This window comes from Sciurus vulgaris (genome assembly GCF_902686455.1).
Source record: "Sciurus vulgaris genome assembly, chromosome: 12".
Classification (NCBI taxonomy): domain Eukaryota; kingdom Metazoa; phylum Chordata; class Mammalia; order Rodentia; family Sciuridae; genus Sciurus; species Sciurus vulgaris.
In genome coordinates, this window is record NC_136473.1 from 99,941,007 (window position 1) to 100,085,185 (window position 144,179).

General features: G+C 41.6%; 1 protein-coding gene across 2 annotated transcripts; it reads left to right on the forward strand.

The window, feature by feature from the left end:
- Positions 1 to 4,582: 4,582 nt before the first annotated feature.
- ZNF648 (zinc finger protein 648) lies at positions 4,583 to 42,889 on the forward strand. Of its 2 annotated transcripts, XM_079106948.1 has the most exons (4): positions 4,583 to 4,673; positions 5,160 to 5,852; positions 27,073 to 27,191; positions 40,323 to 42,889. In XM_079106948.1, exon 4 carries the CDS (start codon positions 40,388 to 40,390, stop codon positions 42,068 to 42,070), a length of 1,683 nt encoding a protein of 560 aa, XP_078963074.1. In that variant the 5' UTR covers positions 4,583 to 4,673; positions 5,160 to 5,852; positions 27,073 to 27,191; positions 40,323 to 40,387; the 3' UTR covers positions 42,071 to 42,889. The 2 variants fall into 2 exon arrangements, with proteins under 2 accessions (XP_078963074.1, XP_078963075.1); XM_079106949.1 differs by lacking the exons at positions 4,583 to 4,673; positions 5,160 to 5,852; positions 27,073 to 27,191 and adding an exon at positions 37,153 to 37,424.
- The last annotated feature ends 101,290 nt before the right edge of the window (positions 42,890 to 144,179 follow it).

Below are 144,179 nucleotides of genomic sequence, written 5' to 3' on the forward strand. Positions count from 1 at the left end.
AACTCTTAGACCCAAACAAGATATTGATATGACATATCAGAATCTCAGGGACAATGTGAAGGTGGTTCTAAGAGAAAAGTTTATAGCTATGAATAGCTATGAATGCTCATGTAAGAAAACCAGAAAGATCTTAAATAAACAACCTAAGGATGCATCATGAAGCCCTTGAAAAAGAAAAAATAAGCCAATACCAAAACTAGAGAAGGAAGGAAATAATTAAGATCAGGACTGAAATCAATGAAATAGAGAATAAAAAATACCTCAAGGATAAATGAAACAAAGAGTTGGTTCCATGAAAAGATTTAAAAAGAAAAAGATTGATAAGCCCTTAGCCAAACTAACCAAAAGAAAAACAGACACAACCCAAATTAATAAAATTAGAGATGAAAAAGGGGAAATTACCACAGACATTACAGAAATCCAGAGGATCATTAGGGACCATTTTGAAAATTTATGCTCTAATAAATTTGAAAACCTAGAAAAAATGGATACTTTTCCAGACACATATGACCTGCCAAAATTGAATCAAGAAGACATAGAAAACTTCAACAGACAAATAACTAGCAATTAGATAGTGGTGGTAATAAAAAGTTATTTTAAAAAAGTCCAGGACCAAGTGGATTCTCAGATGACTTCTACCAAGTCCTTAAAGAAGAACTAATGCCAATATTTCTCAAATTATTCATGAAATAGAAAGGAATGAAACACTTCCAAATTCCTTCTATAAAGCCAGTATCACACTAATACCAAAACCAAATAAGAAGACATCAAGGAAAAAATAATGCAAACTCAGAAAGTCAAGGATCATGTTTTTGCTCATATGTGTAAGCTAGAGAGAAAAAAGGAGAAGAAATGGTGGAGGGAGGGTTCTCATGAAAATCAAAGGGACATAAGTACAGCAGAGGAAAGGGATCAGGGAAAGGGAAGGAGTGAGGGAAGGGGAAATACTGGGGATAATACTGACTCGAATCATATTATTGTATTGTGTACATGTATGAATATGTGACAATGAATCTCACCATGAAGGACAACTATAATGCACCAATAGAAATATGGGAAAAGACACCATTACATTATTAGCTATCACAAAAGGAAAAATATTGTGTATTAAACCATAAACAATAACTGTCCCCCACCCCTTGAAAAAATAGATCAATGAAATTTAAAGAAAAATCCCACATGGGCATCTCATTTATTGTTAAAGTGACATTACAGAGTAGTGGGGAAAGATGGTCTTCTCAACAAATATACTAAGACATTTCAGATATTCGTACTGACCAAAAAAAGAAATTGAATCCCTACCTTATACCATAATAAAAAGCAATTTCTGGTATAAGTTAGATCTAAATATAAAAGGTAAAACAATAAGCCTCTAAGAAGCCAATTATGGAAGAATCCAATTATAACCTATAAAGCAATGATAACTTTTTAAATGGGACACAAGTAATACTAATCACAAAGAAAGGCAGATAAATTGGACTACATTAAAATTAATAACTTCCGTTCATCAAAAGACACCATTTGAAGAGTGAAAAGATTAGCCATGGGATATAAGATTTTTGTAATATATATATAACAGATCATTTGTTTGTATCTAAATTACATAACAAACTATCACAAATCAGTAGTGGGAAATCAATAGAAAAGAGGAATGGTCACTTCACAGAGTAGTTAAAGGGCAAATAAATATTAAGATACCACCACATGGCCCTCAGAAATTGTAAAATTAAAAAGATTGATAATACTAAATATTGATGAGGAGGTGGAGAAACAGAAACCCACACTTCACTGATGGAAATACAGTTTCTTGGGAACATTGTTTGGTATTAGCTCCTGGAGCATCTCAAGACCTAGAAACTCCGCTCTTATGAGCATAGCCACAGAAATGTGAACACATCGGCACAACAGAGACATTCACAAGAATGTTCACTATAGAATTATTTATAAGAACCCCAAACTTGAAACCACCTGCAAATCTGTTGACAATAGAATGAATCAAAAAATCAGATTTTATTCATATCATGAAGCACCTTAGAGAAATGAACACGAAAATCTATGGCCACAGATAATAACCTGAAAAAAATCTTGTGAACATAATTTTTAAGCATGAGGCAAAAAGAACAAACACATACTGTTTTAATTCCATCCATATAATTTTTTCAAAAGGATAATAGGAATTACACATAGGTGTTAAACTGCAAAGAATAGCAAGTGATTTCTGTGAAAAGTCATTTTTTTCTTTGGATAAGGGGTCATGAGTCACTCCTGGGCTTCTGGCAACATCTATTTCTTTTTTAATTTGTTCTTTTTAGATATGCATGACAATAGAGTGCATTTACACATGTTACACATATGGAGTGTAGTTTGTTCTAATTAGGATCCCATTCTTGTAGTTGTACATGATATGGAGTTTCACTAGTGATGTATTCATATATGAGCATAGGAAAGTTATGTCCAGTTCATTCTATTGTCTTTCCTATTCCAATGTCCCCCCTCTTCCCTTCATTCCCCTTTGTCTAATCCAGTGAACTTCTATTCTTCCCTTTCCCCCTCCCCACTTATTGTGTGCTAGCACCCACTTATCAGAGAGAACATTTGGCTTTTGGCTTTTGGTTTTTGGAATTGACTTATTTCACTTACCATGATAGTCTCCAGATCCATCCATTTACCAGCAAATGCCATAAAGTCATTCTTTATATATACTGCATTTTCTCTATTCATCTGTTGAAGGGCACCTAGATTGATCCCATAGCTTAGCTATTGCGAATTGAGCCGCTATAAATATTGATGTGGCTCTATCACTGTAGAATGTTCATTTTAAGTCTTTTGGGTATAAACTGAGGACTGGGATATCTGGGTCATATGGTGGTTCCATTCCAAGTTTCCTGAGGAATCTCCATATTGGTTTCCAGAGTGGTTGTACCAGTTTGCAGTTCCACCAGCAAAGGTGAGTGTACCTTTTTCCCCACATCCTTGTCAACATTTATTGTTACTTGTATTCTTGAGAACTGCCATTCTGATTAAAGTGAGATGGAATCTCAGTGTAGCTTTAATTTGCATCTCTCTAATTGCTAGAGATGTTGAACATTTTTTCATATATTTGTTGACCCTTTGTATTTCTTCTTCTGTGAAGTGTCTGTTTAGTTCCTTTGTCCATTTATTGGTTGGGTTATTTATTTATTTTTGGTGTTAAGTTTTTTGAGTTCTTTACCTATTCTGGAGATTAATGCTCTGAGGTACAAGTGGCAAAGATTCTCTCCCATTCTGTAGGCTCTCTTTTCACGGTTTTGATGGTTTCATTTGCTGTGAGGAAGCTTTTTAGTTTGATACCACCCCATTTTTGATTCCTGATTTTACTTCTTGCGCTTTAGGAAGTTGGTTCCTAAGCCAACATGATGGTAACATCTATTTCTTGGTTTTACGTACATGTTTGCTTTGTGATGATCCTTGAGTGGAACATTTTTGTTTTGTGCTCTTTGGAAAGTGACCTATAGTTCACAAAAAGATTTCTCTCTCACACACACACACATGACATTATACATATGTCAAGCACCTAATCTCAAGTCTGCCCCATAATAGATGTTCAAAGAATATGAGATTGCTTCTGGTCCTCCATTCCATCTATCTACAGAGGAAATAAAAGGAGCAAATGAGAATTTTCATAAGCATCTCTCTCCCCAAGCACAGTCATGATCTTTCTTGCTGCCTTGCAACAATCTCATTGCCATGGCAACTGCAATCTAAGGCAGAGTTTGAGAAGAGAAGGAGGGATGGATGACAAGCTGAATTTGATTACCTCCTTGCATGAAGAAATCCCCACTCATAACTGAATTGCTGGAGCCCTACGCCCATTAACAGGAAATATGTTTGTTATATATATATATTTTTCCTTCCCCCCCCCCAAAAAAAAGCCAAGCCTTTGTTTAAAGGTTTACCCTTGCTGCAGGCTGCAGTTAATCCTATAATGGCTGGGTGCATATTTGTAGAATCAGCCGTTTCTGTGTGTCAGAGGAGCGAGAGGCGGGCAGTAGAGGCATTGTTCTCGATGCCTGATGCCTTTGCACCACCCGGGATTGGAGCAGGCTGTGGGCAAAAGGGAGCTGCTGTTCTTTTGCTCCAACAGGCATGCTCTGGCTGTACCCCTGCCTGGATATCTGCCTTCACTCTCAGGCCTCGGCTCCTCTTCCCCAGCCACTTGACATTTTTGGAACTGGGGAAAAAGCTGATGATACTTGGGGAAAATACTTCAGCTCTATCGGATGAGAAATAGAAAATGTCTATAAATCAAAGACCACCTTAAAATGATCGCTCCCAGCACACCCCTGCCCACAACATGCACAAGCAATTCACCTAAAAAAACAATACCGATCTCAGAAAGAGATGAAAAAATGAGATTTCTGGGCCTGCAAATGAGTAAACGAACAGTCCAAACAGTTGGAAACTGAAATCACAAAAGACCTCAGGGGCTTAACTTTCAGCTGATGTTGAAATTCCTCCTGCGACCTCAAAGGAAATTCTGCCTTTAGCAGAGATTTGATCAGCAGGGGGTTTCAGAGTAGGATTCCTTAAGGACTGGGAAGAGCTGAGGGGCAGGGAAAGGGAGCCTAGCAGGGACATCTGGGCCCCACTTTCTCCGGCCTATGGAACTAGGCAGGAGGCATCCTGTTGGTTTGGTAAGTGGGGATCTCCGAAACCTAGGTTGTTAATGAGCTAACTCTGCACATGGGTCTTGAGCACTAATAGAGTACTAGGGCTAGGATAGAGGCAAGAGTTAGACTGGAAAACCCAAGAGATTGCACCTCTATTCCAGGGAGCCTAAGCACAGAGGGCGCTGGACAGAGCAGGCTCCAACTGGGCCAGAGAATGTGCAGACCAGGCCACCTACAAACCTCCCTTTCTACTGCAGAAACCTGGCAAGAGGGGCAAGAAGTAGGTAAAGAGGGGAGGAGGCTGTCTAAAGCCCTGTGTCCACAAGGACCCCACCTGTACATATCAAGGCAAGGGAAAAGGGAGACCCGGAAATAGGGTTGGTATTGGTCATCAACCAAAAAATAGAAAATGTGTCAAGACTCTGGGAAATGAGCTCAATACCAGAACACGCCTAGAAAACAATGAAACAGAATAATACCACTGATGCTTATCTGACCATCTTCTTCCAGGGAGTCCAGAGCCAAAAGGAAGAGAAAATCAAACACTGCTGACAGGCTCCAGCCTGACCGCCCTGAAGACAGCCAGGAGAGGCACACAGTGCCCGTCTGCTGAGAATGGAAGGGATGAGTTCCCATCCACCTGGGGCAGAGAGGAGATCCACTCAGGGCTGAGGCTCCCCTGCTGATCTGGTCTTAGTCCGATTTCCAGTCTGATGGGTGTGGATACAGCAGAGCCGTCTAAGGGGGAACACGTTGTAGTCTTGTGCAGCCCTCTGCATGATCCTTGGCAAGCTTCTTTCCTCAACCATTTCCTCATTTTCAAAGCAGCAGAGATATTGTAGCAATTCTGAGTCTGTTACTTTTGCCATGGTCACTGCCCACATTGAATAGTGTAACACCAAGGTGTCCTCTGGGATTCTCCTCTAGGACACCATCTCAACACTCATCAGTGTTTTCCAGACAGAACAGAACAGGGAGCATTAGACTTGAACATTTGCGGGAGGGGGATGTAGCCATCTCTCTTCACGAGTCAACATTGGGGCCTCTGTGTAGGTTCTCACAGATGCTCCAAGGACACCTCAAATAAGGCCCCAGTCAGCTTGGAATGCTGAGCAAAACAGAGCCTTTCTAAGCCCTTGCTGGACTGCAATGTACAGATGTGCCTTGGTCATGGACTGCCACACAGTGGGACTCTTCAAACACGTAAGTCTTTTCTTCACCACTGCATTGTAGGACTACTAAGGACAGAGATTTGTTCATTAATCTTTATTCCTCCCTGGGTATCCAGAACAAATGCCGGGTCTTTACTAAATTCTCATTCACAGAACAAATTTGTCAGACAGCTGCCAAACGTTTATTGGATCCTCCTGTCTGATAGGCACTATCATCCCATGCACAGTATGGATTTAAGGTCCAAGGAACTTTCCAGGTAGATACTGTCACAAAATTGTTGTCAACTGCTTTTTAAAAATGGTCCATTGGATCAATATTTCTCCATGAATGGCTGCAGCCCTGAGTGAGGAGGCATGGAGAACCCCTTACTGCCTTCCCACAGGTCAGCTGCAGCCCGGCATCTACCGCAAGTGATCGATGACCTGCTGCTGAGTTGGGAAGTCCAGGAGAAAGTTGTCGTTATAAGACGTAAGGACCAGCAGGGCCCTGAAGTCACTCAAAAGATGGGTCTTAAGGGTTCCACTAGTTTGTTGTGAGTTGAACTGCTTTCTGAGATTCTGGTAATGGGATCTTGGAATGTGCAGTGGGAGAGACAGGATGTTAGAGAAACAGGTAGAGTCCAGCAAGGGAGCACTGCAGGGTGACATTGAAACTGGGTTAAGTATTTGCAAAGGTGAGAGCAGTGCTTGCAGGCTGTGTCCCCTTGATAAGATAAACAGAACAGAAAAACAGAGTGCTGGTATCTTATCAGGTCTATTCTTAGGAAACAAGGCTAGGACGGCTTTAAGATAGCCAGTTGGGTTCTTGCCTCACACCCAGAGCACAGATCCATAGACACCTGAGCAGACCCAAGCAGGTGTGACACAGGCAGAACTGCCTTCTGCAAATGCTTTCCAGGAAACCAGTTTCAGGACGAATACAGTGTCCTTGAAATCTTTATCAACATCCTGTAAGCTGAGACCAGGCCAGGTTCTTGCTGTGCCAGACTTCCTGGAAGGTTGCTGTCCTGTCTGCAGGTGCATGTGGAGCAGTTTTGCAAGATAGTTCCCATCTGGCCTCCGGCTCCTCTCTTTATCCATATCCCGGGACAATGTGGCCATGAAGCTGAAGGCTATGAAGCATTATCTTTGCAGCAACCCTTTTCTATCCACACTGCTGACCTCCTGCCAGAGCTCTGTGTGAATTCAGACGTGCTTTGACCCAGAATGATTGTGGCCTTGTCATGAAGTTGAATCTCTATGCTCCAAAGACAAGGAAATGAAGGTCTTATGGTACAGGGTTCATGGCTCCCTGAATCCAAATCAGCTTTGGAGAGAGCTAGAGCCAAGAGCCCACTGGGGCAGAGAGTGAAGAAGAGCTACGAGTGGTATTCCCAGGGCTTGACTTCCTCTTTGCCAGCGCCTCAGAGGGTGATCGTCTCATCCTCATTCACAGTGCCCTACAGCACAGGGGGCCAGACTTCTTCCCAGCTTTCTCTGGAGCCATCTAGCCTGGAAATGACAATCGATTTTGCAACACATCAAATCTGTAGAACTGAGTGAAAAGCGTCAGAAATGGAAGAGGTCTTTACTGTCTTTACTGTTCTTAGATGCAAAGTCACTCTGTAACACCACAGTCAAAGGACCAACTTTTTTTTTTTTTCTTCCTCCTACTAGAGAATCATGTTTCTTTTCTCTGGGCTACACATTCTCAATTGCATCAGTCATTCTTTATTAGACATGACATTACACACAGGTATGTGACCATCCACAGTCCTGGGCATACGGAGAGGACTGAGACAGGATAATCAGGTAGGGCAACCAGTGTAATGCCCTGAGTGCTCTGTGGAGCCACATGCCAATCACCATGAGATGTGCAGAGAAAGATGCAGTGTGTAGCAGAAGGGAGGATTCTCGGGGTGCCTGACGTCTGAGCTGGGTGCTCAGAAGGATAAAGGGGGCTTACCAAACACACAAACAGGAAGGCAGAGTATTCCAGGCAGAAGAACTAGCACTGATTCATTCATTCCTTCATCCATGCAGCTATATTTACTCAGTTCCTGTGTTGTCGCAAGATGTGTCCTAACCAGGGGAAAAAAAGAGTAAAAGAAGAAACATGGCCCCTGTCCTCGGGTAGCTTCCAGTCTAGTTTGAGATACAGGTAAGGAAAGGGCCATGATGACACAGCAAGGCAAGGAAAACACAGGGAAGAATAGACACACGTAAAATCCCGGAGTGGGAGCAACTGTGGTGCTCTGAGGGAATAGGGCAGCCGGAGTTCTCAGGGAAAGTAGAGAGAAAGGAAGCTGCAGAAGAGAGGGGTAGAACATGGGGGGTCTTGCGTTTTATTCCCTGTGCAATGGGGAAAAGTCACTGAAGACTCTAAACATGTGAGCAAGGAAGGTGATGCTATTTATGTTCAAGGAAAACCGCTCTGGGAGCCATGGAGAGAACTGGCTGAGGCAAGAGGTAGAGATGGGAAGGCCGACAGGTTGCCGCAGCTTTCAGGAGACCTGATTTTTCTTCTCTACATGCTCCCCAGTAGTAGGTCATTTCCCTCTTTAAGCCTGATGCCAGAAGGAAATGAAATACTGTGGGTGTGGCTCCATCAGTAGCCTCCTGAAAGATAAGTGATCAGCGTGTGTATTCTGTTATCGCTGCTACAAAGGCCGACTTTTGGTAACACTACTCTACTACTTCATATGGAATTTGTCAACATAAATTCCTGGGTCACTTTCTCCTTTACCCGGGCAAAACACTGGTTCTTTCACCTGACAGATAGTTCTTAGTACAAAATGCAGGAATTCCCATTCATTCTCGTCAAATGCCATTTTGTTAGCTCTGCCCATTCATCTAATCCACCAGAATCATTTGGGATCCTGTGTGTTCTATCCATGTATTTGTTCTATCCACGTATCTCACCTAGCTCTGGCTTTGCAACATCTGAAAATTGGAATGTCATTCCAACGATGCTTTTGCATGAATCTTTGATAACATTTTTGAACAGGTCAAGGAGATATGTGGAATATGCTATTTATCAATTCTCTGAAACTATTTCTTAGGCTAACACTTTGCCACTGTGTTTGAGGATTGCTGGACAAACTTTTATTTTCAAACACCATATTGAAATCTGGATGAACTGTGGCATTGTTCAGGAACATTTTCTAAATAAAAACACATGCTTCATCCAGCAAAACTTGTTCTTAGTGGACCCATCTCCAATCCTAGTCATCACCACTTTCTTCTTCAGGAGTCTATTCGCTGTCCTTTGAACCAACAATTTCAATGGTAATTTCTTGGTTTCGATCTTACTTGGTTGCTCAGGGGGAGCTGATACCATCCATCCCGCTTTGTCCTTGAAATTCTATCTTCACTGAGTCTCAGAACACCACCACTGTCCTCCATCTTGCTGGAGGTTCCTCTCTGGTCTCCAGCTGCTAGTTCCTCTTCCTCTTCTCAACATTTCAACACTGAAATGTGCTGGAGCTCAGTCCTTGGAGTTCTTTTTTATGGTTACTTTAGGCCCTTGGGTAATTTCAACATTCAATGTACCCATCTTGGTCCATTTTCTTTTATTACACAATAATACATGGAACTGGGTAGTTTACAAATAACAGAGATTTATTTGACTCACAGTCTGGAGACAGAGCATTCCAAGAGTTTGGCACTGGCATCTGGCAAGGGTCTTCCTGTTGCATTATCCCATGGTGGAAGGCAGAAAGGAAAGACAGTGAGAGTGAGGGAGGTCTGAACTCACTTTAGTAACAAATCCACTCTTAAAATAACAACATTAACCCATTCATGTGGGCCAAGCCTTTATGAACTAAGCATCTCTTATTAAACTTCACCCACCACAACAGGGATTGAGGTATTGTTTCCAATAAATAAACTTTGGGAACACATTCAAAATGTAGCAGTATCTTTCCAATCTTGGTCTCTTCCCTAAACTGTAGACTCACAAATCTGATTACCTATCAAATCTCTTATCCTGGATACCCAATAGGTATCTGAAAGGTAATACACGAAAACAAGCTCCTCGATTTCTCCCATCACCTAAAGCTGTAGTTGTGTTCCAGTACCTTCCTGTTTTAGTTAGTGGCATTCCATCATTCCAGCATATCAAGACAAAATTCTTGAAATTAACCTTGACACCCCTCTTTTCTCATATCCTCATTCAGTCCACTAGCAAAATCCAATGGTTTTTATCCAGAAGTTGACTACTTCCTATCTCCATTGCTACCAACCTAGCTCAAGCCATCGTCCCCACACAACACTGCCTGCCAGGCCTCCCTGCTTCCATGGTAGCCTCCCCTTAGTTTTGCAACACAGAGGGAACCAGTTAAAATGGATATCTGAGCATGCCATGCCTCTGGTCAATGACGGCCATCTCTCTCTAAGTAATATTCCTGGGCCTTCCAAGGATCTTCAAAGCCCTGCCCAGTCTGGCCTCCTGCTGTGTCTCTGAGCCCATCTCTTCCCCAGCTCCTCTACAACAGACACACTGGCCTCTGTGCTGTGCAGGAAACACATCCAGCACATTTCATTCTTGGGTTCTTTATAGGTGGTTCTCAAGAGCCACATTGTCTTTGACTTTTGCTGAAAGACTTTACCCAACTCCCCTCTTTAAAATCTAAACCCTTTTCATCTAGCATTGTGTTTCCTCATGCTCTACTTTTTTTTTTTCTCTATATAACCTTCAGTGATCAATCTATTAAATATTTATTTATTTTTAGAAGCTTATATGCACCCCCTATGTACCACACTAAAGAAGGCATGAATTTCTCTTGTTTTTTTCACTCTTCTATTCCCAAGGCCCAACTCAGACTTGACACACAATGGGAATGTAGTAATACTTGTAGAATAGCCATATAGTCAGAAATTTTGCCTGACATCAACAGCATTGAGAAAACTTCATTTAGTTTGAGACTTGTAACACTTCCATTTATCTGTTTTCTGGATTTTTCACTGATTGCCATGATGTTTTATAGACACCTGCATGAAATCAGCCACATGATAACAGCAGCAGCCTACAGTTATTGAACATTTACTAGGTGTCAGACTCAGCGCTCAGAATAGACGGAATCCTATTTAAACCCTTAGACAATCCTATGGGGTAGGTGTTATTGTTTCATCCACTTAAAAGATGGAGATATTAATACACAGATTCACTAGGTGATTTCCCAAGGTCACACAACTGGGAAGTGACTGAGTAAAGATTCGAATCTGGGTAGTCTAGTTCCAAGGCTGTGCTCTTAACTATTTCTGCATCTACACTGATTCCCTTCCTTAAAGTTCTTTTAGAACTATGGTATATAATTCTTTTGGACCAGGATATTTCAGCAAATCCGAGGAGTAAGTTTTCTCTGACACTCTCCTTATTCTTTACAGTTTTCCATGTCTTCTATTCAATGCTCTCAGTATTTTTTTGTTTTTTGTCTTAAAATCATTCACTTTGACAAAGAAATTGGAAACAAAGTAGAAATGGGTAGGACTGTGATTCCTGCTGCTCACTAACATCTCACCATCCCTTCCATAGGGACGGACCTGCAAATCTCATTTATTCTGCTCAGAGAAAGCTCGGGAAAACTCCTGTGCTGACATTTTTCAGGTGGTGCTGGTTCAGCATTCCTCATATTGCTCTGACAGCTCCATATCAGTCTTCCACATTTTTATGTTGTTTGGGGCCAATAGCCAGTCTTTCCTCCTTTTGTACGTGTTCGTTCTTCAAGACCAAGTTCATCTGAGTTTCCTGGAAGCCACCGTGGCCTATTTATCTATTTATGCATGTTCATTAGATGACCCTTGATCTCTCCATTCTTCTTCAGATATTGCCTCCCACTCTTCTTCCACTTCAAGAGCAGCTGAGATCACATCACTGAACCTCATTCTCTGAGACTCTCAGCTGGCATTCCCATATGGTTGACTCCACCACCATCATGGTGCTTATTCGTGTTGTGGAGCTGTTGCTAGGAGATACTTTCCAATCGGAATTATGTCTTCCAGGCCCGTTTAGGACAGATTCTATTGACTTTTGGCCAAGGGTATGTGGGTACAAGTGATATATACCACTTCCAGGACTAAACCAGAAAAGCCTTCCTGCCTCTCCACACCTTCTCATCTCCATGTGCTGGCTGGATGCCTGCACTCCAGTTGATCAGAGAAGGTGTGTGTTGACTATGGCCATGCTTCTGCCAGTCCAGGTGTCTGTGGGACATCTTCCCAGGTTACATTTTACTGGAGTTAGGAGCCGACACTTTCTCTCTAGAGAAGCGCCTTGAGCACAGGTGTCTCCCATCAACCATTAGGAGCTGAGTCAGAAAATGGGCAGTCTCCCAACAGACCCACCACGTCCCAAGCCATTCTCTGCCACAACGAGGTCCACTTCACAGTTCTTCTCATCATACTTTCTACCTTTGGGGTGAAAAAACTGTCAAAAAAAAAAAAAAAGAGAGAGAGAGAGAGAAAGACAGAGGCATCTAAGCTACCCGGCTGGGAAAGGGGTCAACTGGATCCTATTAAAATGGAGAGGAGAATGGAGCCAAATGATGGAGGGAGGGAGGGACCAGTGTCTGCACTTTGGTGAGGGATTTAGGAACAAGCTCCTGGCTGTGTGAGAAGCTTTTCATTTGACACTCAGAGTCAGGTCAAGAAGCAGGTGCTTGTCCATCCTACACCTGGGGCAGCAAGAAGATGTCGTTGTCTGACCACTGAGTGGCAGGGCCTGTGCTGTGGGCTACTTTGTGTTGCAGAGACACCCAGCATTCCCAGGAGGGATTGGTGAGTAAGTACTCCAACCCTGGAAAGAAAGAAAGGAAGAGAGAGAAAGAAAGGAAGGAAGGAAGGAAAGAGGAATGGAAGGAAGGAAGGAAGGAAGGAAGGAAGGAAGGAAGGAAGGAAGGAAGGAAGGAAGGAAGGAAGGAAGGAAGGAAGAGAAAGAAAGAGCCTGGTGGAAGGAGAAAGGGAAACCAGGTAGGCTGGATCCTCAGCATACAAACTTCTGGTTTGTGTGAACCATGAAGACCTGGTTCAGGTGTCTTGCCCCTTTCAAGCATCAAGGAACTCACAGGGGGTCATTGCAGGGCAGATGGCATGGGTGGGGACCTGGGACCCAAAAGCACCTATTACTAGTGACTTGGAATCCTTTTTTTTTTTTTTTTTTTTTTTCTTTTCCTGCATAACATGGAAATAAGATGATCCATTTGCCCATTTTGGAAGTAATATTAAACAGAAAAAATAGCTGATATTAACAACAATAAGTGTCAACCACTGTTCTAAGTGCTTAACACAAAATAACTTAATCTCCAAATGAACTCTGTGAGGAGGACCCTACTGGAATCCCATTGTACAGATGAGGGAACTGAGATCATACAGGTAGTCCAGGGCAGTGCCTGGGATTGATTGTAACCTAGCTGGTTCCAAATCCACCTTCCAAGGACTACCTGTGTGATCTCAGACAAGAAATGTAGCTTCCATGGACCTCAGTCCCCTCATCTGTAAAATGGAATTAGAGTTGGGGGCCTCTATTTCTCCTTACAGGGCTGTCAGGAGGCCTAACTGAGAAGGCCTGCCATCACTCCCAGCACCTAGAGGCACTTCAGTGAGTGTGTGACCTAGGTTTCAATTCCAGGTGGGTAAGACCGTGTAAGACAGGTAGAGAGCTCTTGAGTGGAGAAGCTGTTCTGTCACTATGTTGATTCGAGTGTCGTTGACACATAGGTCATTGCACTTGAACCACCATCTGCTCCAGTCCACAAGTACGAGACTTAGCGTTCCTGGGCAGACTCAAGAGAGGCCATACAGAATACCAGCGGGGACACAGCTTCACTTGGTAGAGCCAGCCCTCTCCTCAATTGGGAGACTCAGGACAAACCCATTTCTCAGAAGGTGATTTTGAACCTGCAAGGCCGGCATCAAATGCATGGCCCTGGCTTAGTAAGCAATCACAGCCCTGTGACAGTTCCCTGCCTATGAGCCCTTCTTACTCTCTGGTTACTCCCCAACAACCACATTCAAATGCCCAACTTGGAGTTTACGAGCTCTTTTCTTTGTTGGTGATTGCTGTTACTTCTGCTGCTTGCTATGAGGCTGAGGGATTGGACAGTAGGCTCTGGCCTGAGAATCTAGCCAGTCTTTGATGTGGAATTTTCATGGATTTCACATTCACATATTAGTCGGGTCTATGGGTAATTTGTCCCCAATCCTGCTACCATCTGTCCAATGGGCCATCACAGGTCCAGGGTCCTCTCTCTCTCTGGATATAGCTCATACTCCCACTTCCTGGTTTCTCTGCACTGTGGGGTGCTCCCTGCACAGCAGAGAGCTCAGGGCTTGGAGCTCTCTGAAAGTATTTGTGACAGCTATATAAGGTTGCTATCCTATCACCCAGCATTCAAGCAAACATCCAGGAGTAGATCAAGCAGTATGTTAGTTAGGCTTTCGTTACCATAATGAAATACCTCAGGCAGGCTACTTATGAAGAAAAGAGGTTTATTTAGCTCACAGTTTTGGAAATCCAAGGGCATGGCATACTCTCAGCCTTCTGACTGCTCTAGGCTGCATCACATCATGGTGGATGGCAATTAGGAGTGTGTGCTGGAGCAAGAAATTACATGGAACTTACAGGAAACCAGAGAGAGCTGAGTGCATCCAGGCTCAGAATCCCCATGGCCTAAGAACCTCATACTAGGTCTCACCTCTCAAAGGTTTCACCACCTCCCAATACTGCCACCCGAGGACCAAGCCTCCAGCATATGGTCCCTTGGGGAAAACCACATGCAAACCATAGCAAGCAAGAAGTCTCAAATGACTGACTTGAGAGATTTCCTCTTTCTCTACGTAAGTCTGTCTATTCTTACAGCTTCAGCTGAGCCTAGGACACCAACTGCAAGATGGCTTCCTGCAGAGCCAGCAGCTTCTCTGAAGGAAACTGGGATCCTGCTGGGGAGGAAAGATAGGTATTTATCTCACATTTGACCTGGAGTGGTTCCCATCCAGGTAGGTGGTTTGTTGAAAGAAAGGGAGGGAGAAAATGGACAGCAGGATAAAGTAGTCCAGGTACAATTGGGGTAGAATACGGGAGGCCAGCTAATTTTTTTCTGAGAATTTCTCAAGCCCTGTATAAGAGGATGTATATTTTCTGTCCTCCATGCATCAGAGCATTTTACACACTTAGCACACAGTCTCTGTGTGCTAACGGCTTTCCATGCTTCAGGAGCCCAGAGACCCATAACTCAGGTTCCAGGAAAGACATTGGAAGTGAGTGAGGAGGATAATCCATCCTTGGGGCTCCCGTCCCAAGGATGTGTAGGGAAGGGGCCAAGTAGTACATTATCCAGCAGCTGTTTTACAGCAAATGATGGGTAGCAACGGCACACAGACCCGGACACAGAGCAGGAACCCGTACTTTATCCAACAGGCATCTACCTACACCTGGGGTGGGCTGCACTCCACACTAGAATTCAAACCAGGACTTGCTATTGAGAAGGCACAAGTCAGGTAGGCACCCAAGCAGACGTGCAGAATAAAGAGGCTGATTCACCCCACCCAGCAGGCAGTGGTGCCCTAGGGAAAAGCCAATTGTTCTCTTTAAGTTCAGCAACTCCGAAGTTGTTCCCTCCTGCCACAGTATTTAGGGGGTCTCTTCCACCTGATGGATTGCATGACACCCAGATCAGCACTCCATGTCAGCAGCTGCTCTGTGCTCCCCATGCCCCTGGAAGGCTGTTGGGAACCGTGCTCAAAGAGTGCTCGGGGGTGCCTGGCAGGTGGTGAGCACCCTGCTGATTGTCAGAGCTGAAACTAAGGCTTCACAGTAGGGAGGACAGATATGTAAGCAAATATCATGCCTTAAAAGGAAGAACCCAATAGGTGGCGTGGACATGACAGCAGGGGTGGAATGCTCCAGGGATGTGCAAGTGGGGGATGAGCCAAGAGGAAAGAGTGCAGCGTGTTTACCAAGGCACCCTTGGGCTCCACGCCATCTTCCGTGGGAGTTCACCCAGCACCGCTCTGATCACATTACCTCTGCCCTTCCGAGCTCCTAGCCCCAGAAAGGGCATCAGAAGATGCTGACGTCAGAAATGGCAAACCAGGCCTTCCACTGAGCTTCCTGATGCCCCTCCCAGCGTCACCGACACACCCTCCTCCTGCTGCCCCAGTGACAGGCTTGACTTTGGAGAACTTCGAGTAGCGTCCCAGCTCTGCCCGCCTACGACAACAAGGCTGGTTGTTTTCCATGTGACTGCCTTCCTGGTTACCTGAGTGACTCATGGGAGGCAGTAGGTGGTGTGGGGCAGAGGAGGGGCCTGGCCCAGGGCCACCCCAGGGCTCTGGACAATGTCTAGCTCAGATGCCCAGGTTTTGCTGGTTCTGAGAGAGAGCAGCCTGCTCCTACGTGGTCATGACTTTTTTGTTTTTCTGAGCTCAGCAGTGTGGCTGATAAAGACCGCAGAGAGGCCCCCAAGGAGGAAGAGAGGAAAAGCCGGGAGAACACATTTTTGGCCAGAGCTTCATCAGATAGTAGAGCAAGAGTCTGCTCTCCCAGGAGAAGGCAAGGCCTACTGTCTCTGGGTGCTATTGTTCCTGGACAACAGGGCAAGGCCAGGCAAGCATGGCCGGCTGAACGCTGGCCATGTCAGGAGCTTGCAGCACCCCACCCGCAGGGACAGGCTGGGTGGCAGTGAGGGGAATTCCTGGTGAACTTTTCCTGGCCTTATGCAAACTCAGAAGGAAGTGTAGCAAGTGCAGGTGGCAGAGATGGTGGGAAGGAGACCTTCACTCACCTTGTGCCTCTCCCCCCATCCCACCTGTCATCTTCTCCGAACACTGTCCCTCACTGAGCAAAGGTCCCAAACTCTTCCTGGGAGGACTTGTTACAGTGCCAGAGTTGGTGGTAATATCGGCCTCCGGGCAGGGAGGAGGCAGGGCTTCCCACCTCTCCTGCCTTCCCTCGCCCATGTGTGTCACTGCTGTGCTAGCGTCCGGCATCAGCCCCACGGCTCCTCTGCCTCCGCACAAGAATTGAGTTGGGGTCCTGCATCTGCTCCGAGAGCATCTCCGCCCCCAGCGCTCTCTCTGCCTTGGTGCTTTGTGTCCTTTCTTGGTCCTGGGAGAGAACCTAGGCCACGTTGCCACAGACTCCCTAGCTCTGGCCTTCCATGCTACCCTAGAAGTCGTGTTGCGGACTGACCAGAAGCACAGACAAGGTTGACAATGGACCCTGAGGGGCCGTCCCACCCGTGGACCACTTTCCCCCCTGAAAGTCCCAGCAGTGGCTTTACTAACCTTTCACCTAGTCAGCAACCCATCCTCAGGGCTCAGCTCAGCTCCCACCTCTGTAGTGCAGCCCCCCTGTGCACCCCGCTTGGCCTCATCTTCTGCCCCCTCATGCCTTGACAGCAGTTAACTGACATTTCTCCTTACATGCCATGTGCCCCCTGTGGTGCTCTCACAAGGCCCTGCGCCAGACGCCCAGGGGTGGGGATGTAACATGGTACCCTCCACCCTCAGAGCAGTCGAGAAGTAGACATACAGAGGCTGCCTTTGCCGGCTTCCCTGAGAGATTCAAAGAAAACACTGCACAGACCTGAGGGGGCAGCAGAAGGCTCCCAGGTAGCACCTGAAAAATAGCTTCCTGAAACACAGGATTCGAAGGCGCATGTTAGTGGGAAAGACTTCCTGTCAGAACAGACAATAGCACAGAGACAGGACAAGGAGGATGGATGTGCAGGGAGCTGCCAGGAGCTGGCCTCACCAGGGTAGGTCCCAACCAAGCCAGATCCTTCCAGTTGGCACCCTGGGCACCTGGGCTTCCCTCCTGCAGGCTCTCTTGGCTTTGGCAGACCTGCCTGCACCTCCAGGGGCAGCAATTTGGGGAGGCTACAGGAAGAAGGAGCAGCCATGTAATGACCTGCTTTTAAAACCAGAAGCCAGCCACCTCAGCCCGGGTTTTCCATGCAGAAATAGCCTGTCAACTTTCATCCCTGTCAACACCAGGATATCCTGTGTGGACCTCCATTTCCAGAGGGACTCCTGAAAATACTGCCCACCTGAGAGGTGACCACAACATGCCACCTGACTACACTCACTGAAAGATCAAGGGAAGGAAAGATCTAGAGATCAACTGTTGGAGGTGGGGGTGGGGGTGTTAGGGCTGAGGAAAGAAGGGGGACATGCCCATGGAGAGCAGGGCTGTGCCAAGCAAGGAAGGTATTGTGTGTTCCTGCTGGACGGGTAACGATACCTGACCCAGCCTCCCAGAGGGAGTATCCAGAGGGCAGGCGGAAGTGAGCTGTAGCCACCACTCTATTTTCCTAATGGATAGACTCAATTTGGGGATTGCAAGGCAGGGTAATTTCTCCAGCTTCCCCAAGGAACACCTGGGGATCCCCAAGGGATTCTGATCTACTGGCTCCAGGTTAAGACCTGTGAGTCTGTTTCTTCTTTCTTCTCTCCCTTTCTTCTTTCTAGAAGCACGCAAAGTTCACAGAAGGCTTGGGATAAGACACATTTGGATCCACAAATACTTATGGATCCCCTACTTCTGGTTGGGTATCAGGCTTCCTGGCATTGTCCAAGCCCACACTCAGACCAGACTACAGAGGCCTCCTGCTGATGGTCTCTTAGGCTGGAAAGGTCTCCTTTCCTTCTGCTCTGCTCCAGGGAGTCCCTCATCTGAGGGTCAATGCTGCCATCTGCTGGTAACTCTTAGAAATGTTCTGCATTCTCCCAGTCCTGGTGGAAATGGAGGCCTGGTGTAGGGAAGCCTGGGGTGGCCCTCTCCCTCTTTGGGCCTTTGAAAGATTCTGTTCTGAGAATGACTGTCCCCTAATCATATGATTCTTTTAGTGCCTCTCATTTAATCCAGGTTTTCCTGGATGGCTACCAGTCAACTGGCAAATCTTCCTCGCCTACCACCTTATTTCAAATTCGGTTCAATTTAGCATGTGTTTGTGAAACACCTGATAGGAGCTGGGCGTGGAGGGGAAAAATAGAGAGGATAATGCAAGGCCATGCTCTTGCAGAAGGTGGTGAGAGGGATTCATGAATCTGGATAATTTCTATCTCAGGCGATGTCTGAGCTGAGTCCTAAAGGATAAGGCAGAGTCAGGCAGGGGAATCATGGAGAAGAAGATTCCAGACAAAAGGCCTAGGAAGATGAGCTATTCTGACTGAGCATAGAACCTAATTGCTTTATATTTAAACCACTTTTTTGCTGCCCTCTCCACACCACCAAGGAATGGAATACAAGCAATCCCCCTCAGTTTTTAGGTGGGCTTGAAGATAGAGAAAGGGAACCAGTTTTCAGTTGATAACAATCAGGCTTTAAATTCCAGGGGCCTTCCAGGTCCATTGCAAAAGGACAAGAAGGATGCCCATGTGGAGGGAAGCAGCAGCATGGCCCAAGGAAGCAAGGCAGAGAAAGGCTCTCCTGCCAGTGAAGAGTTCTCCAGGCCGGAGCCAGCAGGAGAGGGCTCTAAGCCCCCGCCCCATGCTGGTCCCTGAGCTGCCACAGAGAAGGATCAGGACCCCAGAGAGAAGTGTTTGCACAGTGCCAGGACTCTCTGACGTCCAGCCAGTTCCCAAGGATAGCAGAGAGATTTATTATTCTAGACCTGTGAACAATAGGCTGAAAGAGCCCAGATGACACCCTGGTAACCCATGGGGACAAATGCTCAAGGACAGGACCTCTTGACCCTATGAAGGATTCAAACACAAGTTCAAATCATGATGAGAAAATAAAGGAACTCAATGTTGTTGTGCACTAGGCTTTAGAGCAGATTCTTACAGCTCATAGATATCAAGAAGGTCAAGGCAAGGCCCCTGTTCTTGAAAAAATTATAAGGAGAGCAGTAAGGTCCTGAGTGACTTGGGGTGAATCACTTGCCCTCTGGGTCTTGGTTTGGTCTCTGGTGTTGGAACAAGGAGGGGGAGCTAAAGAATCTCTAAGCATCTATGGGAATAAAACCACATGTACTGCAGGAGATCAGGGAGAGACCCCGGGCCCACTGGAGTGAGCAGAAAAGCCTTCCTGGCTGGGATTTTGAAAGGTGGATTTTGAAGGATGGAAGGGCTGATGAAGGCAGGGGATTTTAGGCAGTGAGAGGAGCGGGGGAGGGTGCTCGCGTGGGCGTGTGCAAGGTGTACAAGGTGTGCCTGGGCCACACGGCAGATCTGCCCTCGCAGGGGCCCGCGGCCTCCCAGCAGGGCCACGGCAGGGGTGGCCGGAGTCTGAGCTCCCCCTCCCTGGAGGAGAAAGGGAAAAGGGAATGCTGTGGTGAAGGAGGCAGGAGAGGTCGCCCCTGGGGACTCCACTGTATTTAAGGGAATCTCATCTTAAGCCAAATGCTCCCCAGTGCACCTCCTGAACGACTCCTCAGGCACCGGCGTTACCATCACCGAGTGGCAGAGACACACAACCAATGTGTGACCAGTGTGTTTTCATTGACAGCGTGTGTATGTGCCAGGAGAAAGGCACAGGAAGGGACCCAGAGCTACCTGCCGAGCCTTACCACGGGACGCAGAAGGTGCTTACTAAGACCTCCTCTGGCCAGGCCAGGGGAAGCCCAGAAGGCACCCGCCCTCCACAGTCCACCATCACAGAGCTTTCCTCCAGAGGGCGAGGGCCTGGGCAGGATCAAGCATCCCCGCAGTGAGGCACTCTGGCCACTGGTGCGACATGTGGGAAACAGGCCTCATGCTCACACTATTTGAACTAACTATCTTACTTTGACAACTAAAAGGCACCAGATTTAGAGGTGGTACAAGTGTTGGTTGAGAACATGGGCTCTAAAGTGAGACGACCTGGGTTCAAAACTTTGCTCTATCATTTATTAGCTTTGTGACAAAGGAAAATTACTTAACCTCTCTGTGCTTCAGTTTCCTCTTGCATAAGACTGCGAGGAAAACAGCTACTTCCCTGTGTTGTAATGTGGGCCTCGCGCCTGGTAAGCACTCATAAATGGAAGCTACGGCTGCCTTTCAAGACCTCAGGGTATTATTCTCCAGTGTGAAATCAGAGAGAGGAAGTATGAAATCTTATTGGGAAAGTTTGCAATGATCCCAGTTCATTATGTCTTGTTATTTGACTCTTTGGGATGAGAATAGAATGGAGAAGGTGTACCAAACTCAAGGCAGGTTAATGAAACTCTCTGGATGGTGCGTGGGAGGCCAATAGTTCACTGTGTTCTGTAGCTGTGGTGGTTCTAGGATCCTGGCCACCCACCCCCCCAGAGTATTAGGCCCCCGAAGGTTGTGATCATCTGGGGCCAAACGGCAGATGGGGGTTAAGTTTGGTAATCTTCTGCTTCTGCTTCTTCAGCATTCTTCAGCTACACACCTTCTAAAGATGAAAGTGCATCCTTCAGTGACCCCCAGAGCCCCAGGACCCGGCCACGCTCCTGTGTGTCCCGCTGTTCTTGCCTCAGCACCCTGGTCAATGCGGCATCAGCCCTGCACCCCGCTACTCCCCAGCCCCCTGGAAGGACTCGTGGCTCCCTATCTTCCCTCAGCAGCCTCCTGCCTCTCCTGACTGACTCCTGTCCATCCCGCAGGCCTGCATGCAGCCCATTTTCTGAACCTCCTGCCCCCGCCAGCATGGCTGGGTTAAAGTGTCCCCCGCGTGCTCCCGCCTGCTCTGGCTAACCCTGGCCTGCCTGCAGCACGTCCCAATCCACTGCCTGTCTCCCCGTCTGCTTTGCCAAAATGGGAACTGCTGATGGGCAGGAGCTGTGTGTGGATTGGTGTGGCTTCCATGGCACCCAGCACTGCACCCTTGGGTGAGCAGGGTATTTAACAAGGTTTCTTAGAGGAAATGACACTCAACATGAGACCTTAAGGTGGCTTCTCCAGCTCACTCAGACCATTCTCCCTCTTCTTTAGCACTGCCCAGCTTTGCCTGTCAAACGATCAGCCTCCAGCATCCACCATCTCTCAGGGCAGTCTTCCACAAAGCCCAGATCCCGGCCGCTCACTCTCCGTTGGATCCCAGTCCCTGGCTCACAGCATCCATGGTTTGGATTAGTACCTCCCAAAGGCCCCCAGTCCATGGTGCCATTGGGAAGTGGCAGAACTTCTAAGAATGGGATCCAGTGTGGTGAACTTAGGTCACTGGTGGCATTGTGGCATTGCCACTGAAGGGAGTATGGGGCCTCTAGCCCCTTCCTCTCTTGTTTTGCTTCCTGGCTGCCAAGAGCTGCTTTTCCCACCATGCCCTCCCTATACTGATGTGCTACCTCACCCTAAGCCCCAAAGCAACGTGCAGCCATGGACTAAAATCGCTGAAACTGTGAGCCCAAATCAACCTTTGCTCATTTTAAATTGATTGTCTCAGGTATTTATTACAGTAACAAAATCGACTAACACCAACCTGGCCAAGCCCACCTGGCCACCATGCTTGGCAGTGAAGCCCCACATAGCTGGCTTCTCAGCTCCCTGAGGGCTGAGCTCCTCTCCACCGATGATCTCGTCCTCCACCCTCTCAAATACCCAAATGGCCAAAGGCTAGAGCCTGCCTTCCTTAACAGTTGCATCTCTTCCATAATCTCAATGTTGTGCATCTCCCTCTCTGACCAGCACCTCCTAACTCCCCGCCTGCTGCCGCTGACATCCCAACAGTGCCACTCCTTCAACGTGGTGGGACCCTGACCCTCTACCTAACTTGTCCTGCTCACTCTGTGTTCTCTCTCCCCCAAGACGGGGCTGACATTTCCTGGATTGTCACTTTAACCACTTCTTTTCCATAGACTCTTATTTTCACCAATGTTCTGTAGCTTCCTGGCATTTGTGGGCAAAGCTCTAAGCCACAGTTAATCCGGTTCCGAGCCTCCTCCGGGTCTACACCCACACAGCTGACCGTGGCAGGAGGAAAGCACAGGATCTTCCTGGCTGGTCTAACTTTAACGCACGACCACTCACCTCCGGTGGCCCTTTAATGCTCTTTGGAAGTTACCGGTCCTTTCACTCACCCACACAAACATTTCATACCTTCTTTCTCTTGAGAATTCCCACACCTCCTCCCACACTCTCCATCTCAGTCGATGACCTTGGTCAGCCCTAGCAAGAGAACTGCCTTCCGCTTACTCTGCACTTCTACCCACGTATCTGCATCCAAGTCCTTACACCTTCCTCCCGTCGCTGTGGATGGACCGCCTGTTGCTCAGAACCGGGACCCCATCCTTTCTCACTTCCTCAAGGACACCCTCTCATTTCTCTTTCCCCCTTTGGAGTAAAATTCCTTGGAGGATCCATTTACACCCACTGACTATTCCTCTCCTCTCTTAATTAAATCTGCTCCAATCAGGCTTTGATCCCAGGTGGCTGAATCAAATGGCCCATTCTCAGTCTTTGCTCAGAGAAACTGTCAGCAGCATTGGACATAATGGACCACTTCTCCTTGAACTATTTTCTTCTACCCTTGATCTCCAGAAAATCACACCCTTTTGAGTTCCTTTTGAATTCTTTGTTCCCTTCTTCTCACCTCTCTGGGCATTTCTCACCTCCTCCACTGAATTGGTCCAAGGCTCAGTCCTTGACCCTTTTCTCTTTGCTGTATACATTCCTTTGGTGACTCATATAGTCCCGTGGCTTTAGAGCACTCTATCTATCGATGACTTAAATTTTACTTTCTACTACACCCCCATCTTGAAATCCAGGTGCCTGTATCCACCCTGAATGCCTACATCCTTTTCTCTTCAGTGTTTGCAAGTGGAAATGTTGTTCACACCAAGCAAATCTGCTTCTCCCAAAGTCCTCCCATCTCAGTTCATGGCAACTCCGTTCCTCCATTGCTCAGGTCAAAAATTCTCAGAGTCCTCCTTGACCCCTTTCTCTCACACTTCGCATCTGATCTTTAACCAAATCATGCTACCTCTCATCAAAATGTATCCAGAAACTGATCATTTCTCACTATTTGTGACCACCCTGGTCCAAACCAGCAGCATCTTTCACCCTAATGGTGGCAAAACCTCCTGACTGATCTTCCTGAAGCTCCTTTTGTTCCCCTTAGAGTTCATAAGACAGCAGTCAGAGAGGTTTGGTGAAAACCTTAGTCACAGGAAAAATTCAAACTCTTTAAAATGGCCTGCAAGGCTGGATGTGATCTGATGACCTCATCTCTTCCTTGGCACACAGGCCCCCCTGACCCCCATACTTTGGCATGCTCCTACCCAGTTATTTCCTCTCTGGATTCTCCCAGAGAGCTGTGCACCTTACCTTTTCCTCCTTTGAGACTATGCACCAAAGTCCTCCTTAAAAGAACCACCTCCCCCATGGAGTTTAAATTGCAACCCTGACCCCCACACTTTCAACCTCCTGAACACTGCTCTGTTTTTCTCCCTAGTGTTTATGAACATCTAACAGATTCTAATTTTCTTATTTATTACATTTACTGGGGGAGTGGGGTGGGAGGCTTTATTTCTGTCCCCGGCTACATGTTCACTGCAGGTGACATAGACTTGCTTCTCACCCCAGCCATCCAGGGATCCTGGTTTCTGGAGCCTCTACCAACTTGAAAGCTCCTGGTCACCAGGTGAGAAGGCAGAAGAATCTCAGAGTCTCAGAGAGGCAATTATGTGCTCTGTCTAAAGACATACACGGTGCAGGGAGGACACTGGAAGTATCTGATGGACATTACATGGTTATTGGGCAGCCATAGGCATTTACTAAGTGAACAAATGAATCACTGGAGGGGATGACTTAGATGTCTGCATTGGATGAGTCTCAGCTGGTGGAAGTAAAGAACAGGGAGAACTACGATACAAGAAGGTACTAACCAGATCTGCAGAGGTAAAAGTCCAGTTTGACGATGGGATTTTCGGTCTGAGTGAATAGAGGAAGGGCAATAGCAACGAAAAGAAAGGAAAAACCAGAAGCATAAAGGAAGTGGAAATCCAAATGTGTGTCTATGTGTGTTCCAGGCGGAAGTGCAGATGGGACCCCCGAAATATTCCTCAAGCTTTTGATTGTGCTAAAATACAAATGAATTTGTATTTAACCATCTCACCTATATTTAAGTGTACAGCTTGTTGATATTAACAATTACGTTGTGAAACCATCACCACCATCTGACTCCAGAATTATTTTCATCTTGCAAACTGAAACTCTATCCACTAAATAATGACTCCCCACTATTCAGTACCCTCTCGTCCCCTATCCCCAGACCCTGGTCAACCCCATTCTACTCTCTGACTCTGAATTTCACTGCTCCTGGTAAGTCCCATAAGTGAAATCATATGATACTTTTTGTCATTGGCTCACTTCACATGATGTCCTCAAGGTTAGTCTGTGATGTAGCCTATGTCAGAATCCCCTTTCTATTTAAGGCTGAATAACATTTTCTTGCAATTCACTTATCCATTCTTTCTTTCATGGACACTTGCCCTGCTTCTACATTTGAGCTGTTGTGAATAGTGCTGCTATGGACTCGGGTGTCCAGATGTCTCCTCCAGACCCTGCTTTCAACACTTTGGGGCATGGAACCAAAAGCAAAATTGCTGGATCATATAGTAATTCTATTTCTGTTTATTTATTCATTTATTTATTGCAGTGGTGAGGATGGAAACCAGGACCCTCATATGCTAGGAGAGCTTTACCGCTCAGCTATGTTACCTGCCATGTTTTTAATTTTTTTTGAGAAATGGCCCTTCTGTTTTCCATGGTGACAATGGCTTTTTACATGCCCACTAACAAGGGTTCGTGCACGAGGCTTCTAATTTCTCCACGTCCTCACTGTCAGTTGTTATTTTCTGGGTTGTCGGTGGTTGTTGGTGGTGGGTGGGTGATAGTAGTCATTCTTGTGAGGGTGACTCATTGAGGTCTTGATTTGTACTTCTCTAATGATCAATGACTTTGAACATGTTTCATAATGTTGCTGGCCATTCTTCTTTGGAGAAAAGCCTATTCAAATCTTTTGCCCACTTTTAAATCAGGTTTTTTTTATTTGTTTCCTTGTTTTGCTCTTGTTGAGTTGTAGGAGTTCTCTAGAGATTCTGAAAGTTTGTATCTGCTCAGATACATGATTTGCAAATATTTTCTCCTAATCCGAAGGTCACCGTCGCACTCTGCTGATAATGTCCTTTGATACCTATTTTTTAAATTCTTTTGCCTGTGTCTTTCATGTCACAGCCAAGAAGCCAAGAAGTCATCATCAAAGTCAATGTTACAAAGTGTTTGCCCTGTGTCTTCTTATGAGTTTTGTAGGTTCAGCAGTTGTTTAGGTCTGTGACCCCTTGAGAGTTCATTTTTGCATGTGGCATTCAGTAAGGGCCCAGCATCATTTTTGTTATGTGCATGTCCAAATTCCCCAGCACCGTTATGTGAAAAGACTATCCTATCCCCATTGAATGGTCTTGACACCCTTGTCAAAAACCATTTGGCCATATATGTGAGGATTTATCTCTGGGCTTTCGGTTCTGTTCCATTGTCCCATGTACCTATCTTTATGCCAGTATACACTGCCACACTATTTCAGTCACTACAACTTTGTAATAGGTTTTGAATTCAGGAAGTGTGAGTCCTCCACATTTGTTGTTCTTTTAAAGAATTTTGGCTATTTTGGGGTCTCTAGAGATTCCATATAAATTTTAGGATAGATCTTTCTATTTCTGAAAAAATAAAGGTTGGAATCTTAATAGAAATTGCATTGAATCTATAGATTGCTTTGGGTAGAACTGACATCATAATATTAAGTCTTCCAATCCATGTTTATAAAATATGTTTCCATTCGCTTCTGTTTTCATTCATTTCTTTCCAAAACGTTTTGCAGTTTTCATTGTGCAAATCTTTCACCTCCTTTGCTAAGTTAATTCTTAAGTATTTTCTTCTTTTTTTTTTGTATCAGGATTGAACCCAGGGTTGCTTAACCTCTGAGCCACATCTCCAGGTCCCTCCCCCTTTTTCACTTTTTTTATTTTGAGACAGAGTCTTGCTGTGTTGTGAAGGGCCTTGATAAGTTGCTGAGGCTGGTCTCAAACTTGGGATCCTCCTGACTCAGCCTTCCGAGTTACTGGGATTGCAGGGTGTACCACTGTATCTAGCTATTCTTTTAGGTGCTGTTGTAAATTTAGTTGCTTCTTCTTTACATTGTTAATTATTAATGTATAGAAATGCAAATAATTTCCATGTGTTGACTTTGTATTCTCCGACTTTGATGAATTTGCTTATTAGTTCTAGCAATATTTTGGAGTACACCTGCATTTTGACCTCACTTTTTGCTAGATAAACTCTGATATTTTGACACTGGGCTCTTTACTCAGTTTAAGGTTCCTCCTTTGTAGCCAGATACTGGGGGCTGGCTAGAAATCAGACCTGCTCTAAAGGAACTTCCAGTCTGTGGTGGGAACCCAGACCCATATGGAGAACTTCAGCAAATGAGGAGAACAAGGAACAGTTTTAGGTATGTGCAAGATACTTTCTATGTATCATCTCATGACATTCCCTTTGCAAAATTTTCCTTTAGAATTTACCACTGAAGATATCTGGGCCTGGAGTTTTCTTTGTGTATAAATTTTTAACTACAAATTCAATTTCTTTAATGGATATAGTGCTATCCAAGCTACCTATTTCTTCATGAGTAAGCTTTGGTAGTTCATTTCTTCAATATATTTTTCTAAGTTGTCAGATTTATTGGGAAAAGTTGTTCATAATATTCCCTTATCCTTTCAATATCTGTAGAATCTATAAAGATGTCATATCCCTTGTTTTGGAAAATAATAATTGATATTTTCTTTCTCCTTTACCTGATCAGTCTGATCAGAGGTTTATGAATTTTACTGATACTCTCAAAGAACCAGTTTTGGGGTTCCTTGTTGTTTTTCTGTTATGCATTTTTTAATTTAATTGATTTACATTGCGATTTTATCATTTCCTTTAATCTCCCTACTTTGGATTTAATTTTATTTTTTCTAATTTTGTCAAGTGGGAACTGAGATCACTTTCCCCTTTTGTAATATTGGCCTTTAGTTCTATAAGCTCCTGATGGCTGAAATTTGTGTTTTGTTCACTAATAAAACCCTAAAACAGCAATTGGTGCACAATAGGTACTGAGCAAACATTTGTCAAATTCGGGACTTGATGCTCCCCTCTATTCCAGACCCCCTGAATGAATGATCCCCATTTTACTCCAGATGAAGCTGATTCTTACTTAAACTTCAAAGCCATGTATAATCACGCCCCTTCTCTGACCTCCTTTCCTAGTGACCACCCTAAGCTATGGCTTCTTTGCTGTCCCTCAAGTATGCCAGGCAGGATCTGAACTCAGGAACTTTGCTTTCCTTCATCTTCTGCCAGGAGCAGCTCTCCCTCAGTCTCCACAGGAGTGGTGTGGCTCGTTCCTTCTGCTTTCTGGTGATTGCTGAAAGTCACCAGGGAGGCCTTCTGATCACCCTCTGCCTGCCCCTGCCCCGTCCTCTGGTCCTCTCCACACTCCCTCTCCTGCTTCATTCTTCTCCATAGCGCTTCACAGACTTCATCACCATCGAAAGGACCCCTTACTCTGTCTCTTGAGAACCCCACGTTAAGCACAGATGATGTGGTTTTATCTTTCCTTATCTTTCCCTTCAAAACAATTTTCCTGCCATATCCCCAGACTCTGGAGCAGTGTCTTGTGCTCCATACACATTTGTTGAACAAACTCATGACTTAACACGAAGATCACTGTGGTTGCAAAAATGCAAACAGGGAGGCAAATAGGATGTGCTGATCCATGGGACAGGAGTGGTAAGAAAAATCAGGGTAAAAGAATAACTCCTAGGGTTTTTAACCAATTCCAAGGTTCATGGTGCCATCTACTGAGATGGTGATGGCTGGGCAGAAGAAGAGGTTTGGGGAATTCAGTTTTGAATGTTAAGTTTAGAGTGTTAATGAGCAAAGAGTGGCAGTTGAATAAAGAAATCTAGAATTCAGAGGAGATGTATAGTTAGTAGTTTTAAAATATAGACGAAATTTAAGCTCATGAGCATGAATGAATGAAATCATCTACGGAGTATAAAGAGAACGAGAGTAGGGGGTGAGAAGCAAGATAAAGGAAAGGGAAAAGAAAAGGAGAAAAGAGGAGGAAGAAGGAGAGGAGAGGAGAGGAAAAGAGAGCTTAGAATAAAATTCTGAAGCATGCTGATATAAAGAGAGAAGACAGCTGGAAGAGAGAAATTGAGAGAGCATAGTGTCATATAAGGAAGCCAATAAAGGCAGGTGTTCTGGGAAGGAGCTGGAGGCCACACCCATGCTGACTGAGGCTGAGTGTTCCAGCCAGGGCTAATAAAAGGTACCTTCTGCAGTTTTTCAGATGGAGATCATTTCTGATTTCAGCTAAATGGATCGTGGACATCCAAGAATGGCAGGCTTGAAGAGTAGTTAGGAAGAGGAAGTGAAGAGAGCATGGGTAGAGAAAGAGTTCCAGAAGATGGGTGATGAGGGGAAGAAGCAGTAAGAGCAGAAAGGTCCCTGTTACATAGGACAGCATGTCCTACCACCGGCCTCTCCAACCAGGCTGAGGTATGAGGTGAGAACTCTCGGTGGTGCACCTGGATGCAGAGGTCATGGAGCTCAGCTGCTACATTCTCTCATGAAACAGCACGAGTTGTGCTGTGCAGGGACTGTGGTCAGCAGACACCCTCTGACTATCAGCTCCTTCAGAGTTTGCCTCAGCTGCAGAGAGTCCAGACTCATGCCTTTCCCTGGCCTCCTGCACCTAGTGACCCATGCTAGACACTCTAACAGGAAGACATGTTCCAAAGCTACCTTCCAGATACACATCTTCCTGTGTTCCACCCCCCCTCCCCCACTTTCCTTCAGAGGTATTGGTCCCTAGGGAATGTCTCACACCCCAAGCTCTGTCTCAGTTGCTGCTTCCTATGAATTTATCCAGAAACAGAAGTCCAGCTGCCAAACACACCATGGGTGAGATATGATGCCAGGATTGCTGTAAGTGTCAGGTTGTTATGCCAGTAGCAAGGCCAATGCACAATGCTGGTCCAAGAGAAAGGACGAGAAAAGGAAAGGTCTTTTCTGCTTGTAATGGCCAGACAGCTGCACCAAGAACACTGCATTCGGTTTGGGCGCCACATTTGAGGAGACCTACAAATGTCATCAAATATGGAGTCCTCATAGAGGGCTCAGAGATAGCAGTGGGACTCCAGTTATTTCTGGTTTTCTCACCTGCTGGTCTCAATGTTTTCTATGCCTCTAGATTAAAAGCCTGTGACAAGTGAGTCCTTGCACATCTACATAATGACAGAATGCACATTTACATAATGCTCGCAGCAGTTCTGTGAGTGAGGTACTGTCACCCCACTGAACAGCTGGGCTGTGAGAAGGTAAGGCACTTCCTCAAGGTCTTCCAGCCAGCCAGTGACAGAGCAGGGATTAAAATGCAAGCCTGTCTGACCCCACAGCTTGCTCCTGAGTGCTGCTTTCCCTCTTCCAAAGGCTCTTCCAAAGCTTGGGGGTGCCTTCACCTTTTAAGAGGAAGAGTGGGTGAGTGCGGTGAGCTGCCCAAGGAGCTAAGGCATGCCCAGAAACGTGCAGCTGCAGAGACTTGGGAAGCCTCCACATCCACTGAAATTGCCAAGACAGTGTCACTGGGACCAAACGAAGCTGCAGCTGGGTCCTAAATAGGGAACAACTTTTAAGGTGGAAGATCCCTTCACAGAATGGGCTGCTGGGGTCCAGGGAAAGGAACTTTCCAGCACAAAAATTCAGGTCTGTCTCTTGAACTGCCCTGTACTTGTAAGTGAGAATAAGTGTGCACCCTGCAGCCACGCAGGTGGCTGGGCCCCTGTACAGCTGCATCCTTGAGGTGGAGACAGGCCAGGGGGTAGGCATTATGAGAGCAGCCCCAGCTCCCTCCCTTTCTCCCATTTAGAGTTTTTGGGGCTCTGATTCAGTTTCACCTGCATGGTGCCGCTCACAGAGGCAGCCGTGAGCCTGCAGGAGAGTTCTGGGGCTCCTCAGTGATGCCATTTCTCCTGGTGACGAAGGACACAGGGCTCTGTGCTCAGGGTCCCTGCCATCACTTACTATTCCTCCTCTCCTGAGAGGAAAAAAAAAAGACGAAAACAGACAACCCTAGGTTCCTCAGAGCAGTCCTGCCTAGAGCCATCAACCTCCACCCCTCCTCCACTGGCTGGAGCCCCTGGGGTAAGAAGGAGTTTCTGTCTCTGAGTCCATGTGCTTTCACCCCATGGGGCCCAGCCATTTCCAGACTGTGGACACCTTTTATTCTATATGCAAGATTTTGTTTCTATATGCACAAGAATGTAATTTGTTTCTTTGCTATTTTCAAATGTGATGGCATAAAGCCATGCAAAATGCTCTTAGATGTTTACACCTGACTTATAGTACTGTTTGTGTCTTTATACCTGCCCCACTCCCCGTCCCTGTTGGATTTGCCAGAGGTTTGCTTGGTCTTTCTGAAGCATAGACACGCTCACTGGACCAGGCCCGGTTCAACCCTGGCCAGGAGAATCCACGCATTCAGAAGAATTCTGCATTCCAGCGGCCCTACAGGGAATTTATTTCAAGAAACCTGGCTTCACACCCCTGGCCAGAGCACTAGGAAGAGAGGCCCTCTCTGGTTCTGCTCTGTGCAGCAGTTGAAGAGGAAAGGGGAGGCGTGTTTTTATGGAAACCTCAACTGCCTTTCCTCCTCTCCTGTGAATCACCTCTGTGTTCAGGCAGCTGAGACAGCTGCACGGAAAGGCGTGTGTGTGTGTGTGTGTGTGTGTGTGTGTGTGTGTGTGTGTGTGTGTTGGGGGCCTTGGAAAGAAAAGGCCCCTTGTACCCTGGCCAGCACCTGGAGATGGTGTGACCTGGGAGAACAAGAAGCCAGGAGCTCCCAGCAGCTCCACAGAAGCCAGAATTACAGCGGCAATGCTCATGCGAGCCACAGGGGGAGCCCGAGAGCCAGAGTGTGCAGTGCCTCCAGCAAGGTGAGCGGGGACTGTGGAAGATGGTGTGGAAGGAATCCTGATCGTGGCGAGGCCCCTGCTCTCCTCTTCTTTGCTGGGAAAACTCAAAACTTATCCTTCGAGGCCAATTCAAGAGCTACCTCTATGGAGAACACTTTCCAAAAGCCCAGACAAAGCCCTTTTCTCCTTCTTGCTGCCAGCCAGCATTGCCTGCCCAGGGCAGAACTCTCTGCAGATGGCTCTGAATCTCTAGCACACTGTGAAGCCCTGCAAAGCAAGACATGGCCTGGATCCTCTGCGACCTGACAGCTCGGGCTCTGGTTTCTTCCTGGTGTGCTTGGGATTCGTGCTTTGGAGTCATGCAGGGAGTTGTTAAAAGGCAGATTCTAGTCCCACCTGGATCATCTGGGGGTGTGGCTCTGAAATCTTCATCCTTAACCAGGTCCCCAGGTTATGCTTTGTGCACATCAGGGATGATACAAAATACAGTGCTTTCAAATGTTTTTGACCAAGAATCAAAGCAATCCAGAATATGAAATAAAATTTCCATTATAACTCCCCACATATTATATGTATATGAAACTAAAACAAAAATACATAAAACAATAAGTTTCCAGGATATGTGTGAGACACTTTGATATAATCTATTCTATTATAAAAAGAACATTGGTTGCAGTCACTAAAGGTGATTCCCTGTCCTGTTTGTAGGTTGTGTCTTACAGTTTGAAATCATCAACATAAAGAAGTTCAACAAATGTTCAATGAATGAATAAATGAATAATGGAGCAAATAAACAGATAGTCATATTTCAACCTCTGTAAAACAGAGAGATTCTATCAAATAATTTCTAATATCTCCTCGTTTTAAAGTTCTGAGATCTGATGCTCTTTAAATTTTTCAATTTCCAATCATTTTGCCATGCCCCGGGGCTGTGAAAATCCTCAATGAAAGGGATCACCAAAAGGAATCCTCAGTTAAAAGGATTCCTGCTGATGTAAGAGATCAGAGGGTTTTGATTTGTTCATTAACTAAAGTGATGTAGCATCTTCCCTTCTAACCTCAGAACTTCCATCCGTAAATCTGGAAGGATCAGTAAAGACAGAAGCTAAGGTATAGAAGATTTCCAAAAGTCTCTTCTGTGGTGGTTCTTTCTTCATTTTCTATAAAGTCCCAAGCACGAGGTGAAATATGGAGGAGCAGAGGCCTAGTGTCTCTCTGGCCTGGAAAGATATGCTTTCCCTGGGCCAAGGACATGTGCTGCTATGCTCACAGAGAAGGTGAGCCTTCAGCCTTGTGTACCTGCGGGCTCTAGAGACTTCAGAGGTGCCCTTCCACTCCTTGCAGCTCCTCCTCCCGTAGTGGGGCCAGCAGCTCTAGAGGTCATTTGAGAAGGTCACTACTGTATGGTGTGTGTCTTGAGGATCTTATAGAAGATTAGTCTTGGAACTCACCAAGGGGTTCCAGTGGGTCCTGGTTAGAGCTCATTAATTGTGCGTGGTCTTAGACGAGCTTTAGGAGAAATTTCAGGGGAGACTAGAGGTGGCATTGCCTTCTGCTTTGACTGGAGGCAGAGATGAGCCTCTAACCTAAACTATTATTATTAGCTCATTCATTGCCTATCCTTTGAACACTACAAAGTACTTCATGAAATCCCCATAACTCTGAAGATTACTAACCATAATTTACAGATAAAGAAACTAAGGCATAGAAGCATTAGGGAGGTCACCTGCTGTAACATAAAAAGTGGCAGAAACAGATTTATCCAAGTACCCTTATACAGAGCATACACGGTCAGGTTGCTGTATAGCCATCACCAGGGGCAGGTGGTGTGGACTTGGGAAGAGGAGGCCTTCCGTGTGGCACTGAGCTATAGGAGGAGTCATGGCACTTCCTATCTTCCTGTCTAGAGGGTCAATCTACCACTTCTGTTATTTATTGACATATGTGCCAAGCACCGCATACTGTGAAGGGCCCAGGTTTACTACGTCACTACTCTGGGAGTGTTGATAGTCTTCCCCAAAAATGCTACTTGGCCAATCTCTAAGTGAACGTTTGGGGCAAGGAGGCCAGAACCAGAGCCAGGAGGACATCACCCCATTGGAAACAAAGTAGCTACGAGCCAGCATTATGGAGGAACAGGGATGAGGCAAAGGCATCTGCAAGCTCCCACCAGCTCTAGGACAAAAATTAGGGTTATGATTCATTAAAAAATCACCATAGAGCTAACACTCAGATAAATGCTTTAAACACATGGCTTCAGGTAATTTTCACAACAACCCTGATACTATTCCCATTATACTATTGTAATTGGAGTGGGGGTCATCCTAGGCTCAGAAAAGTTAATTGACCAAGGTCAAGATCAAGCAGAACTGGGATTGAAAGCCAAGTGTGTCTTACTCAAAACTGTGAGTCCTCTTTCACCTACAATTTTATTTTTGCACGTGTACTCTTATTCAACAAAGTTCAATGCCTGAGAGAAGAACAGTATTTAAAGGGTCTCTACCATGCATGGGTCACTTAAGTGGCTCTAAGGATCTTCTTTAAGGATCATGAAGGGCCAAGACATGAAGTAGATGGTATGGTACCTCACCAGCTGTCCCCAGCATGTGAAAGCAACTCAACCAGGACCCCGTGCTGATGCCTGACCACAGAGCCTGGGGAAGAACTGTGGGGAACGGGGCCTAGGCTCAGAACTTTATCCACAGAACTGGGGAAACTTCTCAAAGTTCCCTTGGAATCACAGTACAATCCAATGTCAGATGTACCACGTTCGCAAACAGCAAGGGGCCAAAGGCATCCTTCAGGATGGAGGGCCGGTGTGCCCAATTCTCCACCCATGTCACTCAACTCCAGCTATCTAGCCTGTGTTTTTGACAGGCACCACTGAGCTCAGGCACTGTGGCTAGCAAGAGGCTGGTAACCCTCCTCCTCTCTGGCACCTTGTGCTCCTCCCTCAATCTCTCCTTTCTCCCCACTTTCCAGACAGACAGGAGGTCAGAACCTTCTTTTCACCACTTCCAACTACAACAGCTCAAGGGAAATGCCAGATTTTTAAAAAGCAAACTTTCAAATAATAAACAAATTAAGATAACACCTTCCCTGTTTCCATACCTAAGGGATTGGACAGAACGATATAGATTCTAGAAGTTCTTAAAAGAAAGAAAAAGATATGGCTTGAGGAAAGGCCCTTTAACTCTCCATGCCTGGTGGTCTTTACAGTGACTGTTACAAAGATTAAATAAGACTGTGAATGTGCTTATACTGTCAAAAGGGAAAAGGACCCAGAAAATGAAAGGGATTCCAGAATTCTGTCATAAGGCCCCCTCAGCCCCCAGTGTGCAACATTAGTATAATGAAGAATCATATGCTGGAAAGGAGCATGAAACTTCCAAACAGGATTTTAAAGATGGCAGAGGGGCATCTCTGGAAGGTGACCCAAGGGCATAAGGAGTTCCCATTATGTCTTCAAGTAGGTAGCATCCAGGCCAGTCCTGCTCCCATATACCACAAGGTGACCTGCCCCATCCCAAAGAGACAGTGACACCAGTATGCTTTAAACACCAAGCCTTATGGGCAATTTAACATGGAGACCCTGTAGCATCCAGTAACTGGTCAGTTGTTATTGTTTCCAGAAAGAAAGTGTGAAGCCAATTAGGTTGTCAAGGCTGATGAGAACAGACAGGATTTGTGAGAACCATCTCTTGGGCAGCTGAGTGACTGCACAGACCATACACACATGGTCACACAGCCTTGGGTGGAGAGACTAAGGGTTTCCAGGAGAGAATGAGGGCAGAGTCAGGCACAGATCAAGCATGCAGGCTCTGAAGGGACCATGTTTGGAGATCTTGCACAGTCAGGGTGAAGGGTGAAGATCCTGATATCCTGGATTCGAACTGTGGCTCCACTACATAGTAATTGTGTCTGTGACCTTGGATGAGTAACTTGAGCTGTCTGGCCTCAGTGTTCTCAGTTTACAGAGGAGGCTAACCTGGTAATGGCTGCTCCACTGGAACGTGGGGAGGATTCTTGGAGACAGTGTCACTGTGAATTGGCTGAATGGATACCTTGCTGAGGCTGGAGTTGGGGAGAGCGCACACCCTCATCCCTTCACACTGCTCCCCTCCACAGGCATCTGTGGGGAAACAGATGCTTTCTTACGGAAGACATCTCTTTACGCGAGCAGGCCACATGGACCATTTTGGACAAGAGCACTGGGGTGTGTTGGTGGCCCCTAGATGTTGCTGTGGGAGATGTTTTAAATATTCCCTACTCTCCTCAGCTCACACCCTCCCCCGATGCCAACTTTTTTGAGTCATGGCCCCTTGAAAGATGGATGACTGCTAGGATCTTTTTGCCCAAACTGTGTATCCACACTTGCTGCATTCTGGATTTTATTTCAGGGGCTTGGTGAACAGCAGGATCTGAACCCTGTTTCAAATGTCTAGACTCAGAGACCAGGAGACATGTCTCAGCTACAAGCTTATCCCTTGGAAGTCACTCCTGTAAATCCTGTAAAGGGGCAGAGGAACCTGCTTGTCTAATCACACTGAGAAAATTGCTTTTCAGAGCAATGCCTGGGTGTCAGTATTCCTGTGAGAGTTGTAGCCCTAACAGGGCCATGGGATAGAAAAGGAGCCCTAGGTGTCATGTCATCCCAAAAAACAACACTGACATCAATACCAGCAATGAAGTCAGCTAACTGGGCACTTACTATGTTCTAGATGCCAGGCTAAGTTCCTCACATGCATTATCTTATTTAATTCTCCCAAGACCTTCAGGATGGAGATACTACACATCTTGCAGATGAGGAGTTGAGGCACACAGAGATTAAGTAACTTGCCCAACGTCATGCGGACAGTGAGTGGTAAGATTCAAACCCAGACCCAGAACCTTGCTGTCAACCAATAAAATTTTGGCCACCAAGTGACATCACAGGTACCACACTCCTATCTCCTATTAGGGTGAGCGTCAGAATGAACACTCTTCAAAATGATCCTATGTGGAATTAACTCTTGAAAGATGAAGAGAGGTCCCAGGCAGGCCTGGCGTCTGTATGAATAAGGACAGGCACTGTTTCCTTATACCCCAGCTAAGCAGTCATGGGCAACTTTGAGACAGTGACTGGACCACCGCTAAGAACTGTGGGACCCTATTCCCTGCTCAACCCACAGCTCTGCAGAAGGTAGGTAGTGGAACCTGGAAAGTGATATTATAGGGTCTCAGTGATGTTCTGGCTCCCAGGGAAGGGAAGACAGGCACCGCAGATGCTGACCTGTGACAAGTGGCCCGTGAGCACACCAGGAGAGGAGTGAAGGATGGACAGTTTGCTCTGTGGAAGAAGGAATGAGAATGAACCGGAGGCATAGGGCCACCTGCAGGAGAACTGAGCAACCTTCTAGGGAGGGAGGAGGAGGGAGGAATGCTGGCTCAGGCTGGGAGGAAAGGCGGGAGCAGACTGAGCCTGAGGATCGGTTCAGGCAGTGAGAGGGCAGCCCCACTGTATTTCCCAGGCTGCTCTCTGGGATGCGGGCAGGAAGGTTGAGTGTATCACACTGGCCCCACCTCCCGAGGCTCTCTGCAGCTGCTGGACTGGACACAAAAGCCTGAGAGACAGAGACACCACCTCTGCTAATTTGTACCAAACTCTGGCTCCTGTTGCTGAGAGACCACATGTGACAAAAGCCAGGGCAGGGGGCGCCCACGTCACCGTCTGCATTTTCCAGGTAAGCAACTGTTTGTGTCCCAGCCAGAAGTGAAGAGCAAGGCTTGAAGGCAGTGGGCAGAGGAGAAGAAAGTGGGAGGTGGCTGCCCCGGGATGGACGGAGCACAGTCTGGAAGGGGCCAAGCAGAGGGGCAGGGGCCAAAAGCTAGGACAAGCCTGGGGCAGGCTTCTGCACAGTGTCCACGTCTGAGGTGGGAGAGCTGGAGGCTGCACCAGCTCCACTGCTGGCTGTGGGCGAAATTCCAGGAAAGGGCTGTGTTCTGACAGCCTCGGGGGGCCGGCACATCTGGAGAGCAGAGCGGCCAGCTACCCCATAGCATCACTGTTCCTCTTCCTGACCAGGTATATTTATGCAGCCTTTGCCAGAAAAATCCCACTCTGGGCCCCTGCCCTCCTCCTAGTCTTCTGGATGGTGGAGAGAGAGCCTTTGGCAAGTACAGAAGGGAGAAAGCAAGATGTATGTCTTCACCGGGCCATGGCTTCGGTCAGAGGAGGGACCCCTGATCTGAAAAGGCAATCTCCCGTCAACCTCCTGAGAGGGGTTAGTTGAAGGCTGTGTGCTGCCCTGAGGAGGCTCCTGCATGGGACAGAGGCAGGGAATAAGTCACAGGCCGTGGAGAACAGGGTACGTGTGTGCTGGGTGTGGGGTGGGGAGAGGGTGACGCAAGCATCTGTGGAACAGTGCCACAGGAACAGGCGCCGTGTGTCACAGAGGGAGGAAGAGACCTCGGAAATCTGTTGCACACAAATCCCTTTGCTGTCCCTGCTGGGGACCACAGCTTGTGATCAAGCATGCTAGTCTGTGTAAGTCATATAAAGTTGGCTGGTCCTGTGTCCCCTTTCTGAATGACACACATGCATGTATGTACCTCTCCTCTCTGAGAGCCACTATGATACAAATATGTCAAACTTGGTTTGCTGTCAAAAGGATGCCAGGCACACCCTGACATGTTATGGGGATAGAGCATCAAGGTAAGAGGAGTGGCCCAGGGCTCAGGGGACACAGGAACATGAGACCTGGAACCTAGTCATGACCGCAATATGTCCTCCTCCATTTGTGGCTTCTGTGCCCAGAGTAGAAAGCGAGGATTCCTCCCCTCTGCTCCCCACTCCGTACACTCAGCAAGTGTGTGGTGAGCGGGCAGGAATGGGGGAGAGAGTTTGACAGGATGGGACGCATAACAGGACACACCAGTGAGAGGGCAGGGGAAGCTGAGGGAGGCAGAGCAGGAGCTTGCAGAGGTAAACACTCGGTGACTAACACTCCTGACCACCCCGGGCAGCAGTGTCTGCAGCATGTGTCCTGGCTCTGCCTGTCGGCCCTGGCTTCTCTCCCCCGAGAAGGGCAATCTGGGTCAATGAGAGCAGGGAGGAACCCAGCAGTGGGGCCTTGCAGCCAGCATCCCTTGGCCCTGAAAACACAAGGGGCTTTGAGCCTGCAAAGAGCAGCACTCTTCCCCCCAGGATGCTGTGGCCACTCTTGGCAGGGCCCAAGCCCAGGGCAGGCTCAGTCTGGAGGCCACAGCTGGGAGGTACTATGGCTCTGCGGGTCTTAGCGTAACGGCCTTGAAATTAGAAAGAAATTAGAGGGCTGCTGTCTGTGAGCTGTGTGGCCTTGAGCAGACAAGCCTCAGTATCCTTTCCTGTAAAATGGAAAGAATAATATAATAGCCTCTACCTTACAGGTTCTACGCATGTTTGCGAAGTGTTCAACATAGTTCCTGGTTCCTAAAGTGTGCCCAGAAAAAACGGGAACTGTTAATACTAATGCCTCTGAGATTCTCAGAAGGTTCCCTCCAGACCAAAGCAAATTCAGCCCTCTGTCAGGAACTGACCTCCCTGGGAGGCCCTCAGAAGTCTGCCTCTCACTCCAGCAATTCCTGTTAAATGTGTCACTCACAAAAGCAACGCTTATTAACCAACCCTTGGCAGGCTTTCCCTGTGTCTTCAAGCTAAAATAAAATCAGTTTGAAAATAAAACCCAGATGGCTCCAGTGTCTCATACTTGCTGTCAAAACCTTTAGACTGTGCTGCTCAAGTTGGGGAACACGCATCCTGGGCCATGTGAGAGTATGCCGGGGCACCTGATGCATGGGGTACACGGGACACACTTGAGGGAAGGTTAAACATTTCAACTGAAGGTAACTTAGACACTTTTTCCACTGATGTTTATATATGGCATTGAGTATAAATTCCCAAGGATGTGTAAGACAAAGCATTATTTCTGATAGTTCACGCTCTCTGTGGGCATCTGGGTGTTTATGTTCACACTCCTTGGCCGTCAGGGGTCTTCACTGCAGACTCAGAAGCCCTGTGAGGGGCAGTGAGGGGCAGCTGGTATCTTTTTGGGAACCCACCTGGTTCCCATTCTCCTAGGGGCTACTCCTTGTCTTCAGAGGAGGTGACCTATATAGCCCTGGGAGGTAGCCCTACCTGACACCTTCACGAGATAGCACCTTTGCATTTCTGTCAGGGACAACTTGGTGTTCAGGTTCCAGACAGGGGAACAAGGTCAGAGTGCCTGAGGATGCCAGAGCTTGCTTCCTGCCTTCTCAACCAGCCTTCCTAATGCCCACAAAGGACCTGTTTAGCTAGCATTTGAGGTGCGAGCACCCCGGCAGAGCAGGGCACAGCTGGCACCCAGCAAAAGTTCTCTACTCCTGACCATTCTTGACAGCATGGGCATCTGGGACTTCTAGAAAGTGGGATTTCCAAAGGGAACAGGGAATACCATGGCATTTTCAGTAGAGCCCAGCTCCTCCTGCCCCTGGTGAGGCTCAGCAACACAACTGGCAAGGTTGCCAGTTGGAAACTGAGCTATAGTGAGAACCTGTCCCACTGGTCATGAAAGTCTAAGTACATTCTTTGTGATTTCCTCTTCACACCTCCCTTTTTGCAGGTATCCTGAGCCAAGTAAAGGTTCTTCCCTGGAGGAGCAGGCAACAGAAGCTCCTGCTACACAACATGGAGTCCCAGGACAGGTGGGGCAAGGGGTCCCTTGGCAGCTTGACTCATGGCAACCAAATGTTGAGCATGAACTTAAAGAGTGAAGATGAGGATGGTGGGGAGGCAGGAGACACAGGGGACACTAGTGAGCTGGCCCCTCCAAGGGGCAACTCCCCAGTAACTCACGATTATCCTGACTTGCAGTGGCAGAGTGCATCATGCAAGGAGGAAGAGACATTCTCTGATCCTGTTAGTGCTGGGGACATGGGGGACAAACCTATAGAAATGACTGGAAAAACCATCTGGGAAAGAGAGGAGTCAAAGATTCCTCTGACTCAGGAGTCTCCAGAAGCAGGCGCAGCTCTGGGTGCCCCTCCTAGGGACCTCCTCTCACACAAGTTGCTAGGTCGTTTGCAATCTCCTAAAGATTCACTACCTGTGGGCGACGATGGGGTCTCCCAGGCAAACCAAGACACATCGTTGGATGTCCCATCCAGTTTCCTGGACACTGGAGAGTATTTCTGTGCACCAAAAGGTGTAGACACATCTCCAGACAACTCCTCTCCTGAGTGCTTCCCCAGAACAGGTAGCAGTTGGGACCTCCCCACGCAGGACACGCACACAGCGGACCAGGGATCGGCCACTCCAGCCTGTCTGGCAATAGCAGTGTTGGCAAAAGCGCGGAGCAACAGAAAAGGCCAGAACGCAGCTGTTGAGCCAGACCTTGGGCAGGCGGAGGGGCATCCTTACAAATGCCTGGGGGGCAGCGAGGCCCTCCAGAAGCCCCGAGAGCTGTCAGGCACTGCAGGACACAGCAGCGCCAAGCCCTACTCCTGTGAGCTGTGCGGAAAGACCTACTCCCACCGGGGCACGCTCCAGCAGCACCGGCGCCTGCACACTGGCGAGCGGCCTTACCGGTGCCCCTTCTGCGACAAGGCCTACACCTGGTCCTCGGACCACCGCAAGCACATCCGCACCCACACCGGTGAGAAGCCCTACCCATGCCAAGACTGCGGCAAGGCCTTCGTGCGCTCCTCGGACCTGCGCAAGCACCAGCGCAACATGCACAGCAACAATAAGCCCTTCCCTTGCTCCGAGTGCGGCCTGACCTTCAACAAGCCGCTGTCGCTGCTGCGCCATCAGCGCACGCACCTGGGCGCAAAGCCCTTCCGCTGCTCCGCCTGTGACCGGGAGTTCGCGGTGGCCAGCCGCATGGTGGAGCATCAGCGCGTGCACTCAGGCGAGCGGCCCTTCCCTTGCCCCACCTGCGGCAAGTGCTTCACCAAATCCTCCAACCTGTACGAGCACCAGACACTGCACACAGGTCAGAGGCCCTTCAAGTGCGCAGACTGCGGCGTGGCCTTCGCGCAGCCCTCGCGCCTCGTGCGCCACCAGCGCATCCACACTGGTGAGAGGCCCTTCCCTTGCACGCAGTGTGGCCAGGCCTTTGCTCGTTCCTCCACCCTGAAGAGGCACCAACAGATTCACTCCGGAGAGAAGGGCTTCCTGTGTGCCGAGTGCGGCAGGGCATTCCGCATCGCCTCGGAGCTGGCTCAGCACATCCGGATGCACAATGGGGAGAGGCCCTACCAGTGTGAGGACTGTGGTCAGGCCTTCACCCGTTCCAACCACCTCCAGCGACACCGAGCCAAGCACAACACCTGCAAAAAGGAGCCCATCCCTTCCTCCTCTGATGAGTGAGGTCTCCATTGGCTTTGGGAGGCAGACACCGTGAACCTCACTGCTTGGAGCCCCCCCTCAGGGCCCCACTTATATGGAGCCTCACTGGTCAGCCTTCTCCCAGGGGTTGCTGGTCACAGGGTGGTCTGTCCACTTTATGTATTTTATTTGTTGTCATAGAAAGGAGACACAAGGATAGCTCCCAGGTGTGTGAGTTCACGCCTGTCTTCCGTGGCTCAGCAGCCAGATGCACGGTGAAAAGGGTGAAATGAGGAGTAGGAGATGGTCAGGAGCCAAGTTCCGTGGGTCAGAGGACCTCGATCACTCAGAAACGATTCACAGAATTATTTGCTGGGCACTGTGAGGACCCCAGGATTACGGAGAGGAAAAAAGATTGCCCTGTCCTGCCCTCAGAGCCATATGCACACTGAGAAGGCATGTGTGGTTTTTACATAAATAAAGGATCCCCAGAAGTGACCCCTGTGGTGGGCTCTTCTGAAGAACAAAGCCTACCTGGGGTATCTGAATCCCGTACAGACATCCCAGCACCCACCTTTCAGTTCACTGATGAAATGACTTTACCTTTGGGAAAAGTCACTATGAGTTTTGACTTTGAAGTGGAGAAGGCTTTACCTTAAAGGGGTTGGGGGCCGGGATATGTCCTACCATTGAGGATCAGTTATCCCAGGAGTTTAGCACAGCCTGCATCCCACCCACAAAATTCATATGTGCATCTCTGTCTACCTCTTTTTCTGTTCATATCTTGCAAGTTCAATCATACGTAATATTTGCAGAGCAATTGGCCCATTTACAGGGAAGCACGCAATTCCTCCAGATAGGCTGAACTGACTCACGAAAACTTGGGTTTATTTAAATTTGCCAGGATCTTTAGCTCTGATTCGAAGTAAATAAAGCATCCTTTGCCCAAGTGCCTGTTGGCTTGTTTGTATTGGTTTCAGAGTCATTAAAACCAGGTATGAACGTCTACATGACTCACCATTGTCTTCTAATGAGCTTATTCAAAAATCTACATTACTAATAGCGATGTATTCATATGTATACTGACTTTTGTGAAGTCAATAGTTCTTAACTCATTAGTTCTTAGTGTGCTGGGAGGAATCTTAAGATTTCACAGTCAGCCTTTGGTGCACACAGGCTAAAGGCACTTCTAATCTTACCAAAGTGAAGTAAGATATTCCACAAGCAAGTCTAGTAATGCTCTCCTTTTATGACTGTCTTTAGTATATTCCAAAAATTGCCACCAAAATGTGCCAAATCTGAATTTCTGTTGGATTCCACCTGATTTGGACCAGGGGGCGACTGCCAAATCATGTTTTCCTGATATGTAGAAAGAAAGCAGTGTGTGTGTGTTGTGGGGGGAGTAATACACATACCTGTGCCTTTTTTTTAAAATTGTAAACAAATGGGATACATGCTGTTTCTCTGTTTGTACATGGAGTAAAGGTATACCATTTGTGTAATCAAAAATTTACGTAGGGTAATGTTTGATTCATTCTGTTTTTTTTTCCTTCCCCCCACCCCTCCCACCCCTCTTTTCCCTCTATACAGTCCTTCCTTCCTCCATTCTTGCCACCCTCCTTAACCCTAACCCTAAACCTAACCCTAACCCTAACGCTAACCCCTCCCACCCCCCATTATATGTCCTCATCTGCTTATCAGCGAGATCATTCGTACTTTGGTTTTTTGAGATTGGCTTATCTCACTTGGCATGATATTCTCCAATTTCATCCATTTGCCTGCAAATGCCATAATTTTATTATTCTTTATGGCAGAGTAATATTCCATTGTATATATATGCCACAGTTTCTCTATCCATTATCAATTGAAGGACATCTAGGTTGGTTCCACAATCTGGCTATGGTGAATTCAGCAGCAATGAACATTGATGTGGCTGTATCTCTGTAGTATGCTGATTTTAAGTCCTTTGGCTATAGGCCAAGGAGTGGGATAGCTGGGTCAAATGGTTGTTCCAATCCAAGCTTTCTAAGGAATCTCCATACTGCTTTCTAGAGTGGCCGCACTAATTTGCAGTCCCACCAGCAATGTATGAGTGGACCTTTTTCCCCACATCCTCGCCAACACCTATTGTTGCTTGTGTTCTTGATAATCGCCATTCTAATTGGGGTGAGATGGAATCTTAGTGTAGTTTTGATTTGCATTTCTCTTATTACTAGAGAGGTTGAACATTTTTTCATATATCTGTTGATTGCTTGTACATCTTCTGTGAAGTGTCTGTTCATTTCCTTAGCCCATTTGTTGATTGGATTATTTGTATTCTTGGTGTAGAGTTTTTTGTGTTCTTTATAGATTCTGGAAATTAGCGCTCTATCTGAAGTATGAGTGGCAAAGATATTCTCCCACTCTGTAGGCTCTCTCTTCACATTACTGATAGTTTCCTTTGCTGAGAGAAAGCTTTTTAGTTTGAAACTATCCCAGTTATTGATTCTTGCTTTTATTTCTTGTGCTATGGGAGTTCTGTTAAGGAAGTCTGATCCTAAGCTGACATATTGAATATTTGGACCTACTTTTTCTTCTATAAGATGCAGGGTCTCTGGTCTGATTCCGAGGTCCTTGATCCATTGTGAGTTGATTTTTGTGCAGGGTGAGAGATAGGGGTTTAATTTCATTCTGTTGCATATGGTTTTCCAGTTTTCCCAGCACCATTTGTTGAAGAGGCTATCTTTTCTCTATTGCATATTTGTGGCCCCTTTGTCTAGTATGAGAAAATTGTATTTATTTGGGTTTGTGTCCATGTCCTCTATTCTGTACCTTTGATCTACCTTTCTATTTTGGTACCAATACCATGGTGTTTTTGTTACTATCGCTTTGTAGTAGAGGTGAAGATCTGGTATTGCGATACCCCCTGCTTCGCTCTTTCTGCTGAGGATTGCTTTACCTATTCTGGGTTTCTTATTCTTCCAGATGAATTTCATAATTGCTTGCTCTATTTCTGTAAGGTACATCATTGGGATTTTAATTGGAATTGCATTGAATCTGTATAGCACTTTAGGTAGTATGGCCATTTTGACAATATTAATTCTTCCTATCCAAGAACATGGGAGATCTTTCCATCTTCTACGGTTTTCCTTAATTTCTTTCTTTAGTGTTCTGTAGTTCTCATTGTAGAGGTCTTTCACCTCTTCTGTGAGATTGATTCCCAAGTATTTTTTTTTTTTTTGAGGCTATTGTGAATGGGGTAGTTTTCCTAATTTCTCTTTCTGAAGATTCATCACTTATGTATAAAAATGCATTGGATTTATGAGCATTGATCTTGTAACTGCTACTTTACTGAATTCACTTAGGAGTTCTGAAAGTTTTCTGGTGGAATTTCCAGGTTCCTCTAACTATATAATCATGTCATCAGCAAACAGGGATAGTTTGAGTTCTTCTTTCCCTATTCATATCCCTTTAATTTCTTTGGTTTGTCTAATTGCTCTGGCTAGAGTTTCAAGGACGATGTTGAATAGAAGTGGTGAAAGAGGGCATCCCTGCCTTGTTCCAGTTTTTAGGGGGAATGCTTTCAGTTTTTCACCATTTAGAATGATATTGGCCATGGGCTTAGCATAGATGGCCTTTACAATGTTAAGGAATGTTCCCCCTATCCCTATTTTTTCTAGTGTTTTGAGCATGAAGGGATGCTATATTTTATCAAATGCTTTTTCTGCATCTATTGAAATAATCATGTGATTCTTAACTTTAAGTCTGTAGATATGGTGAATGACATTTATTGATTTCCGGATGTTGAACCAACCTTGCATCCCTGAGATAAAACCCACTTGATCGTGGTGCACTATCTTTTTAATATATTTTTGTATGCGATTTGCTAAAATTTTGTTGAGAATTTTTGCATCAATGTTCATTAAGGATATTGTTCTGAAATTCTCTTTCCTCAATGTGTCTCTGTCTGGTTTAGGTATCAGGGTGATATTGGCTTCATAGAATGAGTTTGGGAGGGTTCCCTCCTCTTCTATTTCATGGAATACTTTGAGGAGTATTGGAATGAGCTCTTCTTTAAAGTTTTTGTAGAACTTGGCAGAGAACCCATCTGGTCCCGGACTTTTCTTTGTTGGTAGGCTTTTGATGACCTCTTCTATTTCATTGCTTGAAATTGATTTATTTAAGTTGTGACATACCTGTGCCTTGATTGAGAAAGGTGACTTCAGTAAGAGAGCTTTGGTCAAGGGCCTGGAGGGTTTTGTTTCTCCCATAGATATAGGTATACCTGCGTGTTCACAAGACAGAGTTAATTAAGTTCATTCTTGTCATTTATCAGTGATTCCCCAGTGACCTTGGGCTTTTGTTTCTGGAATTTCATTGCTGAAATAGGAATGATGAGAGATAATGAAGGTTTGGAGGCATCCTAACAAATGATAGGGACTATTGGTAGAGAAGTCACAAGAATGAACTTGTAAATGAACAGGGCAAAGACTAATATATTTTTTCTGGGAAATCAGTGAAATGTTTGAAGACTGAAACATTATTCCTTTTGTCTGTATTCTTTTTTGAAGATGGTTGTCAGTATAAATTATGCTTATTAAACAGTTTAGTTTGGTTCTATAATTTTTTTAAAGGAGTTGTTCCCCAAAACTAATTCATAAAGTGGCTGCAAGGGAATCACCTGGGCTGTTTGTTAACCATGCAACTTACTGAATCCTCACCTTGAATACTGATGCAGGTCTGCAGTGCAATATCTAGGTATGGCTTCCAGCTGGGCACACCTTTGGGAAAAGAGTGAGTATACTTCTTAATAGGCAGAAAAACTGGAATAGATTGTGCTGGGTATCTTCGGTGCTCTATACTATGTTTCTGGAATGTAAAGGGGACAGTGTACTGACTAGGTCAAAGAGAAGTTCATTAATTGTTCAGGGCTATCACATTTAAGCAAGTCATGTTTTAAGGAAAATTGTCCCAACCAGTCTTTTCTTACATAAACTGCAAAGATTACGCTGAGTAGGTTTTGGTGGAAAAGCAATCCCATTTTGTAATCATAGGTCACAGGGTGCACAAGTGGAAGGTCATAACAATGCACAGAAGGGACAAAGAGAAGCCAACAAGTGATGAGGTAGCCTGACACAATTCTGCCCAATAGAACCTGACTGTCCAAAATGGGGGCAATTTAATCATTTATTTGGAGAAGAATCAGCACTTGAGGTCAGGATTTATAGCCTAGACTGTTGCCCCAAATTATGCTGAGCTACTTTTCTGGACTTCTGTAAACCCACTCTACATTACAATAGACAATCTTATTTTCCTATTATATAATTAAAAATGAGAGAAGGGCCTTCTTTGTGACAGCATTTAAAGCATCTCTTGGGATTAATAGTGTTTCCATAATTTAGTTTGCCAATATTAATTTGTACATATATATTTATTTATTAGGTTTCCACTTAATAAAAATTCACCTGATGTATTCACCAGAGTCTACAGTAACCATGACCCACATCCTTTAGATTACAATGAGAAGAGTCAATACTTACAGAGTGCTCAGTATGTACCAGAACTATTCTAAGTGTTTTCCTAATACTAATGATTCAATTTTAAAATAAAATTATGGTGATTATTATCCCCATCTTTTTTTAAGATAAGGAAATCAAGGGACAAAGAAGTTAAGTTATCCAAGATATCATAGCTAGAAAGTGACTGGCATAGTAATGATTTGGCACTTAGGTATGCTTGCCCCAAAGATTGTGTTCTTAACCACAGTTTCAGCTGCCTGTCTGGTACTAAGAATATTCTGTAATTGTTGATGATATGCACTTTAAAAGCACAAAGCATTAATTAAAGAGGAAAGTTGAAACCCAGCACAGCAGAAATCATGGTGTAACTCAGAGAAGAAGACCTGCAAATTACTTAAGAACAAGTCTAGGAGAGTCTGAGTTTAGCCGGTATTAATCATTAATTCCTGGGTCAGACTGTCATTAAGCTGGTCAGAAGAAAGGGACTGGTCCCTTACAGGCCCACCAGTGTTTCACTTCTCTGACTAAAAATATTCTGTCCCTGGGCTGCACACAAAGCAACACATCAGCAAAGAATCCTGGCACTTGACATTTACACACATCTTGTAATTTCAATGCATGCACACAGAAAAGCTGTATTACCCTGTTATGAACACCATAGATCACCTAGGAAATCCAACAAGATCTTAAAAATATATTGTTTGGAAGAAAATGTGATGTAAAGCATCAATTTAATTGAAAGATTGCTCAACTCATAAGTAGATTAAGAATTACAAACTCAATGACCCATGAAAATATTGTCCTAAATGGAAGGACTTACCATTTCATCAAACCAGAAAAGGGTACCTGTTTCAGCTGACAGGGAAGCTCATTTTAACACCTCCACTCCCTCCCTCCTGCCTGAAACCATGCGGGTACAATTTTCCCACTGTGGCTGGATAATACTTTTATGTCTGTTTCTCTTTTTTGTTTTTGGTCCTTACTCCTCCACTCTCAAATTGGTTCAGAGTTTCACTGACCTAGGAGTGGAGCTTAGTAGGTCAGGAACTTAGTAGATCAGTTCGGTGACAGAAAGGAGCTTCTACAAAACACAAGTTATAACTAAGATTAAAAGAAAAACAGACTTCTCATATAAAGCAAAGTTGTAGAGGAGGCTGAAAGCAAGGAGGGAAGGATTCCTGTTGTGGTAATTCAGATGAAGTCAAGCAGAGATGGACGTACGGTGTGGAGATGCCAGGGATTTCAGACGTGGGTCGTCAGCGCTTGGTGATAGGATAGTAATAGCTACTCTTAGTGAATGCTTTTGAGGAGGAGTTGGGGGGCACTGGGCATTGAACTCAGGACGGTGTGCATGCTAGGCAATGCCTTATCTCTGAGCTACATCCCACACATCCTTCTAAAAGACAGGCTGCCTCTCTGCAACAGAAGAACATGCAGAAATCCCCTGCCTTTTGATTTGTAGGTCATGATTGCTGACTTTTTATCATCCATTATTGTGGTTGTTTAAAAAATATGTGCACAAAATTTTTGACACTTGTCCCTTCAAGAAGTAGAGGCTAATTTCTTTTCCTTTTAGTGTAGGTTGGACTTAGTGACCTGGTTCTAATGAAGAGAAGGCTAGATCATAAAAGGTACTATGGCTTCCCACTTGCACTCCCTCAAACCCTGCTCATCACTTGCTCTGGGGAAGCTCACATCGTGGCATGAGCAGCCTTACAGAAGGATCCTGTGGCTAGCAACTGAGGTTTTCTGCTAACCAACAGCCACAAAAGAATCTGATTCCACCATCTTCATCACAGTAGAAAGACCCATACTCTCCAGAGTGTGTTTGTTGGTGTTTTTTTTTTTTTTTTTTTTTTTTTTTTTTTAAAGAACACAGGTTGATAAACATTTTCCATAAATGTTTGTCTTCATGGGACTTATTCAATCTATTACATATTATTTATTTATTTTCAACACTTTATAAATGTAAATGCTATTTTTCATTCATTGGTCACCCAAAAACAGGCCCATATTTGGTAAAAAGGCTATGGTTTAACAACTCCAGGTTTAGAGTATGGTCCATGCAGACTGTTTAGACCCTGGCTCTGCTACCACTTAGTCTTGGGGCCTAGGACAAGTCATTCAACAACTCTGTGTTCAGTTTCCTGTTGGGAGACAATTCTCCGGGGTCTTCTCTCATTTCTATATGTCTTTGCTCCAGATTATCGTTTCAAGGATATTTGTAAAGAACACTGTCTTGTAAGAGAGAGTGCATCAGGCTTCTATCCCCTGAAGTCCATCACAACTGTTGTTGGCAAGGTCACTGAGGACCTTCTTGCCATTAAATCCATGGATACCTTTAAGTCTACATATGTATTTTTTTGTTCCTCTGCATCCTTTGACAGTGTAACTGTCATTGCTTTCTTGAAATGACCTCCCCGCACAACTTCTCTGATAACAAACATTCCAGATTGTTTTTCCTACTTGTATAGTAGGACTTTTCTCCTTTGCTCTCATTTTCCTCAAGAATTTTTAAATTCTCCTCTTTGCTTTTTTTTTTTTTTTTTTTTAATTGTTTGCCGGTATTGCTTTGTTCTTGATTTCATTCTCTTCTACACCTTGGGTTATGCTCTCAGTGGCTTTGGCTCTCTTAGACATGAGCACATTAAACTATTGTTTGGATATGCCATTGGCATCTTAAAGTCAGCTCATTTAAAACTGGACTGATCACCTTTAACCATTAAACATATCTTGCCTGGTTTCCTATTTTATCAAATAGACCACCAAACATCTTCCCTCATTACCACGACACACCACCAACCCATTTATCTCAATATTTTGTAAGTCCTCTTGCTTCCTTCCATTCCAAAGAGTAGGACTTTGCTGAATCTTTATCAGCATCTATTTCTCTTCATTCTTCCTAAATGAACTCGGTTCCAATGTTTACCTCTTTTCCACCTCTGCTTTTAGAGTCCATGTGCCTCAGAGAATTTTATCTCAAGCCTAGCTCCAGGAATTAGGCTGACTGGGTAAGAATAAACCAATTCCCCTGGTCACTGGCCAGAGTAGGAACTGGCATGGACTCTCCTTGGCTAGTAAGGGCCATGGAAAGGCAATCAGAGAGTTCTAACCTGTAGGACATGTCTCACTCTCCTGGGAACGCTTCAATAACTGACCTCATTTCCTCTGGATATTTCATGTGCTGGTCACAGAGTCTGAACCTGCTGCAGCAATTTTGCTGTCAAATCCTCCCATTCTCTCTTTCCTAGGAAGCTACACAAGATGTACTTTACCTAAATGAAATGGACAACCCAGAAGGTGAATGGTGAGGCACCATAGCAAACAGGGACCTGATGCAGGAAACTGGTGGGAAAGTTCAGAGGATCATAATCAAAGATCAATTCCAGGAAAATGGTGCAGGAGCAGCAGATCTCAACTTAGCTTTTTGTAATGGCATCATTTGTTTCTTGGCAAACTTGATGAGTTCTTTCTTGGACAATCTTTCCTGCTGAAAGATGTCACCAACTTGTTCTCACTCACATTTCCAGTATGCCACACACACACACACACACACACACACACAAAAAGAAAAAAAAAAGAGAGAGAGAGATAGAGAGAGAGAGAGAGAGAGAGAGAGAGAGAGAGAGAGAGAAACATAATGTCTTGAAGAAGTTTCTTTCTTTTAAATGGGACTTTATCTCCCCATGGCAAAGCTTTCTAATTCACCACCCTTCCATTCTTCAGGGAGCCCACTGGTCAAGCATTCTCTTCACCTAAGAAGTCAGGGTCCCAGGCACAGAGGGTGAAGCCACCCCATCCTGAACAGGATCCTCCATTGCATCACATCCATCATAGCCCAAGCCTGGGACCAGACAGTCAGGTCCCACAGCCCCACCGCCTCCTGCTGGTATCTTTTTAATCTGTCCAGATGGACAAAGGCCTTTCCACATCCTTGATCCTTCTATGGTTTGTCTTGAGAATGGGGCCTTGTTTTGATAGCAGGTGGGGTTTGTGAAGCCTCTTATAACAAACAGGACTAACATATGGTTTGTTTTTTCTTCTGAAGTGTGGTCGTTCTAGTGTGCCTGGGATTCTCGCTTAACATTTCCCACAGTCATCCTGGAGTGCTGTCTCTGTGTACATTAGGCAACTGTCCCCACCCATCTGTACACAGGGAAGTTTTATCACAACAGGGCACTTACATGGCCAGTACCTATGGTGAATCAATTTGTGCAGAGGCAGCCCCAAAGAATTTCTTGCTGGAGGAGGGGGCAGCAATAGGAATGCTTCCCTAATATTTCTGCTTATGCTCTCAGAGTCCCATAAGGACCTGCAAAACAAGAATATTCCGTGGTTTTTATGTCCATAAGAGCCATGCTCTCTAGAGATCGGTTCCAGGTCTTTATCATCAAGTGTGCAGTAAGGATAATACTTTCATCATCCTCCATGAGTTCTCTCAGAAGAAGTTCTTCTGTGTGCTTGGAAGAATATCATGCTAAGCCTTCATCCTCATACTCCAAGTCATGGTTGGTTCGGAAGTGGCAGACTCTGCAGGGGCTTCACTCTGTGAGTGGCAGTAGGCTTCATGTCCCTTCCTCTTCACACTGAAGTTCCACTGGGAGCTCTTACTGCAGGGAGCCCTTCTAAGTGGCAGTCACCCTGGGGGTGACTCCAAGGACCTCCAGATGGAGGCTGGACTTCCAACATATGCGCCCTGGGTTTAGGCTAAATTCATCTGCAATGCCTTCTCTGTGCCCAGGCATCGTGACATAGAGGTGGCCCTCTATGTCTATCCTTGAGCCACCAGGCTGAGTGTTTTTGTCTTTTTGGTGAGGTTCTCTTCCTTTGGTCTTATGTACTTTCTTAACAGTTTGCTAGAGCTTAATTGGAGCTTTGAAAAAATAAGTTTTTTAAAGAAAGGGGGAAAAAGACATAACTTTCATTTATAGAATTTGCTAACACTTACTCCAGGAACTACAAAATTATTTCTGTTTCCCCCAACAATTAGTTTTTAATTGTAAGGAACATGAGAACAAAAATTGCCTGATTTTCAGTCAAGATGGTGCTGGGAGTTTATACTGTGACCGCTACTTCCCAAATACATGGCAATGCAATTATAGATAAAATATAACAGGAGGAAAAATGTAAAATACAGCTGTGCTCAAAGTCAAGATAAAAATGTTCATAGAGTCACACTGAATAGGAACATAATGAAGTAATTGGAGCTAAAGATGTAGGCTTGTTGTGTTCTGGGTATGAGAATTGGTAGAAGTGACTGAGAGGAGAATTCCCAAAATGTAGGTGAAATAAAAATGAGCTGGGTTAGAAAAGGGTGGGCTTGCAGCCTGTGAGGTGGCTGGGAAGTAAGCTAAGCTTTTTCTACTCAGGCTATTAATATTCAACATACCTAGAAAAGCAGGTAGAAGCAGATGCAATTCTCAACCAATAGGTGGTCTAGAGAAGAGGAATTAGTAACCTAGAAGACAAATGAACAAACAAACAAAAAAAAACAAGGGTGGAGAGAGAGGGGGTCACAATAAAAAGTTGGTTCTTTGAAGACACTAACCAAAAAAGAGAAAGTACTAGCAAGACTGATAAAGGAAGAGAACACAAAATCATTAGGCAGAAAAAGAAGGCAAAATTATATTTACATTAGAGAACTTTAGAACTAGAATAGAACAAATAATATTTCAAAAAATTGAACCATTTGATTTCGATAAATTAAAAAAACTTAGATGGGAAAACTTCCAGAAGAATGTAAATCATCAAAATAGCCTCAAGAAGACGAAAGCAAATCAATAACCACTAAAAACTTTAATCTGTTTAAAATCATATTCCCTTTACCTAGACTTAAAGAAAGAACCTTATGTTTATGTGATTTTACAAGTAAATTATCAAATTTTCAAATAATAGATAAACTTTTTCTTATAAAAACCATCCTAGAAAATAAGAAGAGAGAAGGCAACTTTTAGATAAAACTGAATTGGGACAGAATAAGGAAAGAAAAGTCAGCCGGTTCTCACTTATAAATGCAAGTTCAAAAATCCTAAATAAGTATTAACAAATCAAATCTAGCAGGGAAAAGGAAACGCACAAAATCAAAATGCACAAAAGGAAACAAAACAAAATATGTTTTCACTAAGGAAGACAGATCCCAGGCAGATGTCCCAGAAAGATACTTTGACATGGAAAATGACATCAAAATCATGGTCCAACTCTTTGTCTGGGCTTGTGATCATCATCTAAGTTGGGAGAGAGCAGTTTTGGAGACTAAGTCCTCACCTGTGGGATCTGATTATATCTCTAGGCAGTGTGAGAACTGAATTGAATTGAGTTAGAGGACACCCTGCTAGTGTCTGCTACAGAATTACCCCTGTTTCCAGAGTCCTAGGCCCGAGGTCCAATTCTAGAGATCCCAACAAATCAGGGTGAACCACCTGATTCAACAAACAAAAAACCAAACCAAAAAAAAAAAAAAAATAACTATGGAAAGAAGGAAACACTTTAATCACTATGACCATATTGCAAAAGCAAGTAAGAACAATCATCTCGGCCTTGTCTTCGGGGTACTGACAGGAGCTTTAGGTTTACCTGGAGGATTAGGCAGGGGTAAGAGGTATGCATAATTGATCAGTCCTGGTCAATGAAGTTTGTCATCATCTCAGGTGATGATGATATTGGTCATCATCTCAGCTCTGGTCCTGACAGGTGGCTCTGGAGAAGTACCAAGCTCTTCAGGAAATCTCCAGTTTGTTTCACAGAATATTTACCTATCAGACCTGTGATCCTGGAAAGGGGTATTGGTCTCCATGAAATGATTGCTCCTGCTTGGGGAGAGGTGGAGGGAATCTCAACATGGGGTGATCTGTGGGGTTGCTCTGCTGTTCCCAGAAGGTGTAGGACAATGACCCAAGTCTTCCAGGCCCACTGCAGGAGTCTGGAATAGGACATTATGAAAACTGGCCATCGAATGTTCCTGCAAATCTTGAAAGCACCTTAGTGCCTCTGCTTGGTGTCTGCAGCCTTGAAGGTAGCTGATCAACAGAGTTGGATGAACACTGCTTAAATGATTAACATGACTCTGTACAGAGTTGAGCAGAAATCTGACCCAGAGTTTATGGTAATAAAGGAGATGATAAAAAATGAAGGCAGAGATGCTAAGATTTCTCTCACTATTTTGTTACCCATTGGGTATCTCTGAAGAGGCAGTGCTTTCTAGAAAGGCAGCTTCTCTAAGTCCCTGCTGTATTCTCTTGCTAGTGGGGAGAAATCCCACACATTCTGGGGTCACAGAAGACTTATGTGTTGGTTGTTGTGAGACTGTAAGTACATAAGAGAATGTAAATTGTTTTGTTTTTGTTTTTGTTTTTTTGCTCAGACTATTACTATACAACACATATATTTGAAAACCTATCTAGAAAAAGTCTAAGAAAATTGACAGTCAAGCCATAGGAACTAAACACAAGATTAAGTATAATAATCAATAATTTCTATATACCAGCAATAATCAACATTAAAATGTAACAAAAATAGGTAAATATTCACATTAGCAGTAAAACCTCTATGATATCTAGGAATAAAATTCATTAAAAGATAAGCAGGACTCTTACAGAGAAAATTACAAAATGCCATTGAAGAACATAAAACAGAACCTGATTAAACACAAAATAAATCAGATTCCATCTCACAGATGGAAAGACTCAGTACCATAAAGATTAAGTTATTCATAACTTAATCTGTAAAGTTGATACACTTTCAGTAAAATCCCTGACATGGATCTCTAAAGGACCTGAAAAAACTGATTCTAAAATCCATATGGAAGGGCTGAAGACTCATGAATGGTCAAAATAATTTTGAGAGAGGAATAAAATTAAAAGTAACAAGAAGGAGGAGTGTTTTAGTCAGTTTTTTCGCTGCTGTGACTAAATGTTCTCACCAGCACAATTATAGAGGAGGAAAAGGTTATTTGAGGGCTCACAGTTTCAGAGGTCCTAGTCCATAGAAGGCTGGCTCCATTCCTCAGATCTTCAGGTGAGCCAGAACATCATGGCAGAAGAGTGCGGCAGAGGGAAGCAGCTTGCATCATCAGGAAGCAGAGAGAGAGAGAGAGAGGGGCAGGGGGAAAGAGAGACTACACTCTTCAGACACAAAATCTATACCCCATGGCCATACCCTAATTCCCACCTCCTCTAGTCACACCTACCACTTCAATACATCCCATCAGGATTAATTGACTGATTGGGTTAAGACTTTTACAACCCAATCTTTCTCCTCTGAACCTTCCTGCATTGTCTCACATGTTAGCTTCTGGGGGAACCTCACATCCAAACCATAACAAGTAGTCTGACCAGTTAGTAAAACATGATGCAGCAAGTAGTTTCAGAATAATTAAGTCAGTTTTGAATTGACATAAGGATAGGATGTTAAAACTACCACACGTCACCATGGACATCTTCACAGCATGGAAGAGAATATTTTGTTAAGACAACAGAGGAGGAATCATGAATGAAAATATGTTGAAACTAGACCACATTAAACTTTCAAAGATTAGTAAGACAAAAGGTAGCATAAAGAAATATAAAGAAAAAGAAAAAAAAAAGAAATATAAAGGATGAGGGGAAGCCTGGGAGAATCTACAACATCTAACCACTTAGGGAGTAGTATCCATAATCTATAAATAACTCAGATAAGTTAATAAGAAAAACTTATCTCAAAAGAAAATTGGGCAAAGATCATGAGAAAAGTAACTAGAAGAAGAAATTAGAGTTACAAATAAATAAATAGGCAAAGATGCTCATCCTCAGGAGGAATCAAGGAAATGCAAACTAAACTGCAATTCCATCTCACATCCACTAGATTGGCAAACGTGCTAAAAATGCACTCCTGATGTGATTCGCTGAGAAGGGCAAACATCACTTACACAGTCTGCCTGCCCAAATGTGTAACCTAGTCCAATCATGTTCAAAACATCAGGCAAACCCAAATTTAGGAACGGGAATCAAAATAACTAAGTCAATGTCATGAGAAAGGAAGAAAATCTAAGAGACATGGGAACTAAATACAATCTCAGTGCTGGTTCAGAAAAAAATGCCTGAAGGGGCTTGATTGAGGAAATTAGTTAATTCTGTAGTTCTAAATAAATGCTGTTTCCTGAATTTGATAAATTTGCCATGGTTACATAAGAGAATGTTTTTGTTCTTAGAAGTTATATGTGGGAATATTTAGGACTAGAAGGTCATGAAGTCAGCAACTTACTCTCAAGTGGTTTGAGGAAGAATGATATAAATAAAAAATAAATTTGTATTAAGAGAAGGAAGGGAGGAAGGAAAGAAGAGAGGGAAACAGACAGAGAGAAAGAATGAAATGCAGCAAAGTGACAATAAATCACTACATCCAGGGGGAGGATCCATAGTAGGTCGTTACACTATTCAAACAACTTTTCAGCAGGTTTGAATTTTTTCTCAAAACAAAATGTAAAATGAAATTGTTTATATTAAGTGTTGGCAAGGGTGTGGAGAAATGAAATTTTCATACTTCACTAAGAAGGAATGCAAGTTACTGGAAAGTTCCGTGAGAGTAATATAATGATGATATAATATTATATTTCTATGATACTATGGTATGAGGATGACAATAATATGATAGAAATACAAGTAAAGATGACAATGGTCATATCCTATATCTAAGCAATTCAAATTGGATGTGGAAAGAAAATAATGGAATTTTATATTTTTTCATATTTTGAGAAGAAATTTGAATTTTATGAGATATTATAAACAATATAGAAATATTGGGGATAGGGAGTTTTTTATTAAAGGGCAGCATGATTAGCAATGCAGCAGGTGATTCCCATTAAGAGATTCAAATGTATACAAAAAGATATTTAAGAATGTTAATTTATAATAGCAAAAAATTAGGAAACAACCTAACTCTTCATCAGTAAGAGAACAGATATATAGGTTGTGCTTTATTCATATGATGGGATACTAAATAGCAATTGAATGGAAAAGAGTTGTAAGTATTTAACTGCAGAGGTTTAGGAAATGTTGAGTGAAAACAGAAAGTCTCAGAACAGTTAGTCCATTCACATGCATTGTCTCGGTCTGTTCAGGCTGCTAGAACAAAGTACCATAGTCTGGGTGGCTTATAAACAACAGAAATTTACTGCTTATGCTTTTGGAGGCTGAGAGTCCAAATCAGGGTGCCAGCATAGTTGGCTTCTGGTGAGGACCCTCTTCTAGGTTGCAGACTGCAGAAAGCCAGCCAGCAAGCTAGCTCCATGGCCTCTAATCCCAATCAGGACTCCACCTTCATGACCTACTTGCCTTGTACAGGCCCAACCTCCAAATATCATCATTAGAATTTGATTAGAATTTCTACATATTAATTTTTGGGTAGACACAAACATTTAGTGCATTGCATCAATTTCAACTTGGAGACAGATGTGCACAGAGGGAATATAATGTGAAGAGAGACAGAGAGAAGATGGCCATCTACAAATCAAGGAGAGGGGCCTAGAACAGGTTCTTCTTGCTTTCCTCAGAATAAACCAAACCTGCAGACATCCTGATTTCAGGTTTTTAGCCTTTGGAACAAACTGAGAGACAATAACTTTCCATTGTTCAAGTCACCTAACTGTGGTACTTTCTTATGGAAACTGTAGCAAACTAAGATGACATTTATAACTTACAATTTGGTTATTTTTTTTTAAAGGTATGTTTTCAGCAGAGGAAAAAACAAAACAAAATACTGCCCTTAAATACAGAATAAGGAACTAAACGATTAAAAATGAAGAGAGAAGCCAATCTGCTATTTAATAAAATGTCCTTTCACATTTTAACAGTAATGTTAAATTTTTAAAATCTGATATCGAGATATTTTTGTTTAATAACCTTGGGGGTCATTCTTATTGAGCAAGGGAGAACAAGTCCCATGTCCTCAGGATTGTACTTTATGACTTCCTAATTAAGGATGAGAAAGACAATTCCCAAGTTTCCTTCAGAGAAGACTGGTGCAATAAACATAATTAACTCTAAGGGCTTAGTAATAAATCACCAGATCTCCTGGGTATAATAAATACAACTAGGGGATTATTTTAATATACACTTTGTGAAATAAACACAAATTCAACTTCAGAGCAACATGAATTTCAAATATAAGGCAGATACTTTAAATTTTATGGGTAGTCAAATTTTAGTGGATTTCAATTTTCTTAGAAAAGATCTGTTTGGCATGCTAATTTTAAGGTCATTTGTCATTGGATAGGGAGGGCTATGATAATATATAACTTCAGCTGACTTAATGTCAGCAAGGATAATAATATCCTCCTACAAATTCTTTGTGAGACCTTGCTAGAGAGAAAATGAAGCAAAATAAATCACAGAACATAAATATGGCCCAAGAGAGAACTTCTTCAAGACCACATGCAGAATTTTGTAATCGTATACATAGGTTTTTTAGTTAGAAATATGCTGGCTCCTCTGATATTGTGAGCGAGCATTCTGAGGCTTTTTTCTCATGTTCAGAATGAAGTCTGGAATACACATCAGAGAGATGATCAACTGATGAATGAGATGGTTTGATGTGAATCCATTTTTATTGAATCTCTTAAACCCAAAGCTAGCCTATTGGCAGTAAGGAGTACACCTATCAGTTACAACCCTTGACTGTGCTACTCAGTCTGATCTGATAGGTAGACAATTGGATCAATAAAAGTTCCTATGTAAAGTACTTAGGCCTAAAATTCTCCAAGTCAATATTTTGATAAAGGGCCACTTATTTCTTATTTAGTTAACAGATTCTTTAAAACAGAAGAAAAGAATCTTGGAAGTCATTTCACCAATCACCAACTTAAGTGCAGGAAAATCATAGTTGGCCACCCAGTGACTCCATGGAGTGATAGAAATCTCATGCATTCATTAGGGATTCCTTTCTACCATCTCACTGCTCTAGTTACTAGAAATGCTTTCCTACCATTAAATCTATTTATGTATCTTAATTTGCTTTCCAGAGATAAAAAGAAGTCAGAAATGACAGCTCTTCAATACCTAAAGAAATTAGGCTGGGGAGATAGCTCAGTTGGTAAGTGCTTGCCTGTCAAGCACAAGGCCCTGGGTTCAATCCCCAGCACCACAAAAAAAAAAAAAAAAAAAAAAAAAAAAAAAAGAAAGAAAGAAAGAAATTGTATTGCAACTAAGTCTAATTACCAAATAAACATTTTTATATTTCAGTGAATGCTAGAGATACTGTTAATTTGTAATGGTGGAAATGGAAATAAGTAGGGGGTTGGGAAATGGTTAAATTATAAAGCAACTTCCAAAAAGGATTCTTAGACCCTTATTATATGCTTCTAATCACCTCTCTACTCACTGTGGCTGAGCTAATTTTCACATGGTAAGTCCAAGGAATATTCCCTACAGGAAACCAAGAAAGTACCAAAAGAAGAAGAGAAAACTAAGTTGGGGTGAAAGGAACTGCTATCGTTTGAATCTAGAATGTTCCCTTCCCAAAGGATCGTGTTTTAAAGCCTTGGTCCCCAGACTGTAGCTGGGGGATGGTAGAAGCTTTAAGAGATGGGGCCTACTTGGAATTTCTAAAGTCATTTGGGACATACCATTGAAAGGGATATTGGGACCCTGGCCACTTCCTTTCTTTTTGCTTCCTGGTTACCATGAGTATGCACTCCCACCATGATTCTCTGACTCACCATAGGCCCAAAAGCAATGGTGCCAATGGTAACCTCTGAAATCGTGAGCCCAATAAACCTTTTCTCTTATTAAGTTCATTTATCTCAGCAACACAGAGTTGACTATAACAGGAACCTTCAGAGGACACGAAGAAAGAGAGGTCTTAGATGGCTTTATAGATTGTTCATACTATCTGTAATCTCTTTCTTAATTCTTTTGCTTCCCACCTTTTAATTATAGGCAAGGCAGATCATACTAAAACATCAGTAAGACCAAAATAGAGTGTTACTTCAATTCAATTATGTAAGCAAGATTTAAACATTATCCAGGAATTTTATTTTTCCCAAACTTGGTTCAGTTGAAGGCTCCTGGGGAAAATACATGTATATCAGTTTCCATTAATTGGTAATTTCTCTTAAATATGATGGTCTCTAACTTCAGACATTTTCTTTCTACATCCAAGACAAATGCCTTAAAGATAACTGGAACAGTATTTGAGTGAATTTAGTAAATAGAAAAGTCTTTCACTGTTATAATTATCAGTAATAGCAACCCTATTTGCACACAATATCAATCAATCTTGCATATCCAGATTTTGGTATAAACATTTTACATTCCTATTGTAAAATAAAGATATAAACAGAGCACTGTTCTATAAAGTCTATTTTTCATGGCATGGGTATGTTTTTTTTTTATTTATTTATTTTTTATTGCTAGAGGTCACATTCCAGGAGGCCACCTTTATTTTAATACCTGCCTTTGTCTTTTCTAAGCTGGTTCAGTTTATCTACTGGTAGTTCCTGCTCATTCCTGAAGGCTCTCACATGTGCACAACTATAAAACGTACATCAAAAAACTTTTTTTCCCTCCTGTTTGCATTTATCCTACTTTTACTTCTCAATCCTGGCTAGGATTGTGTAAGCCAACACAATTGAGCTGTGACTGATAATCAGTATCACCAATTTCTTTTGTAGCACAAGATTGCCCAAGTTTCTGCGTGGAACCAATGATGATACTGCTTGATGTGGTGGAGCTACTCCTGATGGATGCTTATTACAGAAACACAAGTATTATTCAAAAGGAAAAGACAGAGGAAGAACAATAAAGATCTCCCTAAAAGTTTTTAACTTAAATTATCAAATGCTAAAAAAAAGTTTTAGTTTTGAAAACCAGTTCCTTTTAAACTATATCATTCCCTTAAGCCTGAGGCTTGATACAGTTTAATAGGAATTGACCTAAATATGGTACATCAGTGTGAGTTTGGGGAAGTATTTAATTCCCCCCACCTCCCCCACTCCATATATATCATATACTTCAGAGTACAAATATATGCAACATTCAAAACACATACCCACACCATCTCTCTATGGGTTGAAAATAATGAAAACTATCTTGACAGAGATTTGGGTTGTATAGGAGTGGGTGTTTAGCAAGATTCACCATTGAATGGTACACTCAAGATAAATACTTGATATATATTTTAATATATATATTATTTATTATAACTTCAAAAGACAAAAACCATAAGCAAATATCGAACTCTGGTTAATGATTTTCCTGCTGATGTACTTAGGTAAAAAGTGTGCCGATGCCTGCAACATCCTCCATGTGCTGAAGCCTGTAACATGCTCTATGATGGCATTTCAGCAACCCAGGACATGTTCTCATAGCAATGAGAAAAGCACCAAAGGCCAAGATGCACTTAATGTCTGTGTTTTTGACCTGACCATTAAGAATCCACTGGCCAGCATACTACTAAAATCAACATACACATTTAATGCAATCCCCATCAAAATACATACTAATATTCTTCATAGAACTAAAAAAAAAACAGTTCTAATTTATTTGAAAGGATAATAGACCTAGAATATCCACAGTAATTCTGAACAAGAAAAGTAATGCTGGGGGTATCACAATACCTGGTCTCAAATTATACTACAGAGCTATAGTAGCAAAACCAGCAGGGTATTGGTATCAAAACAGGCATGAAGACCAATGAAATAAAATAGAAGACACAGAGACAAACCCAAATACTTACATCCCTCTGATACTTTACAAAGGTGCCAAAGCATATGTTAAAGAAAAGAGCTTTTTAAATAAATGGTGCTGGGAAAACTGGATATCCATATGGAGAAGAATGAAATTAGATCCCTACTTTCTCCCTGCACAAGAGTCAAACCAAAATGGATTAAAGAATTAGGCCAGAAACCTTTGCAACTGCTAAAAGAAAACATGGGTTCAAAACTCGATCATGTACGTGCAGGCACTGACTTCCTAAACAAGACCCCTAAAGCTCAAGAAATAAAACAAAGACCAGTAAGTAGGATGCCATCAAATTGAAAATATTCTACCCAGCAAAAGAAATGATTAAGAGAGTAAAGAGAGAGCATATGGAGTGGGGAAAAAATGTTTGCCGTCTATTTCTCTGACAGGGGATTAATATCCAGAATACATAGAGAACTCAAAAAATTCAATACCAAAAAACAAACAAACAGATAACCCAATTAATAACGGGGCAAAAGAGCTAAACAGAAATTTATCAAAAGAAGAAATACAAATGAACAGCAAAAATATGAAAAATTGTTCAACATCTCGAGCAATCAGGGAAATGCAAATCAAAACTACACTAAGTCATCTCACTGCAGGCAGAATGGCAATTATGAAGAACACAAATAATAATAAATGCTTGTGAGGATGTGGGGGGAAAGGTACGCATACATTGCTGATGGTACTGCAAATAAGTACAACCCCTGTTGAAAGCAGTTTAGAGATTCCTCAAAACACTAGGAATGGAATCACCATATGACCTCGCTATCCCACTCATTGGTTTTTATCCAAAAGAACTAAAATCAGCATACTATAGAAATAGAGCCACTTCAATGTTTATAGCAGCACAATTCACAATAGCCAAATTATGGCATCAACCCAGATGACCCTTAATAGATGAATGGATCAAGAAATTGTGGTGTATATATACAATGGCATTTTACTCAGCCATAAAGAGAAAAGGAATAATGGCATTTGCCAGTACATAGATGAAATGAATAAAAAAAATGTAAAGTGAAAGAAGCCAGACTCAGAAAATCAAGTGTTGAATGTTTTTCTTGTATGTGGAGATAGAGCAAAAAAGGGAAAGATTACTAGAGTAAAGGAGGAAAAATTAGGAGAGGGAGGAGGGAAAGAAAAGGGGGAAAGGATTGAAATCAAATTCCCTTCATGTATGATTTTGTCAAAATGAACCAAAATACTATGTATAATTATAATACTCTAATTTAAAAAGAAAAAGAGTCCACTAGCCAGGAAATACAGCACCAATACGAAAGTCAGTGGGTCAGAGATGAAGACTCCCCTTATGCTACTGGAAGACACCACAAAGTCACTTTGCAAAATGAAGGAAAGGGGAACAAATTGGAGCAATAATCCAGTCTACTATCCATATAATTTCTCTGAGAATGCCATATAATTTCTCTGAGTTTCTACTTCCTCATCTATAAGATGAGAAGAATTTCAAATAACCATGGGAAATTGCTATAAAAATCAAATGAGATGGGTTTACAAAAGATTTCCAAGTTTTATAAAGTCCTGTACATTTCCTAGTTTTGAAAATTCATTCCCCAGCCCCTTTCATCAACCTCCTTGAATTCATATCAAGGTCTTCTCCATCCTTCCTAATAAGAGTGTTCACTTAGACTCACTCTCCAAACTTTTTCTCATTCCCTCATCTACAAAACTTCAGTTCAAATAAGCAGAAAGTCATTAGCCTGAGTCTGCCTCCATACTTAGAGTTCCTAAATAACAAACTGCAGCCTAACTTAGTACACAAACCAAAATCTAAATTAGGATATATTTTTGTAACAAATAGCAATCACAAACAGCCAAGTTTCAGTCAATCCCAGGCAGTCAACTGATGAGATCAGGCCCAAATAAGGCAAGTGGCTCACTGTACCCAAGCAAGTAATTTCTCTACTTTGCTCCCATCTTCAGCCTATAAAAGATTTCTGCTCACCCTAGGGGACAGAATACTCTGACGCTCTTCTGAATCCGAGTGCTGCCTTATTAATGAATTGCTCTTTGTTAAATAAAGTCTGCTAAATTTAGTTTGTTTAAAATTTTCCTTTTAACATATGTAAGGTATTATTACAAAAAAAATTCATTTTTTTTTTTTTTTAGAGGAAGAAAAGTTTAATTTGCTCATGGTTCCAGATGTTTAGCCTGTAGTCAGCCAAGTCCTTTGTTCTGGACTGAAGGTGAGTCAGCACATCATGATGGAAGGGTGAATGGAAGGGAAACTACTCCTCCTCAATGGTTGTTTTCAGGAAACAGAAGCACAGAAGTCAATTATATTTAGCCAACAATAACCACAAAACTCTAGATACACTTCAAAGAATATTAACACTAGTCTGGCACGGTAGTGCATGCCTGTAATCCCAGAGGCTGGGGAGGCTGAGGCAGGAAGATCAAGAGAGGAATATCAAGAGATCAAAGAGGGCCTGGGTATATAGCTCAGTTGGTAGAGTGCTTGCCTCAAAAGCACAAGGCCCTGGGTTCAATCCCCAGCACCGAAAAAAAAAAAAAAAAAAAAAAAAAAAGAGTTCAAAGCAGTCTCAGCAAAAGAGAGGCCCTAAGCAACTCATGAGACCCTGTCTCTAAATAATATACAAATTACAGCTGGGGATGTAGCTCAGTGGTCTAGTGCCCCTGAGTTCAATCCTGAAAACACACCCTCCAAAAAAATAATAACAACACTGATAAGTATTTCCATATAGTTTTACTATAATTATTAACTTTTAAAATAATATTTCCACTAGAGATAAGAAGTAAATGGAGATTAAGAGGGAAATGTTAGCATATTAAGAAATATGTCAGGATCCCAGATGGCGGACTAGAGGGTGACTGCATCTCCAGTCGCTCCTGAACACAGGATTCAAGAAGAGGAGGCATTGAGAGACTCAGACTAAAATAGAGCCATGGGGTGAGTCTCCCACACCCGGTGAAGCTCGGCCTGGGTGGCAGGCCTGGATAGGAGCGGCTTATCAGAGCAGGGCACGGCAGCTAGAGTCTTCCCCAGGTAGCCCGGCTCACTCTGGCGGTGGGCTACGCTCACATGGTCAGCTTTTCCAGCTTCTCAGAGCAGGCCCCCCAGTGAGAGCCTTTCTGCACAGAACCAGCTCCAAGTCCTGCCAGCGGCAAGCTCCAGCCTGCAGGCAGCTTCAGGAACCAGGACAGGGCAGCCAGGGACTTCCCCAAGCAGCCCTGCTCCCTCCGGCGGCAGGCTCCTTTCACAGCCAGCTTCTCGGAGCACACCACCCAGTGAGAGCCTTTCCGCACAGAGCCAGCTCCAAGTCCTGGAATGAGTAGCAGGCTAGGGGCAGCTTTCTTCGGAAGCACTGCATTATCAAGTTCCTCCAAGACTTCAGACTACTGAAGGCTGGGAGGTGATACACTGCAAATCTACAGGGACACTATAAGCCAATAGAGGAAATCTGCAATTATCTCAGAGTCCCACTGACATCTGACCAATATGAGAAAACAAGGGAAGAAAATGTCCCAAACAAACCTAGATACTATATCAATAAAACCCAATGACAGCACAGCAGAAGAAATATCAGAAAGGGAGTTCAGAATGTACATAATTAAAACAATCAGGGAAGCAAATGAGGAGATGAAAGAGCAAATGCAGGCATTAAATGATCGCACAAATCAACAGTTAAAAGAGCAAATAGGGAAGCAAAAGATCATTTCAATAAAGAGTTAGAGATACTGAAAAAAAACCAAACAGAAATCCTTGAAATGAAGGAAACAATAAACCAAGTTAAAAACTCCATAGAAAGCATAACCAATAGGATAGAACACCTGGAAGACAGAACCTCAGATATTGAGGACAAAATATTTAATCTTGAAAACAAAGTTGACCAAACAGAGAAGATGGTAAGAAATCATGAACAGAATCTACAAGATTTATGGGATATCATGAAAAGGCCAAATTTAAGAATTATTGGGATTGAGGAAGGCTTAGAGAAACAAACCAAAGGAATGAACAATCTATTCAATGAAATAATATCAGAAAATTTCCCAAATCTGAAGAATGAAATGGAAAACCAAGTACAAGAGGCTTATAGGACTCCAAATATACAAAATTACAACAGAACCACACCAAGGCACATTATTATGAAAATACCTAACATACAAAATAAAGACAGAATTTTAAAAGCCGCGAGAGAAAAGAATCAGATTACTTTCAGGGGGAAACCAATAAGAATATCAGCAGATTTTTCAATCCAGACCCTAAAAGCTAGAAGGGCCTGGAACAACATTTTTCAAGCCCTGAAAGAAAATGGATGCCAACCAAGAATCTTATACCCAGCAAAACTTACTTTCAGATTTGACGACGAAATAAGATCCTTCCATGATAAACAAAAGCTAAAAGAATTTACAAAATGAAAGCCAGCATTACAGAACATTCTCAGCAAAATATTTCATGAGGGAGAGATGAAAAACAACGATGCAAATCAGCAACGGGAGGAACTAGCCTAAAGGAATAGCCAAATAAAGGAGAAACCAAATCATATCAAAAAACAAAAATGAGTCAAACGACTGGAATACAAATCATATCACAATAAAAACCCTGAATGTTAATGGCCTGAACTCATCAATCAAAAGACATAGACTGGCAGATTGGATTAAAAAGAAAAATCCAATAATATGCTGCCTGCAAGAGACTCATCTCATAGAAAGAGATACCCATAGACTAAAGGTGAAAGGATGGGAAAAAAAAATACCATGCACAGGAACACAGCAAAAAAGCTGGAGTATCCATCCTCATTTCAGATAATGTGGACTTCAAGCCAAAACTAGTTAGAAGGGATAAAGAAGGACATGACATACTGCTTAAGGGAAGCATAAATCAGCAAGACATAATAATCATAAACATCTATGCCCCAAACAGTGGCTCATCCATGTGTGTCAAACAAATCCTTCTCAATTCCAGAAATCAAATAGACCACAACACAATAATACTAGGTGATTTTAACACATCTCTCTCTGGATATCACTGGATAGATCTTCCAAACACAAATTGAATAAAGAAACCATAGATCTCAATAACACAATCAGCAATTTAGACTTACGCGACATATATAGAATATACCATTCAACAAAGAACGAATACACTTTCTTCTCAGCAGCACATGGATCCTTCTCTAGAATAGACCATATTTTATGCCACAAAGCTACTGTTAGCAAATACAAGAAGATAGAGATACTACCTTGTACTCTATCAGATCATAATGGATTGAAAGTAGAAATAAATGACAGAATAAAAAACAGAAACTTCTCCAATACCTGGAGATTAAATAATACACTATTATATGATGAATGGATAACAGAAGACATCAGGAGGGAAATAAAAAAATTCTTAGAAGTAAATGAGAACAAAGACACATCATATCAAAATCTCTGGGACACTATGAAAGCAGTACTTAGAGGAAGATTTATTTCATGGGGTGCATTCGACAAAAGAAGTAGAAATCAACAAATAAACAACTTAACACTACAGCTCAAAGCCCTAGAAAAAGAAGAGCAGACCAACACCAAAAGTAGTAGAAGACAGGAAATAGTTAAAATCAGAGCCGAAATCAACGAAATTGAAACAAAAGACACAATTGGAAAAATTAATAAAATAAAGAGTTGGTTCTTTGAAAAAATAAACAAAAGTGATAAATTCACCATAGCCAGATTGTGGAACCAAACTAGATCCCTTGTAGTTGATGAATGGATAAAGAAACTGTGGCATATATATACAATGGAATATTACTCCGCCATGAAGAATGATAAAATTATAGCATTTGCAGGCAAATGGATGAAATTGGAGAATATCATGCTAAGTGAGATAAGCCAATCTCAAAAAACTAAAGGGCGAAAGATCTAGCTGATAAGCGGATGAGGACATATAATGGGGGGTGGGAGGGGTTAGTGTTAGGTTTAGGGTTAGGTTTAGGGTTAGGGATAAGGAGGGTGGTAAGAATGGAGGAAGGAAGGACTATATAGAGGGAAAAGTGGGGTGGGATGGTTGAGGGGGAAGGGAAATAACAGAATGAATCAAACAACATTGCCCTATGTAAATTTATGATTACACAAATGGTATGCCTTGACTCCATGTACAAATAGAGAAACAACATGTATCCCAATTGTTTACAATAAATAAATAAATATATACATATATATATATATATATCAAAGTAATATTGTCTTCTTGCAAAGTGGCATTTACTTAGAAAAATCAATCATGAAGTTCATTTGGAAAACTAAGAAACCCAGAACAGTCAAAGCAATCCTTAGCAAGGAAAGTAAAGCAGGAGGCATCACAATACCAGACCTTAAATTACCCTACAGAGCTATAGTATGAAAAACAGTATGGTATTGGCCAATAGACCAATAGTACAGAATAAAAGACACAGAGACAAACCCACATAATGCAGTTATCTAAAACTAGACAAAGGTGCCAAAAACATACAATGGAGAAAAGAGCCTGTTGAACAAATGGTGCTGAGAAAACTGGAAATTCTTATGCAGCAAAATGAAATTAAACCCCTATCTCACACCCTGCACAAAAAGCAACTCAAAGTTGATCAAAGACTTAGGCACTAGAACAGAGACCCTGTGCTTAATGGAAGAAAAAGTAGGCCCAAATCTAAATCTCCACCATGTTGGCTTAGGAACTGATTTCCTAAAAGCACAAGAATCAAGAATTGATAAATGGGATGGAACCAAAAAGACTTCTTCAGAGCAATGGAAACAATCAATAATGTGAAGAGAGAGCCTACAGAATGGGAGAAAATCTTTACCTACCTCAGGTAAAACATTAATCTCCAGGATATATACAGAACTCAAAAAACTTAACACCAAAAACAAAACAAATAACCCAATCAATAAATGGGCTAATGAACTCAACAGACACTTCACAGAAGATATACAATTGATCAACAAATATATGAAGAAAAGTTCAACATCTCCAGCAATCAGAGAAATGCAAATCAAAACTACTCTGAGATTCCATCTGACTCTAACTAGAATGGCAATAATCAAGAATATAAGCAACAATAAATATTGGTGAGGAGATAGGGGAACAGGTACACCCACACACTGCTGATGGGACTGCAAATTATGCAACCACTCTGGAAAGCAGCATGGAGATTCCTCAAAAACCTTGGAATGGAACCACCATTTGACTCCTTGGTTTATACCCAAAGGACTTAAAATCAGCATACTGCAGTGACACAGCCACATCAATGTTTATAGCAGCTCAATTCACATTAACTAAGCTATGGAACCAACCTAAGTGTCCTCCAACAGATGACTGGATAAAGAATCGTGGTTTAATATACAATGAAATATTATTCAGCCTTAAAGAAGAATGAAATTATGGCATTTGGTGGTACATGGATGTAACAGCAGAATATTATGGTAAGTGAAATAAGCCAATCCCAAGGAACCAAAGGCCAAATGTTGTCTCTGATATGCAGATGCTAATTCACAATAAGGGGTTGGGGGAGAATAGAGGTACTTTGGATTAGGCAGAGGGGGTAAAGGGAGGGAAGGGACATGGGGAAATGATATTAGAATAAATTGGACACTATTACCCTATGTGCATATATGAGTACACTACTTGTGTAACTCTGTATCATGTACAACCAGAAGAATGAAGAGTTACAGTCCATTTATGTATGATGTGTCAAAATGCATTCTACTATCATATATAACTAATTAGAACAAATAAAAAATATTTTTAAAAAAGGATTTAAAAAACAAAATGACATTTACTAACTTTAGTACAGGTTTCATCTATTCAAAAGGAAGAATGGTTCCACTGAACCATCCTGCCTGTCCCATGTCCCTTTCCATCAACTCACAGACAGACAGGGTCCAAGAAGGGCACTCCTGACAGGACCTGCGTGTCTGGGGCAGGGTGGGTGGCGTGGATTATAAGAGGCCAGCACTGCTTTTCCTTTATGGTATTTAGGTTACTTTATGTTTCCTACCTGACCTGGTTGTGCTCCAGGTATTTTCAGTTAGGTACTGAGTAAACAGTTCATTGGGAAACTGAACGGGTTCAGTCAATATGGGGACGTGGGGATAAAATAAAGAAGGCTTAATAAAATCTTCCAGAAGTTAAAACTTATGTTTACCCTTATATTTTATTTCACTTTTCCCTCATCCCTCTGAACTGCAGGGCTCATTATCTGGACTTACTCAGTGATAGAAGTCACCTAAACAACTTCGAAGTCTACTAGTGCTGGAGAATGATAGAGCACAGCTTAGACATAATGCTAGCACAGTGCAGGTCAGAGGGAGAGTGTGCTGAGGGGAGGGTATGAAGTTCCAGTAAAAGAAAAGAGCAAAGATGGATTCCTCTGGGTGAGAGAGAAAGCAAGCCCAGAGACAGGAGTCAGGAGACTGGCATTGGCCCAAGTGAGAGATGATGGTGTGTGGGCAAGGGTGATGGCAGTGGGGATAAAGAGGCATGGATGGATTAGAAAGATATTTAAGGCACAGAATAACAAAGCTTGGGTGACAGTTTGGTGAGGAAGGAGGAAGAATTGAGGATGACTGATTTCCGGCATCAGCAACTAGGTAAAGGGTGACCATGAAAATTCTCTCTTGCTGGGTCTCTTCTCCATATCTCTACCTCTTTTGTAGGTACCTCCTTTCTGCCTTTAGTGATTCTTTTTTGTGTAGAGACTTAATTGTCATGCCAGATTATAGGGTCCTTAAAGACATGGACAACACCTTCAGGATTTCTTTTGCTTAGGATGCACAACAAAAGACTCATTTGGCCATTTGTTGATTGATCAATTGAATAGCAATTCCGAAGTACTGAACCTCAAAACTAAGATATGCCAAAGCCCAAGCTGTAGGTGTTCCTTAAAATCTGAGAAACAATGGGCTTGAGTCAAGGCCTATACTTTGAGAATTGTCATGTTGGTCTAGCTCAGTTCCACCAAAACTGTTTCCCAAGCCATCTCACTTTGTGGACTTTGGAAATGTGGGTTGGGTGCTCTATTTGGCATCTACTGAGATAATCATGTGATTCTTATCTTTAAGTCTATTCATGTGGTAAATTATGTTTATTGATTTCTGTATGTCGAACCAACCTTGCATTCCTGGAATGAAACCCACTTGATCATGTGGCACTCTCTTTTAAATACGTTTTTGTATGTGATTTGCCAGTATTTTATTAAGGATTTATGCATCTATGTTCATCAGGGATATTGGTCTAAAGCTTTCTTTCCATGATGTGTCTTCGTTTGGTTTTAGAATCAAGGTGGTATTAGCTTCATAGAATGAGTTTGGAAGGGCTCCCTCATTTTCTATTTCATGGAATAATTTGAGGAGTACTAGTGTTCGTTCTTCTTTGAAGGCCTGGTAGAACTCAGCTGAGAATACATCAAGTCATGGATTTTTCTTTGTTGGTAGGCTTTTTTTTTATATATAGTAAAAAAGGTTTAGTTCTTTATTTTTTCTAGCAATTCTTCTAAGTGACCTGAATGGAGCACATAGAACACTTGATTCTCTAAGTGTTTTGTAACATACCACTGTAAATTGTTAAGAGTTGTAATTCACCCCAGGGTATAAATATTTCTTATAAAATAAATACCAATATTATTTTGCTAGTGTAATATGCATATTATAATAAACAAAATATGTATTAATAAAGGATAGAATTAATATCACAAATATATTTTTTTGCTTTAATTTTCATTTTTACAGACTGCATTTTGATTCATTGTACACAAATAGGGTACAACTTTTCATTTCTATGGTTGCACATAATGTGGATTCATACCATTCCTGTAATCATATATGTACATAGGGTAATAATGTCTCAGTCCACTATCTTTCCTTACCCCACCCTCTCCTGCCCCATTTCCCTCTACACAATCCAAAGTTCCTCCATTCTTCTCTTGGACCCCTCCCTGCCTCATTATGTATCATCATCCACTAATCAGAGAAAACATCCGGCTTTTGGTTTTCTGGGATTAGCTTATTTCACTTAGCATGATATTCTCCAACTCCATCCATTAACCAGCAAATGCCATAATTTTATTCTTCTTTATGGCTGAGTAATATTCCATTGTGTATATATACCACAATTCTTTATCCATTCATCTGTTGAAGGGCACCTAGGTTGGTTCCATAGCTTAGCTATTGTTAATTGAGCTATTGTTAATTGAGTTAAACATTGATGTGGCTGTGTCACTGTAGTATGCTAATTTTAAGTCCTTTGGGTATAAACTGAGGAGTGGGATAGCTGGGTCAAATTCCAAGTTTTCTAAGAAATCTCCATAGTGCTTTCCAGAGTGGCTTCAACAACTTGCAACTCCACCAGCAATGTATGAGTGTGCCTTTTTCCACACATCCATGCCAACACTTATTATTCCTTGTGTTCTTGATAACAGCCATTCTAACTAGAGTTAGATGAAATCTTAGGATGGTTTTGATTTGCATTTCTCTAATTACTAGGGATAATGAGCACTTTTTCATATATTTGTTGATCATCTGTATATCTTCTATGAAGTGTCTGCCCATTTCCTTAGCCCATTTATTGATTGGGTTCTTAGTATTTTTGGTGTAAAGTTTTTTAAGTTCTTTATAAATTTTGTAGATGAGTGCTCTGTCTGAAGTGTGTGTGGAAAAAATTTTCTTCCACTCTGTAGGCTCTCTTTTCATATTGTTGATTGTTTCCTTTGCTGAGAAAAAGATTTTTAGTTTTAATCCATCCCATTTATTGATTCCTGCTTTTCTTTCTTGTGCTCTGGGGGTCTTTCTAAGGAAGCCTGGTCCTAAGCCAACATGATGAAGATTTGGGCCTGCTCTTTCTTTTATTTGGTGAAGGGTCTCAGGTCTAATTCCTAGATCCTTGATCCATTTTGAGTTGAGTTTTGTGCAGGGTGAGAGATAGAGGTTTAATTTCATTTTTCTGTATATGAATTTCCAGTTTTGACAGCTGTTGGTAGGCTTTTGATGGTAGCTTCAGTTTCATTGCTTGAAACTGATCAGTTTAAATTTTCTATGTCCTCCTGATTCAATTTGAGTAGATCAAATGACTCTAGAAATCTGTCAATGTCTTCCAGATTTTCCACTTTATTGGAGTATAGATTTTCCAAATAGTTTCTGATTATCATGTGTACTTCAGTAGTGTCCATGGTGATATTTTCTTTTTCATCATGAATTTTAGTAATTTGAGTTTTTTCCTCACTTTCTCTTCATTAACTTGGCTAAGGGTTTATCAATTTTATTTATTTTTTTCAAAGAACCAAACTTTTGTTTCATTTTTTTGGTTCAATTTCATTGATTTTGGCTCTGATTTTATTCATTTCCTATCTTCTACTGCTTTTGGTGTTGGTTTGTTCTTCTTTTTCTAGGGCTTTGAGATGTAATATTAGGTTATTTGTTTAATGACTTTCTATTCTTTTAATGAATGAGCTCAATACAATAAAGTTTCCACCTAGAACCACCTTCAGACTATCCCAGAGATTTTGATACATTGTGCCACTATTGTCATTTAACTCTAAGTATTTTTTTTAATTTCAGCCCTGATTTCCTCAGCTATCCATTGGTCATCTGATAGCATATTATTTAGTCTCCAAGTGTTAAAGGAGTTTCTATTTTTTATTTCATCAGTGATATCCCATGTCATTACAATCTCTCCCCTGTAACTAAGATAATGGGAACATCTAGTAAGTGCTAAGTAAATATTAGTTACTAGGTCACCCATGGATGCGCTATTGAATAGTCACTGAATCTGCTAAGATCTCTCCACTGAGTTCTTGGCAAATCAGATAACTCACAGGGAATCAAATGGTGAAAACCAGAGTCTCCTTTTGATGGTCTTTTATTCCTTTTCATGTTCGGATATTTTTGTGCATCAGAAATGGTGTTAGATGTGTTTTTATAGGTTCTCAGGGTTCTCTAATAACCCTACATGAAAGGTACTTTTATTCTCACCTAAGGGATGGAGATACTGAATTCTGTGGGTGAAGAGTCTCCAAAAAATGACACTTTAAATTCATAAACTCTCATACCTCAGAATGTGATCTTATTTGGAAATAGGTTCATTGAAGATGTAATTATTTACGTTGAGATGGGATCCTACTGGAGTAAGGTATACTCCATTCCAACAAGACTAGTGTTCTTATAAGAAGATCGGCATCTGAAGACACCCGAGCATGGGAAGAATGGCATGTCTAGGGAGGATTGGAGTGATGTATCTATAAGCCAAGGATCACCTGGGGCTACCAGAAGTTAGGAGAAGGGGCTGGAAACAGGTCCTTCCTAGAGCCTTTGAGTGAGTTTCCCTGGCATCTTACTTTTGGACTTCTGACCGCCAGAGCTGTGAAATCATAAATTTCTGTTATTTTAGTCACCAGGTTTTTGATACTTTATTATGGCGGCCCTAGGAAACGAATGCACCGAGACTCAAGGAATTTGTCACTTGTCCAAGATCACCCAACGAGTTTGAGACAGAGCCATTATTCAAATCCAGGACTGCCTGGGGCCTGGATTTGTGCTTTTCTTGATAGTGCTTGGGTGAGTCAATCTTTGATTCTACTTCACTGTGATGAACTGATGTAAAACCAAACATTGACTCATCTACGAAAAGTGATTCCACCTCTTCTGTTCTCACTTTGCAGTATTGGTGACAACATGGCTTTCTTTCTTTAGCAGAACTCTTTACCAATACTGTCTTTAAAGATGTTTCTAATCCTTTCTAATACTGCCTTAAATAGTCACAAGCTATTTAGTTCTGCTTTTCAGCCTCTCATGAAGAGGCCTCACCCTATTCTTTTTTCCCTCTTTTTTTAAAAAAGAAAACAACATTTATCTACATATAGCACACTCCTCTTTAAAAAAATCCTCCAGTGCACAACCTAATGAAGATCTACTAAATACAGTCAATAAATGTTTCCAGGTGAAGTTTCCTGGAATTGGTGAGAAAAAACATGAGGAAAAAGGAGTGTTTGTCCCTTTTTAAATTTATTATTTCCAATTCTCATTCCAATTCAGTGGGGCAAGCAATATTAACTTCATTTTTGGAAGAAGATATTCAGGCTCAGAGACTAATTTGATTGTGGTCTAAGCTTGTATATGGACCTCAAACTTTCCCCACCCCAGGTCTGTCTGTCTCCTAAGACTATGATTTTCAGTTTACCTCATTCACCTGAATTCTCCTTCCATTGCCTGCTTTATGGCATTGTTTTCAAATGAACACTACCTTTTCCTATTTTTTCCAAGTAAACACTTGAAATTATTTTTTTCCATATTCACATACATCGCTAAATATTTGTGTGTTTTTCCCCCAAATTTGCAAGAAGTGAAATTGTGAAGGATGAAGAAATATGCTCAGCATCATTTTATCTTCAATCATTTGGCAAACCTCACCAAGGCCTTGCGCAATACCTTGGAGACTGACAATCATACCCATCCTATTTGCAGACATTCTTAAAGGCAGAGATGCCTTTCCTCCTGTGTGAGGCCCACCATTTCCTCTCATCTGGACCCTTGATCCCACCCCATCAGTCTCTCTGGGGACCCTGCTCTGTCTCAGATCTGTATCTTTCATTACTCCTGCCTTTTCTGCTGCTTTTTCTCTGCATACTAATATTCCTTATTTTCAAACTCTCCTTTATCCATCTACTCCTCAACTCACCGCCTTTGACCTTCTTTCCATATTTTTCCTCCTGGCCTTGGAAAGGACAGCGTAATTGTCACATTCACTTCTTCAACAAATCTGCTGCATATTCTGCTCCTGCTTTCCACTGAAACCACTCAAAGATCACCCAAACGCTGCTTAAATACTGAAACCAACACATGATTTGGAGTTACCAATCCTACTTAGTTTCTCTGCTGCATTTGACAGTTTCCATCATCCCCTTCTGCTTAAAACTTGCCCCTTGGCTTCTGAAAGACTGAATTCATCTAACATGGTTCTGCTCACCTCTCACCACAGGCCACCCAGAGAAGCTTTCCATTCTGAGCTTCAGCCAGTACCGCCACGCTTGGCTGCACACCAGAGCCCTGTGGCTGGGCCTGCCCTCACACAGCTTCCTCTTCAGTATTCTGGAAGGACTTACTTTCTCCGAAGTTGGATAATTTTCGAAACGTTTTCAAAATCGATATACTGTTCTTACCTATTTCTGGGGCAGTTTGATAATGCAATACTTGTAAGCAATGCGTAACGATCAGCATTTCCATCTCCTCAAATGTGTGTCATTGTCATGTGCTTGAAAACTCTAGACTCTTCTAGTTAACTCTGAATATAGATGATAAATTGACACAGATCATAACTGTTCTGGATGACAATTACCCGACTGTGCTATACAACACCCGAACTATCTTCTATCTCACTGTGTTTTGGTACCTGTTGTATAAGCTCCCTCTGTCTCCCTTCTCCCCTACCTTCTCTAGTCTCCTGTAACCCCTATTCTATGCTTTTCTTCTATGACACGACCTTGTCAGCTTCCACAAAAGAGTAAGAACGTGCTGTATTTGTTCTATTCTTGCATTATGTCTCTTCACATAATGTCTGGCGTGTTCATCCATGTCATGATAGGATTTCATTATATTTATGGCTGGATAATATTTCATTCTATTTGTATACCACATTTTTTAATTTGTTCATCCATTAATAGTTGAATTCATATCTTGGATATTCATGAATAGTGCTGCAATAAACATGGGAATTCAAGTATCTCTCTCTCTTTTTTTTTTTTTTTTTTTGGCCGGGCTGGGGATTGAACCCAGGGCCTTGTACTTGTGAGGCAAGCGCTCTATCAGGTATCTCTTTGATAAAACGATTTCACTTCCTTTGGACATAGACCTAGTAGTAGCATTTCTGGGTCGTCACTGTATTCCACAGTGACTGTACTCATTACGTTCCCACCACGGAACACGAGTGCTCCCCTTTCTTCACTTTATCAGCAGCATTTTTTTTTTCTTTTTGATAGCCATTCTAACTGGGGTGAGACAATATCTCAGTGTGGTTTTGAGTCTTAAGATGAATAGTGAAGTGGAAAAAAATAAAAATTTGCTGTCAGACTCACAAAGCAGACAGGGAATTCCAAGCAGGCAGGTTCGACATCACATACAGAGATAGAGAAGGATGACAGCCGAGGAGAGGGTGACAGGTGTCATCAGTTCTGTGTCGCTGCAGTGAAGTAGCACTGGGGATAGGGGTGCAAAGAGAGACAGGAGGGGAGGCAGAAAGGCAGGGACCAAATGAAATGAAGTCTTTCATGTCATTCAGATGGTTTCAGAATTTTCCCTGTGTATGTTGACCAATTTGGGGATTTACAGCAGAAGAGTACCAGCATCGACTCTGAATTCTAAAGAACTTATTACTTTAAGATGGTGAAGGAAGGATGAGACCAGAGACAAGAGGCCAATGAAGAAGCTGTGGGTAATATTTCAGGTCAGAGAGAATGATGAAGGGTAGTGGAAATGGTTTGGAGAGTAGGGAAGTGAACTTTTCTAAAGTGGAATCAAGGGAATTGGTGACTAACCAAATAAATGACTGAGAAGGTGACTCTAAGATGATGAGGTTCCTGGTTTGTGTGACTAGATAAGTGGATAACTATTCGTCATGATGGATTATAGAAGTGCAGATTTCTTAGAACACATTCATTCATTTACTCATTCATTATTCTTCAGATAATTTTAAATATTTTTATTAACACATATTAATTGTAATATTACTAAATATGCATCAGTGTGCATGATCATATCCTCCCAACCTCTTCTACCCTCACTCCCCTTTCCTCAGAATTCTTCCCAGACCCTAACAATCACTATTATACTTTCAGATTAACTTTTTAAAAAATTTTCACAAGAGAGAGAATGCGTAATTCTTGTCCTGTGTCTGACTTGTTTCACTTAACATGATGTCTTTTAGTTCTACCCATTTTGCTGTAAGCGACAGAATTTCATTCTTCTTTATGGCTGAATATTACATATAGTGTATATATACATATATAATTATGTAATTTTGAATATATATATAAAATCATATATGTAATTATGTATCATACTTTATATGTTACATATATATGCACATATGGATACATACAGATACATATAGATAAGATATATACATTTTTTTCCTTTATCCATTCATCTCTTGACGGGAAGCTAGATAGATTCCACATTTTAGCTATTGTGAATAGTGTCACAAGAAAAACAGGCATGCAGTTTTCACTTCTATATGCTGATTTCATTTTCTTTTTTGCTGTACCCCCAGAAGTGGTATAGCTGAATCATATGGTTGTTCTACTTTTAGGTTTTTGAGGAACCTCCATACTGTTCTCCACAATGACTGTAACAATTTATATTCCACCAAAAGTGTTTAAAAGTTGCTTTCCTCCACATCCTCACCAGCATTTGCTTTTGTTTTGTTGTTTTGCATAACAGTCATTCTGATGTGGGTGAGATAGTATCTCATTGTAGTTTTGATTTGCATTTCCCTGATGTGAAGGATATTAAGTACTTTGCATATATTTATTGGCTGTTTGCATTTCTTCTTTTGAAAAGTATCTATTCAGATCATTAACTCATTTTTAATTGGATTATTTAGATATTTTTGTTAAGTTTTTATTGAATTCTTTTTATATTCTGGATATTACCCCTCTAGTTAAATGAATAGTTGGCAATGTTTTTCTTTTTTCCATTCTGTACGTCATCTTTTCACCTTGTTGATTGTTTTTTTCCTACACTGTGCAGAAGCTTTTTAGTTTGATGTCATCTCGTTTACCATTTTTTGCTTTTGTTTTCTGTGTTTTGGGGATTCTACCCAGAAAATCATTGCCTGTACCTATGCCTTGAAGTGTTTTCCTTATGTTTTCTCCAGCAGTTTCAGAGTTTCAGTTCTTACATTAAGGTCTTTGTCTCGAGTTAATTTTGCACGGGATGAGAGAAAGGGGTCAGTTTTCAGTCGGTTGCATGTAAATGTCTGTTTTTTTTCAGCAGCTTTATTGAAGAGGCAGACCTTTTCCCAGTGTTGTTTTGGACCCTCAGTCAAGAATCAGTTGACTGTAGAGGATTAGGTTTGTTTTTGAGATCTCTGTTCTATTCCATTGGGCTAGGTGTCTGCTTTTATACCAATATATTAATTTTAACCTCAGGGTTCCAGAAATTTCAGAACTCTTGAATCAGTCCTGTAACACCGCCTTCATGAAGTTTCTGAAGTGCTTAAACAGAGGGAACAAAGTAATACAGAAGAGCTTTATTTTCAGTTGGACTAGGTTTGATGCTTCGTCTTTGTAGAATCCGTCTCTTCTGCTAACTTCCCCTACTTCTTGGGAACTGTTTTCCTTCCTGACTCTGCCATAGGTGGGCAAATTATATAAATTAGGTCATTTGGGGCCCTTTGGGAATTTTAAAATAGAAATTAAGAAAGGGACTGTCTCTCTTGATTCAAAACTGAAAGATGCTGATGTCCATGACTCCAACCTTGTGGAAGATGTTTGTCTGAGAGAAATACGGTGAGGAAGGCAGAGGCAAAAGAGTCCAGCAAGCAAGTTCGTCCAGTTCTAGTCGACCCAGGAGTAGCAACCTTCTTGCCCTTTCCACAGTTTTATTATGTAAGTCAATAAGTTCCCTCCTTCTGCACCCCTCTAAGGTGTTTTCCCCCTGATTGTCTCACTAGCGTCTGATGATCCTGATTAAATCTCTCTAATGCAGTGCCCTGATAAACCTTTAACCTAAAGGTCACTGCATACATGTTGAAGGGTTATGGAAAATAATTTTCCTTCTAGGCAGCCCCCCAATAAAAATGGAAAGACAGTGCAGCTCAGGAGGAGGGAGGGGAAATTGGCGAAGCAGTAACCTCTTCCAGTAAATCCTTTCCCAAAAGCAATGGGCCCTGAAGGAAGGGGTGGAAACTGAATGCTGGGCTTTGGACTTTGACCTTCCCCCATTGCAAATTTTTCCAAATTGGAGGCACAGTAAATATCGAAACTCTGCAAAACAATGAATCACAGAGAAAGAAGAGCAGTGGGTGAGATCTGAGTCCTCATCCCTCGGGAGCTGGCCTCCCATCCTTCCAGGTAACGATGACTTTCAGCCTTTTTACAACTGCCTTCTGAGTTACAATGTTAACCTGCACAGCTAGCCCCTGACCAAATGGTGCATCCACGGTTCCCAATGACTGAACCACCCTCATTGCACCCTATAAAACTAAAATCCCCTCTGTAAACGATGGCCATTTTTGCATCCAGAAAATGGGCCCCTAGGGTGCCCAAGTCCTGTAATGAATAAAGGCTTCTCTGAATCTGTGGAGGTCTGCATCCATCGTTTTGCACCTACACATGTTCTTCCCTGAACTTTTAGATCTTGGGTGCTTGGCGGTGGCATGTCATTGGAGAACAAGTTGTGGAGTCTTACTTCAGTGTTAGAGGAAGATAGGACAGTGCAAGATAGCAGAGCATGCTTTGAAGAGGTGAAAAGAGGAAGAGGAAGAGAGAACAAAATGGCCAACTAGCTGTGGGGAGGCAAATCCTTAGCTGTAAAGAAACAGTAACTAGAAAAAAATAATGAGAGAAGTAGAAGAAACAACCATCAGTCAATATGGTCCATTCAATGACCTGGACCCAACAGAAGCAGCCATTCCTTATCCCAGGGGAAAGGGAGAAGGGTGAACATAATGGAAAATGGAGAAAGGGGCAAAAATTTCCTTCCTCCTAGTTGCACATCATTGATAAACTTTGCAGAGAAAATGAACTTTTAATTTTATGTAATTAATTTTAAATTTAAAATGATAGTAGTGTTAAATATTACTCCATTAAACCCAGCTTCATTGTCTTGTCATAACTCACTTTAACCATTGAATCTTCTCAGATATTACTGTATTATAGTGTAAGACGTGTCAGGCATTTACATCATTTCTAGCAATACACATCAACATATCACTGATATGCTGTTAATTCAGTATAAATGGTTCTTTTAAAAACCACTGTAGGATCCAAGATGGTGGACTAGAGGGTGACTGCATCTCCAGTCGCTCCAGAACCCAGGATTCAAGAAGGGGAATCATTGAGAGACTCGGACTGAAATAGAGCCAGGGGGTGAGTCTCCTCCACCGGGTGAAGCTCGGCCTGGGCAGCAGGCCCAGATAGGGGCAGCTTATCAGAGCAGGGCAGGGCAGCTAGAGTCTTCCCCAGGTAGCCCAGCTCACTCCGGCGGTGGGCTCCGCCCACATGGCCAGCTTCTCGGAGCAGGCCACACAGTGAGAGCCTTTCTGCACAGAACCAGCTCCAAGTCCTGGAGCCAAGGCAAGCTCCGGCCTGCAGGCAGCTTCAGGAACCAGAACAGGGCAGCCAGGGATTTCCCCAAGCAGCCCTGCTCCCTCCGGCGGCAGGCTCCTTTCACGGCCAGCTTCTCGGAGCAGACCGCCCAGTGAGAGCCTTTCCGCACAGAGCCAGCTCCAAGCCCTGGAATGAGTAGCAGGCTAGGGGCAGCTTTCTTCGGAAGCACTGCATTATCAAGTTCCTCCAAGACTTCAAACTACTGAAGGCTGGGAGGTGATACACTGGAAATCTACAGGGACACTATAAGCCAATAGAGGAAATCTGCAATTATCTCAGAGTCCCACTGACATCTGACCAATATGAGAAAACAAGGGAAGAAAATGTCCCAAACAAACCTAGATACTATATCAATAAAACCCAAAACAGAAACTTCTCCAATACCTGGAGATTAAATAATACACTATTATATGATGAATGGATAACAGAAGACATCAGGAGGGAAATTAAAAAATTCTTAGAAGTAAATGAGAACAAAGACACATCATATCAAAATCTCTGGGACACTATGAAAGCAGTACTTAGAGGAAGATTTATTTCATGGGGTGCATTCGACAAAAGAAGAAATCAACAAATAAATGACTTAACACTACAGCTCAAAGCCCTAGAAAAAGAAGAGCAGACCAACACCAAAAGTAGTGGAAGACAGGAAATAGTTAAAATCAGAGCCAAAATCAACAAAATTGAAACAAAAGACACAATTGGAAAAATGAACAAAATAAAGAGTTGGTTCTTTGAAAAAATAAACAAAATTGATAAACCCTTAGCCACACTAACAAAGAGAAAGAGGGAGAAAACTCAAATTACTAAAATTTGGAATGAACAAGGAAATATCACAACAGACACGAGTGAAATACAAAACATAATTAGAAGCTATTTTGAAAATCTATAATTCAACAAAACAGAAAACCTCGAAGATATCAACAAGTTTCTAGAGACATATGAATTACCTAAACTGAACGAGGAGGACATACACAACTTAAATAAATCAATTTCAAGTGATGAAATACAAGAGGTCATCAAAAGCCTACTAACAAAGAAAAGTTCGGGACTAGATGGGTTCTCAGCCAAGTTCTACAAAAACTTTAAAGAAGAGCTCATTCCAATACTCCTCAAAGTATTCCATGAAACAGAAGAGGAGGGAACCCTCCCAAACTCATTCTATGAAGCCAATATCACCCTGATACCTAAACCAGACAGAGACACATTGAGGAAAGAAAATTTCAGACCAATATCCTTAATGAACATCGATGCAAAAATTCTCAACAAAATTTTAGCAAATCGCATACAAAAATATATTAAAAAGATAGTGCACCACAATGAAGTGCATTTTATCCCAGGGATGCAAGGTTGGTTCAACATCCGGAAATCAATAAATGTCATTCACCATATCTACAGACTTAAAGTTAAGAATCACATGATTATTTCGGTAGATGCAGAAAAAGCATTTGATAAAATACAGCATCCCTTCATGCTCAAAACACTAGAAAAAATAGGGATAATCGGAACATTCCTTTACATTGTAAAGGCCATCTACACTAGGCCATGGCCAATATCATTCTAAATGGTGAAAAACTGAAAGCATTCCCCTTAAAAACTGGAACAAGGCAGGAATGCCCTCTTTCACCACTTCTATTCAACATCGTCCTTGAAACTCTAGCCAGAGCAATTAGACAAACCAAAGAAATTAAAGGGATACAAATAGGAAAAGAAGAACTCAAACTATCCCTGTTCCCTGATGACATGATTATATAGTTAGAGGAACCCGGAAATTCCACCAGAAAACTTTTAGAATTCCTAAGTGAATTCAGTAAAGTAGCAGATTTCAAGATCAATGCTCATAAATCCAATGCATTTTTATACATAAGTGATGAATCTTCAGAAAGAGAAATTAGGACAACTACCCCATTCACAATAGCATCGAAAAAAATAAAATACTTGGAAATCAATCTCACAAAAGAGGTGAAAGACCTCTACAATGAGAACTACAGAACACTAAAGAAAGAAATTAAGGAAAACCTTAGAAGATGGAAAGATCTCCCACGTTCTTGGATAGGAAGAATTAATATTGTCAAAATGGCCATACTACCTAAAGTGCTATATAGATTCACTGCAATTCCAATTAAAATCCCAATGATGTACCTTACAGAAATAGAGCAAGCAATTATGAAATTCATCTGGAAGAATAAAAAACCCAGAATAGCTAAAGCAATCCTCAGCACAAAGAGCAAAGCAGGGGGTATCACAATACCAGATCTTCAACTCTATTACAAAGCAATAGTAACAAAAACGGCATGGTATTGGTACCAAAATAGAAAGGTAGATCAATGGTACAGAATAGAGGACATGGACACAAACCCAAATAAATACAATTTTCTCATACTAGACAAAGGTGCCAAAAATATGCAATGGAGAAAAGATAGCCTCTTCAACAAATGGTGCTGGGAAAACTGGAAAACCATATGCAACAGAATGAAACTAAACCCATATCTCTCACCCTGCACAAAAATCAACTCACAATGGATCAAGGACCTCGGAATCAGACCAGAGACCCTGCATCTTATAGAAGAAAAAGTAGGTCCAAATATTCAATATGTCAGCTTAGGATCAGACTTCCTCAACAGAACTCCCATAGCACAAGAAATAAAAGCAAGAATCAATAACTGGGATAGTTTCAAACTAAAAAGCTTTCTCTCAGCAAAGGAAACTATCAGTAATGTGAAGAGAGAGCCTACAGAGTGGGAGAATATCTTTGCCACTCATACTTCAGATAGAGCGCTAATTTCCAGAATCTATAAAGAACTCAAAAAACTCTACACCAAGAATAGAAATAATCCAATCAACAAATGGGCTAAGGAAATGAACAGACACTTCACAGAAGATGTACAAGCAATCAACAGATATATGAAAAAATGTTCAACCTCTCTAGTAATAAGAGAAATGCAAATCAAAACTACACTAAGATTCCATCTCATCCCAATTAGAATGGCGATTATCAAGAACACAAGCAACAATAGGTGTTGGCGAGGATGTGGGGAAAAAGGTCCACTCATACATTGCTGGTGGGACTGCAAATTAGTGCAGCCACTCTGGAAAGCAGTATGGAGATTCCTCAGAAAGCTTGGAGTGGAACCACCATTTGACCCAGCTATCCCACTCCTTGGCCTATACCCAAAGGACTTAAAATCAGCACACTACAGAAATACAGCCACATCAATGTACATTGCTGCTCAATTCACCATAGCCAGATTGTGGAACCAAACTAGATGCCTTATAGTTGATGAATGGATAAAGAAACTGTGGCATATATATACAATGGAATATTACTCAGCCATAAAGAATAATAAAATTATGGCATTTGCAGGCAAATGGATGAAATTGGAGAATATCATGCTATGTGAGATAAGCCAATCTCAAAAAACCAAAGTACGAATGATCTCGCTGATAAGCGGATGAGGACATATAATGGGGGGAGGGAGGAGTTAGCATTAGGGTTAGGGTTAGGTTTAGGGTTAGGGATAAGGAGGGTGGTACGAATGGAGGAAGGAAGGACTATATAGAGGGAAAAGTGGGGTGGGAGAGGTGGGGGGGAAGGAAATAAAATAACAATGAATCAAACAACATTACCTTATGTAAATTTTTGATTACATAAATGGTATCCCTTGACTCCATGTACAAATAGAGAAACAACATGTACCCCATTTGTTTACAAAAAAAATAAAAAACCACTGTAATACATTCATTTAAAAGCATTAGTGGGGGTTTTCAAGATGGCGGCCTAGAGGGTGGCTGCATTACGTGTTGCTCCAGAACTCAGGATTCAAGAGAGGAGATATTGAGACGCTTGGGACCAACTCAAAGTAGCCGGGTGACTCTCACCCCCTGGGGGGGCATCCCGGATGGGACGGGGGTCCCGGAACGCAGGAAACTTTGTGAAGTAGAACTGCCGGCGAGACGCCCCTCCCCCTGCTGGAGCGCCATAGAGGAGGCAGCTCGGCACAGCGCTGGGACTCGGAGCAGCCACTGGGGCTCCGGCGGCTGCCCGGGGGAGGAGTGGCGGGGAGAACTGTGTGGACTCAGGACACCGGGGCCTGCCCTGAGGAGGAGGAGAGGAGCGTGGTCACTTGGATTCCGAGAGACTGCGCCAGAGCTGCAGGCGGTTGCCAGAGGAGAAGCTGCGCGGCGAGCTGTTTGGAATCAGAACGACGCTTCTGAACCCCGGGGCCTGCCCTGAGGACAAGGAGGAAGAGGAGCAGTCGCTTGGATTCGGGTGACTACGCGGGAGCTACAGGCGGTTGCCAGAGAAGGGGCTGCGTGGCGAGCTGTTTGGACTCTGACCACTTCTGAACCCCGGGGCCTGCCCGGAGGAGTAGGAGAAGGAGGAGAAGGAGCGCGGCGGGTCCTATGGACTCGCAGTGACTGCATTAGCGCTCCAGGCGGCTGCTCAGAGGAGGAGGCGAGTGGTGAGTTGTTTGGTCTTAAAGTGACAGCTCCTGAACACAGGGGGGCTGCCTGGAGGAGAAGCGTGGTGGGACGCTTGGTCTTGAGGGACCACACCAGAGCTCCGGGCGGTTGCCCAGAGGACCCGTGCAGCGGGTCACGTGGATTCAGAGCCACTCAGAGGGACTGCTCCTGAACACCCGGGGGGTTATCTGGAGAAGGAGGAGGAACGGGCAGGGTCACTTCGACTCGGAGTGATTGATTGCCCCGGGCTACGGGTGGTTGGTGGGAGGAGGAGGCACGAAGTGAGTTTCTTGGACTCCTAGTGACCGCACCGGCATACTGGGCGGCTGTCTGGAGGAAGAGGCCTGTGGCGGGTCTCTGGGACTCAGAGCGATTGTTCGGGGCCACAGGTGGCTGCTCAGAGGAGGGGCCACGCAGCCAGGCGATTAGGTGCAGAACAGGGTCCCAGGATCTAGGAGGCTTCTGGGTGGAAGAGCCGCACAGAGACAGGCTTAGGGCGGAGCGAAGGTTCCAGGCCTATGGGCAAATTCTCTGAGGAGGGGCAGCCTAAGGAGATTCATCTGCGAAGGGTGAGGCTCCCAGGCCCAGGAGGTAGGGCCGGGCCCCTGGAAACTTTGCAGAGGAAGGCAGCCCAGCCCAGGCAGTAGCTGTAAATTGAGGGGAACCTCTAGGAGGAAACTGACCAGCGAGACCTCCCCACCGGGTGAGTCTTCCCTGCTGGGTGAGGTTTCCCACAAGGACGGTAAAACCAGAGGCTCAGGCCCAAACAGGCCTTGCCTCAGCCCACAGCCTAGGTCCCCTTTGGATGACCATAGGTCAACAAGTGGAGGCACCTCTGCCCACTAGCAGGGAATATACCCCACCTGAAGGCCACCACTCCTAGAGAGGCAGCTTCCTTGTGGAGCACCGCATTATCAACCTCCTCCAAGACTTCAGCCTACTGAAGGCTAAGAGGGGATATATATATAGAAATCTTCAGGGTCATTGTAAATCAACAGAGGAAATCTGCAATATCTCAACGGTCCACTGATATCTGAACAACATGAGAAAACAAGGAAAGAAAATGCTGCAAACAAATCTAGATGTTACATCAATAAAACCCAATGACAGCATGGCAGAAGAAATGACAGAAAAGGAGTTCAGAATGTACATAATTAAAATGATCAGAGAAGCAAACGAGGAGATGAAAGAGCAAATGCAAGCATTGAATGATGAGATGAAAGAGCAAATGCAAGCATTGATTGATCGCACCAATCGACAGTTAAAAGAGCAAATACAGGAAGCAAAAGATCATTTCAATAAAGAGTTAGAGATATTGAAAAAAAACCAAACAGAAATCCTTGACATGAAGGAAACAATAAACCAAATTAAGAACTCCATAGAAAGCATATCCAATAGGATAGAACACCTGGAAGACAGAACCTCAGACATTGAAGACAAAATATTTAACCTTGAAAACAAAGCTGAACAAACAGAGAAGATGGTAAGAAATCATGAGCAGAATCTACAAGAACTATGGGATATCATGAAAAGGCCAAATTTAAGAATTATTGGGATTGAGGAAGGCCTAGAGAAACAAGCCAAAGGAATGAACAACCTATTCAATGAAATAATATCAGAAATATTCCCAAATCTGAAGAATGAAATGGAAAATCAAGTTCAAGAGGCTTACAGGACTCCAAATACACAAAATTACAACAGACCCACACCAAGGCACATTATAATGAAAATACCTAACATACAAAATAAAGACAGAATTTTAAAGGCTGTGAGAGAAAAGAACCAAATTACATTCAGGGGGAAACCAATACGCATATCAGCAGATTTTTCAATCCAGACCCTAAAAGCTAGAAGGTCCTGGAACAACATTTTTCAAGCCCTGAAAGAAAATGGATGCCAACCAAGAATCTTATACCCAGCAAAACTTACCTTCAAATTTGACGATGAAATAAAATCCTTCCATGATAAACAAAAGCTAAAAGAATTTACAAAAAGAAAGCCAGCATTACAGAACATTCTCAGCAAAATATTCCATGAGGAAGAGATGAAAAACAAAGAAGCAAATGAGCAAAGGGAGGAACTATCCTAAAGGAATTGTCAAATAAAGGAGGAAACAAGTTGTGTCAAACAAATAAATAAACAAAATTTTAAAAATGAACCAAATGACCGGGAAACCAAATCATTTCTCTATAATAACCCTGAACGTTAATGGCCTGAATTCATCAATCAAAAGACATAGACTGGCAGACTGGATTAAAAAGAAAGATCCAACAATATGTTGCCTGCAAGAGACTCACCTCATAGAAAAAGATACCCATAGATTAAAGGTGAAAGGATGGGGAAAAACATACCATGCACATGGACTCAGCAAAAAAGCTGGAGTATCCATCCTCATTTCCGATAATGTGGACTTCAAGCCAAAGTTAGTCAGAAGGGATAAAGAAGGTCATTTCATACTGCTTAAGGGAAGCATAAATCAGCAAGATATAACAATCATAAACATCTATGCCCCAAACAGTGGCTCATCTATGTATGTCAAACAAATCCTTCTCAATTTCAGAAACCAAATAGACCACAACACAATAATACTAGGTGATTTTAACACGCCGCTCTCACCACTGGACAGATCTTCCAGACAAAAATTGAGCAAAGAAACCATAGATCTCAACAACACAATCAATAATTTAGACTTAACGGACATTTATAGAATATTCCATCCAACCAAGAGTGAATACACTTTCTTCTCAGCAGCACATGGATCCTTCTCTAAAATAGACCATATATTATGCCACAAAGCTAATGTTAGCAAATACAAGAAGATAGAGACACTAGCATGTATTCTATCAGATCATAATGGATTGAAGTTAGAAATAAATGAAAGAGTAAAACACAGAAACTATTCCAACATCTGGAGATTAAACAATATGCTATTATATGATGAATGGATAACAGAAGATATTAGGAAGGAAATTAAAAAATTCTTAGAGGTAAATGAGAACAAAGAAACATCATATCAAAACCTCTGGGACACTATGAAAGCAGTACTTAGAGGGAAATTTATTTCATGGAGCGCATTTAATAAAAGAAGTAAAACTCAACAAATAAACAACCTAACACTACAGCTCAAAGCCTTAGAAAAAGAAGAACAGAACAGCACCAAAAGTAGTAGAAGACAGGAAATTGTTAAACTCAGAGCTAAAATCAATGAAATTGAAACAAAAGAAACAATACAAAAAATTGACAAAATAAATAGTTGGTTCTTCGAAAAAATAAACAAAATTGATAAACCTTTAGCCACACTAACAAAGAGAAGACGAGAGAAAACCCAAATCACTAAAATTCGGAATGAACAAGGAAATATCACTACAGACAGGATGGAAATACAAAACATAATTAGAAGCTATTTTGAAAATCTATACTCCAACAAAATAGAAAATTTCGAAGACATCAACAGGTTTCTAGAGACATATGAATTGCCTAAACTGAATGAGGAGGACATAAACAATTTAAATAGACCAATTTCAAGTACTGAAATAGAAGAAGTCATCAAAAGCCTACCAACAAAGAAAAGTCCGGGACCAGATGGGTTCTCAGCCGAGTTCTACAAAACCTTTAAGGAAGAGCTCATTCCAATACTTCTCAAAGTATTCCATAAAATAGAAGAGGAGGGAACCCTCCCAAACTCATTCTATGAAGCCAATATCACACTGATACCTAAACCAGACAGAGACTCATCAAGGAAAGAAAATTTCAGACCAATATCCTTAATGAACATCGACGCAAAAATTCTCAACAAAATTTTAGCAAATCGCATACAAAAACATATTAAAAAGATAGTGCACCATGATCAAGTGGGTTTCATCCCAGGGATGCAAGGTTGGTTCAACATCAGGAAATCAATAAACGTAATTCACCATATTAATAGACTTAAAGTCAAGAATCACATGATTATTTCAATAGATGCAGAAAAAGCATTTGATAAAATACAGCACCCCTTCATGCTCAAAACACTAGAAAAAATAGGGATAGTGGGAACATTCCTTAATATTGTAAAGGCCATTTATGCTAAGCCCATGGCTAATATCATTCTAAATGGTGAAAAACTGAAAGCATTCCCCCTAAAAACTGGAACAAGGCAGGGATGCCCTCTTTCACCACTTCTATTCAACATCGTTCTTGAGACTCTGGCCAGAGCAATTAGACAAACCAAAGAAATTAAAGGGATACGAATTGGAAAAGAAGAACTCAAACTATCCCTGTTCGCTGATGACATGATTATATATTTAGAGGAACCTGGAAATTCCACCAGAAAACTCTTAGAACTCATAAGTGATTTCAGTAAAGTAGCAGGTTACAAGATCAATGCCCATAAATCCAACGCATTTTTATACATAAGTGATGAATCTTCAGAAAGAGAAATTAGGAAAACTACCCCATTCACAATAGCCTCGAAAAAAATAAAATACTTGGGAATCAATCTCACAAAAGAGGTGAAAGACCTCTACAATGAGAACTATACAACACTAAAGAAAGAAATTAAAGAACACCTTAGAAGATGGAAAGATCTTCCATGTTCTTGGATAGGAAGAATTAATATTGTCAAAATGGCCATACTACCTAAAGTGCTATACAAATTCAATGCAATTCCAATTAAAATCCCAATGACGTACCTTACAGAAATAGAGCAGGCAATTATGAAATTCATCTGGAAGAATAAGAAACCCAGAATAGCTAAAGCAATCCTTAGCAGGAAGAGTGAAACAGGGGGTATTGCAATACCAGATCTTCAACTCTACTACAAAGCAATAGTAACAAAAACGGCATGGTATTGGTACCAAAATAGAAAGGTAGATCAATGGTACAGAATAGAGGACACGGACACAAACCCAAATAAATACAATTTTCTCATACTAGACAAAGGGGCCAAAAATATGCAATGGAGAAAAGATAGCCTCTTCAACAAATGGTGCTGGGAGAATTGGAAATCCATATGCAACAGAATGAAACTAAACCCATATCTCTCACCATGCACGAAACTAAACTCAAAATGGATTAAGGACCTCGGAATCAGACCAGAGACCCTGCAGATTATAGAAGAAAAAGTAGGTCCAAATCTTCATCTTGTTGGTCTAGGACCAGACTTCCTTAACAGGACTCCCATAGCACAAGAAATAAAAGCTAGAATCAACCACTGGGATAGATTCAAACTAAAAAGCTTTCTCTCAGCAAAGGAAACTATCAGCAACGCGAAGAAAGAGCCTACAGAGTGGGAGAATATCTTTGCCAATCATACTTCAGATAGAGCACTAATCTCCAGAATCTATAAAGAACTCAAAAAACTCTACTCCAAGAATTCAAACAGTCCAGTCAACAAATGGGCTAAGGAAATGAATAGACACTTCACAGAAGAAGATCCACAAGCAATCAACAAACATATGGAAAAATGTTCAACATCTCTAGTAATTAGAGAAATGCAAATCAAAACCACCCTAAGGTTCCATCTCACCCCAATTAGAATGGCGATTATCAAGAATACGAGCAACAACAGGTGTTGGCGAGGATGTGGGGAGAAAGGTACACTCATACACTGCTGGTGGGGCTGCAAATTAGTGCAGCCGCTATGGAAAGCAGTGTGGAGATTCCTTAGAAAACTTGGAATGGAACCACCATTTGACCCAGCTATCCCACTCCTTGGCCTATACCCAAAGGACTTAAAATCTGCATACTACAGAAATACAGCCACATCAATGTTCATAGCTGCTCAATTCACAATAGCCAGACTGTGGAACCAACCTAGATGCCCTTCAATTGATGAGTGGATAAAGAAACTGTGGTATATATATACTATGGAATATTACTCAGCCATAAAGAATGATAAAATTATGACATTTGCAGGCAAATGGATGAAATTGGAGAATATCATGCTAAGTGAGATAAGCCAATCTCAAAAAGCCAAAGGACGAATGATATCGCTAATAAGTGGAGGTTGACACATAATGGGGGGGAGGGAAGGGTTAGAGTTAGGGTTAGGGAGGGGGGCAAGTATGGAGGAAGGAACTACTGTATAGAGGGTAAAGAGGGGTGGGAGGGGTGGGGGGAAGGGAAAAAAATAACAGAATGAATCAAACAACATTGCTCTATGTAAATTTATGATTACACAAATGGTATGCCTTTACGCCATGTACAAACAGAGAAACAACATGTATCCCATTTGTTTACAATAAAAAAAAAAAAGAAAGAAAGAAAGAAAAAAAAAAAAAAAGCATTAGTGTATAAGTCATTCATGTAAACCATAATTGGTAGTTAATTGAAATATATATTATTATAATATATTATTATAAAGCAATTAAATTATTTTAGGTCACAGAAAAAAAAACAAGCACAAATAGATTCATAAATTTAAAACAAAGGCATGACATTGATGTGGAATCAAATAAAAATGTAGAAGCTAGTACTATGACCAGACAATAAAGAAAAAAGAGACCCGAAGAAGATACGTTGCAAATTTTACAATGAATTGCAATTTACTGAAAACAAATTGTTATCTGTTATATAAAAACAATTTAAGAAAATAATATGGGTATTTTCAGTAAATACACAGTAAATTTGGTCAGTAGTCAAAAAAAGAAGCAATTAAATTAACTGTCTGAAATTAGAATTAAACGATTTCCCCCACATTTTTAAAAATGATTTTTAACAGAATCTGAGCTTGTAATGTTAGCCAATTATAAAATAACATGGGTTCTTTGCATATACACACTCTCATTTAGACGGAGGAGATGACATAAAAAGTTATTCATTATGGAAATGTTCTTAGAAAAATCTGAGGAAAAGACAAAAAAATTTTTACAAAAAGCAAAACAGTTTTACTTAAAACCACCACTTTTCTGTTAGAATATAGGACCCAACAATATCAAAGATCAATTGATTCAAAATCTGAAAAATTGCTAAATAAAAACAATTACTTGCTTTTTTTGCTGCATGCTATATATTTTAAAATACTTGAGCTGGGTTTTTAGAAGCAGACTCTCTGAAATGTGTTGTAAAAACAGTTAAATTTTTTTTTCAGTATATACTTGCAAATGCACATGAATCATTGCTGGTTTATGGAATTGTTGAAAGAAATAGGAAACAAAAATTTGGTGATCTTATATTCCTTGCCAGTGCAAGTTGGCTGCGTAATAGAAAGGTTCTACAAAGATTGATGATGCTATTAATGCCAATATTTTTTAAACAAAATGAATGCTTGCCAAATACTCGTCAAAGAAAAACATGACTGCGCATCATTTACAACTTCTCCTTGATATTATATTTCTCATATGAACAACTAAATCTGAAGGTCTCAGGGAAGGAAAAACTTGCATAAGACCCAGCTAGTCAGGTATTTCTGCAGAAATTGAAACTTTTCATAATAAAAATCAATAAAAATGAATTTCACACTTTCCCTAATTCAATCAAATGTGTAAGATTTTGTGTGATTGGCAGTGTTATATAAATCAGCTGCAGTGTTGTATAAATTAGCTGCAAATACCACAAGAAAAAACTGAAAAGTTTGTTAATATTTATAAATTTTGAAATGCTACTTATATAATTCCTTTTGAATTGGATGCTAATATGCAAGTTAGTGAGTTCACTAAAGTTGACAAAGAGTTTTGAACATGAAATGCATTTACTTCAAAGTCAAAGAAATTCTGTTAAAAGGATGAACCAGTTTTGTTAACGTGCATGCAAATTTGAAAGGGCTGTAATATTTTGATACTTGTTTCAGTTACTGGAAAACCTTTAAGTATGTCTAGGACAATTTCAGTATATAAATCTATTTTTTCATCTGTAAATTTTATAAAATCTGACTATGAATCAGGTATTTCTCAGGAAATTGATTATCTGCATTGTGATTTGTTATAAGTATATAATACACACCAGATTTCAAAGACAGTATGACAAAAAGAATGGAAAATATTGCAATAGTTTTTATGTTGATCATGTAATAATATTTGGAATACACTGGCTAAATAAAGTATTGTTAAAATCAATTTAAACCTGTTTATTTTTACCTCTAAAAATGTGACTACTAGAAAATTAAAAATTATATATGTGGATGGCATCAAATTTTAGTTCCACCACACTGGTTTGGAATGCAAGGCATGTGAAGGGTCTCACACATGGACACCCAGCTGTCTGAGGATGAAGACTACATCTTACATTCCCCTCAGTAATTACTTAGCATGATAGTTTTTATCCAGTAGGTAATAAATAAATGTTTGCTAAATTAATTTTATTTGGAATAAGGCATTAGTTTCCATCATAAGAAATGGCTCTTATCTTTCAGGTTGTAGAATATTACCACCAATTCAAAATTTGTTCAACCACGGGATGCAATACACTTCACATTTCTCTAGCATCCCTTAGGTACCAATTTTTTGAGCATCTTTATTTCCTTCTGAGTTTGTCACAGTGCCGAATACTTGAGGGCACTGAATAATTGAGTTCTTTCTATACTGATTGCTTTTGTCAGCACCAAGATAGAAATGCAAAGCTAAAATATCAAAAAGAATCCTGAGGGAAAAGGGAGGTGGGATGACAGGCAGAGAAGAGCTATACTTAAAGCAGAAGTGAGTGAAAATTGAGTCCATGAAGCAGGAAATGGAATCAAGAGTCCAGCCATAGACACGAGGTATTCTAAGGAGAGAGACTTCCAACATAGCAAGCCAATACAAAGATGCAAAGTGTAAATCATGAGCAAGAAGTCAGGATGTGGAAGCTAAGATGTAGAACGATGAAGATCAAATTAACGCCCAAGGGCAGCAGGATATACATGTTTTTAAAGCTCTCAGCCAAGAAGACCACCAAGAATGCTTGTTTGTCTGTTTTCCTGAATGAGTCTGGCATATGACCCTATTCCTACTCCGTTCAAGTCCATTCAATTCTGTTTACTGGGGCTGGGGGTGTGGCTCAGTGGTAGAGCACTTGCCTAGCATGTGTGAGGCCCTGGGTTTGATTCTCAGCACCACATATAAGTAAATGAATAAAATAAAGGTCTATCAACATCTTAAAAATATATTTTAAAAAAATTCTGTTTACTGGTAGTGGGGACAGCAGAGCTGCCACATGACTTATGTGATCTTCCCTTGTACCACTCAAACAAGCACAGAAGACAAAGGAGGGTTGTGGTGGGGGGCTCCTCCCCCAAACCCACTGACTCTGCTTCACTGACAGAAAGTATAGAACTAGGATAGGTTCTTGTGGCTCTTTCAAAAGTTGAGGAATGTTTTAATTTGCATTTCTCTAATTACTAGAGATGTTGAGCACTTTTTCATATGTTTATTAATCACCTGTGTATCTTCCTCTGTAAAGTGTCTGTCCAGTTCCTTGGCCCATTTATTGATTGGGTTCTTTGTATTTTGGGTGTGAAGTTTTGTAAGTTCTTTATAAATTTTGAAGATTAGTGCTCTATCTGAAGTGTGTGTGGAAAAGAATTTCTCCCACTCTGTAGGGTCTCTTTCACATTGTTGATTGTATCCTTTGCTGAGAAAAAGCTTTTTAGCTTGAATCCATCCCATTTATTGATTCTTGCTTTGATTTCTTGTGCTTTGGATTTCATCTTACTCCAATTAGAATGGCTTTTTATCAAGAACACAAACAATAATAAATGGTGGCATGGATGTGGAGGAAAAGGCACACTTTTACATTGCTGGTGGGAGTTGCAAGTTGGTGTAGCCACTCTGGAAAGCTGTGTGGAGATTCTTCAGAAAACTTGGAATGAATCCATCTTTTGACCCAGTTATCCCATTTGTCGGTTTATACCCAAAGGACCTAAAATTAGCATACTGTGGTAACACAGCCACATCAATGTTTATAGCAGTTAAATGCACAATAGCTAGATTGTGGAACCAACCTAGATGCCCTTCAACAGATGAATGGATAAAGAAACTGTGGTATACAGACACAATGGAGTATTATTCAGCCATAAAGAAGAATAATATGGCATTTGCAGATTAATGGATGGAATTGGAGAATATCATGCTAAGTGAAATAAGCCAATCCCCCCAAAACCAAAGGCCGAATGTTTTCCCTGATAAGTGGATGATGAGAATAAAGGAGGAACTTTAGATTATGTAGAAGGAAATGAGAGGGAGAGGGGGTATGAAAAATGGTGGACTGAGACAGACATCATTACCCTATATACATGTATGATTACACAAATGGTGTGAATCTACATCATATACAACCATAGAAACAAAAAGATGTACCCCATTTGTGTACAATGAATCAAAATGCAGTCTGTAAAAATTTGAAAATAATTTTTTAAAAAAAGGAAAGTGCAAAAAAAAGTTGAGGAATGGGTGAAGCATGCTTGTAAGGAATCCCACGGAAACCACGCCAGACACGGGAAATCACATAAGGGAGTTTTTTAAGCAAACAGAGTGTCTCCCTGCAGGGTAAGAGAGAAAATGAGAGGAAAAGAAAGAGAATGAGAAAGTGCGCGTGCTAGAGAGAGTGTGAAAGCCAGGAGGATAGAGAAAGTGAGGAGGAGAGACAGAAGGATGAGAAAAGATGGCGGGGTAGCTACAGTAAAGCAATTGAATTCCTCCGGGCTAACAGGGGACCAATATCGGAGAAGGATACTTGCAAGCTGACTGATGAACCAATAGCTAGCTAGGATGTTCACAGATTGACAAGTGGTTGGGAGTCGGGGTAATGGCTGAACTGGAAAGGTCAGGGGGAGCAGCTTTGTACATTACAATGCTCAGCTGCCGGGTGGGACAGTGAGGGCCAATACATAGAAAGCTACAACAGCAAAAATGAAACGTGTTGCCAACAGGTACTGAGGATGCACAACCGGAATCACCTATTTGTCTGTCTTAGGGTGATGTCATCCTTTCTTCGGAAGGCTAAAGGAAGGGCAGGAAGAAAGGCATGTTTTACCCATGGTATGTTACTGAATCTTCTTAACAACCTGTAAACTAGGCATCGCCTCCCTCACTTTACAGAGAGGAAGCTGAGACTCAGAAAACAAGAGGTCTAGCTAATAAACTGTAGACCTGGGAATTGACACCAGCATCTACCTCCAGGGCGCCTTCCCCCAGGGCGACTTCCCTACACTCTTCTATCTCAGCATGAGATCTAAGAAGGGAGGTATTGGAGGGGTGCCCTCCCTGAGCTGACGGTTTAGCTTTTTCCATACTAGTGTTCACTGCATTTCTCAAGGCCCTCTTGGAAATTATTTCAAACTAGCTGTGCCCTTGCCCTATGTGTGCTTTCTCTAGTTTATAAGGGTGAGCCACTGATTCCAGCCTGCATTCAATTGCCTGGGAATTCACAGCTCTTTTTTCCCCTGACCTCAGGCACTCTAATTCAGGTCCATCTCCCTGCTGAGTGATCTTAATCTCAACTTTGTCTCTGAAGCTCGAGAAGTATCTATCTACTTGGCAATTTGGTCTTAGCTTGATTATTTGAATTTTTTCTCCATCCCTTTGGCTCCCAACTTTCTCCTTCGCCCCCCATGAAAATTTCCCACCGTAGGCTCAGTCCCAAGGAGTCCAATAGAGCCACAGCAGTAGACAGGACTGGCAGTCAGGAACTGGGATGAGAAGGCCCATATTTCTAAAATCCATGCTAGCTCTTCTGGTTCTTGCAGCAAAATCAATTTAATCATGCTCCACTTTCAGTTTATAAGAAATGGGGTACTACAGATGTAGAAATCAGGGTTCTCGGCAGGTGTGACACCCTGGAAAAGCTGATTTTTCACTCTGAGCCTAGTGGCAGGAGTTCTTGCAGTCTTTTTATTCTATCATGCATTCAGATGATTGGATGAGACCCATCTACAACGTAATCTGCTTTACTCCGACTACCATTCAAATGTGAATCTCATCTAGAAATAACCTCAGAGATGCAGGATAATGTTTGGACAAAGTGTCTTGGTACCCCATGGTCCAGTCAAACTGACACACAAACTCACTCTCACTCCAGAAGCAGCCACCCATGCCATTAGCTCAATTACCAGTGGGTTAGCACCATAAGCTGCCATTTCTCTCTCTAGTATACCATATACGTATGTCAATTCCCAGGAAATGTTTTTGGTCTGTGCAATGGAAGAACTGCTTCACAGACCAAAAATATGACAGAGTTACAGACTTACTGCCAAGAGCCTTTTCTCTATCAAAACCTCGTCTACCTTCTGAAGCTGTGGCTGCTTCCCTTCATGACAGAACCACAGGAACTTTCAGGAGGCTCACCAGGCCCTTAACTTCCGGCTGGGAATAAAAAGATATCTTCATGATAACAGTGAGTGTGACCTCAGGTAAGGGACTTAACTGCCCTTAGTTGTCCCTTAGTTTTTCATCAGTCAAATGAGAATAGTAATAGTACTTACTTGCCAGGGTTGAGACTTTGTCTAGAGTTTGGATATGCCTGGTACATCATAAGCACTCAGCCTGGGTAAGCTGTTCTCCTCCTGTAGGGATAAGCAGTACAGGCTCTTTGCCTGTTGACCTTCTCAAGGGCAGGAAGGTGGACAGCTGCTCCCAGCAGATGTAGTATGGGAACTCCTCATGGGAACCAATGCCACATGAGATGAAACTGGGCCCCTCCCGCTTTACTCAAGTGCAGCATCCTTGTGCGGTTTCTTCCAATGAGTCATAAAGCAATATGTGTGGATTTCCTACTGGTGGCTTTCTTTATAGTCTTTATAAAGAGAGGCACTGATGTTTGATGAACTCATATGTGAGTGAACCCAAAGTGGATTCCTCCCCAACAAAGGAAACTAGGTATCTGTCTTCTGATCAGTGGACACTACATGCTTCTAGGGAGGTGAGGCTGGTATATTAGGCAGGGTACTCTAGAGGAACAGAATCAACAGGAAGTGTGATTGTAAAAAGGGGCTCACACGACCAGAAGCTGGATAGTCCACAAGGGCCATCTGCAGGCTAGAGAGCTGGAAGAACCAGCAGCTGTGCAGTTCAAGAGGCAGAAGCCCCAGAACAAGAAGGATCAACAGTGATACCCTAGTCCAAGACTGAAGGCTTCTGGAAACTACCTGGAGAATCACTGGCAGAGTCCACTTTGGAAGAGTGAAGAAGCGAGAGTCTGATTTCCTCAAATGATCGAAGCAGCAATCAAGAACCCGTTCAAGAAGAGCCGAGCTTACACCTGCATCTGCTTCCTTGTTCTTCCAACTTTTATTCCATGCTATTGGGCGGTAGTGCCCACGTTTAGAGAGGGTCTCAGGTTCACTATCCCACATTCCAATCATTCCTAGACACGCCTTCATTGACACACCTAGGAGCCTCTTAACCTTAGGTATCTCTTAATCCAATCAAGCTGACAATTCAAATTAACCATTACACTTGGTATGTTATGGTTATAAAATCTGCTGAGTGGCTGGAGACCTAACTCTGCCCCAAAGTTAGTTTACCTTGGAAAAAATACTAGTGTTTCTATGCCTCTACTTTATAATTTGAAAATTGGACATTAAATAGCTGAACTCCAAAACCCCTTTCAGGTTAAGCATTTGAGAATTATGTAATTTGTGAATTACCAAGATTTAGAAAAACATAAAGAAATAGGTTTCTCCTCCTGTGGTGCCCATGCTCATAATTCCTGAACGATATTGTTGAATACTAATTAGAAACAATATAACAGATAGACCATGGCTTCTTTTTTAAAAAAAAAAAAAATTAGTTGTAGATGGACACATACTTTTATTTTATTTTATTTTATTTTATTTTATTTTATTTACGTGGTGCTGTGGATCAAACCCAGTGCCTTACATGTGTAAAGCAAGTGCTCCACCACTGAGCTACAACCCAGTCCCCCCATATGGCTATTTTAAGGGCCTACTACCATAACTCCATGAGATTTTTTTTCAGTAAATTACCTTGTTGTAGCTCCATAGCTTCAAGTTCAAGAAAGTTCCCACTTCAAGCTGTGTTAGTCTTAGAGAGAGGCGGGTGGCTGGAGGAGAAAAATGAATACCGTGTCCAGGTCTCGGTACACTGTACCCATCTCTGAAATCACAATGTACTTTGTCTGGGCCAGAGATTGATGAGATGCACCTGACTCGGATGAGGACATTCTCAGCACACATCCTGACTAGCTCAGGGGCAGAACTGCTGGAGGGGGTTTGTCAAGTTTTCATGTGACCCTCCTCGACAGGACTTGGCAGCATCTGTGCTTACCCCATATAAGTACTGGGGGAAGGAGGGTCTAGAGGCTTGCCCCTGCCTGTTTGCCTTAAAAAGTGATGCTGAGTCCTGGATTCTCTCTTTTGCGTCCTTTAGATAATTAAACCTCATTTGAAAACCCCCAAAAGTCCTGTGTTAGACCTTTCCAACAGTCTGAAACTACAATTGAATTGAAATAAAGAGATCAAATAATCTATTTGAGAATAAGTACAGAAACAAAGAAAACATTGAAGCAACCAAGAATGGAACACTGAATACAGTACTGGAATTTCAAATGGGACCAAAGGGGGGGGGGGCTCCGTAGCTTTACCTTAAGTGCAACACAACCCAAGACCCCACACACTCAGGAGAGGTGATTGTCAGCCCTCTCATGCATAGGGGAAGTGCTTGTCCTACCCTAGAGCTGATGTCTTATTTCTTCACTAAATAAATCTACTATATGGGTCTCTGCTTTTCACTCATTTTTGAGGGATATTGTCCATGTATTTAAATTTTAGGAGAAAAGTTTTGTAGGGTTCTCTCCAGCACTTAACATGTTTTGTTCCTTACCTATGTCTCCCACTGCTTCTCATGAGAATTCCACTGTTATTCTTTATAATTGCCTTTTTTTCTTTCCTATCAGCTTAAAATTACTTTTGTTTATTTAAAAGAGCTCTGGTCCTTGATAATTTGTCCAAAATGTGCAAACTGTCATATTTCTCGAGGTCGTTAAAATTCTTTAAAAAAAAATTTTTTTAGCTTTGTTCTTTTTAGTTGTACATGACAGTGTATATTGATGTGGGTTTACAAATATGGAGTACATGTTATTCTAATTAGGATTCCAGTCTTGTGGTTGTAGACAAAGTGAAGATTCACTGTGTTGTATTCACATATGTCCACAGGAAAGTTAAGTCAGATTCATTCCACTGTTTTTCCCACTCCTGTCTCCTACTTCCCTTCATTCTGCTTGATCTTCTATTATTCCCCACACTCCCCCTCATTGTATGTTAGCATCCACATATCAGAAAGAACTTTTGAACTTTGGTTTGGGGGATTGGCTTATTTCACTTAGCATGATAGTCTCCAGTTCCATCCATTTACTGGCAAAAGCCATAAAGTCACTCATCATGGCTGAGTAATATTTAATTGTGTATATATAACACATTTTCTTTATCTATTCACCTGTTATAGGGCACCTAAGTTGGTTCCAGATCTTAGCTTTTGTGAACTGAAATGCTATAAACAGTGATGTGGCTGCATTAGTGTATATGCTGATTTTAAGTCCTTTGGGTATATACTGAGCAGTGGGACCAATGGTGGTTCCATTCCAAGTTTTCTGAGGAATCCCCATATTGCTTTCCAGAGTGGTTACACCAATTTGCAGTCCCACTAGCAATGTATGAGTGGACCTGTTGCCCTACATCTTAACCAACATTTATTGTTACTTGTATTCTTGATTGTTGCCATTCTTACTGGAGTTAGATGAAATTGGCATTTCCCTAATTTTTAGAGATGCTGAACATTTTATCATATATATGTTGACCATTTATATTTCTTCTTCTGTGAAGTGCCTATTCAGTTCCTTTGCCCACTTATTGATTGTATTATTTGGGTTTTTTTGTGTCAAGTTTTTTGAGTTCTTTATATAACCTGGAAATTAATGTCCTATCTGAGGTACAGGTGACAAAGATTTTCTACCATTCTGTAGGTTCTCTATTTATGCTCTTGATTATTTCATTTGTTGTGAAGAAGCTTTTTAGTTTGATACCATCCCATTTATTGATTCTCGATTTTACTTCTTGAGTTTTAGGAGACTTATTGAGGAAGTTGGCTCCTAAGCTGATGTGATAGAGCACTGGGCCTATACTTTCTTCTAGTAGGCCCAGGGTCTCTGGTCTAATGCCTAGGCCTTTGATCCATGTTGAGTTGAATTTTGTGAAGGGTGAGATATAGGTTAAATTTCATTCTGCTATATATGTATTTCTAGTTTTCCCAGCACCATTTGTTGAACAAGCTATCTTACCTCCAATATATGTTCATGGCACTTTTGCCTAGTATGAGATAACTGTATTCATGCAGTTTTGTCTTCATATCTTCTCTTCTGTTTCATTGATCTTCATGTCTGTTTTGGTACCAATTCCACACTGTCTTTGTTAGTATAGCTCTGTAGTATAATTGAAGGTCTGGTATTGTGATGCCTCCAGTTTTACTTATAAGGATTGCTCTGGCTATTCTGAGCCTCTTATTTTTCATTTCTTCTTTTTTTATTTTTATTTTTTAGTTGTCAATGGAACTTTACTTTTATTTATTTATATGCAGTGCTGAGGATCAAAACCAGGGCTTCACACATACCAGGCAAGCACTCTACCACTGAATCACCCAAAGAATTTCATGATTGCTTTTTCTATTTCAATGAAGAACATCTGGGAATTTTAATAGGAATTGCATTAAATCTGTATAGTGCTTTTGGGAGTATGATCATTTAGAGGAGCTTCTATTTTTTTATTGTATCATTGATTTCTAATTTCATTCCACTATGATGTGATAGAATGCAAGATATTAGCTCTACTTTTTGTATTTTCTAAGAGTTGCTTTGTGGCCTAAAATATGGTCTATTTTGGAAAATGATCTGTGTGCTGCTGAGAAGAAAGTATATTTAGTCATTGAGAGATGAAATATCCTATATAGTTCTGCTAAGTCTAAATTATTAATTGTGCTTTTTAGTTCTAAAGCTTCTTTGTTTAATTTTTGTTTGGAAGATCTATCCAGTGGTGAGAGAGGTATGCTAAAGTCACCCAGAATTACTGTGTTGTGGTCTATTTGATTCTTGAAATTGAGAAGGGTTTGTTTGATGTATATGGATGTTCCATTGTTTGGGGCATAAATATTTACAATTTGTTATTCCTTGTTGATGTGTAATTTCCTTAAGCAGAAGGAAATTACCTTCTTTGTCCCTTCTGGTTAACTTTGGCTTGAAGTTCACTTCATCCTATATAAGGATAGAAACCCCTGCTTGTTAACAAGATCCATGTGAATAATATGCTTTTTCCCCATCCTTTTACCTTCAGTTTGCCTATGTGGTTAGTCTTTGGAAACAGCATATTGTTAGGTCTTGTTTTTAATCCAATCTGCCAGACTGTGTCTTTTTATTTATGAATTTGGGCCATTTACATTCAATGTTACTGTTGAAAAATGATTTTGACTCCCTGTTATTTTTATTTATTTTTGGTTTTAATTTGAATTATTCCCTTTTGACTGACTACTCTTCTAGAGGAGTTCCTTCCTTTGCTGGTTTTTCAATTTTATCTTTTGTTTCTTCTTCATGAAGTATTTTATTGAGTACATTTTGTAATGCAGGCTTTCTAGTTGTGAATTCTTTTAAATTTTATTGTGGAAGGTTTTATTTCACCATCAGATCTGAAGCTTAATTTTGCCAGGTATAGTATTTTTAGTTGGCATCCATTTTCTTTCAGGGCTCGGTGTATATTTTTCCAAGACCACCTAGATTTTAGGGTCTGGGTTCAGAAATCTGCTGAGATCTGGATTGGTTTCCCTTTAAATGTGACATGTTGTTTTCCTCTAGCAGCCTTTAAAAGTTTGTTCTTATTCTGCACGCTGGGAATTTTCATAATGATGTGCCTTGGTATAGGTGTGTTGTAATTTTGTATATTTGGGGTCTTGTTAGCCTTCTGTATTTGATTTACATTTCAATCTTAAAGTTTAAAAGTTTTTCTGATACTTATTTTATTGAAAAAATGTGTATTGTGTACTGAGACAGACATCATTTCCTTATGTACACATATGATTACACAAATGATGTGAGTCTACATTGTGTACAACCACAGGAATGAAGATTTATATCCCATTTGTGTACAACAAATCAAAATGCAATCTGTAGAAATATAAATTATTTTTAAATTAAAAAATTTTTAAAAATCAAATGAACAATTTTATCAACAGTAAAAAAAAAAAAAGAATTTCCTTCTTGGTGTCAAAAATTTTTCCATGTATCTTCTGGTTGATTAATATAATCACAATGTTTGTCACAGCAATAATCTAGTAAAATTATTATAGAAAACAAGTTAAACAATAAAATTAAAAGCCTCCTCTCAAAAAAAGAATTGTGTATTCCTTTGGTTTGTATTTCTGAACTTTCATCTATCCCAACAAATCTTAAATTTGTTCCTTTCAGGTTATCGCATATTTCTTGAATATTCTGTTTGTTGTCTTTTAACATCTTTTCTCCATGGTCAACTTTATTGTTATAATTTAGATGTGGTGTCCCCCCAAAGTTCATGTGTGAGAAAATGAAAGGAGGTTCAGAGGAGAAATGATTGGGTTATAAAGATCTTAACCCAATCAATGAATTAATCCCATGATAGGGATTAACTGAGTGGTAACTGAAGTGGTAGGGTGTGATTGGAGGAGGTGGGAATTGGGGCATGGCTTTGGGGCATATATTTGTATCTGGCAAGTCTCTATCTCTCTGCTTCCTTCCACCACACTCTCCCCCCATAATATTCTGCCTTACCTCCAGCCCCAAGGAATGGAGCCAGCTTTCTATAGACTAAAACATCTGAAACCACGAGCCCTCCAATAAACTTTTCCTTCCCTAAAATTGTTCTGGTCAGATCCTTTAGTCACAGCAGTGAAAAAGCTGACTAAAACATTTATTTTCCAGATTACATATTTTGTCTTCATTGCCTGAAACTCTGTCTTCCAAGTTTCCAGTCTGCTGGTGATGCTCTCCATTGGGTTTTTCATGTGGTTTATTGATTCCTTTGAGAATTTCTGATTAATTTTTCTTCAGATTTCAATCTGCTTATTGAAGTGACCTCTTGCTTCTTGGACTTTCTCTCTGATTTTACTCCTTACATCATCTTCACCTTGAAGATCTGTTTAACTGTGAACTTTCTAAATTCCTTCTCTGACAATCCCTCCACTGTGATATCAGTGGATTCTAATAATGAGGTGGTATGTTTCCTTGCTTTTTCATGCTATTTGTAAGTCTAGTCATTTATCAGTAAGAGTCTGAGATGGCAGAGCTTCTACCCTATGAATTTAGTGTTCCTGAAAGTTTCTTGTACATCATGGCTTAGGGGTAGACAAATAATAACAACCAATGCAATCAATATACAGCATTGAATTAAATATTTAGTTCCTGTTTTGGCATCAACAATGTTAATTGGCACTATAAACAGAAATGGTATGTGTTGTCATCAGATCTGCTATTTTGCCACTGCCATTATTCTGCTCCCCCACACCACTTTACAACCCAGATCCTTAGCCTGTGAACTTCCTAGCCAGTAACCGGTCCAGATTGTTAGCCCACAAACCTCCTTGCCAACCATTGGTTCGCTGTTATTAGCCTGCAAAATTCCACTGCTTAAGAATAGCTACCCCATTTTCTCTTTCTCTCTCCTCCTGGCTTTGGCTCTCTTTCTCTCTCTCTCTCTCTCTCTCTCTCTCTCTCTCTCTCTCTCTCTCTCAACCTGCAGGGAGACACTCTGTCTGTCCACTTAATAAACTCTCTTATGTGAGTTCCCGCATCCGGAGTGGTTTCTGGGTTCTTACAGTATGGTAAGCAATTGCCAACAATAGAGATATTATGTTTGCAAAAGGGTTTACTATTTGAAAATGGTGAAGGGAGAAAATGCAGAGGAGATGTAGAATGTAGTAATTGAGAGGGAGGATGAGAGAGTAGCAGCAAAGGGTTAAAGGAAGAGTGAAAGAACAATAGAATTTGTTAGCAAAAGAAAAGAGAGGAGGAGAATCAAGGAAAATAGGAGAAAATATAAAACAAACAAACAAACCAAATTATACTAATCAAAACCCCTAATCCTCAAAAGACAGAGCCAAGAAAATAACTACCTCAGAAAATGTTAGAAATGAGAAAAGTGAGATGACTACATACATGTACAAATGTCCATAGATCATTCAGCACACAAAAATCAAATTAAAGAAAAAAGTTTCTTGATGGAATATTAAGGAATTGGTTCCATTCTGATCATCAAAAATTTGTAATATTATATGTTGGTTATCAGTTCCCAATTGTCTTTCTTTCCATTTATTCTTGAGGTATGTATTGTGTACAAGAGTAGTAGTTGAACACGACATGGTGGCACATGCCTATAATTCCAGTGGCTCGGGACGCTGAAGCAGGAGGATCACCAGTTCAAAGCCCGCCTCAGCAACTTATGGAGGCCATAAGGAATTCAACCAGAGCCTGCTCTAAATAAAATACAAAAATTGCTGGGGGTGTAGTTCAGTGGTTAAGGGTCCCTGGGTTTAATCCCCTGTACCAAAACAAACAAACAACAACAACAAAAAAAAAAAAAAAAAAAAAAAAAGGAGTGGTAGTTGGGGGCTGTCAATCTGTCAATTCCTTCTTTTCGTGGAGTGAGTCAGGTTGCTGGTTCTCAGCTTCCCTTCTCAGCATTATGAGAATGGCAGGTTAAAGGTATTTTATCTATTCCATTCACAGTGAGGGGTTGCTATAGAGTTCTGTGAAAGGGGTTCCCAGAGGTGGAGCTCCTAGAGGCAGGGTTTGGGTCCCCTGGTACTTTGTTGAATGATGTCAGATCTGAAGCTTTTTTTTTGGGGGGGGGGGGGGCAGGGACTGAACTCAAGGACACTCAACCACTGAGCCACATCCCCAGCCCTATTTTGTACTTTATTTAGAGACAGGATCTCACTGAGTTTCTTAGAGTCTTGCTGTTGCTGAGGCAGGCTTTGAACTCTCATCCTCCCTCCTCAGCCTCTCCAAGCGCTGGGATTACAGGTGTGTGCCACCACGCCCAGCCGGTCTGAACCCTTTCAGTCAGCACACCCGCTGAGCCCAGCTGCATCTGACCGGTGCTGGGAGTCTGCACGCTGCAGCCTCCCCTGAGTTCCACTCAGCCATGAAGGAGCCAGTCCTCCCTCTGGCTCCCATAGGCCGCTGGGGCTCAGACACAAAGCGCCCATTCACTCCCTGCTACTTCGTGCTATCAAGTCCCGGGTTGTCCCCAGTGGGCCCTGGGAGCTGAGACTCAAGGATGAGAGGCACCCAGAATCTCTCCAGTCTGAGTGCCACCTCTCCAGGCCTGCATTCCACCTGGGTTTCTAGTCGCACTCTGGGTCACCTGGCGAGCCCCTGCCGGGCCAGGCTTTGGACCAGGGGCATCACACGGTCGGGGCCACTCCGGCCGGTCTGGACCTGCCGGCCGCCGTAGCGCAGCAGGAAAAGATGGCGGCCGCCTGGGCTCCTCACAGGCTGCGTCTCTCCACGCGTTAGCAAAATGTAGCTCAGCCACCGGGTCAGCTGGACAATGCCCTCGATCACTGATTCTCCCTTTCAGGACACACCAAGGTGCTCCTGAAAGGCGGGTTTTCTTAGTCCCCCTCTCCAACTTGCCTGGGGTGGATCTGCCTTGGCGGCTGATGGTGCTGGCGGTAGGATTTTCCTTTTTAAAAATTTTTTCTATCCAACCTTCTGAGTCCCTAGGCTATTCTGAGAGTCTAGTGTTCAATCTCAATAGGATTTCTTTTTTCACCCCACCTCAAAAAGAAGCCATGGGTCTTCTTTCCGGGCCTCGCACCGCAACCGGCTTGGAAAGTAACCTCCACCCGCCATCTTGGGCCTCCCACATCGAGGTGGTTAAAACTCTCGAATCTTCGGTCCATTTGTTTTAAATGATTTAGAAAAACTTTTCCTGTTATTTCTTCAAGTACGTTTTTCTGCCCCAGGCTCTCTCTTTCCTCTTTCTTCTTTCTTCCCCCACCTCTTCAGCTGTATGTGTAGATGGCTTTATATTGTCCTGATAGGTCTCTGAAGTTCTGTTTATTTTCTTGATATTTTTTTTTTTTCTTCTCTGTAATTCGGTTTGAATAGTGTCTGTTCACTTGTTCCAATAACTGATTCTTTCATTGGCGGCATCCAATCTGTTGTTAAGCCCTCCAGGTATACCTTTTTCCATTCAGATGGTTACACTTTCAACTCTATTAGTTCCATTTGATTTTTTTCAATTTGTGTTTTCTAGTTCTCTGCTGAGATTTTCCCACCTGTGCACTCATTATGTATACAGTTTTCTTGAAATCTTTGAGTGCATTTATAATATTTTCCTTAAAAATCCTTTTCTGTTAACTTGAACATCTGTGTAATCTTGGATTTATGTGTGTGTGTGTGTGTGTGTGTGTGTGAGTGTGATTAACACTTTCATTTTTGCTCTTCTTCTATCTAATGAAATATTTAAATTGTACATTAGATGCATGAAATTTTGCTTTGAAGAAAGCCTAATTATTCCATCTCTTTCTAAAGGTGTTGAATTTTGTTCTAGTAAGAACAATTACTAGTATGTCACCTTGTGGATATTTGGCTTTGGGCTTTGTAAGAAAAGGTCTAGAACAGTTCTCATTCTAGGCAACAGTTCTCAGTCCTAAAGTATGACCTCTCTGGTGTTCAGTTGAATACCTTAGGTGTTCAGCGAAATCTTTTCCCTTTTTCTAGTGTTAATTCCAACCTCTTCTGCTATCATGCAAGCTCTTGCATTCCCATTCAGCTTGAAGTTCCCCCAGCAGGCAGCTATCCTGTGTCATGCCCTGATGCAGCCTTGCCCCATATATGTGCAACTCAGTTTTCATACCTCCAAACCAGGAGACCTTTGCAAGTATGCTGGTCTCTCTTGTCTGCACAGCTTCTCCTGCATTAGTACCACAAATTACAACCAACCCATCATTCCCAACCTCTGGTCTTTGTTTTCTCCATCCAGCATGACCACTCTCTTTTGTGTGTGTGAGACCCCCTTCTCTGTGTTGCCCCAGGAAGAGTTTAGGGTGAATACTGAGTTCACCTCATGTGTTTTCCTTTTCTCAGGAATTACCATTGTGCCTCCTCTTAACAAACATCTTAAAATGGTTGTTTCATTTATGCAGATTTTTAGAGTTATTTAGAATAGGAGTGTACCTCCAAAGCTCATCATCCATCATTACCAGACCCATGATATTATGAGGCACTCTAGATCCAACTAATTTATGCTTTTTGTCCTCTCTCAAAGGCACCATGACCTGATACAACACCAGAAAGAAACCCGGAAAAAGATTACCTTGTTATCCTCTCATCTCTGATTATTAATTTTAACTTTTTGTTTACATATAAATACCTTAAGAGATCACTTTTTTTTAACCCTTACTTATGGTTTGGTCTCTAATTGTGATGTTCCTTATGGTGATGATTTCCAATAATGTCACCAAAGGTTTTTCTTTGTTGTTGTTTAGCTTTGCCTTTTTCCTGGAATTTTTATGGGATATTATTGAAACAAGTGAACCATAGCACAGGGCTTGAAAAACTTTCGAATAGTGTTTACCTGAGTAAAAATTGACTTGAAGTATCATTTCTAAAAATTTTGTCTCTAAACTTTTCACCTACTGGCACCCAAGTTCCTTTATTTTAATTTCCAATGCTCACTGAATGTAATTTTCAAAAGAGAAAGCTGTCTTGATTGGAGTCAAACAAAATGTCACAGGAGCCCTCTCATAGGTTGAAAATTAAGAACTCCTGTTGCTCAAGTCACATTTCCAGGGCTTATTAAAACAATGACCAGTGAAATTCTACACATACCTAATATAAAAGGATCTCTAAGAAAGATGAGATTTAAATTGCTGAGGGGCAACACAGGAGTCATGGGTTGAAACCATACAAACTGTATAGTTTTAACCCAATGGCAAAATGGATAAGAAACTTGAAAGGCCTTTCATAGAAAAGAATATTAAATATCCAGTGAACTCATGAAAAGAGGCTCAAAGTCAGCCTCTCAAAATGAAAATTAAACCCACACCAAAATATCACTATCTGCTAAAATAAGTGATGAAAAAGACACACACACTAGAGTGAGTGTTAGTGAGGACATGGAGCACTTGAAATTCTTACACCCTGCTTAGGGGAGTGTAAACAGGTTTAGCCACTTTGAAAAACCGACAGCATCCACTAAAATTAAACTAGGCATACCCTAGGCCTAGCAGTCCTGCTCCATGTGTAGTTAACAGAAATATGTACACATGTAGATAAAAAAAAATGAAACAATGTCCTATGACATTGTTCAGTGTAGCTCCAAAATGGAAACAACATAAATACCCATCAGAAGTAGCTGAATAAACAAGCAAATGAAGTATTCAAATGACTGACTGCTATCGAGCAGGAACAAAGAACTGTTGCCACATGAAACGGTATGAATAAATATCACAAACACGGTATCAATCAAAAGAAACCATGCCACAAGAAAACAGGTACTGAGTCCACTTATACATTTTTAATGCAAAAGCTAATATGTGAATATTACATATCAATATATCAGTGACCTTTGGAGAAGGGGATAAAGATTAGGAAGAGGTTAGAGGGAGGCTTCTCACCCAAGAATAATGCTACCTTTCATTTAGAGAGTTTTTACTAATCTATTTTTATCTGGAAGGTAGTTAGATGGGTGTGTGTACTTTGTGAGGATTCAAAGCTGTGCACTTAAAATAGATAGTTGAGTAACATTAAGGAACATTCTTAAGTTGGAGTTTCATTTACAACAAATGATAAGATACATAGAAGGAATGGAATGCTTACAATTATTCACAACTATTCTGAAATTTGATTCACGTAGGATTTCTACAGTCTCTGAAACTAAAAAGAAATAAGTATTTGGGCAAAATTTAGAGAGACCAGTGCAAGTAGATGAGTACTAGAAAAATGTAGAAGCGAGGTAGTGTAGGTCACATCTGGTGTCTAGTGAGAGATGGAATGCCATGGACAAGGTGTCTGGGAAGGGAACTGGGGACCATAGGTGGAAGGTATCAAATACTAGGCAGGGTTCATTTTAATCTTAATGTTTATTGAGGACTCAAAAGAGTTTTGCACAGGGTAGTAACATTCCCTTCCCCAGTTCTTGTGCTTCTAATTGGTTGAGGTACATGTGATGATTTTTTTCTCCACAATAATACAAAGGGGTTGAGTTGTCATTATTTCACAAATGAGGAAAATGCTACTAAAAAAGCAAAGTAATCTGTCTAAGAATAACAGAAGTGGGCTTCTGGCAACAGTGGGATGGTTTTTCTTCCTTTTGAAGAGTGACCTCAAGCACAAAGTATAGAAGAATTTAGTAAATGATTTATTTATTGGAGTTTGGGGGCAGTAGGTAGGGAGAGAGTACAGAGAGAAGCCCCACAGCAGTCTGGGGCAGCCACCAGCCAGGAAAAGTGACATGGTTTCCATGACAGTAGATCCCCATCTTCTGCCCCTGCCTCAAGACATCCTCCTCCTCTAGGCCAGAGAAACTAATGTGATGATCTTGCCCAAGGTGTGGACTCAGAGCCACTCAGTCTGCATCAGCTCAGGGCACTGCCTCTAGAAAAATGCCTCTTTTATTTTAGCCAGTCATAATTAATGATTCTTTATTCTTGTCTCAGAAATATTCTGCTCAGTGATGCACTGAGTGAATAAGTATTTTTTGAAATTTTCCGTCTCCTTCATAGCCCTCAGATTTGGCTGTGTGAAAGAGAGTCGAGAAAGTGGAAAATTTCCTTTACCCATCCCGAGATCTGTGCCACTGATGAGATGTGCATTACCAATTATCTCTAGATGTGTGAATCCAAGATGTGCCATTTCCTCATTAATGCCCAATTGTTCTTTTGATGTTGGATAGAAGTTCTGGTTCAACTGCCAGACTCATCCCTTCCTAGTTCTGTCATGTGAAATGATTTAAGCTTCCTGAAGACTCAGTTTTCTTATCTGAATTATGGGATCTGAGGCCTGCTTTATAGAGAGAAATGGGCATGAAGTGCTTAATACACACACAAAAGCTAAATAAATTCATATTAACCTCATATTCAGACTGGTTTTCTGGTCTTTCTACTACTTGACAGAGAATTTCTTAGTGATTTTATACACTGATTATCCAACAAACTTGGGAAACATGGTGCTTCAGCTAATTGAATATTACCATTAACACACACACACACACACACACACAAAACCAACCGTGGAGATAAAAAAATATTTAGTCAAGCCAGGCAGGGTCATGCATGTTTGTAATCCCAGCAATTTAGGAGGCTGAGGCAAGAGGATTGAGAGTTCAAGGTCAGCCTCGGCAACTTAGCAAGGCCCTAAGCAATTTAGCCAGACCCTGTCTCAAAATTAAAAAAAATAAAATGGGCTGAAGATGTGGCTCAGTGGTTAAATACCCCTGAGTTAAATACCTGGTACAAAAAAGAAAAGAGAAAAATTATTAGGAAATAAAATTCACAAATAATTTGTAAAGCACTTAAAATCCCTGGTTGAATCCAGTTATCTACCTCCAGAGTTCCTACCTTAACCCTCCAAAGATTTGAAAATAAAAAGGTTCTACATGTACTCATCTTGCACAGCTGAGTTATTCCATTTTATCTGCAAGCTTATTACACCTGAAAACAAGGATGCTTGTGTAACCATGAGAAACTAACTTGATAATTTTTCTAATCTGTAAGATGGAGGTAATCATTTCAATGAGACAGTCACTATCCAAGAGCTTAGCATGGAATATGCACTCATTCAATGTGTGTGTAATGGAATCTCTTCCTGTCCCACCTGAATTCTCTTTGCAGGCCAGCATGTGCCCACCCCCAGCTGCTCTTTGTGTGGGCTGATAACAGTTCACAGCTGCCCCTCCACCAGAAACTAGCGCTTAGCCAAACAAAGGCATCCTATTTGGGGAGTTAACATCTCCAATTCCAAGGGCAGATCTCAGCCAATGGCAGCAGACTTAATGGTACAAAAGACTAGCCTCCTACCTCAAGGTGGGGTTAATTTGTGGTGTAGCTTGAGGTTTCTTGCAGAATCGAACTGAAGTTAGTGTTCAGCAGCGACCATACTCTTGTTTGAACTTTTTACTCCTATGCTGTTTCCTTTACTGCTCTTGTTACAGGAGCACTTTCCCAGTTACTTACAAGAATCTTCATCTCAATCCTGGCAGCTTGGGAACCCAACTTAAGACAACTGGAGTCGGAGGTATCCTAGGAGCCAGTTCTAGGGATGGAATTCTAGAGTCAGTTCAATGGCTGGCTGAGTGGCAAGGCAGACCCCACCAGTGGAAGTAGGTGAAGAACTGATAATATTTGGCGTGCTATATGATGTGACTGTTAAGATTTCTGTCGGTAATGAGCTGGAGTGGGACTGGGGTGCAAGGGGAGGCTCTGGCTTGTGCCAAACCTCGGGCATTTGAGAGATGAAGGAAAATAGTAACTATAAGTTCCCTGGAATTGGATGAGTCATGAAAATTATAGGCTCAGATTGATTAGTGAAAAATTTAACACAAAACATGAAAATCAGAAGACTTCAACTCCAGGACTTGGGATGGAGCAGCGTGTGGGGGGGCATTCAGAAACAGCTGAAGCTCAAACACAGAACTTAATTGCAGTTGTACAAACCTCAAAGGGCAGAGTTGTCAGCCTAAGCAGTCTCGTGAGCCAAAGTCAGGCTTATTTGAGAAAGAGTGACCCTAACAGTCTAGATATCCCTACAGAGATGTATCGAGATTTTCCCCCAAACCCTCTGATCCTGAAGAAGTGGTCTGTTTCCCCTTATTAGAATCCTACATCCCTCCCCTTACTTGAAGGCTTTTAAAGAGTCTTCTTTGAAGACACTGAAGGATCCTTTTGAGGATATGCTCCCACTTCCCCTCCTGGCTACCTGACTCCTAAGGAACATCAGATCTCAGACTAGAGCAACCAGGAAAGCGCTGGGCATGGCAAGGGAGAAATGATTGCTATATGCTGAAGCCTCAGGACCTAGTGAAAATTTACTGGTAGAAGCTAGGAGTGTGTCTGACTCCTGAAAGTGCTTCAGCAAGGGGAACAGAATGTAAGCGTGTTGAGGAAAAGCTCATGAATGTGGGGATTGCACTACCACCATAATTTAGTGCTCTGGGAAGGGCCTAATAGATAAATTGAAGCTGTTGTGGAGAAGTTTTTAGAAGATTGGAAAAAGCAATGATCTACCCAGTGTAAAGTAAAAGTGTAGGAATTACTATTAGCAAATTATGGGGGAAAGTACCAGAAATCTCAGGGAAGTGTGTATGCTGAATGGGATCTATTGTGTAAGACAAGCAAACCTGTCCCTTGAGAGTCTGGAGGTCAATCCACCTAGCAAGGTAATAAGAAGTGAACTTCAGCAAGATGGAGAATCTCAGCGGTAACTATCATTGTATCTGAGACATGATAGGACATATGGTTACAGAATTGGGTCCTACATTAGCAATGAGCATGTTGGAAATCAGGAAAAGCAGAGGCCAGGTGGCAACCCTTAACTGTCAACTGCAAGGTGGATATTACCAGACTGGGCAGCAAGGTCTATCAAAGGAGATGGATAGAACATGCACATGGATCCAGATGGGCAACAAATGGAATCTTTGCCCAGATTCACTTCATGTTAGATCTGGTGGATACACAGTCCACACTACTACTACTACTTGCTGTTGGGGACTGCAAGGTGCCCAGAAGCTGGAAGGGTAAGCCCTCTGCAATCCGACTTAGGTCTGGACTCATGGTTGCAGGGTTTTGTTTTGTTTTTGGTACTGGGGATTGAACCCAGTGGCACTTAACCACTGATCCACATCCCCGGCCCCCTGCTTGCTATTTATTTATTTATTTATTTTGCTAGTGGGAACATAAAATGTTGCAACCACTATAGAAAACACATTGGCAGGTTTTTTGAGAGGCCAAGCTCAGAGGAAAGGGTCGGAAGTCCCTGCTTCCCAACTTTGTAATTGGAAGAGACATACTTAAATCTGGCAGAAGCCTCACATTTCTTCTTTGACCTAGTTTAAGAAGTCTAGAGTCAAAGACTAAGTGGAAACCCTTGAAATTGCTACCTTCCCCCTTTCTGGCCACACCAAGATTAAAAAAAAAAATTCTTTTGAATCCCAGAACACAGAGAGTAGCACCCTGAAATCTCAGGTATTTCAGGTGGTCTCCATTACATTCCCATTTAATTCACCAATCTGATCCCTGAAAATCAAATGAATTATGGCCAGTGACATTGGATCATTAAATATAAAACCAAATAGCAATCCTCATTGCCACTGCAATGCTAGATGTGACATCATTCCTTATGATAAACTTGACAGTCGAAGTTCACTTGGAAATAATATGTATGTCTCTAATGAATTCAGGGACTTGGGGATATCTAAATAGACAAATTATATACAGAGCCAGTCCTTTACTCTTGTGGCTATGGAGTAGGGTGAAAATATAAATAGCTGGTAAATGACTAAATTTCTACTATTAAGTGGGGCTTTCTAATAATTAGGACAAGTAACAAATTTACACATTAGATAAGAACTTATGCCGGATCTTGTTTTTAGATGGTTTAAAATAGATATCTGAAAAACAGTAAGTATTGCTCACAATTGGGGATGAAAGCAGATTTACATGTTATGGTAGGATGTTGGGGAAATCAGAAGATCCCTCCACCCTTACTGGGAAGTGTGATCTCTCTCCCCTCCAAAGGCTTGCTCCCTTGCCAGTTCCTCTTGGATCCAGGTTTAGAGGAAGAATAAGGATAAACGTTTCTGCACAGAGAGGGGGAAAATCTATTCTGAATTATTCTAAATCTTTGAGAATCTACCCCTGTCCATCATCCTCACATTGACCCTTAAATTCCTCCAAAACCCTCCCAGGGATTTATCACCAGAAGAAGAAATGAGGCAGCTGGCAGCTCCACTGCTGTGTAGACTTCTGACCCTTTCCTCTGAGCTTGGCCTCTCAAAAAACCTGCCAATGTGTTTTCTATAGTGGTTGCAACATTTTACGTTCCCACTAGCAAAATAAATAAATAAATAAATAAATAAATAAATAAATAAATAAATAGCTAGCAAGCAGGGGACTGGGGATGTGGATCAGTGGTTAAGTGCCACTGGGTTCAATCCCCAGTACCAAAAACAAAACAAAACCCTGCAACCATGAGTCCAGACCTAAGTCGGATTGCAGAGGGCTTACCCTTCCAGCTTCTGGGCACCTTGCAGTCCCCAACAGCAATACACAGCCTTTGTTGAAGAGGTTGCAGTGGTCTTCACTACAGGCTCACAGACCTTGAAGAAGCTAGAAACCGCATGAAGTTCTCATCCTTGCTCCTTTCCCAAGGCTCCTGATGTTTTTCCTTAGCCCCACTGGTCTCCTGCAGCTCTTGCTTTTTTCCCATGGCTTGTCTTAAACTTCCCTACTTCCTTATGTCCCAGTCTTTGTGGGTCTTGTAGATCTTCCTCATCAGCTTCTTTCTTGTATGAGAGTCTGTGGCATCATTGCCCCCAATTTGTTGCTGTTCTCTTCACTCATATCCTTGACATGGTCTCATAGTGAGGCTTGACTTGGGACTTAGTCCTGACATTTACTTTGCATTTCCGCATACTCTCTTGCACCTCTGTCATTTGCCATGAGAAAGACATATCCAGGGGAGGGAGGATGAGTCTCACCTAATACAAAGCTGCCCTCATCACTTGCAGCCCAAGCAGAGCCCCCAGCTGACCCACAGACCTGCAGTGAGCAGCAGAGCCAACGTAGATCTTCTGAACCCCAGCTGGCCCACAGTGTGAGCAACAGTAAATGGTTATTGTCTTAAGCCACTGGCTATGGAGTGCTCTGTTGCTCAGCAACAGGTGGACAGGCCTCAGGAGCCCACAAAAGTGAACTTTGACCCTTCTTCTCAGACAGTTGATTTTATCTCTGAATCTCAAGATATAACTGGCAGACTTTGCCACCCCCAGGTCCTGTAAAACACACTTACTAATAAAAGGAAACCAACCTCAAAAATCAAATATACTTTAGCAGAAGTCTAAAACTATTAAACAGATATGAAATCTGTCCAAAATAGCCTATTGGCTTGTTAAAAGTTGCAAAAACAGACAGTGTTCACTCCTATCTTCATTTTCCTCTACCATTAAGTTGCCTTCTATTGTCTTTTATTCTTTCATTATTGAAAGTCTTACATAAAATACCATCAAGACAGTGCTAAAAATTATTAAATAGCCAATACTTGACTAAGTGCTCTACAAGTATGAAACTACAAACCTTATCAATGTAAATGGAGAAAACTACCACATTCCAAATGGAAATAGCCAAATGTAAGGACTTCAGCTGTTTTCTACCTCCTTGACATTAATTCGGTCCCAATAAAATTTGTCATATCTGGGGATTACTTAGAAAAATTATTTTAATTTTATTTGTAAGGAAACAACTCATGAAAAATGGAGGAACTTGAACTCAGATATGAAAATATAAGCTATGCTAATTAGAAGAATATAATTTTGATAGAATGGTGCAAATAGCTTAAAAAAATAGAATACACATGAGAACTTGTGACATAGGAGACATCATTGGGAAGAGTTCTCTGTGATGGTGCTGGGATGGATTGACAATCTGTAAGGAGCTACTGTAGCAGATTGTTCTGTGCCAGACTGGAGAGCAGTACCTCTTATCTGGCACCTCCAGTGCCTGAGACAGGAGGCATTCATTAAGTGAATATTGAACTTATTTTACTGAGGACTTACGTATAAGAAAGATAATCATAGTAAAAAGAAATTAAGGGTTATCAACTTCTTACAGAAACATGTGCTGAGAAACAATCACTCAAATGGTCAACACATTTAATTACAAAAGTATTTTTGAAGACTTAGCTATATTAAAAACTAAAAGGCAAAAAAGATTAGAGAAATTCTACAAAGCAACAAGGAAATCATAATAAGTGAAGTTTATTATATGAAAGGTATGCAACTTGAAAGATAATTCATCAAAGTGAAATTGTTATAAAGAAATATACACACATACATACAAAACCCTTTTCTCCTGTAATAACAAAAATTTTCCTCAATAAAAAGCATACAGATCTAGCATGTTGCTTAGCATGCATACAAATGCCTGGCTACATGAGGAATATTTTTAATTATTGTGGAAGTTTTTTTTTTTTTTTTTTTTTTTTTATAAAATCTACCAAAAATTGTGGAAATATAGAGGTTTGCTCTCTTTATGGTTTAAGGATATCCGTCCTAAGGAAAATAAACTACAATTTAGAATTTAGGCATTAAAGTGTTCACAGCAGTTACTTTGAAAAACAATTGGAAACAAGTCTAAAAATAGTGGAAGGGTTAAGTAAAATATTGTTTATCTGTCCAGTGAAATACATATAAACATTAAGTATAAGAGTAATGAAGAAAATCAAGTCCAATGAAAATGCAATTATTGTATAATGTCAGTTGATGACATAAGACCCAGTACTGTGTCCTAAACTGAAAAAGTTCTACAGAGGGCTGACTGGCCACATGCAAAGATACTGGCATCTCTGAGTGCCAAATAATGAAGAGCAACTTTTGATTGCTTTGCATTGGTGTAAATGAGAAATAAACTTTAGTTGTCCTGAGTCATTGAGTGTGCATTGCTATAGCAGAGCCTATATTTCTTCTCTTTCAAAATATTATAATTTTTCCTTCTTACTCCTTTTTCTAATTCGTTTCTTTTTCATGTTAGTGTCTCCTTAAATGTCATATGATTTTGACCATTCAATTTTAAAATAAGGTACTAAAATTTTGAAATAAGCATGTGGATCTTGTAAACTGTTGAGTTTTCTGAGTATGTGCAGAGGCTAGCTCTTTATTTGGAGACATATGTCAGTGTATGAAAATCCTTTCTTTGGGATTATTGAATATCCAAATAGAATTATCCTCCTATAGGACATTGGGAGGAGAGATGGCACACACATCTGTCTGTTCTGGGAGCAAGGTATGGAAATGATCTCATGGTCTAAACTGCAAACTTTCATTGCATTCTGTTCTTAGTGCCTGGTGTTCCCATATCTGGATCCTTGTTCACGTTCACTGGGGAATCAACTCCTGCTCTTTGCAGAGATTGGTCATCTGGCTGTATAGTTTTGGGAAAGGGCTCGAGGAAGATCTAACTTCTTACACAAATTTCAGCCAAGCCCCTTATTTTCAGTCTATGACTTACTCTCATCTTTGGCAGTGCCCAAGTCTCTAAATGCTAAGCCTTTCTAGGAATCCCTTAAGCAAGTTACCTTTCCCTCTGCAATCATGTGGGCTGGTGCTTACTGCACTCAGCTAAGTTGGCCTCCACTCCTCCATGTGGTATTTGGACTTGGTATAAATGAGATTTTTCAAAACTGTCAAATTTTCTTCTTATCTATGTTTTTTTCTGTCTTGTTCTTGTGGATTTATGTTTTCATTTCTTCTTTGGGACATTATTGCATTTAGGCATGGAGTTTTTTTTTTTTTAAGTAAATGGTAAATCATTTCACTTAGTGGAAATATATTGCTTGCATAATAGAAAAATTATAAAACTTACCACAGGGACATGCCAGTGCTCCTTATGAAGGATAACAGAAATCTGTGTGAGCACCCCACAAGGGGCCAATGGCCATGATTTATTTGACCCACTACCCACTACCTACCCTCTAAGGTCAGCCAATTTTCATGGAATTACGTAGGTGCTTGTGTAGTTCTTAGATTATTAAAAGAGCTCACTAATTCAGTTTCACAAATCCTTATTGATGGGAAAAATCACATAATTAAAACTCTTCCAGAATTGTTTTCTGTGAATTGGCACACACGTTACAAGCAGACATTAGTATTTTAGCATTCTATTGTTTTGTTCTTGGGTTATATCTCTGAGAAAAACTGAAAACATGAAAACTTGATATTTTTTTGGAGAACGGAATGTATATAAAATCATCATCTGGGTTGACGACATTGTAATATACATTCAGACCTCCCTCCTGAATGCTGCTCATGCTTCTATGGCACTTTAGTTTTATTGAAGTTCATAAGCTGCCGTGGGGTCTCCCCATCCCACTGCCAACAATATCACCATGAAAAAAGGTTTGCCCACTGTGCTTTTGTGGGAATAAGCCTAAGAAAACAATTCAAACTCCAAAATATTTAGGCATTAAGATATTCATGACAACTCTCATAACAGCAAAAAATGGAGATCTCATTCACACACTCACTCTCTTGTGCTTATGTGAGTTGAGTTTGTGCTTGCTCTCTCTCTTCCCATACCTTCCTCAGCGTACCCCAGCTGGGTATTCTTAGTTACACGTGGACTTTAGACAAGAGCAGAAAGTTCATCTTTAGTAACCAGAGGAAGGCAGAGTATTCAGATACAGATGGCTGGAGGTGGGTAGATGAGGTAGTGGGAGTTTGTGGAAGTTCTCTTCTGATTGTTCCAATTTTGCCAGGAAAGTAAGAAGCAAGGTCGTCTGCTGAGAGCGAGAATGGGGGCAGAAAGTGTTGGACGTGTGAGAAGAAAGAGGAAGGTGTGAAACAATCATTTAGTGGAGTGGGAGGGTGCCTGTACGGGGAATGGGGAATACTGTATGGCTGCTGGGTGGCATCGCAGGCTCCCTGGAGGTTAGGGGAGTGAGTTTCAAGCAAGTCGAGTCCGCATGGTCTTGTGCATGTTCTCAACCATGGCCAGCTGTACTGAGTTCATAGGCCGGAGCAGCAAAGAGAAGATTAGACTTGGAAGTTAGCCAAGCAAACATAATGAAACAAGAGGGACGTGGGCAATGAGGGCATAGGCACAGAAGGTATTAATGATCGACTACAGAGTGTGAGCTGGCACTGGAGGGAAGAGGAGAGGGCATGAAGTGGGTGGGGACAGGGAGAAGGGAGCTGGTAGTGTCGGGATTTTTTGAATCTGGGAGCTTCTGGAAAAAGAAAGCTAATTTTACAAGAGAGGTGGGGGAGATGTCAAGGAGAGGGTACCATGGGAGACTTGCACTGGTTTGTTATGATAAGGTCCAGGGTGGTCACCATGGGAATGAGAGCTTGAGGGAGGGCAGAGGACAAGATCATCAAAATGGGGGCTTTTGTGAAATGAGTGAGTAACCCTAACACATGGAGTTTCATCTGCTAGTATATTAAAATTACCAAAAAGCAAGACAGCAGTAATGTTGGAGAATGTGACAGTGAGACAAATGTCAGTAAGTTGTAGCTACAATGAGGGGGGTGGGTGACATTGTCTGATGACATATGATTCAAAGCAGGGGTATTTTGGAAGGAGGAAGAGTGATGAGCAGCAAGGAGGACTTCATCTGCCTTCAAGCCTAGAAGTCTGAGGGCGGAAAAGCAGCCCCTACTCTGCTGGTGGCAGTGTCCTTGGGGAAGAGCCGAGGTTTCATTATAAAGTGAAAGGAATGTTCAGAAAAGAGGCTGAATTTTTGCTGCTGAGAGGCCATGAATTCAAGAGAGCACAAGAAAAAGTTTTGGGATCTGAGGCGGGCTAGGATATGGGGAGACTTGGACAGAGCCATATAGGAATGAGAGGACGAGAATTGAGAGGTGGGACGGGAACTGGAGACTGGTCTGGGGCTTCCTCTTCAAAGACTTAGACTTGGGTAGTGCTTACTCTTGATGCCTCTGTGTAACTGTGGAGTTGCTTCCATATACACCATGCCATTTTCCTAACAACCCTGCTAGAGTTTCATTTATTCCTCATTTTACAGACACAAAAGTGGGGCTTGGCTCAGAAGATGAACAGCTTGCTCAGGGCCACACAGCTAGTCAGGCTAGAGTCGCCAGTGTAGAGCCAAGTCTGTGTGACACCCAGTTCTTGTCTATGAAATCCGACTACCTCTCCTTTGAGATGAATGAGATTGAGGTAAGATGGCTGCAAATATGTTTGTGGGATGGGAGCAAAGTTGAGGAAATTTACATGCCAAGGCCCAGTTTTATTTTCTATTGAATCCCAATGTCCATTCTCAGGGGTCCTCTCATCCCTTCTACATTGAGATAAGATTGCCTCAATGTCATACCAAGCCTGTGACCATCATAAGGCCTTCCCCAGATTCCCGTAGATCCCCAGGGCTTGCATTTTCATGACTTCTCTGGGTCTCGATCGTGACTGTCACTGAATTGGTTCATTTAAGATCCTCTCCCATCTTGTGAGTGCCCTAATGTCTATGCTTTGTTGCCCCAGAAGAAAATGCTTGTTCCTTAAATTCTACAAAACAAGATACTCACAAAGCACTCGTATTTATGATAGACTTTGCAGAGGCTTTGGTCAGGAACTAAAGAGGGGTGTTTATCCTAGCAACACAAGCAGCATCCCATTGAATATAACCCACTCCTTCCTTAAAAGCCTTCTAGTTTTTCTCACTGGGGGTGCTTCTCCTAGCAATGTCAGCCTACTGTGGCCAATTTGCTGACCTCCCTTTTTCTCTCCTGCCTCACCTCCTTACTCTTCTCCTTTGTCATCCTTGGGAATGCTAAATGTTTTCATCCTAATATGTCAAGCAACTACCACAAGCCCCCACTCTCCTATAGTGGGCTAAGCCTTCCTTTGCCAATCCAAGTTCATTAAGGTTCTGCACTGATTAAAAGGGCCTTTCATGCAACAGATCCTGCTGCCTGGATTCAGTTTTGTATTGCCTGGATTCAATTCTATATTGCTCTGCGATTAGACAGAAGAAAGGCCTCCTGAGATGGGAGCTGTCAGGAGAAGGGCAGGAGGAAGAAGGAAGGGGTTTGGGAATGTAGGGGAAGTGCCATGTGGCCTCTGCAGGGAGAGGAGACAGTGGTATCTTTGGAAAGGAGTGTCAGGGAATCCAGAGGATGCAAGAAGCAGAAATGGTTAGATTTTCTCTCTCAATCAGTATGCAAGGAGGAAAAATTGAAAAAAGGTGACTGGCATTTCTTGGTTAGAAGTTTGCAAAGAGATTGCAGGATGAAGATGAAGACAAAAGAAACATGGAGAAGACTGTAGCTGGTGAGAGGGGCCATGGGTCCCAGTGTGGCAGTAGCCAGGAGGGAGGCAGAGGGGGAAATACTGACATCTTAAGATTGAAAAGGGCTGTGAAAGGATGGACAAGGCAGGGAAGAGATGGTGATCAGGGGGTTCAGAAAGGATTCAGCAGTGCTTGCCTCTCCTTGCTCTCTGGGACTTGGCAGTCACGGGGCCCCTAACACCAAGCTGGCACTGCATCCTGGCTCTCCCCATTTTCTCCATAGATACTGAACTGTTAAAAGTGCAGTGGCTCCAGCAGCCCAGACAGCCCACCCGATTCACTGTCATCTGAGGTGAGAAAGGCTAATTAAGAAGTTGGCCTGCATCCCCAGTGGGTTTTGCATGGCTCCCTGTAGCACATGCCTTCAAGTGGTCATCTAGCTTAGGAAAATGCACAGTCACATAATAGCTGCTATTTCTCTCTCTCCCACTTCTCTCCCTTACAGCCCACTCTCGTTTTAGGGAACAATGTTCTCTCTTGCCTGCTGCTACACATATTGGGGGTGGGGGAGTGGGCATTTGATTTTCCTAGACTTGAAGTTGAATTCATCTCTTCTCCTGAAATTCTCTAATTTGCATTTGCTCAGTTTCATCATCTTGCAGTCTTATTGCTCACCAGTTGCCTTCCTTGCCTTCCTCACATGCCACAGTCTCCCCACATCTTTGTTTCATTTTCTGCATTTTCATTTACTGCTCTTCCAATCAAATGTCATTTCTGTTAACACTATATGGGAAGAAGAGCAGAGAGGGCCTGTCTTCGGAGTGCTCATTAAAGGTGAGCTGTCATGTAGGAGATGTTCTGCATGCCGTAAGTGATCCGTCTATCATCAGTGCATCCTAAAACAGCATCTTTTCTGCCAGCTTCTTCTCTATCTCTGTCCCTAAATAGAATCTCTGGTAGCTTCATATCATGTACTATTGTGCCTATGGCACTGTTAGGGCCACTTTAAAGTTGTAACAAATGTCTTTAGCCACGGAGCCATATGGAGACTCAGTGGGTGGTACCATTAGCTGTAAAGCTCCAGGCAGATGTGCAATTGCCTTGCCCAGAAGACAGAATCCCAAATAGAGGAATGTTTTGATACAATATCCTGGAACAGATTTTAAGCTGTTCTTGCATCAAACAAGAGTCTTCCTGTTCTCAATGCAATTTTATTTCCCTGAAATGATTTCAGACATGTTAGTCATGAACAGAAGAAGCTCCTGATGCTTACCTGCATGATCGCTGACAACCCCCTCTTATCCCACAGTGGCGACATGATTTTAGTCCTCCTCAGAACCCAGGACAGATTACTCTCAGTTCAGTATTTAGGGGATTTGTTGGGTAAACAATGAATTTCCCTTTAATATTTTTATTATGAATTCACATATTTCTGATGAATTTATAAGTAAACAACTAAGGATATAGGACAACTCCTTATTAGCTAATGAGCAGAAGCAGTCCTCCACTTTGGGGGCATATTGCTCAGCCTTTGAAGTGATGTCGTCAGCTAACTAGGCAACCTGCTCTTCTGTCACAGAAACCAGCATAGACCCTGACTCTGAGTAACTGGGAAGAGGGCCTTATCCTTCCCCGCTGTACCAGCACACATTTGGCAAGCTGTAGACTCTCATGACAGAACTGAGCTGAATCTGAAGCAGGAAGGGGCCCATCAGGTTACCAACAAAGCCATCTAGTTCAGGACTTCCAAAAATGAGTTCCAAAGTACATTAGAGTTCACTGAGATAGAGGCAAGGAGGAAGGCGCACATTGTTTTCCAAAGTTTTGTTGCTGTTTTGAATTGAAAGACATATTAAGTTCTTGTAGTGCTACTGAGCTTTGTGAATGACCAAAGTGTTCATCATGAGCACCGTTTTCTCGTAAGCTCTGTGAATCGGTTTGGGAAAGACTGATCCAGTCTAGCCCTCTCAGTTTACACATGAGGAACCTGAGGCTGACAGAGGAAATGACGTGCTCGGGGACACTGGCCTTATTAGCAGCTGGTCTGGGGTTAGAGCCTGTGCATCTTGCTGTGCTTTTCCACAGGACATTGCCCCACAGCCCTCTGCAGTCAGGTAGGAGGGAAAGAACCAGGTGAATGAGCCAATGGTATGAATCTGATGTCAAGTACTCATTCCAGCTTGACATTTCAAAGATTAATATCCTGTGACTGCCAAGAAGAATTACCCCAAACTGCCCAGATCCTCAGAGAACACGTTTTTTCTCATGAACCATGCAGTCTCCAAATTTCTGATCCATTTGAGGAGTTGCATACCCTGCTTTATATTTTATTCATGTGTCCAAGCCATCATTTCACCTAAAAAAAAGAAAAAAAAGGGCAAATGATCCCTACAGTAAGAACCTTTACAGACAGTTGCAAAACCCTGTGCTGAAACTGGAAAAAAAAAAAAATGCCAAGAAAAACAGTTAAACGTGCACAGAACACTAGCAAGAGAGGTGTGCATGTGATGGAGTGGGGGTGTCTTCTGAATCATTTCCCTAAATTTAGCAATGCAGATTTTAAAAAATAAGCCTTTAAGAGCAGCTTCCCAGAAATCCTGTTATTTCTCTGCATATGTCTTACGTAAGTCTTGCCACAGGTCTATGGAATAGTCAAATAGGAAGGGCATAGCCCTATCCCCAGAACTATCAAGAGAAATTCAGAGGTTTGAGAGAATAAGAAACTGAGAAAACCCGACGTTCACCTTTGACATCTAGGCAGCTGTGAGGTCCTGTCTACTGGAAGCTATCTGTTAAGTGCTTCACACAGAGATGTTGTGGGATCTTCCTCATATTTATTCATCTCTCCTTGTGGAATAGAGCTGTCACTGTTAATCATTTCTAAAAACCTTATATTCTTACTGAACTCCTAAAGGAGTTCTCTGTGCCACCCACCCTCATTTCTTTGGCACATCTCTCTCTCCCCACTCCTATTTATTTTTCTCTAGCTTCACCCCATGAGTGGTTCCAGAAAGAATCAGGCTCCTGGAGTGTTTAGAAATCCATTCCTTCAGATTCCTCTTCCAGTTTATAGCTAGTAATTGCTTACATGGCTTCTCTGAACTTCTACTTGGAATCCTGATGACCAATGGCAAGTGTCTACATACTGGACGGATAATGTGATTGAAAGAGGGTCACATTTAAGTTGGAACAAATGCCTGGTATCTCCAACTCCATGGCTGCCTCTACCTATGCCCAGGTGTAGGGTCAGATTCGAGCACTCCAGTGAAGAGAATGAGTTGTGATGATGGCGGACTCCTTCTGTAAGCCCCTTCCCATGTCTTCCACCTGTCAGCATCCTCACTCTGGAGTTTTCACTCATCTGGGCCTTTTTTTCCAACCTTCCCATTACAAAGCCTCTTTCCTAGTCTTCAATCCTCTTTAGTCCCTTGGTTTCCTACTGAGCTTCTGCAGATTGTCATGAATCCTTGTAAGCTGGAGCTCTGGGAAGTTGAGGACCAATTTCATAATCTATTAACAATGAATTGTGAATTTATATATTACCTAGTATATTTAACATTTTGATAGGAGAAATCTCATTAATTCACAAAATTACTGAAATACCTATCATGTGCCAGGCCTTCTCCTATACACCAACCCATAGAAAGTCCCTGCTTGTATCTTAGTGGCAGAGACTCACAATAAGCAAGGAAGCAAAACCATTTTTAATAGTACTGTGAAGAAAAGGTGATTTGGTAATTTGGTGGGTTAGGGAAGACTTTGTTGAGGAAGTGACATTTGAGTTGTCACCTGAACAAAGAGAAGGTGTAAGATCAGAGAGAAGGGAGTTCCATTCAGAGGAAAGAACAAGTGTAGAGTTTCTAAGGTGAGAACAAGTTAGACAGGGACAGAAAGGAAGTACATAGGTCTGTGGTGGAGGGGGCAAGCCCAGGGAGGTGGGATGCAGCTAAGTCGCATATTGCTGTATAGCCCATGCTAACAAGTTTAGCTTTTGTGAAATTGCATTGGGAAGATGTTGGAGGGTTTTAGGAAGGGATTGAATCAAATTTAAGCATTAAAAGACCAGGGTTTCACTTAATAGAATGACCCTGAACCTGTAGAGGACCTTCAAGCCAATAGAGGATACTGAGATCTACTGAGGAGTGGCTTCAGGGATGTCCTAGACCACTGTTATGACCACTCAACACACTGACCAAGCCACTTCACCTCATTACCTTTAGAGTTTTCACATGACTCCTTGTCCTCCCAAACCTTTCCCATTATAACACACACAGAAAATGATATTCATGCAGCCCACCTAGAATCCTGAGGCTTCTCAAAGCTGTCCCACGGCTGAGGCACACTCATAAGATACAGGGACAAATTAGCTGACATATAAGACTCCCCTTGGTTGCATAATTTTGAGATTAAATGACAATTCCTCATACCCCTCAATCTGTACCAAATAGGCAGTTAAATAGATATATTCTAACTGAAGTATGAACACCACCAACCTGATTGGTGATAAGCAGTGTGGCCTACTTCACATTTCCCAGCATCAAACCAACCATGTCATCCTGTGCCCTCTATCATGTGCCAACCACACAGATTTCCCTGACACACTAGATCTCCGGTCCTTTGCCCCTGCCACTCAAGTGATCAATTCCTTCCTGAAGTGGCCTGCCAATCTTCAAACTAGTTGTGCTCCAGAATATTCTGCTTTTGTGGTAGGTAAGTTTAAACTTCAAGCCAAGCAGCAAGGCAGTCCACCACAGTGAATTATTAAGATTCTTACCATTCCCTTTCCCCTTTCCCATGGTCCAAAACAAATTTCTTTTAAAAATTTGAAGCTGTAGTCTGATGTAACAAAGAGAACAAAGCCAGGAAGCATCTGTGCCAGAGGATCAAAAGTCACTCTACTAGGATAAAAGACAAGTGTGTGAAGATAGCAAGACTCACCCTATCCCCAGTACACATCTTCAGACTGTAGCACAGAACATATCGACCTCCAGTATCCTTCATGACCTGGCCTAGTGTGTACAAACCCACTCCACTCTATATTGCTCATATTTGTTCTGCCTCCAGAGTTAAAACACCCTTCCAGACCTGATTTAACTCTTCCATGATAACCTTCACTCTGTGAACTTTGTCCTTTGATCTCCCTAATTCTGTCAGCCAATCCCCTCTACTCCTAAACTCTCATTTCCATTCTCACCATGTACAGAATGTTCACTATAGTCCCTTGTGACCTTGATCATCTGTATCATTCCTCAAGCGTAGGGACCCCTGAACTCTCCAGCATTACTGAAGAGTCACACAACTCAGACAACTGGGAACTGGTTGTGAAAGCGTTAACCCTGTGGCCTTCTTTGGTCAACACTGGACCCTACTTGCCTGATTTCAGGCTCTTCCACAAGTATCTATGACTTTGCTTTTGGTTATGTTGGGGGTCTTTGTGATGTTAGATGGCAATGATTTCTCTCATGTTAGGGGAGGACTTTTCCTCATTCCTCCTAAAAAGAACTCATGAAAGTGAAGAGAGCCACCCTAAAATGGGCCCCTGAAATTGGAGCCCTCAGGTTTTCCCATACCCAGTCTCTTGCAATTAGTCAATTCCCCTTAAATATTCCTACCTGGCTGCAGCAACAGCTTATGAGTCAGGTAAGCTATAATTCTCTGTATTCCCCTTTCTCTCCAGTTTTGGGGATGGCATTTTTCCTGTGAGTTCAGTTCTCTGGTGGATCTAAAAAGAGCTGGGTTCTCAGGATTCCCTCTGCCCAATCACAATTTCTCCTGTTGTGAGGACAAGAATCGCAACCCCCAAGCTTCTGACGTGGCAAACTGGCAACTAAGGGCTTCTTATTTGCCTTTGAAGATCTTTATAATGACTTAGTGTCTCGATAGCAAGTGCTCAATAAATGATGACTGAGTCAAAGTCTGAAGGAACAAAAGAAGAAAGCACTAAATTAGGGGTCATTCCCTTAAAGATATAGAGGTTGTTTCGAGCTATAATTTGAGTAAAGGAGATTTACTCTTTGGTCTTCAGCTGAGATTGTGGCACTCTTTCTTGGAAGAATTGTGTGTTCCCCAAACTTCTGATCCAATATCAGACTATAGCACCCCAGCTCACATGTCCTGTCACCCCTGTGTACCAGACATTGAATGCTTATTGACTCTCCTACCCTACAAAATTCCTAAAAGAGATTTTCTAAGTGTCAGCTTGGAGGGGACTTGTCTTAGTATGTATCCCTGTCTTCCTTTAGCTAATGTTTTTTGAGCAAGTTACTAAAACCAGGCATTGTTCTCTTTGTGTTAAGGAAATTATTGCACTGCCTCCCCATGACCGACTGAGGTAGGAACGACTTACACAATTGGAAGATATGGAATTGTAGCTTAAAGAGGCTAAGTAAGTGCCTGCTTCACATAGCAGGTGGCAGAGCTGTGGGATTTTCAGTCTCCTTTCTGTGTATCACCTCAGTACATCCATTTATCCTCTAGGAAAACACTGAGCACCTGCATGCATCAGGCACAGAATTAGGGGCCTTGGTAGATACAAAGATAAGTTACATATTCTTGCCCTTTAAAGGATATTAATGCCCTCATTGGGGAAATAGGTAGAAGAGGATTTTTAAAAAATGGCAGATGTCTATTCAGCACTTCCAAGGCAAATGGCTTATATATCCCTTTAGTGTTGGACAAATCTAAGACTTAGCACTTTGGTCCTTTAGAGTTTCAACTCAGCTAACTACTAAGAAGGCCTTCAAAGGATACTAAGAAAAGTAAGTCCCTTCCCATAAATAATACTCCTCAACCTTGTAGTTAAAAACAGAAAAGCCAAACCTAGGAGGGAATATCTTACAGCTATGATATAAGTGTCACCTCCCCCTAAGAGGCATGTCACCAGAAAGACTCTCCAGCCGATGACTAACTTTGGAAGAGTAGCTCCTGAAGCTGCCATTTTTGCTTCCTGCCTGGACCTCTTGCAGACTCAGGATGGAGCAGACCAAGTTAGAGACTTAAAGACCCATTTGTTTTTCTCAAAACAGGCATTAGTATTATATGATGTATTAGTTTCTGTACTATATACATTAGTATTATGTACTCTAGTCTTTTACCTGGTTTTAGCTTTCAAAGTTTCATGATAGTCCAAATCTGAGTTGCAATGATTTAGGTTTGGTAATGGTTTACAATGATGAAAATAAAAGAATAGGCAGATGAATGAGAAAAAAACAATAAGCAAAGTGAGAATCATGATGCCTTAAAAAGTGAAGGAAGCTTAAAGATCATTTAGAGTCACGTCTGACCCCTAGATGAAGGGGCCTGTCATGCTCTCATGAACTACCAGGGTCCTAAAATCTCACTTTGTGCCAAAGTAGCTCCGACTTTCAGAGCAATTAATCCTTCCCACCAGGCGAGTACCTGACGCTGCAGGAACAATTTTTACCTTTCATTATTGTGTAATCCATCTTGGTACTGCTTCGAAAAACTGTGGACAAATATACACCTGTCAACTGGTTCAGAAAGAATATTTCTATCCGAAAACAGAACCTCATAGTTTCCTGATGTTACATTCATTTTATAAGCCTGAATATTTTTATCTTTCTTCTCCTTTCATCCTAGCAGAGTTTCCTGTATTCCTACCTGTAAAGTTCTCTCTGCTTTTCCCCAAATCTTTACCATTTCTTCCTCTATTGCCCTGTTCTCTGAAGATGGGGACAGACAGACAGACCTTTTGTGATGCAACCATACTCTTTAGAACTGGACTTGTTATTTAACCCCTGTAGAATTGTTTCTGAAAAATGGAAACAAAATGTAGTAGTTGCTTCATTGAGTTTTTGCAAGTTTATCTGAGTTCAGACAGGCAAAAACCTGAAACTTGGTATCCAGCAAAAATGAACAAAATTTTTATTGTATTTAGCCATTGTTTTCTTTGTTGATATTTTCTTTTTTTAATTCAGTCATATTTCCTCTACTCCCTTTTGCCTTTTATTTTTCCCACATCAGAAAGCCATTTCTGGATTTTCTATTAAAGTATCCCCCTGTATAAAGTTCAGAGGTTTGCTCATGTATCAAAATATTTTAATCCATAACTGGAAATGTCTTTGATGAAGATGTAGCTACCATAATGTTTACTCTGGCTAGGAGGACCTGGAACTTCTTTTAACTTCCTTGACACATAGCAATTTTCCATAAAAACTGTTACCTGAGGCCTGAATAGTGAGGCATCATATTATCTTTTCCTAGCCCAGCCTCCATGGAGCTTTGACATTATTAGTTGACAATGGCAACCTCAGAAAGGGCTGGAAAGACAGGATCTGTTTCTCTCAGGCCCCTTAGATTGTATCCTCCATCCTCAGTTTCCTGGGACCCAGGTTCCACCTGGCTTCTGAGGCAGCACCTGAAAAGGAGCAAGGAAGACTCGGAAACCTTCCTGCCAGGCTAGACTCTCCAATGGCCCGAGGGGGCCTTTTGAAATATGTATAATCCAAGTCACTTAGAAATACATCTCATTAAAGGAGATATTTTTTAAAGATTGGGAAATAATTTATAAAGATAAAAATAACCAGCCTTACCACGAAAGTGCAAAAAATAAATTCTGTACCTTCTCTGCCTGATTTAGGTGAGGGAGGGGAGGGAGAACAGAGACAGACTATGTTCTGGCTGAAGCTATGAGAGAACAGAAACTTGACTAACTGCAGTGGCACTTCCAAGGCAAATGGCTTATATATCCCTTATATACAGGAATCTTGGACAAGATAGTGGAGAGGAACTGGATTTTTAAAAACTCTAATCCTTAGTCCTGAGCACCTCAAGTCATCCCCAGTGTGGTGGTGCTTTGCTCCCAGATGGTACACCACAGGGGTACAACATCCACCCAGTCCTGGGTCCTCCCCTCCTAACACCTTTTATTCAGAGCTCTGAAAACAAACCAATTGGGAGACCTCCAAAGGCCCTTTCTTCAGACATGTCTAGGTGTGCTCCAACATGACTTCACCCCCTAACTCTTCTCCTTGCTCACCAGCCCACTCTTGCTGCTCCACAAAGGCAGCAGCCTCGCTCCTGCCTCAGGGCTTCACACTGGTGTTCCTAGCCGGAGGTTCTTGCCCCAGGTGTGCTCATTTCCTCCTTTTCTTCAAACTTCTGCTGCCCACCTTCTCAGAGGGTCCACTTGCCAATGTCCCCATACCAGCCAGTACTTCCCATCCTCCATATCCTGCTTTTTCTCCTCATAGCCCTGATCACCATCAAACGTACCATATAGCTTGTTTATTCTTCATCTTCTCCAACGAGGGCAAGAATTTTCGTCTTTCATTCATGGATATATTCCCAGCTCCTACAGCAGTGCTCATCGCTGAAGAATGAAGAGTTTACCAAATTCTCAATCACATCTGACAACAGTGTGGAAGTGCTCCCTAAAAGGATTTGACAAATGGCAGTCTCCCCTCCTTCCAGCCATGACTTAGGATCCAGCAAGGGATGATTTGGGGCTGAGAGAGGGTGGCCTCAGGTGAGTTATTGATAGCTACCCAGTCAAACTGACTATCCTAAACTGTTCAGCTTAAATTATAGCAGTAACAGTAGCCACATTGGTACTTTTAGACATTGGGAATGGATTCTCAGAAAAGGAATCTCAACAAGACTTAAGAGTGAACTGACTATTCCCCTCTGCTTTTCTCTATCCTCTGCCCAGAGCACAGCCATATGTAAGGCTGGAAATATAGGAAGTAGGGGTATCTTTTGCACGCACTATGTAAAACCCCGTAAAACCCCGTTAGTTCTCAATCTCTGTGTTCTGAGCTCGTAATATACCAAGTTAGTAATTGTAATTATAGCAATACACAGTTATAAGAAGTTGCTGCATGGTTGTAAATACATCTTTAATTTGTAACCAATGACTGTGAGGCATCATGTCCAAAGCTCAGAAGGGCTTGCTCTGATTGCCTGGCTGCTTCCCTCACTCAGCTGAAGACTTCAGAAGCCTCCCAGCACCATGCAGGAAAAGTAGAAAGCATGCCCTGATAGCTGAGAAGCAGACAGGCAGCTCAAGTCACCTTTAAAAGAGCACCAATAGGCAGGGTAGGCAGCACAGCATGCCCTAGATCCAGGGTAGAAGACTGCTCCCATCCCAGCTCCTCTATTTGTCAGTGGTATGAACTTAGAGAATTTTCATAGAGACAGCCTTTACTTATATACACACACACACACACGTACATACGTACAGTTAAATAGATGTTAATGCATACATAGGATAACTGAGTTCATTGTCAGATATTTGATTTACAATATCTTTTCCTGTGTCATGATGTTCATTCTGTTAATAGTTCTTAATTTTAAAGTTCCTAATTTTAAAGAAGTCTAATCCTTTTTTATGATTATTGATTTTTATGTCCTAAGAATTTTTGCCTATCCTGAAACATTGTTCTGGAAATTTTGTTTTATATTTCAGTCTGTGGTCTATCTTTTAAAAAAAAAAATTATATATATATATATATATATATATATACACATATATATATATATTTATTTATTTATTTATTTATTTATTTATTTATTTATTTATTTATTTTAGTTGTAGGTGTACACAATGCCATTATTTTATCTTTATGTGGTACTGAGGATAGAACCCAGGCCTCGGGTGTGGTAGGCGAGTGCTCTACCACTAAGCCACAATCTCAGCCCCTGTTTAATTTTATGTGTGGTGAAATATGGAAGGAATCATTTTCACTTTTTCCATATCAGTGTCCAGCTGATCTAATGCTTTCTATTAAAAAAGGCCTTCCTCCACTGACTTGTAATGGCATTTTTTTCCCAAAATTGTGTCATGAGATTTTTGTGAATCAGTTCCTATGCTCTGCTATAATTTGTTGCTCTATTTAGCTATTCTTTCACCAACACCACATAGTATATATATTACTATAGCTTTAAAATAGATAATTGAGCTTTGAGCTTTGCTCTTCATGATTTTTGTCATTATTCTAGGTCCTTTAATTTTCATACAAATTATAAAATTAGCTTACCAATTTCTATAAGATAATTCAATTGGACAGATCACCTGGGGGCAGATTTTACTTCTTAACAATATTGACTCTTCTAAACCATGAATATGGTATATCCCTTTATTTGGTAGTAACTTCTTTCAGCAACATCTTACAGTTTTCAGTGTTTTAATTGCTCTATTTATTTAGCCTCCTGAACAACCCTAAGAGATAAGCATTATTATCCCCATTCTTATAAGAAAACATAAGCTTATAGAAGGTAAATGATTTGCCCAGGGGTCATGTAGCTAAAAAGCAGGAGAGTCACTGTGCAAATGAATTATAACTATACGGAAATTTGTGCTTTGTAGACTGTAAAGTACTGTCCAAATATCAGCTAAGATGACCACATTTTCCTAGGCAGATGGACCCCTCAGTGCTGCCATGTAAATATTCAGAGCCTTGAATCTCTTGTGAATTTTAACTTAACAGCCTGGGGTTGGTTGATTGTCTTCTAGACTTTGCATTCCCTCTTCTGAATACAATTTGACATTGTGAGAAAAATGTTTTTTATTTTTTTATTTTTATTTTTTGCAAGAACCACATTTTTCTCATTTCTTTAGTCCCCCACAGCCTGGTATGATGTCTGATTCACAGTTGAGCAATAAGTATTTGCTGAAATGATGGTCCAATCATGATAGTGAATTTCATTGGCATCCATCATGGCTTTTTAAAACTGTGTGTGTATCTATGTGACAGAGAGTAGAAATTTAGGGAGTTTAAATTTAAACTAAATTGTCTACCCAAATTTTTAGAAAGGAATAAGAACAAAGGAAAAGGTCAAATGAGTAAGCCCCCTCTCCTTGAAAATGCCTCCTCCTTGACATATTTTTGAGTTACTGCTACCCTGTTTCTGTTTTGTCATCCTATTTAATCAGTAAGTATGCAATTTACTGAACACTAGGTCATAGATCAGTAGAGAAATTGTTCCAGGTCTTTGAACTAAAGTCTATTTTCTATGTTAAAATGTCCAAAACATGCAATTATGGAAGACAATTTGCTTCAGAAAATGAACCACAAAACTCAGTGCTAGTGGCTCATGGGAAGGGTTTTTTGTAGTTTTTCAAGAGAGTAGAGAGGTCAGGGATTGAAATTTAAATGAAGAATTTCCACCTAATCTCCATTACAATAGGACTGAAAGGGCAAAGTGCAAGTCATGAGATCTTTTACTCTCTGCATCAAATATTTGTCATCACAAAAAAATACTTGACAACTGTCATAGTGCTTTTTATAAGGGAATCTTCCTTAGTTTAAGGGTCCAAGTCATCTCTACAATGTTTGGCCATGTGTGTGTTTCTGAATCTGCATATTACCAATATAACTCCCAATATCATGAGCTGTAATTACTGCATACTTTCTCAGCAGCAGGCTTGGGCACTGATATTTGCCAAATCAAAGAGAGTAACATCTACTGATGTGGATAGCATAGAAATCAAAGGAAAGTAGAAAAAACTTTGCATAAATGAAAAAGACAACATTGTCAAATATGCAAATGCAAAAAGTCCCTTTAATCTCGTAACTTCGTTCATGAGAAAATTGTTTTGAGTATCAAATACCAACTTTTAATGTATCTGTTTATGTACAAGCTGTATTCTGAAGATGAATCAATCTTAATAGATTCCTCTTCATGAATTTTCTCACCAGCACTCAGAAGTTAATAGACTATTGACCTAGAGAAGCACAGAAGAGGATAATTACAGTAAAATATAATAGTATTGATAATCCACCTTGAATTTCTACAAGGGCTTTCTTATATTAAATGCACAGTGTTCTTCATATTTTCCCACTAATGCTCACATAAAATGTAGGCAACTCAGGCGCTGAGACAATTAGTGTTTTTACAGATGATATGAAGTTCAAATAAATCAACTGCCTTAACACTGTACGTAATACCTATGGATGAAATAGGACATAAAATTCCCAGTTCCCTCTTCAGGCCTCCACTAGTGTGCTAACATAGTTTTCTCCACTAATCTACATTTCTCTTCTTTTTTTCCTCTTGATAGGAATAAAAAATTCTGTACCTGCCCTTTCATTGTCTTTTTGATGAACAAGCAATAGAAACCAAGTGTGCTTTAGGCCTTTAAGATAGTTTCAAGTACTGTATATATTTAAACAAAAAAATACAGTTTGGGGGTCCATCTAATTATTAAAATTTCAAGAATGCAATATAATCATTCAGTTATACTCTTGTTTTATTAACTCCTTATTTTCTGATGGTTAGTGTGAGATATTTATAAATTCCAGGTTTAAACATATGCCCTATGTATATACATTTTTAAATGGTTGCCCCAAGTGAAAGATACAAGTAGGCAAATTATGAGTGAAAGGAAAAACTGTCTAACATCACATGAGAGAGTCAAGGGTGAGTGTCCACCTAAAGTTGATCTGCTGTGGAGTTTAGAGGATGCAGGAAGAAAATCAACTGCTGTAAAAAGTAGGAAGAATGAAGCCTATGAAATAAGAGAAAAAAGTCAAAGGGAGACTAAGTTGAGACAAACATCATAAGATTTAAAATAGGGTAAAAAAAGTTTGTAAGGGAATTGCAACACAAATATTGTAAATTGAAATTTACCTGGATGGAATATAAAGAGCAGAACTGAGAAAACTGGAAAATTAGCCAAATATCAAAGTCCTGTTGTTCTCCCTATTTTCTTCTTGGGGTTATAAGTTCTCATTTGTTAGACTTTTTCATCATAAGCTATGTGATTCTTCATTATTCTGACTACCTTGTTTTCTACTTCTTTGACTTTTGTTGTCTTGCCTAGTTTTCAGTTCAGCTATACCTAAACCCATTCAGAGTTTTAATTACGTTTGTGTTTTCTGATGGCAACCCTAAGAGCTATTTATAACAGAACTCAAGAGAGAATTAATCAGCAGACGAAACTGGGAAGATTTTCAGAATTCAGAGTAAAACAAAGAAAAATGCTGACTGAGAAGATTTTGTATATAGAGTGTGTATATTATACAGGGTGTGTGTATGGGTATTTTGGATGAAAGACCAGAGTACATGGCTCCAATAAGATTGTCCAAGAAATGAGAGAAAAGCATTTCTACCATCTGTGGGGGAGCAGGGGAGCCTGGGTGTGCATGCAAACTTTAGGCAATATGAATAATTTTGAGGGGAAATTACATACCTGGATGTTGTTTTAATTCCAAAAAAAAAAAAAAAAAAATCTTGTATGCATCAAAAGACAAAGAGCAAAAGAAAAAAATCAGGCTAGGGTTCTGTTCTTAGCAATGGTAGACTAGGATCTTTTCTGTCCTGGTGAGATCAGAACAAGAAAGTCTAGAACACTGTATTTGAAAGTACTATAGAGCTTCCAAGTCAGTGAGAATTTGTGGGGCTCAAATCATGGGAGAAAGCCCAGCATTTCATGTCTTTTTGCTCCTCAGGACAGCTATCATTAGTGAAAGCAGTGGTTGAGAAAGTGAAAGGCAGGGTAAGGAGTTAAGAGCTCAACAGAGGAAGGGGCTCGGCTCACAGGTAGACTCTTAAGGAGTCTACATGCCCTAGGAGTAAGCACGGATTAGGACAAGCTTCCACTTATCAGGGATTGCTAATGCTCCCACCCTGGAAGCCCATGAGAAGTAAACAAATTGCTTCTGAAAGGAGATAATATCCAGAGCCTCACCTGCCTGTGCAGTTTTTCATTAACAATGTCCAGCATTTAGTCAAATACAACCAGGCATGTGAAAACTAAGAGAAAATACAAGCAGATAGGAGAAACAAATCTATGAGAAACTCAGGGTCTGAAAAAAAAAAAAAAAATATATATATATATAAAATTAAGGACTGGGATTGTGGCTCAGTGGGAGAGCGCTTGCCTAGCATGTGTGGGGCATTGGGTTTGATTCCCAGCACCACATGTAAGTAAAGGTCCCTCAACAACGAAAATAAATAAATATATATAAACAATAATTAAGAAAATAGAAAAATAAAAAGCAGTAGACCTGATAAATATATCTGATTATCTGATTTTTGAGGGTTCAATAAAATCAACATTTTAGAAAGCAGTAGCCTTTAATTTCAGGTTAGTCTCTTTTGGCTATCCCAGGATGTACATCCCATTTTTCATATCAGCTGATGAAGAACTGAACTCCTATAAGTCCTTTTATGGATGAGGCATGATGTAAATCACACTTTAAATGACTGTTTAAGTATCAAATAATGAAAATGAAGATTTATCTGCTTTTTCTGTGGTTATAACAGAAGAGAAACATTGGAAAGATCTTTTGCTCTACCTGTTTCTTCTTGCAAAGCACAGATAGGTTAGGCAGTGCTCCTGTCACAGGGTAGTTAGTTAGTGTCAGACTCAGGGTGATCCGAGGTAGCCCCAAGGCTGTGGTGTCCAGTTTTAAGTGGTTTCTAACCTTTGTGGGGATGGACAACACTATAGATATCTTTGAAAACCTCATAAGAGTAAAGTGCCTTTTCCTGGGGGGGGGGGGGGGGGGGGGGGAGAATACCCACATTGTTTGTGTACAAACTCAGTGAGGTCAGGGACCTACCTCCCTGTATGCACACAAATGATGGCAGTAACACTGTTTGACATTACAGCTAAGCCTCAGAAGCAATGGTTCCTACATTCTTTAGTTGGAGTACTCTTCTATATTCTTAAAATTTACAAAGGACCTCACAGAGCTTCTGTTTATGTAGGTGGGTAATCTCTCAATATTCATCATATTCAGAATTAAAATAGGAGTCTTAGTTCATTTAAAAGAGCAATAAGCCTATTGTGTGTTAATGTAAATAGCAAGCTTTTCACAAAACTATTTTCCAAGGCAAAAAATTAAAAAGTGCAATTGCTCTTTTAAATTTTTGAAGATTTCTTGAATATCTTACTTGAGAGAAGGTAGCTTGATTCTCATATCTGCTTCTTCTCCAGTCTGTTGACTTATCCCAGGCCTTGTAGCCGCTGGAAAACTCCAGTGTACACTCATGAGGAAATAAGAATAAAAAGGCCAATTAAAAATAATCCTGACTTTGTAGAACCCCTGAAAGGGCTTTAGGAAGCCCTCTGGGTGGTCCCTGAACCAACCCTTGAGAATTGCTGATCTTCCATAGAACACTAAGACTTCAAATGGTTACTGGATATTAAACAAAAACAGGAGAAAGGGAAGGAAGGAAGAGCAGTACGTCCAAAGACCTTGGGAAAACAGGTTCCCCTACTACAAGACACCTGAGACTTGGTGTTCAGCCCTGAAGAACAGGGAAACATGCTGGAAGATGGAGGAGCTGCTGCAGTTACACGAGATGGCCATTGGATGGCAATGCTACTCCACTCACAGGCAGCCTGAGCATCTGCATCAGGAATGGCCCTAGATGTGGAGGCCCTCACTCCCTGGAAAGTTGGAGGACTCACACAGTACTTTTTCTTTTGTTTTTATTTTTTAAAGTAGTGATAATAGGTTATCACAGAGGGCAATATAAATTCCTTCTTGGTCTAGCAAGCATTTTCCTCTTCACCCCAAGTTGGGGGCTTTCAGGTTATCAACAGTGAGGATTTGAGCGTATCTTCCAAGTTCATGATTTCCTCTGGGCATCTGAGGGGTTTGTACTGTGAAGATAAGAGTCCCTGACCTCAAAGCCCTCCCTTAGGATGCAAGTAAGGGTGAAAGAAAGAAAGATGTTCTCTGTACCCCACCCAGGTCTAATACTAATTCAGTTTTACTAGAGTCCAGAGTTAACGGGACTAGCTGGGTGTATCTGCACTGAGGAAGAGTGGGGACAGCAAAAGCCATCCTCAGCGGTCAACAGTTTCAAGGAGTGAAGGGTCCCTTCCCATGCCAACATGTTCCGCAAGAAGCCATTGTAATGAAGGAAGAGTGTAGGGGTGACAGACATTCTGATCCTCAGTGAAGCACCCTCTCTGGGGCCTGACACGATCCCTCTCAGTTCTGCCATTCTTTCTAGCTGCGCCTACATGCAAGTGGCTATGACTGGAATAGTGACATTGAGAGGGAACATAGTGCCCTAGTCAAAGGTCTAGAGGAAGTCAGTGCACAGATATTTTGCAGGGCTGGAGTCCAGGATTTGAGGAGTGCTGAGTGGAGAGTTTAGGTGGGTGAGATGGGCCAGAACCAGACCACAGGAAGCTCTAGGCAGGTCAAGAACTTGGATCTTTTTCCTAGGGATGGTAGAGAGCCATTGAGGTGTTTTAAACAGGTATGTTTGCTTTGTACTAAAAATAGTAAGTGCTGTGATACAGAGATGTATTTGACCGAGTGATCAATGACTGAAAGATGTATAAAAAGAACAATTTATGCTTGCCGTGTGCTAGTTATTAATGTCAGCTCATTTAATCCTTTTATCCTCCCCTATGAGGTAGAAAAAAAGTATTGTCCCTTCTCTATATATGATGAGACTAAGGCATGGAGAACACAGCATATAAGTGACAGGGCCAGGACTCAAACAGAGCTAGTCTGGTTCTAGTAGATATTTTGCTATCTTCTTACACTCTTTCACCAGTAAAGGGACAAAATGTCCCTAATGCATGATAGCTACTCAGTACACATCATCCAGTCCAGTGGGAACCCAGAGGGGAGAATGTTACATTGTACTGGTAGTAGGAGTCGGGTAGGGGCAGTCAGGTAGGAAGTGCAGAGGACTGGAGCTGAAGCTGACAGTCGAGTTTATGTTGACCAAGAACATGGAGGTGGAGGGAGAGGAAGGACAGGAGGATATTTCAAATAGGACAGGAAGGACTGTCCAAAGGAGGCCAGTCCAGAGTTCAAAGAAATGCTGGCTGCAAATAAAGCTGGACAGGTAGTTGGAAGCAGAGGGATTTACACTTGTTCCTATAGAGATTAGATTGTTGGTCAACTCATCATTTCACATATGCACAGATCATTTAGGAGATTGTCCTTTACATCTCAAACTTCTCAGGGTCTGCTGTATGGGAACTTGATTAAAAATCACCATCCAATTATAGTTTAAAATACTGAGTTGGAAGAAATCAGGGATGAACTTTTGAGCAAATAATATATACCCCCATTTGTGGCTAATCAGTTATACAGACACCCCACTCTACTTTCACTTAGTTCACATATCTTTTTCTTGTTCACTGAGACAGTTAGAACATAAATGTTTAACTAAAATTAGAGACTGCACATGCACAGCTTTCTTTTGATCTGATACGATAAGGGATAAGGAGGAGGAGCTATTCTGGCATGACTTCCTCATGAACTATGAACCCATGTTGCATTGTCCTGGTCATCTCTTTCTGGACTAAAATTATTCATTTTAAAGTGAATTCTAGAATTTAACCTAATGAGCCATTTATTCTGTGGCACCAGACACTTTTCTCCTATCTGAAAACCAGGCCCGCATTCCAAGGCCCACCCATTCTTCAGTCATGCAGGGTTCTATTGGAGATTGCTCACTGTGCCCTGATCCACCTGGCTCAAGGCAGGCAGAGCCCTCACATCTGGATTCTGCCCACCTCTCAGTGTCCCCTCACACCTGCTGTGCTCCAGAGAGGGTCTCAGTGTATGTCATGCTGTATTGCATACTGGGTGACTGTCCATGCTGTTTCCTCTGTCCTGAAGATGGTTTCTTCCTCTCATCCAGGGAAGTCTTATTTTTAACTTTAATTTGTTACATATGTTCTAAAAAGTCAAATCACCATAAAGCTTTTTATGAAAAATAGCAGATCCTTGACCTTCCTTTTCTCCTTCCTTGGATGCTCTTTGGGCATTAACCTCCACTTTGCTAAATAACATGTTTCTACTAACCACCTCTTGGTTTTCTAGTCTTAAGAATTATCTATTAAATTCTCACCATAAAAGATGAAGATCTAGCACTTTAGCACCTCCCTCACCCACCTCCACAACTTTCCGCTCCCCAACCTCCCAGTAGACTTATCTCATCGTTTTTAGTTAGATCTGCAGTCAGTGTTTACATAATTATGACTGTATTCACAGCATGCCCATGTAGTAAAATATGATTACATTTCCTTTCTTGTACAACTTTAAATTTTCCCTGGAGTTAATAATTGTCTTGATTCTTCACTTTTGTAGTTTTCTGTTCACCTACCATTAATTTCTACTTGTATATTTTTCCCTAAATATAAATCTCCTCTCAATATGGTTATGCACATTAGACATTCCATCAAGCTACTCTTCTTGGAAACTTTCTGGACACCCTCTCTATTTCCTCTGATCTGTGTTACTTGCACTGCTGGCCTGCTGAGCAGCTGTCTTCTTGAGTTCTCTTCCTCATCATTCTAGAATTCTCGCTTCCTCTCACCTGTGTTAAATTCTTTGTTTCCTGAATCCCATGTCTTCTTTAATTGCTCTCTTTCTTTGATGGACTACCTCTTGCAAATGTATATATGGGAGATAAATTTTTTTTGAAATTTTGCAAACCTGAAAATGTACTTATTCTTGTGGCATATGATTGACAGTTTGGTCATGAATCAAATACTAGATTGGAATTTTTCCCTCAGTTTTGAAAGGATTGTCCCATGTCATCTAATTCCAGTGCTATTGCAAGTGGGGTAGTGGTAACTGAAGAAAAGATAGTAAAGCAAGTTTGAAGGCTCTGGATCCTTTGATGTGTAATCTCCTGAAAACATTTTGGGGCTTCTCTCTGTCCGTGCTGTGATGGCACTGTACATTGATGTACCTTGGTGTGAGTCTGTGCTCTCTCATGGTGCTAGCCACTTCTTGTATTCTTTTTTAAAATCTTTAAAATTTTATTTATTTATTTATTTATTTTACAGACTTCATTTTGATTCATTGTACACAAATGGGGTACATCTTTCTATGGTTGTGCACTATGTAGATTCATAGCATTCGTGTAATCATACATGTACATAGGGTAATGATGTCTGTCTCATTCCACCATTTTTCATACCCCCCATTCTCTTAAAACCTAGGAGTTAATATCCTTCAGTTCTGGGAAAGTTTTCTGAATTATTTTCTGTTTTTACCATACTCATTTCTTTACCATACTCAAGTTCTTTAGTATTCCTGGGCTATTTCTCTGTTACCATACTGTTCTCCTATTTTCCATCGTTATATTTTTTAGTGATTTCTTCCAATTATCTTCCAAGTATATATTGAATTTTTTTGCTTTTTATGTCAGAGAGATCTTTGATTTGGGATTCTTTGAATGCCTCCCTCCTTTGTAGAGCACACTGCTTTTCTTTCACCAGTAAAATTCTTCTTTTAAGGATATTGACCTATTATATGCACATGCACATATTTTTCTAATTTTTTGGTAATGGGACTTTGATATGAACATCTTTTCTCAAACATCTGGAGGTTCTGGGTCATCCTCCCTCGAAGAGTAGAGTGCTGAAAAGCCCCATGCTAGATGGGGTCTGTTGACCATAAGTAGTTCCTTTGTTAAGTCACCTGGCTGGTGGTTCCACTGTGACACCCATTAAGACTTTTCTCTGGACTTGGTTTTCTCAAAAACAAAAAAATTTTTTTTTTTTCCATTCTTGTCCAAGAAGGGATGAGCCAAGTGCTAATGTTCTGGTTGAAGGGTAAAAGACTTTCACATCTTCACTGAGTCCCTGTTACCAGGACTTCACCTCTGCCCTCACTGACCTGGTGGCCCAATCCAGCATCCCTTAGTCCACCCTCTCTAGTCCTTTGCCATCTGCATCTGTGGGGCAGAGAGGGATGGGAAGAAAGTATCTGGGGGTCTTATTGCTTCTTAAATCAACTCTTAGCCATTTTCTCTGCTTTTAGCTTCACTTTTGTTTTCTTTGTTGGAGGTATTTTGCGACTTCCTGAGTTCTGCCATGCAGTTACTTCTGCCAGCGAAGATGTCGGCCTCCTGAGCTCTATTGAGACTGTAATCAGATGCCCATCTGCTTTTCTACTTCAAAATAATTTGTTTGGTATTATTTCACTTCTGGTCTCATTGTCCTTAAAGATCTGTTTCTTTTTAAAAAGATCCCTGTGTTGTTGCTTTTGCCAAGGTTCCAGGAGATAGTGGAAATAATTTAAGTCCCCCAGTTTTAACAGGAAGCAAACAACTGTTTTTCAAACCCTAGTGTGATAGGAGCTCCTCTCAGGACCTTCCCTGATTGCCCCACACCTACAGGACCAGCAGCTTCCTCCTTTATAGCACTTCTGTATCCAAACCTTGTGCAAACTTCTTGCATACATAACATGATTACATAAGAAGTTTGGATCATCTTACTGGATTATAAACTGCTTGAGTCGAAGGAGTCCTGTTATCTATTTTTATATCTTCAAGATCTAGCACACAACCAGGCACCTAAATGCCCAATGCATGAACTGAGCAA

Excerpts from the sequence above, each read along its gene's own strand:
- ZNF648 (XM_079106948.1), top strand. The coding sequence starts at position 40,388 with ATGGAGTCCCAGGACAGGTGGGGCAAGGGGTCCCTTGGCAGCTTGACT.